The sequence below is a fragment of the Gigantopelta aegis genome, chromosome 7 (genome assembly GCF_016097555.1).
Source record: "Gigantopelta aegis isolate Gae_Host chromosome 7, Gae_host_genome, whole genome shotgun sequence".
NCBI classification, from domain to species: Eukaryota; Metazoa; Mollusca; class Gastropoda; order Neomphalida; family Peltospiridae; genus Gigantopelta; species Gigantopelta aegis.
The window spans coordinates 14,475,173-14,596,168 of NC_054705.1; the positions used below are offsets into that span (position 1 = coordinate 14,475,173).

The window sequence follows — 120,996 nt, forward strand, 5'->3', positions numbered from 1 at the left end:
TTTCACTCTGTTGTATTCAAATTTGTTGCAATAAATAATTATTTATTGTAGAGTTTCATTTATTGCCAACTCATGTTTCCGTTTGATGCAAACGGAATATAAATTTATCAGCACTAAATTGAACCATTTTCATTTCATTTCGACTTATTTTCGTTTTTGTATCCAATTAAGGTTCAAGCACGCTGTCCTAGGTACACACATCAGCTATCTGTCCAGGACAGTGGGTTAGTTGTTGGTGGTTAGTGAGAGAAAAGAGGGTGTAGTGGTCTTACACCTACCTACTGAGTCGTTGAAACTCGCTCTAGGTGGGAGCCGATACCGGGCTGCGAACCCAGTACCTACCAGCTTTTTGTTCGATGGCTTAACCACGACACCACCGAGGTCGGTTAAACTGAATCATAACTGAAGCTATAACTGTGTTTATAAAAGGGACACAAGCCCAACTGAAGTATTATCTGTTTGTATGAAGATTTATTTCCCTTGGTTTAGCTCTTTACTATGCAATTCGGATGAAGCATTAATAGGCATCTTTTTCTTTTTCTTTTCCAGTTCCCTCTTAATTCATTTTATGCAAAAGTATATTAGGTAACGAGTGTTGTACCCTAATAAGTAACACTCGGATACAATTATAGTGTTAATTACTCTCCTGGCATCGCGTGTTTATGTCTTCGCAGTAGCGTGTGCTCACGCACCTACCATTGTCATTCTGAACCAGCCTCGATGGCGCAGTGGTTAAGCCTTCGGACTACAGGCTGGTAGGTACAGGGTTCGCAGCCCGGTACCGGCTCCCACCCAGAGCGGGTTTTAACGACTCAGTGGGTAGGTGTAAGACCACTACGCCATCTTTTCTCTCACTAATCAACTAAACAACTAACCAACTGTCCTGGACAGACAACCCATAAAGCTGAGGTGTGTGCCCAGGACAGCGTGCTTGAACTTTAATTGGATATAAGCAGGACAATAGTTTAAATGAAACACGCACCTACCATTGTCATTCTAACTAAAAGTCTAGTTCTTTCTACGTGCGCTTTACACTAGATGTAGCTCAGTCGGTTGAGTGCTCGCTTGAGGTGATTGCGTCATAGGATCGAACCACCTCGGTGGATCCATTCAACTGATAGGATTTTACTCGTTCCAACCAGTGCATCACAACTGGCCAAATGCCGTGGTACGTGCATATACAAAGTGTGGTAAAGCGCTCTCTTGATGCGCGGTCGGTCTAGGATCAATCCCCGTTGGTGGGCCCATTGGGCTATTTCTCGACCCAGCCAGTGCACCACGACTGGTATATCAAAGGCCGTGGTATGTTTTATCCTGTCTGTAGGATGGTGCATATAAAAGATCCCTTGCTACTAATGAAAAAATGTAGCTTGTTTCCTCTGTAAGACTTAAAATTGCCCAATGTTTCATATCCAATAACCGACGATTAATTAATCAGTGTGCTCTAGTGGTATCGTTGAATCCAAACAAACCTTTAACATCTTTGTCTATCATCAAAAGAAGTAGCATATCTGACGGCAACGAATATTAACTGACAAAAAAAGAGAAGATATTCTTTTTGGCTCGCCCTAGCAACAACTTTAATAATTATAGTGCCGATTACAAATTCCGAAAACCCTAGTAAATAATACCCCCAAACCGCACACACTTTCTCCACTACATCCTAACACATGTTTTTACCAAAGAACTTGCCATTAATATTTCTATGGTCGTTTTTTACCTCCGTTTCTTCTTCTGACAGCAAATAGAAGAATTTCTATTGATGTTATTTTTTTCTTCTCCATGATGATGTTGAAGTTGTTACTTTATGCTCCATCTGACGCCTGTAATGACTTTCGTGTCCTTGCCAGTGAAGTTGGATGTACAAACTGACGAATGTTCAGTGCGCATGCTAGCACGCGTCAGTCAAAAATAAATGACGCAGTTCGTAATTTTGTCTGTAATATCAGGTTTTTATTGACCGTAAAAATGTACTCTAGGTGTTGTTGTTTGTTTGTTGTTGTTGTTGTTTTTTTTGTTTTTTTTTCAATTTATTATTATTATTTTTTTAAATTATTATTCTTGTGTTTAATTTGTGTTTAGGTGTTTGTGGAAACAACAAGAGCCAACTTTAGACTTTACAAAGCCTGTTTATGTCTTACACGCGTGTAGGCCTAACTACATACATTTACAATGCTTAAACACCTGTTTATGTCTTACATGTGTGTAACTACATACATTTACAATGCTTAAACACCTGTTTATGTCTTACATGTGTGTAACTACATACATTTACAATGCTTAAACACCTGTTTATGTCTTACACGCGTGTAGGCCTAACTACATACATTTACAATGCTTAAACACCTGTTTATGTCTTACATGTGTGTAACTACATACATTTACAATGCTTAAACTCCTGTTTATGACTTACATGCGTGTAACTACCTACATTTACTATGCTTAAACACCTGTTTATGTCTTACATGTGTGTAACTACATACATTTACAATGCTTAAACACCTGTTTATGTCTTACACACGTGTAACTACATACATTTACAATGCTTAAACACCTGTTTATGTCTTACATGTGTGTAACTACATACATTTACAATGCTTAAACACCTGCGTCGAAGACTTTATAAATTCGGCCGTAAATGATTTAAGGAAAATAAGAAAATAATGTTTTGAGATTACACACCACACCACAAAACAAAACAACAACAAAAACACTGTTATCGGTTTTATTACAAATGTTAACATTATCGTCAGTAGCAATTGATTTGGTCCAAAAAGCCCTCAACTGACTTCGATGCCTGCTAGATGGCGCCTCTTCCACGGCGATCAAAGTTTTGTATTTGTTTATCGACACCACTAGAGCACATTGATTTATTAATCATCGGCTATTGAATGTCATATAGTCTTAGAGTGGAAACCCGCTACATGTTTCCATTAGTAGCAAGGGATCTTTTATATGCACCGTCCCATAGACAGGATAACACATACCACGGCAGGGTAACTTTAAATAAAACATTCCTTTCTTCCTTCCCTTATTTCTTTCCATCGGTATATTAATAATTATTGATACATCACTAATAATGCAGTTTATACACTGAACTTGAAACCTGCTAACAGTTAGTAGCAGGGGAGAAAGGCGGGTTCGCGTTATGTCGCTGGCAGCACTTACTGCCGATATTGCGTCTTTAATTGTTTACACACCGGACCGACTGCTGGCGCTACTTACCGCGAAACTGTATCTTTAATTGTTTACACACTGCTAGCACAATATTGTCTCTGTGCACAGTTGGCATGGGAAGCCAGTCGGAAAGAATGCTGCAGACATCGTTGCACATAAAGCAGGGCAGTAGAAAGGATTTTTAAAGGGGGTGTTTGTTTTTGTGGCCCTTTTATGGTGACAAATTTATGTGTCACTGCCGTAGCTAGTGGAATGGGGGTGGGGGAGGGGGGCGGAGAGAAGGAGTTATTTTTATTTTTAAAGTAAAAACTAGGCTTTCCGGTACAAAACGGTCTCGTCTGTAGCCAGAAGGGGGTGGGGGTTGGGGGAGGGGGTGTAGAGTTTAGAGTGTATGGGACAGATCAGCCCCGACATTTTCCAGATCATATACTTGTTTTACTAAATTCGTATATTTATTAAAACAATAAACTTCTCGATACTGTTGATGAGGGTTTTGGTTGCAGTAAATAATATTATTAGCAGTTACTAATTATGTGTTCCCTTATCTCTTTCTATCAGTATATTTCACGAGGGACCTAATAGTGATACTACATGGTTGCGACTTTGATATAATATTTATTACTCCCAAATCTGAATGTGATTATTCAACTCCCGTGAACTGTTTTATGCGCCGATTATTTAGAAACAGATTATAAATTTTTATTTTTTTATTTTAACGACATATAATCTCAGAGAGGAAACCCGATTACCTCGAACTAGATTAGCCAATTGCATTACAACCGATAAAATCGTAATGTTTGTTTTACCGTCCTCGGTGGCGTCGTGGTTAAGCCATTGGACATAAAACTGGTAGGTACAGGGTTCGCAGACCGGTACCGGCTCCCACCCAGAGCGAATTATTATTTTAACGACTCAATGGGTAGGTGTAAGGCCACTACACCCTCTCCTCTCACACTAACCACTAACAACTAACAACTAACCCTCTGTCCAGGACCAGTGCTTATAAAACGTTTAGAGTCCAGACTCCATCTCTAATGATGTCACACACATACAATATGTATGGCGTTGTCATGACATTACTGTCTCAGACTCTATTAGAGTTTCGAGTCTAGACTCTAAAAGTTTTATAAGCACCAGGCCTGGACAACGTGCTTGAACCTTATTTGGATATAAGCACGGAAATAAGTTGAAATGAAATGTTTGTTTTGTCGGGGCGTGGCGTGGCGTGGCGTGGCGGTATTAGCTCATTGGGTTGAGCTCTCACCTGAACCTCTTTGGTGGATCTAGTCTCTGACTGGGGGTTTTCCGTTCCAACCAGAGCCCCACGACTGTTATATCAAAGACCGTGGTATGTGTTGTTCTCTCATAAAAAAGACCCCCTTGGTGCTAAGGGAAAACTGTAGCTGGTTTCCTCTGAAGACTATATGTCAGAATTACCAAATATTTGACTCACAATAGTCAGATCAATGAGCTCTAGTTGTGTAAACACAAAAACTTGAACTTTCATTATTATCGCACAAATTGAAAACAAAAATATTCATTGGCGTAGCTACCTATACTATGTGGGCACTCATTTTCTTTCCTTCTAAGACTATATGTCAGAATTGCCAAATGTTTGACATCCAATCAATGTGCTCTAGTTGTGTCGTTAAAAACACACAACACTTTAATTTTCATTACTGTCGCAAAAATTCCAAGCAAAAATGTTCATTGGCGTAGCTACCTATACTATGTGAATACTCATTTTTATATCAAACGCCGTGGTATGTGTTGTCCTGTCATAAAAAAGATCCCTTGCTGCATGCTAAGGGAAAAATGTAGTGGGTTTTCTCTCAAAACAAAAATGTTCATGGGCGTAGCTACCTATACTATGTGAGCACTCATTTTTATATCAAAGGCCGTGGTATGTGTTGTCCTGTCATAAAAAAGATCCCTTGCTGCTAAGGGAAAAATGTAGTGGGTTTTCTCTCAAAACAAAACTGTTCATGGGCGTAGCTACCTATACTATGTGAGTTCTCATTTGTTTCGTTGCTATATCTATCGCAATCATCTGATGGCATGTTATGCTAGATTATTATTCGCCTCTGGGATTGAGTTGGAATAATATCCTAGTGTCGCATACCACTATGTGTGGAATCTTGGAACAAAAAGCGTCCTGTATTTAGGTCAGAACACCCAGTTTATATAATGCAAAAAGAATGCCAAAGGATTGTTGTTTATCAATATGTAGTGAAGCTGTGACGTACCTAGCGGTGGAGGGGATTGCATGGGCAGTTTGCACCCCTAGACAAATACAACCAGATCCCTTTTTAGTTTCAAAAATGTCGTTTCTGCCTAGTTGGGAAAGGCACGGAATTATTGTTCCTCAATTTGTTTAACACCCCTAGAAAATACGAACAGATTCCTTTTAAGTTTCAAAATGTCTTTTCTTCCTAGTTGGAAAAGGCACGACATTATTGTTCCTCAATTTGTTTACCCCGCCCTCCGGAATTTTGGACTAGATACGGCCCTGATTCTAGGACAGTTCTTGTGTTTGAAACATTAACACTGAGTTAAAGGGACATACCCTAGTTTTTAAACACTAAGGCATATTTTTCACTATTAGAGCCGTTTTTGTTAACTGAAATCGTACTTTACTTAGATTTTATGGTTTAGTTTATCCATTTCCGTACATTCGAAGTGTTTTTGGTCATCTTAGTGTCATTAATATCACAAAATGCATTTCTCGTATTTTTAAAAACACACGTGCGTCTGAGAAGTAACAGGTATGAAGTTGGAGTTTTAGTCTATTTTTAGAGGGTATATCACCATTTCAAAGTCACAGACTCATGTTTCATGTTATCCAAATGTGTTACAGGTTTGTAGATTAACTAAACTTAGTGTTAATTTTTACGGGTTGAAACTAGGATCTATCCCTTTAAGGCGACGCCACACTTTACCTGTGCCTGGAATGAGAATAGCCGATAGTGACAAGGCACACATTGCGATTTCATCGGTTGCTGTGCACTCAGCTATTCTCGTACGAGCCACTCGTAACGTGTGGCGTCGCTTTTACTAATAATTCTCGTTCCAGACAGTGCACCACAACTGGTATATCAAAGGCCGTGGTATGTGTTATCCTGCCTGTGGAATGGTGCATACAAAAGATCCCTTACTGCTAATCGAAAAAGAGTAGCCCATGACGTGGCAAAAGTGGGTTTCCTCTCTGGGATCGATCCCCGTCGGTGTACCCGTTGGGCTAGTTCTCGTTCCAGCCAGTGCACCACGACTGGTATATCAAAGACCGTGGTATGTACTACCCTGTCTGTGGGATGGTGCATATAAAAGATCCCTTGCTGCTAATCGAAAAGAGTAGCCCATGACGTGGCGACGACGGGTTTCCTCTCTCAATATCTGTGCGGTCCTTAACCATATATCTGACGCCATATAACCGTAAATAAAATGTGTTGAGTGCGTCGTTAAATAAAACATTTCCTTCCTTCATATAGGATGGCGTCGCCTTTACTAGTAATTCGGCGTTTATACTCGAACGTGGTTGTATTTGGTACTCTCTACCCTCTATGCCATGCAGCACCGCCCTGTTTAGTCGACTATGATCCGCGCACCACTGCCATAGTTATGAAGTAAATAGCAGAAAAACATCTGTTGTTGCTTACCTAGTAACCCGAGCTGGCCCACTCGTTTCATTTCGTCGTCATCATGCTACGAAAAGTCGTTTGTGTCGTAATCACACGGAAAGAAACCCGACTGTTATGACAAGGCGGTAATATGTTTACCCGGTGTGTCAATAGCGGTAATACGATGTTCTAATACATATGTTTTGTGGAGAAAAAAAAAATGTATACCAAGCGTGCTCAAATATTGGTTTCTTCATTTTATGATAAAATATCAACGGAATCTTTTTTATTTTTTTTTAAGAGACGGAACGTAGTCCATTGGCAAAGCGCTCGCTTGATGCGCGGTCGGTAGGCTCATTGGGCTCTTGCTCGTTCCATACAGCGCTACTCAACTGACGTACCATAGGCCGTTGTATGTACTATCCTGTCTGGGACGCTGCATATAAAAGATCACTTGCTACTAATGGACAAAAAAGTAGCGTGTTTTCTCTCTAAGACTATATGTAAAAATTACCAAATTGTTTTCAATTTATTTTCTACGGAAGCACGACTCGATCTCCTTATAAACGTCATACGCCACAGACTAGCTCCCACGTTTCTGCTAAAATTTAAAACCTACCCCTTTCTCCTTTATATATACATGCATGTATGTATGTATGTTTGTATGTATGTATGTATGTATGTATGTATGTATGTATGTATGTATGTATGTATGTATGTATGTATGTATGTATGTATATATATGTGTGTATATATATGTGTGTGTATATATATATATATATATATATATATATATATATATATATATATATATATATATTTCATGGTATGACTCGACCTAACACTAGACACTGGGCGCCACAATCTGGACCTTCTCTCCTCCTGCATTAACGTCATGCACACGTGTCAGCATTGCGTCGGGAATATGGCTAATGCCCGCACGATTATGAGAAGAAACCCGCAGCAGCCGATCCATGGTCGACGTGTAAAGATGTATGTGCTATCCTGTGTGTGGGATGGAGCATATAATAGATCTCTTGCTACTAATGCAAAAACAAATGGCGCGTGTTTCCTGTCTATAACTATCGCAGAATTACCAAATGTTTGACATCCAATAGCCAATGGTAAGTACATCAATATGCTCTAGAGGTGTCGTTCAACAAAACAAACTTTTAGATATGCGGGGGCATGCTGTCTCTAAACAAGCATTCGTTTTCTTTCCTTTCGCTGAACAAACATTCCTTTCCTTTCTGAGAACAAAACCTACACCAGATGTCGTGTTTATGTGGGCGGTGATTGGATGTAATTTTATTTTATTTCACCTCGACATGTTAGATAATAAATCAGATTATTACAAACAATTTAGAGCCATGTTACCCCGAAACGCTGAATGGAATTATGCACCTAACGGAAACAGGTTACGCAAAACTAGTATTCACCGAGGAGAACATTGGCAGTAATTGCGCGAACTGGATGTTTTTCATTACACGCGAAATTTGATTACGTATCCTTTTTCAGAATGAACCCTCCCCAAATCCCCCCCCCCCCCCCAGCCAGGTAAACCATGCTGCTACTTGTATGAATGGAGCTGCCAAAGTTTTAAACTGCTTGCGTTAAGTAGATGTCCGATGAAGAAGCGATATGTCGTTCATTGACTGGGGCGAGACGTAACCCAGTGGTAAAGCGTTCGCTTGATGCGCGGTCGGTTTGGGATCGATCCCCGTCGGTGGGCCCATTGGGCTATTTCTCGCTCCAGCCAGTGCACCACGACTGGTACATCAACGGCCGTGGTATGTGCTATCCTGTCTATGGGATGGTGCACATATAAGATCCCTTGCTGCTAATCGAAAAGAGTGGCGACAGCGTGTTTCCTCCCTCAATGTCTGTGTGGTCCTTAACCATATGTCCGACGCCATATAACCGTAAATAAAATGTGTTGAGTGCGTCGTAAAATAAAACATGTCTTTCTTTCATTCACCGAATGAACCAGAGTTCTGAAAGAGAGGGCGGGGCGTAGCCCAGTGGTAAAGCGCTCGCCTGGTGTGCGGTCGGTCTAGGATCCGTCCCCGTCGGTTGCGCAATGGGATATTTCTTGTTCCAGCCAGTACACCACGACTGATATATCAAAGGCTGTAGTATGTGCTATCCTGTCTGTGGGATAGAGCATATAAAATAATTTTAGCTACTAATGAAAACAAATTGTAGCGAGTTTCCTCTCAAAGACTGTATGTTAAAATTACTAAATGTTTGACATCTAATAGCCGATGATTAATAAATCAATGAAAAAATTGTTCTAAAAGAAGTAATGTGTATTTGATAAAACGAGGCTTATGTGTAGGAAATGTGCAGGTTAGACTGACGAGCGAAGTTTATAAGGGGGTGTGGGGTGCGGGTCAGGCGAAGGGGATTGGACTTCTATCCTTACCCTGCACAGGCGCCTGAAAATCCATGAACTTGACTTTATTCCACCTTCTCCACATAGGATACTCTTCCGAGGTTGTAGCAAGGTGTTTGTTTTAATGCACTTAATAAATAGTCAGAACAAGGCATACCACGGCCTTTAATTCCCAGTGTAAAACTGGTAGGAAATGGGAAACCAAATATTGGATATCTTGGACCATGGGGTAGCGGCAGCAGGTTTCCTCTCTAATTAACTATGTCTTACATAGGGATAGTTCGACACCCTGTCGAAGAATACATAGGAAACCCTATCGATAACGCAGGAAGGAGAGAGAGAGAGAGAGAGAGAGAGAGAGAGAGAGAGAGAGAGAGAGAGAGAGAGAGAGAGAGAGAGAGAGAGAGAGAGAGAGAGAGAGAGAGAGAGAGGTCGATCGATCTTGTAACTCGTCGCACCTCAAGCGATCTTTATCGATGAGTCACATCCCGCCCCTGTAGACCGAAATAAGTCTAGTGTTTTCAGTGTAGCTGCGTTTTGACCGGAGACAGTCTATTTTGTTTTTGGCTGCAGCTGCTCAGGAGTCATCAGGTATATAGCGCTTACTGTGCAGAAACGCTAAATAGTGAATGTTCTACTTTATGGTAGCTGTCCAGGCGCAGATCCAGGAATTTTGCAGGAGGTGGCGGTGGTCTATATATGCAACTACTAAAATGGAAGTTATAGATTACCAGAGAATACACTTTAAAATAAGTAAATAAGTGGAGAAAACAATCATTCTATAAAAATGTTGGGTTTTGTTTTTTGTTGTTTTTTTTTGTGTGTTTTTTTTTTGGGGGGGGGGGGGAGGGGGGGTGTTTGTGTAAATAATTTCAGTTTGGTTTGACGTAAGAAGAACAGTAAAAGTGTTTTGAAAATAACTACCAAAAAAATAAAATAAAAAAATAATAATATAAAAAAAAGAAGAAAAAAAAAAGTTTTTTTAAATAAAAAAAAGCTATTTTTGTGTGCAATTTAGAAATCAACCAGCTCAGAAATAAATAACGTAAATAACGTGTAATAAATACCATTGTGTGATAAAAGGCGTTCCCTGTCGGACGGACTATAGTTATCTTACCTATGAGCGGACACAGGGTGAGAACGTGAAGGCATGCCCTTCTCCTCACCGTTTTGTTTGGAAAACGTATTTTCGCTGCAGATAATTTCTAATGTAAATGGCATAGCAAGCGTTTGCTTTAAACTGGGCCGTGTTCAGCTACACCGAGCAGAAAAACGTTCGCTAGATTAGTTTATAGGGCTTTTAGCTTATGGAGCCCCACTCCCATGGCTAGTAATATTCAATGTTGGGCTAGTAAATAACTACTATTGACATGCCAGACAGGGCTTTTAGATTATGGTAGCCCCACTCCCATGGCTAGTGATATTCAATGTTCGGCTAGTAAATATCTACTAGTAAAATGTTTTGGTCAAATGTTGCAGTTACGTCTATTTTGTAAATACGAATATCCTGCCCCCCCCCCCCCCCCCAACAATGTCAGTGTTTTTAAGCTCTATCTCCTTCTTTTGGTGACATAACCTTCTATTATTATTATTTAATAAAATTGTATTAACTTAATGTAAAGTAGGGCTCATGAAGATTTGATCGTGTCTAGTAAATTTAAAAATGACTGATTCCATAGCTAGTGGATTTTTTTTTTTTTTAAAAGGGCGAGACGTAGCCCAGTGGTAAAGCGCTCGCTTGATGCGCGGTCGGTTTGGGATCGATCCCCGTCAGTGGGCCCATTGGGCTATTTCTTGCTCCAGCCAGTGCACCACGACTGGTACATCAAAGGCCGTGGTATGTGCTATCCTGTCTATGGGATGATGCATATAAAAAAATCCCTTGCATCTAATCGAAAAGAGTATCCCATGAAGTGGCGACAGCGGGTTTCCTCTTGTTAAATAAAACATTTCCTTCCTTCCTTATAAACTAATTCTAGAAGCCCTGGTTTATGCACTTCGTTTTAACCAAATGGCCGCATCGGGAATCAATCAAATAGTTCACGAACACTAAAGTTGCTGAATGTGGCTGAACGTGCGACAGATGTCATTCATGATAGGAGGCATACATAATACTATTAGCACAAGCAGACATGATCATACATAATTACAACCAGAATTGCTATTTGGACATTAAAGAATCAAATTGTCAATAGTACCGAATTATTATTTAATACGTGAGCTAAGAAGCTTAATTATTGATGACCTTTATTCAAGAGAAACCAAAATACTAAATGTAATGCTTAGTCATAAACAGTCAATAGAACGGAGCCCTACGTTTTGCTTGTAATACTGTATCAGAATGCCACTGCCAAGTGCAACCTTCACCCACCCACTCCCGTCACCCCATACCATTACATCCCCCCACAACCCCCCCCCCAAAAAAAAAAAAAACCCCACAAGTAACAACTAAACAAAACAAACAAAAAACCCCGCAAACCAACACATACAAAACCAAACAAAAATCCCCTAAAACAACAACAAACAAAACAAAAAACAATACGGAAATGAACAGCCTATAAACCAACCTGATACCCCTAAATAATAACAACAACAAACACAATAAAAACAAAAGAACATCACGAAAGATAAGAAATCCTTAAAAATCAGCTGTGTGATAAACACTACCACGTTTACATATAACCATTAAAGGGACAGACCCTAGTTTCAACCCGTGAAAATTAACACTAAGTTTAGTTAATCTACAAACCTGTAACACATTTGGATAAAGTTACAATTGAGTGAAACGTGAGTCTGTGACTTTGAAAAGGTGAAATACCCTCTAAAATACACTAAAACTCGACTCCATAACTGTTACTTCTCAGACGCACGTGCGTTTTTAAAAATATGAAAAATGCATTTTGTGATATTAAAAACACCAGGATGACCAGAAACACCTCGAATGTGCGAAAATGGATAATGTAAACAATAAAATCTAATTAAAGTATGATTTCATTTATCAAAAACGGCTTTAATAGTAAAAAATATATGCCTTTTGTGTTTAAAAACTAGGGTATGTCCCTCTAAACAATAAACTGACTTGTTTGACGGGTCGCCATTCATCGGCCATTTTTTCCTACACGCACGTGGCTGGTTTCGTTTGTACAAATGAGCAAGACGTGGGTGAATGAACGAATGTTTAACGACACCCCAGCACAAAAATATATCGGCTATTGGGTGTCATACAATCGTAAATATAAAAAAGAATTGATGATGAACATCAATACAAAAAAGAAGCTAAAATCAAGTTTTAAAATAGTGTAAAGAGCTGTGCAAAGGTATATGTATCACAGGTAAGTACATGTATGTTAAAATTTAAAATAAAAAATCAGTAAAATGAGCAAGACAGAAGCTAAAGTATGCAAACAAGCACAAAATAAAGCTAAAGATAGGCCTACAACTTGTTTTTAAATATCTCAGTATTAAAAATACTCTCGACAAAGCGGCTTTAAAGTACAAACGTGAATTAATTCAAAACGTCACTCTGACGTACCGGAGAAAGAAGATTGCACCAAGGGCATTAATCAAGAAGAGTCTGAAAACCGGATTCGTCATCCAGAAAAAGACACGAATTCAATAGAGGGGGGAAAAGACGAAAAAAAAAAAAAGATGAAAAAGAATAGAAAAAAGGACAGATAGATAGAATGAGTGAAAAAAAAAGAAGAAAAAAGAAAGAAAGAAAAACAAACAAACAAACAAACTAAAAAAGTTGAGAAGAACATTACCAATAATGATTTGTGTTCTTGTACTTTTAAAAGTTCATTCGCATGTTTTGGATGCAAAAGTACATATGCACATGATTCACTATGAATAGAATTTGAACCAAAATAATCTGAACGTTTTTTTTCTTTTTTTCTAAATAATTGTATGGAACATTGTTTCTCTTTGGGAAATTTTTTTTGTTTGTTATCTATCTATCTATCTACCTATCTATCTTATCTATCTATCTATCTATCTATCTATCTATCTATCTATCTATCTATCTATCTTATCTTATCTTATCTTATGTATCTTATCTTATCTTATCTTATCTTATCTTATCTTATCTTATCTTATCTATCTATCTATCTATCTTATCTATCTTATCTATCTATCTATCTATCTATCTATCTATCTATCTATTTGTGTGTTGTTGTTGTTGTTGGGGGTTTTCTTTTCTTTTTTAAATGTAGACAGACATAAAGTAAGATCGCTTAGTGTTTATATATTGTTAAGATTATCGTACATCAAAAGTCTTGGTATGTGCTGTCATGTCTATGGAAAAGAACATATTGATACTTCTGTGATTTCTTTTCGCAATCTATGTTAAATTACGGCAGACTGTCTGTTATGAGTTTGATGCGGTGGTAACATGTGTCCAACAAACAGAACGTTTTAATGACGAACATTACACGGTAAACACATTTTCTTCTTTAAATCATCAAGGTGTTTCACTAATCGTACTAAGGTTGGTAGCAGCCCATACTGGATTTTACCTTCCAGTAAATTCCTATATGCGAAAGAATATACATTAAAGGGACACACCCTAGTTCTTAAACACTACAGCTTACTTTTCACTATTTTTAAGGATATTTCCCGTTTTAACGTCACATACTCTTCTTTTACTCTGTTGTAACTTTATCTAAATGTGTTACAGCTTTGTAAATTAACTAAACGTAGTGTCCATTTTACGGGTTAAAACTAGGGTATGCGCCTTTAAGCAAGGGGCGGGAGGCAACTCAGTGGTAGAGTGTTCGTGCGATGGGTTGTAAGATCGATCCTCCTCAGTTTCCTCATCCCAATCATCGAGTATTGGATGTCAGACATTTGGTCATTTTTTAATTTGTGGTCTTCAGAGAAAACCAACTACATGTGTATATTATTCCATTAACAGTAATGGATATTTTATATGCAATTTACTACGAACAGGACATCACATACCACGGCTTTTGATATACCAATCGTGTGCCACTGGTTGGGACGAGGGAAAACTCAATCAAAGAATCACCGATAGGATCCGATCCGCCAACCCAACCCCCCCCCCCCCCCCCCCCAACAAGCGTTCTAACGACTGATTTAGATCCCGCCATTTTCAATTGAGAGGCGTGCTTGGACCCTCTGTTTGAACCTCAATTGACAGAAATAAAAATAAATTTTAAATAAAAACGAATGTACGTTTAATGTACACTCGTTTTGATGCGCGGTCGATTTGCAATTCTGGTAAAACACACAAACGCACACGCACGCAGGTACGAAAGTAATTTTTTTTCCCTGTGGAATTCGAACACAACATATAATATTATTTGAAACCGATTTAAATATGTACTACGCGTATAGCTGGTGGCGAGCTTACTAATAAGATTCATTCAACGAAAGTATCTCCTTTTAGTTTTTTGAGTACAGTTTACTATGCGAATATGAGTGTGTCGTTAAATAAAACATTTCCTTCCTTCCTTAACTATGCGAATATGATTTAAAAAAAAGAAAAAAGAAAGAAAGAAGAAGAAGCCAAAAACAGACAAACAAAACAAACATACAAACCCAAACACACAACACACACACACACACACACACACACACACACACACACACACACACACACACACACACACACACACACACACACACACACACACACACCACAAAAATAAAAATAAAACCCCAGAAAGACCGCCTCCCCTCAAACAACAACAAAACAAAACAAAACAAATACCAAAAACCAAAATAAACACACAAAATAAACACAAGAAAAAAATAAAACAATCTTTGAAGCCCCTCCAAAAAACCCAATAACAAAACAAACACAAAACAACAATAGCAAAAAAGAAGCACAACAATTGCAAACCATAAAACTGCATCATAAAATAATATCATTTTTATCCATAAGTGTTCCTTTTATCTATATGAAGAAGACAGAATAGATATGCATTTTTCTTTACGGCCATTCCAGCTATTACCTAGACATAGTAATATGTGACATTGACTATTTCTGCAAATACTATTATCCATTGACAATAAATAAATACATTTTTATTTCTTATAGTTGTTATGCAGTATATACCAGAGGTTGAAACTAATGCGGGGTACCCCAAAAAATGGAACTGCAATTTTCAGCAAAAAATGACTTCCCCTATTAAAAACATTAATTAAATCTCTTAAATGGTATGTGACCCCCCACCCTCATTTTCTTGCAGGTAGATCAGATGTGAGGTGCCACACCTTTTATTGCTGTATTTCCTGTGTGTTTGATACGCTGCTTATATCAGTTTTATTAGTAAATATTAACATTATCGGCAATAGGAATTGATTTGGTTTATTAGAACCTTTATGCAATATACACTAGCGATTGAAACCAATGCAGGATACCCCGAAAATAGGAATTGCGATTTTCAGCAAAAATGAAGGTTGCTAATAAAAACATTCATCAAGTATCATAAATAGTACGAGACCTCCACCTCCCCATTTTCTTGCAGGTAGATTAAACTTGAGGTGACACACCTTTTGTTAGTGTACTAACGTGCCTGAATTTATTTTGGATATAGGCACGTACATAAAGTAACAGTAACAGTGACAGTGTACTGTCTGGGTGAATTGTTACGCTGCTTATAACAAATTTATTAGTTAACATTACGGGCAATAGGAACTGAGTTGGTACAATGGAACCTTCAAGCAAGTCCAGCCAAACTACCAAAGTGACTGCTTTATTAAAGGGACAGACGCTAGTTTTTATACACTACAGTATATTTTTCACTATTAGAGCCGTTTATGATCACTGAAATCAACCATTACTTATATTTTATTCTTTAGATTATCCATTTCCGTAGAACCGAAGTGTTTCTGGTCATCCTTGTGTTTCTAATACCAAATAAAAAAAATGCATTTTTCATATTTTTAAAAACGCAAGTACGTTTGAGAAGTGGCGGTTTATTGATTCGAGTTCTAGTCTATTTTTAAGGATATTTCCCGTTTTAACGTCACATACTCTTCTTTTACTCTGTTGTAACTTTATCTAAATGTGTTACAGCTTTGTAAATTAACTAAACGTAGTGTCCATTTTACGGAAGCTAAAGTCTGTGATGGTCAAACGGGGAAATGCCGTCTAAAAATAACTCGATCTTGTCTCGGTAACCATTACTTTTCAGACGAACGTGCGTTTTTAGAAGAATGAAAAATGCATTTTTGGAGTATTATAAAAACCTAAATGACCACTTCAGGAGTACGAAAATGAATTTTCTAAACAATAAAATGTAAGTGCTTATAATTTTAATTCTCAAAATAAACAACAACAACAACAACAACAACGGTTTAATAGAAAGAAAGGTTTTATTTAACGACGCACTCAACACATTTTATTTACGGTTATATGGCGTCAGACATATGGTTAAGGACCACAGATTTTGAGAGGAAACCCGCTGTAGCCACATAGGCTATTCTTTTACGATAGGCAGCAAGGAACCTTTTATTTGCGTTTCCCACAGGCAGGATAGCACAAACTATGGCTTTTGTTGAACCAGTTATGGATCACTGGTCGGTGCAAGTGGTTTACACCTACCCACTGAACCTTGCGGAGCACTCACTCAGGGTTTGGAGTCGGTATTTGGATTAAAAAAAAACATGCTTCGACTGGGATCCGAACCCAGTACCTACCAGACTGTAGACCGATGGCTAACCACGACGCCACCGAGGCCGGTGGGTTGAATAGTAAACATTAGTGGTGGGTCTGTCACGTTAAACATGTTAAATGGCAGACAACTCTCGCGAGACGTGTTGGAAGACGGGATGTAGCCCAGTGGTAAAGCGCACGCCTAATGCGCAGTCGGTTTAGAATCGATCCCCGTCAGTGGGCCCACTGGGCTATTTCTCGTTCCAGCCAGTGCACCACGTCTGGTATATCAAAGTCTGTGGTATGTGCTATCCTGTCTATAGGATGTTGCATATAAAAGATATCTTGCTACTAATGGAAAAGCGTATCGGGTTTGCTCTTTAATAATATATGTAAAAATTACCAAATGTTGATGATTAATATATCAATGTGCTCTAGTGGAGTCGTTAAAGAAAATAAACTTTATTTGTACTCATCTATTAACTAAAAACATTATTTCACTTAGATTTCCATAAAATGAGCAGACACCACTGTAACAGGGTATCAACTTGCATATTCTTTGCAAAAGGGGACTGGCTTGGATATTTTTTATATTAAGTGGCCTGCAGTGCTGGACTTGTCATAACACTGGCTGAACATTTTAATCGGTTTCGTGGGGCTCCGACAAGTGAATTTTGAATACAGTACTACAATTGTTCTTCCACATCTACTGATTCTAGGGCTTTTCCTGGAGAGGTGTAACCCATCTCGCCCCTACCAGCTGTGTATCTTATCGAAGGAACACACTTCCACATATAGATCGGACTTTAAACTTTTAAACCTGCATTCAGTGTTTATTCTCGCTTGAGGTGCTTGCGTCGCAGGATCGAACCACCTCGGTGGATCCATTCAGCCGATTGTGGTTTTTTTCTCGTTCCAACCAGTGCACCACAACTGGTCAAAGGCCGTGGTATGTGTTTTTCTGTCTGTGGGAAAGTGCATATAAAAGATCCCTTGCTGTATTAGGAAAAAGTAGCGGGTTTCCTCTGATTACTACGAGTCAGAATTATCAAATGTTTGACATCCAATAGCCTATGCTTAATTAATCAATGTGCTCTAGTGTTGTCGTTAAAGAAAACAAACTTTATCAATGTTTACCCCAACCCCCCACTCCTCGTTAGTATTTATACTTAATGGAATAAAAACAAAGCAACGAAAACAGCGACCATGATAACGTGTTATTTCTAAAACAGCTTATTTATCTCTGTATAGTGGCAGTTAATGTGCCTTTAATTATGGGTGTTGATAACGTATTGTTGCCGAAGTGGCGGTGTTGGAAGTAGTATCGGCACGTGCCGACAATTAGTCAAAGACGCGCTATCTGAATTCTGGGAAGTCTGTCAGACGCTTGGAAACAGTGTATCATAATCGCGCGAGACTGTTCGAGATATCCGAGATTATTCCGTCCTCATTATAATGGAGATGTCGAGAACTAGGCTGAACGAAAACAGATCGTAACGCGTTACAGAAATAGAAAGGAATTTGTTTTTAAACATAAACAAAATAAAACTATTGCCTTCTGATGTGCACGTATTCTTTTTATGTGACGTCACGCAGACGTTGAAAAGTTATTAAAACAACAAACGTTTTTTTTGTTGTTTTTTTTCTTCTTCTTTTACATTAGTTATTACATGGTTTACTGAGGTAATTATTCCACCGACAGACTACTAGCAAATAATGTCGACATATTATTGGCATTCGATTTTGTTTACCGGCCTCGGTGGCGTCGTGGTTAGGCCATCGGTCTACAGGCTGGTAGGTACTGGGTTCGGATCCCAGTCGAGGCATGGGATTTTTAATCCAGATACCGACTCCAAACCCTGAGTGAGTGCTTCGCAAGGCTCAGTGGGTAGGTGTAAACCACTTGCATCGACCAGTGATCCATAACTGGTTCAACAAAGGCCGTGGTTTGTGCTATCCTGCCTGTGGGAAGCGCAAATAAAAGATCCCTTGCTGCTAATCGGAAAGAGTAGCCCGTGTAGTGGCGACAGCGGGTTTCCTCTCCAAATCTGTGTGGTCCTTAACCATATGTCTGACGCCATATAACCGTAAATAAAATGTGTTGAGTGCGTCGTTAAATAAAACATTTCTTTCTTTTTCGATTTTGTTTTCTCTCTCGCTAGCAACTAACAAACATACCCACTATCCTACTTTCTTGGTCAGACAGTCCAGATAGCCAAGGTGTGTGCACAAAATAACGTTGTTGAACCATAACTGGAATAAGCACAAAAATAAGTCAGAAAGAAATTTGGTTGTCTCCCCATCAGATTCGCTAAGAATAATGAAATAATTCAGTACTGTAGCTAACTTATGTTTCCACACCATGTGTTAATTATTACAATAGCATATCCATTTATTTATTTATAATATAGGCCTTATTAATACGAATAGCTAAGACCTTTTTATTTATTTATTATTATTTTGTAGAATTACTTTATACCATTTAAAGGCATACTGTCACGGGTTTAAGGACCTTATTTCTCTAAAAATGGATAATAACAAAAAATTACATTAATTGTTGGAAACCAAATCTAGCTATTGCATCACAGTAACCGAATCATGATGGAGTGAAATCCATGTCAACCCTCTCGACAATTTTAGCTTTTGAATTATGGATCATTGCCATAATTCAATTATTTTTACAAAATGTCATTAATAAATGGAATGTGGTGGTTATGAAGATGGTTGGATAAAGTACATTTAGGGACAAATCAAATTATTTTTGTTCAGGTAATACTTTTGTTAGACTATTAAATAGGTCAGTTGTCTGTGACAATATGCCTTTAAGCAGTAGTAAACTTTATTTCCTAAGAATAGTGTCATTCCAGGAACACTGGTTGCTTTAAAGTTGAAGGTGTTTGGTTTTGACTACGTTTTTAGTCAGTTTCAATTCTTAAAAGAAACTTTAGGCCTACATTGAAACACAAAGCAAAAAAGGAAACTAAAACAACTCCCCCCAAAAAAACATCAACAACAACAACAAAAAAAAAGAAAGAAATCAAAACAAAACATGTTTCCTAATGCAGAAAGGGATCTTTTATATGCACTTTCCCATAGACAGAAAAACACATACCACGGTCTTTGTTTGGATGAAACGAAAAAAAACCCAATCAGCTGAATGGATCCACTGATGTGGTTCGATCCTGCGACGCAAGCACTTCAAGCGAGCACTCAACCGACTGAGCTAAATCCCACCCCAACAAGAGACAGACAAAGAGACAGACAAAGAGACAGACAAAGAAACAAAGAAAGAAACCATACAATACTATGCAATACAATGCATTATATATTCCCCCCCCCCCAAACAATCTCCCCAACCCCCCAAAAAAACCCCACCCAACAACAACAAAAAAACAACAACCCCAAACCCCCCCAAAACCCCAACAACAACAACAAATCCCCACCCCCCCAAAAAAAAAACCCCACACCTCCCAACAAAGAAACAAACAAACTCATAAAAAAACAACAACAAACAAACAAACAAACAAACAAACAAACAAACAATCAAACAAAACAAAACAACATGAAGAGAAAAAACAAATCGCAAAAGTAAAGGACGAAACATCCAAGCAAAATAAAACAATAAAAACAGCAGAAAGACAAAAACGGACGAAAAACTAAACATGAAGACCACCACCCTTTGCCAAAGACTCCGCGCCAAACAACAGCATTTTGATCCACTTTATTCTAGGGATGCAGTAAATATAAAAAAAATATATAAAAATTGTAACCATTTTTAAAAAAGAAGAAGATGACTATTATGACTAAAGTAGAAAGGCAGAATTTGACTAAAAGTGGTGCTGTTATTGAAGGGTGTGTGTGTCATAACTAGGAATGACATGGGTAGAGTTAGAACCAGGCGCGGATCCAGGGTTTTTTAATAGAGGGGTCCCGAAACCCGTTTTTTTGTTGTTGTTTTTTTAAATAGAATTTAAATGTCCTTGTCAGGTGGACGGGAATACTGTGTATTCTGTAATATATATTGTTTGAACAAAAATAGTGGGTGCGGGGGTGGGGGGGGGGGGGGGGGGTGTATGCGGCGGGACCCTTGGGCTGTCGTCTGAATCCGCACCTGAGAACCATGACTATATTTTCCCGCGCTCGCCAATACAAGGAAGGAAGGACATGTTTTATTTAACGACGCACTCAACACATTTTATTTACGGTTATATGGCGTCGGACTGATGGTTGAGGACCACACAGATATTTAGAGAGGAAACCCGCTGTCGCCATTTCATTGGCTACTCTTTTCAATTAGCAGCAGGGGATCTTTTATATGCACTATCCCACAGACAGGATAGATAGTACATACCACGGCCTTTGTTACATCAGTTGTGGAGCACTGGCTGGAACGAGAATTAACCCAGTCAATGGGTCCACCGATGGGGATCGATCCTAGATCGACTGAACATCAAGCGAATGTTTTACCACTGGGCTACGTCCCGCCCCTCGCGCCAAAACAGTGAGCCAGTAAAACATGTGGGCATGACTATATGTTCATGTACACATTGAACTCAACTGAGTGTACATGTCCCCAGCATTATGCAATGAACTCGCGTGAGTACACAATTTATCTCATCCCTAGATATGCAAGACAGAACTAGTTTATGTGAGAAAGACATGTAGGATATGCGTAGCCTAGCCCTCATGGTAGCACTAAACCAAATAACTTCCGGCTGGGTCAACGTTCGAGGTGCACCGAACATTTGATAGAGAAGTGAACACCACAAGTCCTGTGATTGGTTTATTAATTTGAGTTTGTTGGTTGTAAACAAAAAAATAGTTTCATCTGGGCTAAAAATGTATGCAATTTTATTTGATCTAGTACCACTGTGTCAAGTAACTGTGTGCTTGGAACATGTATGGGGTACCTGTAAAATAAAGTACTCAAATTTTGTGCGAAACTAGGGGTGATGTAAAAACATCTGGTTATACCGAAAATGAGTGTTGAAAGGTTACATTTTCTTCAGTTAATACTTTGAGGTAGGGGTTGTAGTACTGATATTTATGGGTCATAGTTTGGTTGATATATTGCATATAGTGTTTTTAAGCACAAACGTTAACATGGTCGCCTATGGGATTTTATTTGGTATAGTACAACCTCATGGATACGTTTGACAAAAAGGGGAGAAAACATATCAGTCCTGAAAAACGTGCCTGGACTTCCTTTGGATATAGGCATGTTAATAAAGTTAAAAGTAAAACGTCCATGATAAGAACGATATATTATGTCTTAAAATAAATATATTTTTTAAATTCCTCAATCCAAGTCGAATGGGAGGAAGCCATTTATTTATTATTGTTCTCTACGTATATGCAATTATTTTAGCAGAATACGTTGTTTTTGTTTTTTATGTCGCGCTCCGCTCTCTAGAACAGAGAAATGGTTTCCAACGAGTATACGTCTCAATAACCTAATTACGCCCCTAAAAAGACCCGTATGTTCGTTTCTTAAATAGCAGAGGTAAATTTTTAGACAATGTAATTATGTGTGGTGTGTTTATTGTATATAGCTAGATTTTTTGGTGTGCCGTTTGTGTGTGGTTGAAACTAACCCAATTGTTGATGCTTTCATGATGGACTATTTTGTTGGATAATTATGGTTATTGTTTTTTCTTTGTAGCATAGATTTAAATTTCAAATCATATTCTGAATTTAATATGTAATTTTAATAATTAGAATACCACACATTTCACTCTTGGCTTGACTGTGTACATGATATTATTATTATATTATTGATTTTGTCATAACAACATGACAAAGACATTTATGACCATATAAGGTAGTCTTTGTAATTTATGTATGCATATTAGAAAACTAAATGTTTCCACGCAGACGCCTGTCGGTGCAGCGGGAAAACAAAGTTCTACCGAATATGACGTCACACAGCTCATGCGCGACCTATACGACAGCACGGAGCGGGAGAACGACTTAAAGGAGCAATTACGCTTCACAGAAGAAGAAACGAAGATGATGCGCAAGAAACTCGGGGATTTAGAAGAAGAAAACGAAAATTTAAATATGCAAATTCGCAAAATGTCGAAAAAGGCGAACAGAACCGATAAGAATGACGGCGATGTGGACCAGGACTCGGATTCGGACAGTCTGGTATCAGAGGCGGACGCGAGACTCCAGCTAGACCTAATCGAGCAGGAGTATTCGGTCCTGCAGAAAAAGATGATGGACGTGGAACAAGAGAACGAAAATCTCCAAGCGGAGGTGAAATTTTTACAAGAGAGACTGCATGAAAAGACTCAAGAACTGAGCATCAAGCCGGAACCGTCGTCCCCGAATTCGTACTATGAGGACAAGATAAAACAGGTGAACTCGGAGGCGGACGACTTGCGCTGGAAGATCATCGAAAAAGACCGCGAAATCGAACGTCTGCTCGCGCAAGTTGACGTCATACAGCGGACGCGGCAGACGGCCAAGCTGAAGAAGAGCAAATCGCTTGACAGCGATTATCAAATTATCGACCTCAAGAGACAGCTCGATCTGATGGAACAGGAGGCGGAGATGCTGAGGAAAAACCTCACCGACCTTGAGACGAGGTACGAGAGACTGCTTTCCGAAAACGGGCAGCTGCGCGCGCTGGGCGCGAGACCGATCCCGACAGTTCGCGCAGACGACGCCGCGGTGGAGAACATAGAGCTGAAGGACCGCGCGAGGCGGTTGGAAGAGGACAACCATTCACTAACGGATAAAATCAAAACACTCACCGAGAGTTTACAAACGCTCACGAGAAACGTAACCCCGCGCTCGCCGCGATCGCAGCGCGTTCCCGGCATTCCTTCGCCGACCAGCCCCGAACCGGCGTCACGTGATCTCGCCAGACAGCTGGAGACTCTCGGCGAAGAGAACACAATTCTACGCAGAAAGATGGCCGAACTGGAATCAAAGAGCTCCGAGTCGAGTAAGAAACAGCCCGACGGGTTGAATGAAAATGACGAAGAGAAACTCGGGAAGTCGGCTCCCGGTGGCAAAGAGAAGAAACCCGACGAAGGGGAGGCGGGATCTCGGAACGAGCTTTTGGAGATTATCCAGGATATGGAAGATGAGATTGGTAAGTTTGGCTTCTACTTTAGTCTTGTCTTGTCGTTAGTATCACGAGTGTGAATACTGCTTTAAAGAATGCCAACAATGTGGTGATTGTGACTCAGGGGTGTTCCAGAAATGGAGGGGAGGGGAAGGGGGGGGGGGGAGGAAGCATGTTTATCAGTGCCAATCACCCTTAAATTAAATAGTTGATTTAAAGTGGGGATTTTCTTAAATATTATGAATGAATTTGAGAAATGTGCCAACAACGTGGGGATTGTGACTCAGGGATGTTCCAAAAATGCAGTGGAGGGGAAGGGAAGGGAGGGGATGGAAAGCGTGTTTGCCAGTGCCATTCAGTCTTAAATTAAATATTTTTATTAAAGTATTTTTTTCAGGTAAACTAATCGGTTCTACAAATGGATTTTTTTTTTTAATATGCCAACAACGTGGAAATTGTGAATCAGGAATGTTCTAGAAATGGAGGGGAGGGGAAGAGGAGGTGAAGAAAAGCATGTTTGCCAGCGCCAATCACTATTAAATAAAATATTATTAATAATATCTGTCTCTCAATTAAATTATGAATGAAATGTTTTCTAAATATGCCAACAACGTGGGGATTGTGACTCAGGGATGTTTCAGAAATGAAGGGGGAGGGGAAGGGATGGAAAGCATGTTTGCCAATGCCAATCACCCTTAAATTAAATAGTTGATTTAAAGTCTTTTCCTTAAATATTATGAATGAATTTTTAAAATATGCCAACATCGTTGGGATTGTGAATCAGGGACGTTACACAAAATCAAGATAAAGGGAGAGGAGGGGAGGGAAGGCGAGGGAAAGCCTGTTTGCCATTGCTTATTACCTTTAAATTAAATATTATCATTAAACTCTTTTTCTTAAACACACTAATCAGTAGTGTTAGGTATGAATGGATGTTTATACAAAATTGAAGGTGGGGGGGGGGGGGGGGGGGGACTGGGAGAAAAAAAGCATGTTTCCCAATGCCATGCTTCAGAAATTGTCACGGTGAAGTTAAGACGGTGTTTTCCAACATCAATAGCTCATGAACTAATTTAGTTTATTGAATCGAACTCGTTTTTCAACATTCAACACCTGGGAAATAATTTGTTTTCGTTTTCATCAAAACATTTTGCCCAGACACTCACCCCCTTGTGTTCAACACTGGAATGGCCCTAAGTTATTTTCACCTGTCTTGGCACAATGCGCACAGTTTTAAAATGGTGCCAAAACATTGTTTTTCCAATATTCAGTGTTTTTCTAATATACATTATTTTTGCAATATTCCTTGTTTACCCAAATTTAATTGTTTTCCCAATATATATAGTTTTTTTCAATATAGGCCTACATTGGGTTTTTTCCAATATTCATTGTTTTTCTGACATATAATGTTTTTCAAATAGTCATTGTTTTTTCAATATACATTGGTTTTTCAGTATTTATAATCTATGAAATACAACAATATACAATAATCTGACATATAAAATGTATATTAAAATAGATAGTCCACACATTAAAAAAAATATCAGGAATAGTTCACCCATCACGTGAGTTAAATATCTAACAATAAATGTTGCTCCCACACACTCTTAATCATCTGTCGATCACAATAAGTTGTTGTTCTGTTTTGGTTCAACGAATACATCCCAGAAGTACTGGTATGCCAATAATGCGGAACGTTTTTCGGAACTCTTTGAGAGAGATCACGTGCGTAGAATGGGGAGGGAACTGAAACGCGAATGACAATAGTTTTTTTTTAACATTCCAATTGCGCGTGTACGAATCCCATGGCAATACGTTGGCGCTAACCATAGACGTACGGGCTCCCATTTTTGTAAGGGTGGGGATGAGGATGGGGGAAGGATGATTTTTACCCGAATGAAACGAAAATGCCCGAATCTGGATAACAACATTAATTTTGTATTCACATTAGCATAACTGCCATACAGCTATTTAGGGATACAAACGAATCACCACGCATTTTTACATGGATTACAAATAATATTGTGGTTAGAATGATGGAAATACAAGTTGAAAAGTTTTCAGGTCGTCTCAATTTTACCGAAATTCTTTATCGTGTTTGCCAATTTGAGGATTTGCTCCACACGCCTCTCCCCCCCCCCCCCTCCGCACCCCGAAACCCTGCCCACCTCCCAACCCCTACCTCCGCCTCGTACGCTTATGACGATAATGACGAACTTACTCCAGGTTACGCAAGCGTACTCTGATGTAACCTAAACTAGGATTTATCATTGCAGTCTTATCTACAGAGACCTATTGCGTTTAAATACAATCAGGTATTATGTAATAACGGGCTGTCTGGACGTAACCTATAGAAACAGGCTGGTACGATAAAACACAAGCAAATGCCCTCTTATGAACGTGGTCGATAATCACATTTCTGTTTAATGGCACCACTAGATCACGATGACATAAGGCTTTTGGATGTCAAACATTTGGTAATTCTGACATTGAGTCGTCAGAGGAAACCCGCTACATGTTCCTATCAGTAGAAAGGGATCTTTTATATGCACCTGCCCTTTGACAACACAACACATACCACGGCCTTTGATATACTAGTTGCGGTGCGCTTATAGGAACGAGAAAAGGTCAATTGGGTCCATCTAGGACGTTTGATCCATATATATTATATTTTCTTCGTACGTACTAAAGTATTGTGCGGTTATAGGGACAGTCCTGAGTTTACAACCATTGTAAAATGTTTCCGACCAATAGAGCCTTTTTGATGACGTAACATACAAATCAAATACATTTTCTTATATAAAATATCAGTGCCTGTATTTACAAGGTGTTTGTTGTTGTCCTAATGCTTGTACACAGTTGTAGTAGCACAAAACGGATTTTTCCTCCCAATAATTTCGTACGTACGGAAAAATATATACAGGGCCGTACCCTCCGGGGGGGGGGGGGGGGGGGGGGCAGGGGGGGGGGGGGGCAGGGGGGGGAGCTGCCCCCCCCCCCCCGAGAATCTTGTCCTTTTTATATTTTTTTATATATCTCCAGTAATAGCATAGAAATGTTTAATCTTTATAGTATGTTAAAAATTATTTATAAAATTTAGTGCCCCCCCCATGGATTTTGGTCAGGGTACGGCCCTGATATATCACGAAATAAAGTGCTACAAACATTAGTATACGACCGCAAACACATTCGATATACAGACACTGGTATTCTAAACAAGAACATGTGTTTAGTGTGAAATAGTATTCGTCAACAAGGCTCTGTTATCGCAAACATCTTACAATGGCTGCAAACTCAGGACTGTCCCTTTAAATCCAGTTGGGCTGGTGCATACATTAGGACGAGGAAGCAACGCTTTGAATATAGAGACAAGGACTTTTATTTAATATATAATAATAAATTTTAACCCCTGAAAAGAGCATTGCAAACATGATATAAAGTCAACATAGCCAGAAGCGTATCTTTGTTTATTCAGCACTCGTTCCAGCCAGTGCTTCACAGCTGGTGTAACAAAGGCCGTGGTATGTACTATCCTGTCTGTGGGATGGTGCATATACAACTTATAAACGATCCCTTGCTACTAATCGAAAAATGTAGCGGGTTTCCTCTGATGACTACGAGTCAGAATTACCAAATGTTTGACATACAATAGCCGACGATTAATTAATCAATGTACTCTAGTGGTGTCGTTAAAGAAAACAAACTTTCAAACAGGTCGGACGGACTGTGATTTCTTTATTGAAATGATATTTTCTTGAGCTAAATACTGAAAGTAAGTTATCAGAAGAAAATAGAGGAATGCTCATAATCGGAATATCAAAATAATATGACCTAGAATAATAATTTTTATATATAACATTTACTGAGATGTCTTAAAATATCAGTGAAATAAAATGTTATCAGTCACTCAGTGACAGTAACACATTTTAGAGTGAAAATGTCACTATTTCACTCTAAAATGTGTTATCGTCATTGTAGAAAGTGATATCTTTACTGTAAGAAAGCCGGAACTATTTTGTTGTTGGCATTTTAAAAATAAAGGTAAATTGCCAAAAGTTATATAATAAATAGAACATTTCATGTTTTTTGTCAGATATGATTTATATCTCACTAGTTGCGCTTGCATATTTGACAACAAAAAAAAAACCCCATGAAATATCCTCTATATATCAATATATAAGAATCATCATATATTGTATTTTAACATTTTGGAAAATGTAAATAAAACAATTTTAGATTCATTCATCACAAAGTAAAGTTTGTTTTATTTAACTACGCTACTAGAGCACATTGATTTTTTATCTTATCATCGGCTATTGGACGTCAAACATATGGTCATTCTGACATTGTTTTGTTTTTAGAGGAAACCCACTGTAGCCACATAGTCTATTCTTTTACGACAGGTAGCAAGGGATCTTTTATTTGCGCTTCCCACAAGCAGGGTAGCACAAACCATGGCCTTTGTTGAACCAGTTATGGATCACTGGTCGGTGCAAGTGGTTTTACACCTACCCATTGAGCCTTGCGGAGCACTCACTCAAGGTTTGGAGTCGGTATCTGGATTAAAAGTCCCATGCCTCGACTGGGATCCGAACCCAGTACCTACCAGCCTGTAGACCGATGGCCTAATCACGACGCCACCGAGGCTGGTCCATTCATTGCAATGTGAGAAAGTTGTTTTCTTAGGAATGTACTTAAATATAAATGAAATGTGAATTCTTTAAGCACAACATCAAAGTTTAAGATACGTATATTTACACTGCATTGCAGTTAAAACAGAATGTTTAGAACGTTTAAAACATAACATAAATCCCATTTACCTTTAACACATAAAAGGTATTAAAGGTATTATATAATCGCAAATGTTTAGTTATTTTGTTTGTTTGTTTGTTTATTTATTTATTTATTTATTTATTTATTTATTTTATTTATTTATTTATTTATTATTATTTATTCATTTAGATAAAGTAAAATGTGTATCAAGCAGCCACCTTGATTAGGTAGGCACCATTCTGAACCTGCAATCTTTCTACTCCCAACTATTATTATTTATTCCATCGTGATAGTTTATGAAGTGCAATGCGACATGTAGCATACAAAATTAAAGTTTGTTTGTTTTGTTTAACGACACCACTAGAGCACATTGATTTATTAATCATCGGCTATTGGGTGTCAAACATTTGGTAATTTCGACATAGTCTTAGAGAAGAAAAAAGTTTGTTTTGTTTAACAACACCACTAGAACACATTGATTTATTAATCATAGGTTATTGGATGTCAAATATTTGGTAATTTTGACATATAATATTAGAGAGAAAACCCGCTGCATGTTTCGATTAGTAGCAAGGGATCTTTTATATGTTTTATATGCAACATCCCACAGACAGGATTGCACATACCACGGCCTTTGATATACCAGTCGTGGTGCACTGGTTGAAACGAGAAATAGCCCAATGGGCCCACCGACGGGCGTCGATTGTAGCATACAAAGAGTCGTGTTTTAGAGGTTAAATTGATCCTGAGTTTGCTGCCATGAATAAAACCATTTTTACAACTAATAGTAAATATTACATACACTGATATTATGTCAAAAAACAACAACATAATATGCAATTTTAATCGTTAAAACAGGCCCCCATTATTAATAATGACAGCAAAGTGAACAAGGGCGGATCCAATGGGGTGAAGCAGGAGCACCTTTCCACCCCTAAACAAATTTAAGTACAGTTTTCATTTCAAGAACCCAATAGCCAATGTATTTTTTTTCGTACTGAGGTGTTGTTAAACATTAATGCCCCAACCCTGGCACTGCTATATTTGTTTTCTGGGGTCAATAAACTTTATTTTTAAATTAAAAAAAACAACAAAAAAACCCAACCCCCCAAAAAAAACACACAAAAAAACAACAACCCCACAACAAAAACAAACAAACAACAACATTAATTAATTAATTAATTAATTAATTAATTAATTAATTAGTTAATTAATTAATTCATTCATTCATTCATTCATTTCACGAATGCCAAACGTTTGTTAGGATGGCCTTTTCGGGATTTTGTTCAGGTCCCCTTTTGGCTCAGGTCCCCTCGCTATAATAGTTCCTGGGTCCACCCTTGCTTAGGACAGTCTGTTTTAGATTTTAAATACTTTTTTTTTTATCATACTAACTTGCGAAATGAGCTTTTGATTTACACTTTAGCATTTTCTTTTATTTTCTGACTGGCAGTTACAATGTGTTGTGCTTCAATAAAACAAACTTAACCTTATCTTACTCCATGAGTTCAATACAATCTCTATGTGGAAATATCTATATTCTGTAACTTACTCCATGAGTTCAATACAATCTCTATGTGGAAATATGTATATTATGTAACTTACTCCATGAGTTCAATACAATCTCTATGTGGAAATATCTATATTCTGTAACTTACTCCATGAGTTCAATACAATCTCTATGTGGAAATATCTATATTCTGTAACTTACTCCATGAGTTCAATACAATCTCTATGCGAAAATATCTAGTAACTTACTCCATGAGTTCAATACAATCTCTATGCGGAAATATCTAGTAACTTACTCCATGAGTTCAATACAATCTCTATGTGGAAATATCTAGTAACTTACTCCATGAGTTCAATACAATCTCTATGTGGAAATATCTAGTAACTTACTCCATGAGTTCAATACAATCTCTATGTGGAAATATCTATATTCTGTAACTTACTCCATGAGTTCAATACAATCTCTGTGTGGAAATATGTATATTCTGTAACTTACTCCATGAGTTCAATACAATCTCTATGTGGAAATATCTATATTCTGTAACTTACTCCATGAGTTCAATACAATCTCTATGTGGAAATATCTATATTCTGTAACTTACTCCATGAGTTCAATACAATCTCTATGCGGAAATATCTAGTAACTTACTCCATGAGTTCAATACAATCTCTATGTGGAAATATCTAGTAACTTACTCCATGAGTTCAATACAATCTCTATGTGGAAATATCTAGTAACTTACTCCATGAGTTCAATACAATCTCTATGTGGAAATATCTAGTAACTTACTCCATGAGTTCAATACAATCTCTATGTGGAAATATCTATATTCTGTAACTTACTCCATGAGTTCAATACAATCTCTATGTGGAAATATCTATATTCTGTAACTTACTCCATGAGTTCAATACAATCTCTATGTAGAAATATCTATATTCTGTAACTTGCTCCATGAGTTCAATACAATCTCTATGTGGAAATATCTAGTAACTTACTCCATGAGTTCAATACAATCTCTATGTGGAAATATCTATATTCTGTAACTTACTCCATGAGTTCAATACAATCTCTATGTGGAAATATCTATATTCTGTAACTTACTCCATGAGTTCAATACAATCTCTATGTAGAAATATCTATATTCTGTAACTTACTCCATGAGTTCAATACAATCTCTATGTGGAAATATCTATATTCTGTAACTTACTCCATGAGTTCAATACAATCTCTATGTAGAAATATCTATATTCTGTAACTTACTTCATGAGTTCAATACAATCTCTATGTGGAAATATCTATATTCTGTAACTTACTCCATGAGTTCAATACAATCTCTATGTGGAAATATCTATATTCTGTAACTTATTCCATGAGTTCAATACAATCTCTATGTGGAAATATCTATATTCTGTACAAGGTACATCAATATCGAGAGGGTCGTATGACTACTAGTTTTAGTAAGTATCCACACTTGCCAAAGAAAGAAATGTTTTATTTAACGACGCACTCAACACATTTTATTTACGGTTATATGGCGTCAGACATATGGTTAAGGACCACACAGATTTTGAGAGGAAACCCGCTGTCGCCACTACATGGGCTACTCTTCCGATTAGCAGCAAGGGATCTTTTATTTGCGCTTCCCACAGGCAGGATAGCACAAACCATGGCCTTTGTTGAACCAGTTATGGATCACTGGTTAGTGCAAGTGGTTTACACCTACCCATTGAGCCTTGCGGAGCACTCACCCAGGGTTTGGAGTCGGTATCTGAATTAAAAGTCCCATGCCTCGACTGGGATCCGAACCCAGTACCTACCAGCCTGTAGACCGATGGCCTAACCACGACGCCACCGAGGCCGGTCCACACTTGCCAACTACCTTGTAATAAATCAACATAGGTCGACCACGAACGTTTTCAGTTAGTCATCCTGATGGCTTGTCAACTGTTGTTGTATACCACTTGCGCAGTTCTTATCAGTTAATACTGAATAAATAGTATAACAAGTAACATCAAGGCAATGGGTTAATTAAATACTTCAGAGGTCAACCTACTTGTAATCATCAAAGAAATATTTCAAAAGGCATATCAGAATATATTTTTTTTTTTATGAGGAACTATTTTCTAAACCAGACTATATTAAACTGCTGCTACAAGTAGTGCCGGATATATAAGGGGGCAAAGGGGACAATTGCCCCGGCCACTCCTGTTAGAGGGGTCCCAGACTAAGGACTTCCTTTATACAAAAAAAATGTAATAATTATAACATTAGTTCACTTTTTTATTTGTCATGTAATTTAATTTCTATGTTGAGGGCCCCCGATCCTGACGTGCCCCGGGCCCCTGCCCCGGGCCCCCAAGGCCCTGGCTACAAGTAATGACGCGACAAACGTGGTGTGGTGCCTTTCAACTAAATATCACAACTGTCAATAATACATAAATAAAAACTTCTGATTAAGCAATGGTCTGGGGTGGCGGTAAACAAACATTCCTTTCTTTTAAATTTCTCACTGGTTTCGCTTTGCTTTCTGTTATATTAAGTTAATTCCAACACATTTACCTTCAAATAAAAACCCCTAATTACAGAGTTATGTGTGAATAACTGCGAACTACCGCCAGATGGCGCAGCAATTATTAACATAAATAAATGTCGGTTAAAAAGTTTATTTTTTATTGCCGTTATTTGACCGCAGCTTGGAACGGCGTGCTATCTTCAATCGTAAATCAAGCGCGCCACGGAGAATTGCGAACTGCAGGAATTCGGTGATTTACGGAAACAGCCGAGCTATCATTGCAGTGCATCCATGATTGGTGTTTAGCTCGTGTAGTAGGAGGCTGGGCGGGATGTAGTCCAGTGGTAAAGCGCTCGCCTCATGCGCTGTCGGTCTTGGATCGATCCTCTATGTGTGGGTCCATTGGTCCATTTCTTGTGCCAGCAAGTGCATCACGACTGGTATATCAAATACCTTGGTATATGCTATCCCTTGCTACAAAACGCAGCGGGTTTTCTCTATAAGACTATATTTTAAAATTACCAAATGTTTCACATGCAACAGTCGATGATTAGTAAATCATTGTCCTCTACTAGTGTCGTTGAACAAAACAAACTTTAAACGTTTTCACACATGATTGATGTTTAGTTTGTGTCGGCTGCTCAAAAGGTGCCTAATGTTAAATGAACGTGATGTGATAGAACACGGTGGTACCAGTCAAATTGTGCGCAAGCGAACTGCCTACTGAACACGTAAAACGCTCGCGAACAATTTGACTAATATCATTAGGTTATTTCTCATCATATTAATTAATTAATTAATTAATTGATTAATTATTGCGCTCCAATGGTGTTATTAAAGAAAATACTAACAAAAAAAAGAAAGAAAAAAAAGTTAGCAATTTGGTAAATGTGCTTTTTAAAAATATATATTTATTATCCCAGATCAAGCAGACAATGTCAAGGTAAATGTGCAAAGAAACTTAACGAAGTCAGACACTGACTTTAACTGATGCATCATGTCACAATGAAATGCGTAACTGCAACGTCATTGAATGTGAATGACCTCGGTGGCGTCGTGGTTAAGCCATCGGTCTACAGGTTGGTAGGTACTGGGTTCGGATCCCAGTCGAGGCATGGGATTTTTAAATCAGATACCGACTCCAAACCCTGAGTGAGTGCTCCGCAAGGCTCAATGGGTAGGTGTAAACCACTTGTACCGACCAGTGATCCATAACTGGTTCAACAAAGGCCATGGTTTGTGCTATCCTGCCTGTGGGAAGCGCAAATAAAAGATCTCTTGCTGCTAATCGGAAAGAATAGCCCATGTAGTGGCGACATCGAGTTTCCTCTCAAAATCTGTGTGGTCCTTAACCATATGTCTGACGCCATATAACCGTAAATAAAATGTGTTGAGTGCGTCGTTAAATAAAACGTTTTTTTTCTTTCATTGAATGTAGCTTGGGGGTTAACATACAGTAGTACCAACTTGCTAAACGTTTTTTGTCTTAGTATTGGTTGTCTAGGTTGTTTCGATGATGATGATCATCATCATAGAGCTTGGTGCATGTACAGACATTTCCTTTCGGTTTCCACGCTAATGCTTATACATAGCTTCTATACTCTGACTTCAGTGGACTTGGTTTGAGTTTTTCTTCTCCTAGGAGAGTTCCCTTACTAGGATTCTCCAGCCCAGTTTAGATTTTGGAGTTTGCTTCTCCTAGACAGTTGTCTTTCTTGACGCATGTCCTCTGTCTGTCCGGTCCATGTTAGTCTAGTCTGTACCCTTTGACCAGTCCAGCTTGGGTGACCCTATCAGGAGCTAATACTCCAGCTGGCATAGCTCTCACCATGTCAAGGAATGGACCATGAGACAGACTTGTCTTCATTTACAGTTATTTTAACGATAAGATCCAATTAACGTTCAAGCACGCTGTCCTGGGCACACACTTCAACTACCTGGGCTGTCTGTCCAGGACAATGACTTAGTGGTTAGTCAGAGAGAAGACAGTATATTGGCCTTACATCTACCTACCCATCGATTAGTTAAAAACTCGTTCTGGGTGGGAACCGGTATCGGGATGCGAACCCAGTTCCTACCAGCCTTTACGTCAAATTGCCTAAACACTACACCATCGTTGTCTACGGCTAAAATTAACTTGATGTATGTTGTAAGCGGACTTCCCAAATTTTCTCTCTGTTCGTATTCCCATTTAAGTTTTAACTATACCAAATAAAATCCCATAGGCGACAATGTATGTTTAAAAACACTACATGCAATATATCAACCAAACCATGACCCATAAGTATGAATATTACAACCCCTTCCCCAAAAGTATTCACTGAAGAAGGAAGGAAATATTTTATTTAACGACGCACTCAACACATTTTATTGACGGTTATATGGCGTCGGACATGGGCTACTCTTTTCGATTTGCAGCAAGGGATCTTTTATATGCACCATCCCATAGACAGGATAGCACATACCATGGTCTTTAATGTACCAGTCGTGGTGCACTAGCTGGAGCGAGAAATAGCCCAATGGGCCCCCTGACGGGGATCGATCCCAAACCGACCGCGCAGCAAGCGAGCGCTCTACCACTGGGCTACGTCTCGCCCCTAAACACGTCCGAAAACAAGTTACGCGTATGATTACTCAGTTTCACCCACGCCGGTTGTAAATTGAACAACAGCGGTGCCTGGAGCGTACTAGATTTATTACAAATGGCGTGAATGACGTGGGCAAGCAGACGTCAGGGCAACTGTAATCCTGTTAGTCAGTGTGTTGAGCCAATACATAATTCAAGCAATTCTCAATACGAACTACTTTTTGGCCCAGCAGATGGTGCCCTCCTCGGAAAAGGTGAAATTTACGAAACGGAAAATAATGTTTACTGTTTAAAGACAACTGATAGCAATTATTAGGCATTGTAAACTATTGTTGACTACGTTTGTATCATTAAGTTGCACATCAGCTCATGCTTACACAATTAACAATTAAGAATTTTTGCAATTCTGATGTGATTCTGGTCATCATGGTGTTTGTAAGACAGAAAATTCAAATTCCTCTGAAATTAAGGGTCAGCGACTTTAATTAACGACACCTCATCATTTATTAAAACTACAACTATTCGATGTCCTAACTCGATAATCCCATCACTTGGTCTAGATACATAGGAGGTATTAGGCGCTGGAAGATATCCGCAATTGAAGGTGGGGTGAGGGTGTGAAGCTATATATTTGCCAGATCGTGATGACATCACATTTAGTACCGTCAGCGGGCCCATTGGGCTATTTTTCGTTCTAGCCAGTACACCACAACTGGTATATCAAAAGCAGTGGTATGTACTCTCCTGTCTGTGGGATAATGAATATAAAAGATGCGTATAAAAGATGCGCGGTCGGTTTGGGATCGATCCCCGCCAGTGGGCCCATTGAGCTATTTTTCGCTCCTGCCAGTGCACCACGACTGGTACATCAAAGGCCGTGGTATGTACTCTCCTGTCTGTGGGATGGTGCATATAAAAGATCTCGTTGCTAATCGAAAAGAGTAACCCATGAAGTGGCGACAGCGGGTTTCCTCGCTTAATATCTGTACGGTTCTTAACCATATGTCTGACGCCATATAATCGTAAATACAATGTGTTAAGTACTGTCACGGGGATTCTATAATACCCGTAACTGAATGAAACACGATTGTCCAAATATCTCTCCTAACTTTATATCTATTAGATCTCCCTGTAACGGGCGGTTATACCCTAATGTGGCTCGTCTAGGTATGATCAGAGATACGATCTTATAAAAAGTATATATTATTATAGCACGTTTAGTTCACTAGAAAACACAACAAAAACACAATACACTTTGGAATCTGTATTAACCTACGCTGACAAATGTACTGCCGCAGTAGTTAATTAATAACAACAATAATAACAACCCAGAACTGATCACTTAATTAGTTAATCTCTAGGTGTCTAGTTTACACAATATGCTAATCACTTCACCGTGACACAACACCCACACGTGTGATAATTGAGAAACGCTAACACACACACGTGCGATAATGGAGAAACGCTTCCAGGGGAACTTAATTAATAAAGGAATTACAACACTATTCCTAACTGGTTAATTTTTAATTAACCCTAACTACTCATTCAATAACCTTGTAATACAGAATTAATACTGGTACCTATCACAATAAAGACAATAACCTACAGTTTACCTAGGTCCTCTAGGATGACTGGCTAAGCTTTATATATATATATATATCAGAACGGTGAGCCTACAGAATACTACGTCAGATGGCCGGCAGCACCGTCTAAATAATATTGGTATAATACAGTATTAAAATATTTAAAGTCACATCAATCACATCAAGGTTATACACAGAGCAGAAAATATATATTTACCAAAGTCCCGTCTGAACTAATATAGATCGTTCAGTGGACGACGTCCGTGCCCCTGGATACTTCCAAAACGTTTCTCCTCGATATATATAAAATCCTAGCTACTTATTCAAAACTCTCAGAGACAGCGAATATCGCCTGGGGGTACAAGGCGGTACCTCACCTATCTGATATTTTTCTCTGATCGTCAGACTGGCTGTCGCCATTCGCCAAATCACGGTTGAAAAACCGCACTCGCAGAGGTATTACGTAACAAATTGCCCATCTGGGCTAAAGTGCAATTGGAACTGCACACGGCCTCTAAAACAATTAATATCGCCACAGGCGAAAATAAATTAAGAGCATGTACCGTCACAAGTACATTCATTCATTCCAATAGGCGATGATTAATAAATCAATGTGCTCTAATGGTGTCGATAAACAAAAGAAACTTTAACATACATAGGAGGTATTAGTCGCTGGAAGATTCCATCAACTGGAGTGGGGGGGGGGAGGGGGGGGGGGCAGCTATATATTTGCCAAATCGTGATGACATCAAATTTTATACCGAACAAATCATAAGTTTGTAACATATAAGCGCCAAATCGTCCAGTAACAGAGAATTTAAGATCTGTCTACGCGAAACGTCCGTGAAACGTGTGAAAGGCACGTGTCTCGTGAACGTGTTGCGGACACGTAGTTAAAAAAAACTAATAAAACGTTTCAGATTTTCATTTTTCTCACGTTGACATATGGTATTACAAAAAACGTTTTGGTTTGATTAACGACACCACTAGAGCACATTGATTCTTTAATCATCGGCTATTGGATGTCAACCATTTGGTAATGCTGACATACAGTCATCAGAGGAAACCCGCTACATTTTTCTTTTAATGCAGCAAGGGATCTTTTATATGCACCATCTCACAAACAAGATAGCACATACCACGTCCTTTGATATACCAGCCGTGATTCATTGACTGGAACGAGAAATAGTAATATGGGCCCACCGACGGGGATCGATCCCAAACCAAGCGAGCGCTTTACCACTGGGCTACGTGTGGTATTACAAATGCACACAAAACATTTGTAAGTACTGTATTCCTAAATATATATTCATTTGTTTCAATCCGTTGATGTGAACAGACAAATATTGGACTTTATTGATTCAAGGATAATTGTATATGTGATGTATGAAAACAATGTAGATGTAGGACTTTTTAATGGTTAAAAAACATGCTGCTTTGAATTAACGATTTTATATAAATCCGTAAAGAACGAAATGATTTTTTTTTCATGATCTTCTTTAACATATATATCGATTCTCTGTTAATTACATGTACATTTACCACATGTACTTTGACATAGACGTACGGGCTCCCATTTTGCCCGAATAACGAAAATGCCCGAATCTGGATAACAACATTTATTCATATTAGCATCACTACCAAAGAGCTATATAGGGTTGCAAAGGAATCACTACGTATTTCACATGGATTACAACTAATTTTGCATTTAGAATGATGAAAATACATGGCAAAAAGGTCTCAGATTTTACCCAAATATCTGTATAATTTTTACCCGAATTTGATGGTTTGCTCCAGCACTAGGGAGGCAGTTGTCCCCCCATGCCTCGTCTCATACGCTTAGGAACTTTGATGAGGGAACCAATGTATCAGCTTACGAGTGGATCATCTGCTACGCATAAACAACGCAAACCACACGCCCGTGCAAAGGGATTCGCCTGACCTAGATACACGTCACACGTATCAGGCGCGTTACGCGGGAGATCACATAGAGACATCTTAAACTCTCTTAAATATCGTACATAACGTACACCAATGCATGATAATTTCTCACTTAAGGAATTATTATTTTTTACTTTCCCGGCTATGATTTCCCGCTGGAGTAATAAATTTATTATATATCTGCCACCGATCGCCCTGCATGCGGAAGCTCTACCGCTGGGCCAACACATCTTGGCTCCAACTGCACGTGTGATGTTTTACGTCTGCTCGCCAGTTTGCCCTGACGTCTGCTGGCAATTGGAGAGTTCACATTTTACCGTCTGCCGTTTGTTTAACGTCTGCTGCAGTCATAACAAAATATCAACAGACCTCGCTACAATCTCAAGGCTACTAATGCACGTGGCTTGCACAGGTCAAATACCACCATTTCCAGTTCCACGCGCCAACTTAATTGGATGTTTTTGTATTGTGTTTAAGGTAGTATACTACTAGCCAGCCCTAAGTTCAACCAGCAAACGTTTCGGCAGCGTTTGCGAACTATTTGAATGGTTACCGACGTGACCGTTTGGTTTAACGTGAAGCGCATAAACCAGTCCAGCGGACGTTAGCGACAAGCGGTTGACTGAACTTGCCCCAGATTTACTGAGAGCGATCGTAACTGTCCAAATGTCTTGTCTAGCTCTCGGGCTAATGTGGTATTGGTACTAAAGCAAATAACATCCGGCTGGGTCAAAGTTCGAACTGACCCAACATTGAATAGAGCAGTTAATACTACCAGTTGTGCCATTGGTGATAAATATGACAGTGCTTGTTGCCAAAAGATTTTTTTTTTTTTTTATCTGGGCAATAAATGGATGCAATTTTTTTTTTATCCAGTACCACTGTTTCAAGCAGCCATGTGCTTGAAGTATGTATGGAGTACCTGTAAAACCAAGTATTAAAGCTTTGTGCAAAACAATGGGGTGTTACAAGGTTCGGTTTTCTTCAGTGAAGGACCGGCCTCAGTGGCGTCGTGGTTAGGCCATCGGTCTACAGGCTGGTAGGTACTGGGTTCGGATCGCAGTCGAGGCATGGGATTTTTAATCCAGATACCGACTCCAAACCCTGAGTGAGTGCTCCGCAAGGCTCAATGGGTAGGTGTAAACCACTTGCACTGACCAGAGATCCATAACTGGTTCAACAAAGACCATGGTTTGTGCTATCCTGCCTGTGAGAAGCGCAAATAAAAAGATCCCTTGCTGCTAATCGGAAAGAGTAGCCCATGTAGTGGCGACAGCGGGTTTCCTCTCAAAATCTGTGTGGTCCTTAACCATATGTCTGACGCCATATAACCGTAAATAAAATGTGTTGAGTGCGTCGTTAAATAAAACATTTCTTTCTTTCTTCAGTGAAGGGGGCGGGACGTAGCCCAGTGGTAAAGTGTTCGCTTGATGCGCGGTCGGTTTAGAATCGATCTCCGTTGGTAGCCCCATTAGGCTATTTCTCGTTCCAGCCAGTGCTCCACAACAGGTGTAACAAAGGCCGTGGTATGTACTATCCTGTCTGTGGGATGGTGCATATAAAAGATCCCTTGCTGCTAATCGAAAAGAGTAGCCCATGAAGTGGCGACAGCGGTTTTCCTCTCTCAATATCTGTGTGGTCCGTAACCATATAACGACACCACTAGAGCACATTAATTTATAATTGACTACTGGACTTCAGACATCTGGTAATTTTGACATATATTCTTAGAGGAAACCCGCAATATTTCTCATTAGCAGCAAGGGATCTTTTATATGCATTTCTCTAGAGACAGGACCGCACATACCACGGTCTTTGATTTATCAGTCGTAGGGCACTGGCTCGAAGAATGGGTTGCAGAGGTTGTTCGACGTAAGCGCCTCAGACGGGCACTCTACTGGGATAGACCCCGACTCCTTGGGCATAAAGTTAGTATTTACAACAACGACAACGACAACAACAGCAACGACGACAAAAACAGAAATGGGGAAACATCTTTACAATATTATATGAAAACTTAAACAAGATTTGTAAATAAGTAGGTAGATAGATAAATGAACAGACAAACAGACAGACAGACAGACAGACAGACAGACTGACTGACTGACTGACTGACTGACTCACTAACTCACTGACGACTGACTCACTAACTCACTGACTGAAAGACAGACAGACAGATGGATAGAAGACAGAGACTAACATAAATAAATGAAAATTAATTACAGGGACAGACTAGTTTTTAAACACTAAGACATATTTTTCACATAGTCCCTAGTTTCAACCCATATAAATGGACACCAAGTTTGGTTAATTTACAAACCTGTAACAAATTTGGATACAACAGAGTGAAACAAGAGTCTGTGACGTGGTTATACCCTTAAAAATAGGCTAAAATGCGACTCCATAACCGTTATTTCTCAGACGCACGTGCATTTTTAAAAATACGAAATATACATTTTGTGGTATTAAAAACACCAGGATGACCGGAAACACTTCGGTTGTACGGAAATGGATAATCTAAACAATAAAATATAAGTAATGTTTAATTTCAGTTATCATAAACGGCTCTAATAGTGAAAAATATGCTGTAGTGTTTAAAAAACTAAGGTCTGTCTTTTTAACGAAAAGTTCAAATGTGAAAAAATAAAATTGTAAAAAATTATAAAACAAGGAAGTGTCAAGATTAAAAAATATATATATATATGGAAAAAAAACCCTACCCCCTCCCCTGAAAAAAAGAGAAGAAATCCTCGAAATCTAACGGTCAAACGAAGAAAAACGAACTACAATTGTTTCGCTTTATCAGCTGTTTGACATACGACTTTGTTACACACCCGTTGGTGAGAACAGCATGCGTTATTTTTTATAACACATGGGTTGTTTACACGCGCGTGTTAACAATGTCAAGACTTACGACTGGCTGCTCCCAGATGATGACCAAGTCACCAGTGCCATGCATCCAATGAAAAACAAAACGGTGGAAATCGAATACATTGTGACGTATAGTTAACCTGACAACCATGGACCTGTGACGCGTAAGTTCGCTACAAGTACAACGGCTGTAAATATATTTTAGTCGAAAAAGATGTTAAAATTTGCTTAAAACCTGTTTTTTGAGGGTATGTAAGAAGTAGAATAATACATTCGTGTCCGTTAGATACCATTTATCTCGCAACTTCTTGTTTAAAAACGTATCAAACTCGCTTTCGCTCGTTTACATACATTTTAAAACAACTCTTTGTGAGATAAATGGTATCTAACGGCCACTCATATACTATTATCTATGTATCAGCTGTTTTCACATGCGGTTTTCTCACAGCTGTCATATAAACTGTTGTAATGTACCGTTATACTTATGTTCCCAACGACTTGACGCTGCTTTACGAAAGGTTAATTGAAAATCGGTGAGAAAATGCCAGAGCCCCTGTTTTTGTGAATGGCATTTTTGCTGCTCTCTCTCTCCCGTTCATCGGCGTAGGTATGGGATTGGCTTGAGAGTCTTCATCACTTTGGACCGGGTCGTTGGTCGTTTGCCAACTATCGTTTTTTTCCCTTCAGTTAACGGTAGGCGTAGCAGCAAGGCTGGGATTGGTCTGTCAACAAAATCGGGCCGATAACTCAGGAATTTAACGTATGTCGATAAATTCTTTTCGTCTACCATGCGATCACGTGATCGCCTCTTTACAAAGATGAAGGGGAAAAAAAGAAGAAGAAGAAGAAAAAAAAGCAGTATCCATTTTTTTTTCTCTCTCTCTTTCTCAACCCGAGTATTCCAAGAAAATTGGAAGATGATTGCAGATTTATTATTAGAAACGCAAGAGGGGAGATAACTGAGGTGTAGAGAGCGCTGCGAACCTATCTTGCGTTATCGTTATAGTTCAGCGTGCATTATAAATCACGGTTCATGTCTGAATTTCTAGAAGTAGCTTTTTTTTAGCCTTACTGTATCGAAGTGTGGACGGATCAATCGTAGTTTGTGATGGAGCACTTAGTTTTATCAAAGACTCGCAGTAACGAATATGAAGTGACGTAGCACGGGGGAAGCTTGGTTACCTTACAAGGCCACTTTCAGGCTGTTGATAGACGTCTCAAGAATAGAAATGGCAACAAGTCATAATTTAATTTATTATTCATGCTCCTCGCGGCTTTTGTTTATATTTAACAACGAATACGAATTTCGAACTAATCGTTTTTTGAAAAGAAAGCTACTTAATAGAAAACTCATTATGTTGAGTTATCTTTTCATTACTACTAAAAATAGATAGTCACGTTTCAATGGTTTTTCCGTCAGTGCTGAAAGAGAGAGAGAGAGAGAGAGAGAGAGAGAGAGAGAGAGAGAGAGAGAGAGAGAGAGAGAGAAGGATGAATGCTTTATTTAATGACGGGAGCAACACATTTCCATGAACGTAAGAGACAGGGGGCGGGGGATGGGTGTGTGCAAAAAAAACGAAAAAAAATGCGGGGAAAATGAGCTGGCCTGAACACTTCACCATGTATTATCATTGTTCTACCCACAATATTAGTTGCAATCCATGTAAAAATGCGTGGTGGTTCGTTTGCAGCCATATATATCTGTTTGGCTAATATAAATAAACGTTGTAATTCAGATTCGGGCACTTTAGTTTAAATAGGGCAAAAATCATCCTGCTCCCACCCCAATCCCACCCCACCCCCACCCCACCCCCACCCCCCACCCCTACACGTATTTGAAACCGTACGCCTATGCACAGTTTCATTATCGGTTATATGATGTCGGACATAACAAGAACCACATAAATAATCAAAAAAGGTTAGCGGCAAGGGGACTTTTTATGTACACCATTTCACAGACAGGATAGTACATGCCACAGCCTGTTTTTTTTCTCTTTTTTTTTACACCAGTTGTAGGGCACTAGTTGAATTGAGAAATAGCTCAATGGGCCAACCGATGGGGATCGATTCTAGACCAGGAGAACACACCAGGCGGACACTTTACCACTGGGCTACATTTCCCATCCTACAGAAAGAAACAAAAACAAACACAACCAACAACAAAACGAAATAAATAAATACACAAACAAAAACTCCCAAACAAAACCAGCCAACAACAACAACGATTAAATAAAATAAATTGTGTTGTTTAACGACACCACTAAAACACTGTGATTTATTACTAATCATCGGCTATTGGAAAGGAAAGGAAATATTTTTTTAACGACGCACTCAACACGTTTTATTTACGATTATATGGCGTCGGACCACACAGATATTGAAGGAGGAAACCCGCTGTCACCACTTCATGGGCTACTCTTTTCGATTAGCAGCAAGGGATCTTTTATATGCACCATCCCACAGACATGTTAGCACATACCACGGCCTTTGATGTACTAGTCGTGGTGCATTGGCTGGAACAAGAAATAGCCCAATGGGCCTACCGACGGGAATCGATCCCGAACCGACCGCGCATCAAGCGAGCGCTTTACCACTGGGCTACGTCTATACTGGATGTCAAACACGTGATAATTCTGACACGTAGTTTTGTTGGACGTCCGCTACATTTTGCCATTAGCAGCAAGGGATTTTCTATATGCATTTCCCCTCAGACAGGTCAGAACAAACCACGGTCTTTGATATACCAGTCATGATGCAATGGTTGGGACGGGAACGCACACAACACCCCCTTCCCCCCAAAAAACCCAACAACAACACCCCCCCCCCCCCCAAAAAAAAAACAAAAAAAAAAAAAAAAAAAAAAAAACCCACAACAACAACCCAACAACAACAAAAACAACTCTCACAAAATACCCCCACAAAAACAACAACAAAAAATCAAACAAAATAGCCCACCTGAAACTATACGATCGGTTCTCTATACTATGATATTTGCATACAGGCGTAAGTCGACAGAAATGGTAGCCATTAACAATATAACTTATTTCCTATTTTATATATTAAAGACTGAAGAACATAAAAACTATATAAACCAAAAATATTTTCTCTCTCGAAATTGTGTCATTTCTAGGATTTTAAGCCGAACGCAAACTGCAAATGTGGTGGGGGTTTTAATTTTAATTATCTATTTATTCCCCACCCACCCCATATATCGCTAAACACGTTTGGCTAAATGATTGCGAAACATTTAGTTTTTCTGGCAACGCAGACGGGAAATATAGGACTCCTCTAAAAACCGCGTTTTTGTTTCGGGAAAACATCTGTTACCACCGTCATATGCGTTCTGCGGTACAGGCATCATCAAGAGACAGATTACAAAGAAAACAAAACAAGATACGTAATCAAATCCCTCTATCATCCATTTTTATGTTTGTTTTGTTTTGTTTTGCAAAGATTAAAAAAAAAACCCGAAATCTATGATATACTGAGAGAAAACGAATAAGGGAACACCTAGGATTAATGGCCAAATTGAATTCACTGTCAGCGCCATAATGGGTGGATACAATACAAACGTGATAATGAGATAGGATGTCAGTATTGTGGGACTAAATGTCAGTAATGTGGGACCAAATGTCAGTAATATGGGACTAAATTAAAGTGATGTGGGGCTAAATGTTTGTAATATGGGACTAAATGTCAGTAATGTGGGACTACATTTCAGTGATATGGGACTAAAATGTCAGTGATATGGGACTAAATGTCAGTAATGTGGGACTAATGTCAGTAATGTGGGATTAAATGTCAGTAATGTGGGACTACATTGCAGTGATGTAGGACTAAATGTCAGTAATGTGGGACATTTCAGTGATGTGGGACTAAATGTCAGTAATGTGGGACTAAATATCAATAATATGAGACTAAATGTCAGTAATGTGGGACTAAATATCAATAATATGAGACTAAATGTCGGTGATATGGGACTAAATGCCAGTAATGTGGAACTAAATGTCCGTTGTATGGGACTAAATGTCAGTAAAGTGGGACTGAATGTCAGTAGTGTAGGACTGTGTCAGTAATATGGGACTAAATATTAGTAATATGGGACTGTAAGTCAGTAATATGGGACTGAATGTCAGTAATGTGGGACTGCATGTCAGTAATGTGGAACTGAATATCAGAAAAGTGGGAATAAATGTCAGTAATATGGGACTAAATGTCAGTAATGTGGGACTGAATGCCAGTACTATAGGACTGAATGTCAGTAATGTGGGACTGAATGTCAGTAATGTGGGATTGAAAATCTTAAACGTGGGACTAAATGTCAGTAAGACGGTTAATTTCCTGACACTATGGACGAGGTTTTGATGTTGTTGTTGTTGCAGTCATTCTTTGCTGTTATTATTTGTGTGCTTACTTATTTCTTTCCATCACTATATTATTTTTCTTCATCTTCTGTATCATCTTCTTCTTTTTCTTCAGACGACCTTGTGAAAGTGATCAAAGCGAAAGACGAAGACAAACTCCGCCTGGAGGCCGAGGTGAACAGACTGAAGAACGAATTGGAGGACGCTGTAGATGAGGCGACGAAGAAACAGGAGGAGATGATGGACGAGCTTGACCTACTTCACGACAAAAACTCCGTGCTCAGTAACCTTCTCGAGATCGTCAGCGAGCGGGCGGAAACAGCCGAAGCCGAATTACATCAGACCATTAAGGATCACGATGCGCACTCAGAAAGAAGTGCGAGCGCAGTGAGCGCACTGAGTAACGCCAGTGTCGGCAGTGATGATGTTTTTCTTACTCCGCCGCCACATGAGGGGAAACAGGGAGTCATTGTCAAGGATTGGGATGTACGTAGGCACACATTTTTGTTGTTTGTATTTTTGTGTGTTTCGATCGCGCATTAATTCACGCTTATTTATTTATTTTTAAAGTAATAATTAAGTTCATAATCTTTATTATTTAAGATAAATATTTAAAATAGATGTCATGTGGACATTTAGCTGAGTTATAGTGTCATCGACTCTTAATTAAAATTAAAGTCTGTTTTGTTTAACGACACCTCTACAACACATTATTATTCATTGGCTGTTGTGTGTCAACCATACGGTAATTCTGACATATAGTCTTAAAGGAAACCCGCTACAAATGTCCTATTAACAGCAAAGGACCTTTATATCCACTTTGCCACAGACATGACAGCACATACCGCAGCCTGTTATATAGCCGTGGGGCAGTTCTTGTGACTGACAAAAAAAAAACCCAGAAACAAACACACACACACCCCCCCCCCACCCCCAACCCTCCACCAGCACCCCCGCCCCCATCCCGAAGTAAAACAAAGACAAAAGCAAAAACTAAAAATAAATAAAACAAAACAATCAGACAATGAGTTCACCGAAGGGATTCGATCCTTTTTCCGAAGCACCCCACCAAAAAAACAAAAACAAAACCCAGAACCCCCCCCCCCCACCCCACCCATCCCGAAGTAAAACAAAGACAAAAGCAAAAACAAAAAATAAAACAAAACAAGAACAATCAGACAATGAGTTCACCGATGGGATTCGATCCTTTTACCGAAGCACCCCACCAAAAAAACACACCAAAAAAACCCCCAGAACCCCCCCCCCCCCCATCCCGAAGTAAAACAAAGACAAAAGCAAAAACAAAAAATAAATAAAACAAAACAATCAGAGAAAGAGTTCACCGAAGGGATTCGATCCTTTTACCGAAGCACCCCACCAAAAAACAACAACCCCAAAAAAACCCAAAAATACCCCAGAACCCCCCCCCCCCCCCCATCCCGAAGTAACACAAAGACAAAAGCAAAAAAACCCCAATAAAAACAAAAACAAAACAATCAGACAATGAGTTCACCGAAGGGATTCGATCCTGTTACCGAAGCACCTCGGGCGAGCGCTCTACCGACTGAGCTAGTTATCGTCCACATATCGTATGAGTCTGTCCATCGATGGGTATCAAACTTACGACCCTTCACGTCGGAAGCCTGCGACATACGACTGACCGACTTCCAACATACTAGTACAAATGAATTTTACCGTTACGCTTAACCGACCTCGCTGTGGTCTTGGATAATTATTAAGCCACCGGTCGTAAGACTGGTGAGTACTGGGTTCGCACCCCGGTACCAGCTGCCACCCAGAGCGAGTTTTAACAGTTCATTGGGAACAGATGTTAGATTCTGAGTGAAGTTTCGCGGACCCCGCTTATACATGTATGTCTGTTGTGTTTGGCAGCCTTCTTAGGAAGAGTTCTGTTGATAGTCGAAATTATGAAAACAAATGTTAAAGGAACATTCCTGAGTTTGCTGCAATTTTTAAGATGTTATCGACTAATAGAGACTTTTAACGATTGTAATTACATATCAAATATATTTTTCTGCATAAAATATTAGTATCTGTATATTAAACGTGTTTCTGATCGTTCTAATATTTGTACTAGGTTAAATTTCATCTTATTTCCTAACATATTTTTTTTCGTATGTACGAAATTATTTGAAGACAAAATCCAGTTTGGGCTTCTGACAAATATTAAGACGACCAGGTCCCGTGCTAATAAACATTAAAGTGTAGACTTTAATACAGTCCAGACTTTAACGTCATGGCAACGCCATTCAAATAGCATTACGTTAAAGTCTGGACTTTATTCAAGTCTAGACTTTAAGTTTTATAAGCACGGGCCCAGAAACACATTGAATATACAGACATTGATATTCTAAACAAGAAACTATATTTAATATGTAAGTTTAATCGTAGAAATATTTTATTAGTCGGAAACATCTTACAGTGCAGCAAACTCAGGAATGTCCCTTTAAGATGAGTTCTATTTATAGTCGAAATTATAGCAACTAATGTTAAGACATCTTGAAACCACAATGCGTGTACTAATTTCTGGCACGAAAATCGCGCATTTTTGAAATCAAACGACAAGCAGTCTGCTGAAATGATCACCTGCTTAACGAGCTATCAAGGAGAAGAGATGTTTGTTTAACGACATCGAAACACTAACTAATTAGCGGATGTTACGTAGACCTGTAGACAATAACGGCCTCGGTGGCGTCGTGGTTAAGCCATCGGACATAAGGCTGGTAGGTACAGGGTTCGCAGCCCGGTACCGACTCCCACCCAGAGCGAGGTTTAACGACTCAATGGGTAGGTGTATGACCACTACACCCTCTGCTCTCTCACTAACAACTACCAACTAACCCACTGTCCTGGACAGACAGTCTAGATAGCTGAGATGTATGCCCTCTACACCCTCTTCTCTCTCACTAACAACTACCAACTAACCCACTGTCCTGGACAGACAGTCTAGATAGCTGAGATGTATGCCCACTACACCCTCTTCTCTCTCACTAACAACTACCAACTAACCCACTGTCCTGGACAGACAGTCTAGATAGCTGAGATGTATGCCCACTACACCCTCTTCTCTCTCACTAACAACTACCAACTAACCCACTGTCCTGGACAGACAGTCTAGATAGCTGAGGTGTGTGCCCACTACACCCTCTTCTCTCTCACTAACAACTACCAACTAACCCACTGTCCTGGACAGACAGTCTAGATAGCTGAGGTGTATGACCACTACACCCTCTTCTCTCTCACTAACAACTACCAACTAACCCACTGTCCTGGACAGACAGTCTAGATAGCTGAGGTGTATGACCACTACACCCTCTTCTCTCTCACTAACAACTACCAACTAACCCACTGTCCTGGACAGACAGTCTAGATAGCTGAGGTGTATGACCACTACACCCTCTTCTCTCTCACTAACAACTACCAACTAACCCACTGTCCTGGACAGACAGTCTAGATAGCTGAGGTGTATGACCACTACACCCTCTTCTCTCTCACTAACAACTACCAACTAACCCACTGTCCTGGACAGACAGTCTAGATAGCTGAGGTGTATGACCACTACACCCTCTTCTCTCTCACTAACAACTACCAACTAACCCACTGTCCTGGACAGACAGTCTAGATAGCTGAGGTGTATGACCACTACACCCTCTTCTCTCTCACTAACAACTACCAACTAACCCACTGTCCTGGACAGACAGTCTAGATAGCTGAGATGTATGCCCAATACACCCTCTTCTCTCTCACTAACAACTACCAACTAACCCACTGTCCTGGACAGACAGTCTAGATAGCTGAGGTGTGTGCCCACTACACCCTCTTCTCTCTCACTAACAACTACCAACTAACCCACTGTCCTGGACAGACAGTCTAGATAGCTGAGGTGTATGACCACTACACCCTCTTCTCTCTCACTAACAACTACCAACTAACCCACTGTCCTGGACAGACAGTCTAGATAGCTGAGGTGTATGACCACTACACCCTCTTCTCTCTCACTAACAACTACCAACTAACCCACTGTCCTGGACAGACAGTCTAGATAGCTGAGGTGTATGACCACTACACCCTCTTCTCTCTCACTAACAACTACCAACTAACAAGTAACCCACTGTCCTGGACAGACAGTCTAGATAGCTGAGGTGTATGACCACTACACCCTCTTCTCTCTCACTAACAACTACCAACTAACCCACTGTCCTGGACAGACAGTCTAGATAGCTGAGGTGTATGACCACTACACCCTCTTCTCTCTCACTAACAACTACCAACTAACCCACTGTCCTGGACAGACAGTCTAGATAGCTGAGGTGTATGACCACTACACCCTCTTCTCTCTCACTAACAACTACCAACTAACCCACTGTCCTGGACAGACAGTCTAGATAGCTGAGGTGTATGACCACTACACCCTCTTCTCTCTCACTAACAACTACCAACTAACCCACTGTCCTGGACAGACAGTCTAGATAGCTGAGATGTATGCCCAATACACCCTCTTCTCTCTCACTAACAACTACCAACTAACCCACTGTCCTGGACAGACAGTCTAGATAGCTGAGGTGTGTGCCCACTACACCCTCTTCTCTCTCACTAACAACTACCAACTAACCCACTGTCCTGGACAGACAGTCTAGATAGCTGAGGTGTATGACCACTACACCCTCTTCTCTCTCACTAACAACTACCAACTAACCCACTGTCCTGGACAGACAGTCTAGATAGCTGAGGTGTATGACCACTACACCCTCTTCTCTCTCACTAACAACTACCAACTAACCCACTGTCCTGGACAGACAGTCTAGATAGCTGAGGTGTATGACCACTACACCCTCTTCTCTCTCACTAACAACTACCAACTAACAAGTAACCCACTGTCCTGGACAGACAGTCTAGATAGCTGAGGTGTATGACCACTACACCCTCTTCTCTCTCACTAACAACTACCAACTAACCCACTGTCCTGGACAGACAGTCTAGATAGCTGAGGTGTATGACCACTACACCCTCTTCTCTCTCACTAACAACTACCAACTAACCCACTGTCCTGGACAGACAGTCTAGATAGCTGAGGTGTATGACCACTACACCCTCTTCTCTCTCACTAACAACTACCAACTAACCCACTGTCCTGGACAGACAGTCTAGATAGCTGAGGTGTATGACCACTACACCCTCTTCTCTCTCACTAACAACTACCAACTAACCCACTGTCCTGGACAGACAGTCTAGATAGCTGAGATGTATGCCCAATACACCCTCTTCTCTCTCACTAACAACTACCAACTAACCCACTGTCCTGGACAGACAGTCTAGATAGCTGAGGTGTGTGCCCACTACACCCTCTTCTCTCTCACTAACAACTACCAACTAACCCACTGTCCTGGACAGACAGTCTAGATAGCTGAGGTGTATGACCACTACACCCTCTTCTCTCTCACTAACAACTACCAACTAACCCACTGTCCTGGACAGACAGTCTAGATAGCTGAGGTGTATGACCACTACACCCTCTTCTCTCTCACTAACAACTACCAACTAACCCACTGTCCTGGACAGACAGTCTAGATAGCTGAGGTGTGTGCCCACTACACCCTCTTCTCTCTCACTAACAACTACCAACTAACCCACTGTCCTGGACAGACAGTCTAGATAGCTGAGGTGTATGACCACTACACCCTCTTCTCTCTCACTAACAACTAACAACTAACCCACTGTCCTGGACAGACAGCCCAGATAGCTGAGGTGTATGCTCAGGGCAGCGTGCTTGAACCTTCATTGGATATAAGCATGAAAATAAGCTGAAATGAAATGATATGTAGACATTTCTTATCGGCCTCTTTGTCATGAATGTAAAACCAGCCTGGTTCCTTATTTTAATTTTCGCCACCAGTTAAAGGGACAGTCCTGAGTTTACAACCATTGTAAAACGTTTCCGACCACGTAACATACAAATTAAATATATTTTCTTGTTTGGAATATCAATGTTTGTATTTACAAGGTGTTTGTTGTTGTCCTAATGCTTGTAGTAGCCCAAACCGGATTTTACCTCCCAATAATTTCGTACGTACGAAGACATATATATCACGATGCTCTAGCGGCGTCGTTAAATAAAACAAACTTTACTTTTATATATCACGAATTAAAAGGGACATTCCCGACTTAGTTCAAATACTAGAACGATCAGAAACGCATTTAATATACAGCCACTAATATTTTATGCAGAAAAAATATATCTGATATGTAATTACAGTCGTCAAAAAGTCTCTGTTAGTCGATAAGATCTTAAAAATTGCAGCAAACTGAGGAATGTCCCTTTAAAGTAAAAACTGAGTGCTACAAACATACCACCTCAAACGCATTCGAAATACAGACACCGATATTCTAAACAAGAAAATGTGTTTAGAATGAAATTGTAGTCGCCAACAAGGCTCTGTTATCGCGAACATCTTACAATGGCTGCAAACTCAGGACAGTATGTATATATGTATGCAATAATGCTAGAGTATATTTATACCACCTTCGAAGAGCACCCAAGTTTTCTTTCTACAGTCAACGCTACCAGTCCTTCCCTTGGTGATAAATGTGTCAGTGTTAGTTGTCATAAAATGTAACATATCAGACGCAGGTGTAGGAATTTTAGCGGGGGGAGGTTGAGGGATGGGGTTCTAGACTGCGCCGAGCGAAGTTAGTAGGGTGGGGGTTGGGGTCGAGTCATGCTCCCTTATAAGCTAGCTTCCCTCTCAATCATTTCATTTCATTTATTCTTATTTTCGTGATTATATCCAGTAAAGGTTCAAGCACGCTGTCCTGGACACACCCCTCGGGACAATAGATTAGTGGTTAGTGAGAGAGAAGCCGGCGTGGTGGTGTTATACCTCCCCAATGAGTCGGGTGCCCCAACCTCTAAGCTAACTTTTTCTCTCTCAGCCAATGAGGTGGGTGGATATATTTTCTGCATACAGTAGGTCACGCGTACTTTCGTCGACAGTCTTATCTTGTTAATTGTTATGTATCTCTAACACAGAGTCTGATGCTCTAACCTCAAAACTAACTTCCCACTCAACCAATGAGCTGAACGGATATATTCACTGCATGCTGCAGGTCACGTGTTCTCCTGCCAACATTCTTCTCTTGTCGTGAATCTCTAACACAAAATCCTGACTCTGGCGCTCTGACCCCTACGCTAACTTCTAGCTCAGCCAGTGAGCTTGGCGGATATAGTCACTGCATACCGCAGGTCACGTGTACCGTTTTCTTGTATATCTCTAACACAGACTACCGAGCCTGGCAACCTAACCCCTAAACTAACTTCCCGGTCAGCCAATGGATTGGGCGAATATATTCACTGCATACTGCAGGTCACGTGTACTTTTATTTCTCTTTTTGTGTATTTTTAACACAGACACCTGAGTCTGGCGCTTTAACCACTAAACTAACATCCCGCTCAACCAATGAGCTGGGCGGATATATTCACAGCGTGCTGCAGGTCACGTATGCTTTCCTCGACATTCTTCTAAATCTTCTTGTGTATCTCTAACGGAGACTCCTGTGCTCATGGTAAATCGTTTGTAGCTCGCATTTTTAATTGCCTCATGCATCTGCGTTATTCATACATCCCCGCGAAACTCAGTAGATAATCTAGACCACGTCCCCAGGGTGGCCGCTTATGGAAATATGCGTTCTCCCCTAATCGATATTCCTGAAAACACGTGTTCTGATGTATCTGTTAGCCAGGGGCGGATCTAGGGATTGAACAATGAGGGGTCAGGACTCACCCTACCCTGTCCATTGCCAAATTAGCTATTTCCTAATTATCATTGTCTAACATTTAATATTTGGCTAATGTAATTTTCTTTAGATTTGTCGCTTGTGAATATGTTTAATTGCAATTGGCGACTTTGGCGAACGACAGCGCCAATCTAATTAAAATTAGCTCCACTATTACATGTGGATCTAACAGCAGCCAGTTGGAGCTCATGTCCACCAATCAAAACCTTACTTGCAGAATCATGCCAGTGATTTGAAAATAATTTGACAACATTCCGAATTATCCTGAGGGTATACGATATGTTTCATGTGAATTACGAATGCCTTATTTAGACCAGTAGAACTAATTTTAATCAGATTGCTAACAACACTGCGTAGTCTCCAGTGTCCAGGTAACATTTCGTCTGTATATAATAATTTAAATAGTGACCAATCACACTTCGCCTTTTATAACGTTATTTGGGAGCATACAAATTCTAAAAATATCGGGCGAGTCTATTTTAGTGGCCGCAGTACAGCGAACCATACCAATACGTACGGGATGGGTTATCAGTCTTCAATTTTACATTAAACATTATTTATTTATTTATAAAAAAAACCCCAACTAAATCAGTCTTCAGTTTCACATTACAAATTATTTATTTTATAAAATAAAACATGTTTTAAGGCATTCGTAATTCACACGAAACATGTCGTATACCCTCAGGATAATTCGGAATGTTTTCAAATTATTTTTAAATCACCGGCATGATTCTGCAAGTAAGGTTTTGATTGGTGGACATGAGCTCCAACTGGCTGCTGTTAGATCCACATGTAATAGTGGAGCTAATTTTAATTAGATTGCGACAGCGCGAGCCCTGGTTTTCAAAGGAAATACTGTACATACTATGTGAAAATTGGATAATCCAAAATTGTTTCCATCATTCTACCCACAACATTAGTTGTAATCTGCCTAGTTTTTTGTTTGGAACCCTATATAACAATGTTTGGTGGTATTGCAGATATGAAAAAAAAAGGTTGTTATCCAGATTCAGGAATTTTCGTTTAATTCGTGCTAAAACCAGCCAGCCCCCCCCCCCCCCCCCCCCCTTTCCCCATACAAAAATGGGAGCCTGGACGCCTAAGGGCGTTTATAAAAAGTTCTGTGTGTAAAATGGTAAATTGTTTGTAGCATTGTGTTAACAGCGTGTTTCATCTAAAAAATTCTCTCACCAATGTTCCAAAATAACCACATTTATAAGTAGGTACTAGTCAGAAGGGATGTAAAACGTGTGGTTCTTTCTACGTCCGAATATTGATACATACCCTATATATATATATATAGCTGGTATTCAAAACTTGTTGCACCATGTTTTAACCGTTTCTCAACCGAAATAGTTCAACAAATGGACACAAACCAAATGTAAATAACCTACCGTACTCACTAAATCCCGATTGAAGTACTTGCATCATTATTAACAAAATAAATCTTCCAACAACAACGTAAAAGATTGCCCCGCCATTTTAAATTTGCTACATAGAGGGAAGCAACTCGCCCTGCACATTAAGGAAAGTACTGACTTAATGTGCGCCCTGCACTAAATAGCTACCAGATAGTCGAAGCTTAAAATGTACTGAGGTGTCGTTAAACAAACATTCCTTTCCTTTCTATAATATCATACAACGCAAAAGTCAAATAACCGTAGTTTAAAATGTGATAACAGGGCCGTACACTCGGGGGGGGGGGGGGGGGCAGTTGCGCCGACCCCCCCCCCCCCCCCCGTGAATCTCACTTCTTTTTTTTTACTTCAGAAAATGGCATACACATATCAGGGTTTAATTTGTATATTATTTCATTTGTTTATAAAAAGTAGTACCCCCCCCCCCCCTAGGATTTTTATCAGGGTACGTCCCTGGATAAGGTGTCGTTAAACAGTCTTTATTTGTATCATAAATAAAACTAAAAACAATAAATAGTTAGACATTAAGTAGACAATTATTTATATATAAGACAGAATATTCAGTTAGGAGTTTACGTTAGTACTCTACTAAACGCTTCCGTGTTTGTTCTCCTCTCACAGAATCAAATAAAGAAGCGGGTTTCTTCCCTGGAACGCCAGCTAGCGGAGGAACGACTCAAGGTCTCGACTGCGCAGAAGAAACTTCAGCTGTTAGCGACAGATCACCAGTCTATTTCACTCAGCGACGACTCCAAGTTACACCTCCGCGAGAAGGAACTCTTACAGGAAGAGGTACGAAAATATCACCCGTGCCTTAAGGCGACGTTACACAATACGAGTGTTTCGAACGAGGATAGCCACGAAAACAGCCGATACTGACAAGACAACAGTGAGATTTGACCGGTTGCTATGCTGATCTCGTACGAGGCATTCGTACCGTGTGGCGCTGCCTTTAGAGAATGTGTTTCATGAGTAATCACTTTTACTCAGTAACCAGTGGCAGATCCAGAAACTCCATTTAGGGGGGGGGGGGGGCCCAATGACATGAGGCGGAATGCCAAGGGAACTTTGTGGGACGTTTGGAGGGGGTGAAAATTAATATATAATAAAATTATAACGGTCGCAAAATTTAGGGGGGGGGGGGGAGTGTCCTGGGGCCCCCTCCTAGATCTGCCTCTGGTAATTATTCTATCTTTGAGTAAAACACTTACACTGTCTATGGGAATGGGAAACCCATTTAACGTGCCCATATCCAAAATAGGTTCATCATGGGTCATTTGAAAGATAGGGTCTGCTCTTACCAGAAAAATCCGGACGTGAAAGTGGAGAAAGAAAATGGAAAAGTTGTATATATCCTTACACACAATGAAATAGTACACTAAATAAGAAACCAAAATAATGTTTATGAACGTCTATAGACCATTCTAATATAGTTTTAAAATAATACAAACTGGAACCTGGTTTAATGTCATGGTATAATTAGCTGATTAATAAAAAATCCGTCACTTTAGTATTTTGAGTTTCCTACAATGCTAATATGAATAAATGTTGTTATCCAGATTCGGACAAAACCCAGTCTCCCCACTCCGCACCCCGTATCCTACAAAAATGGGAGCCCGTACGTTCATTTCAACTTATTTTTGTGCTTATATCCAATTACGGTTTAAGCACGCTGTCCTGGGCACATACCTCAGCTATCTGGGCTGTCTGATCAGGACAGTGGGTTAGTGGTTAGTGAGAGAGCCGGTACCGGGCCGCGAACCCTGTACCTACCAGCATGTAGTCCGGTTGCTTAAACACTGTGCCACCGAGGTCGGAGCCCGTACGCTCAGATGCCCAGGACAGTTTATTTAACTACCAATGCTTTACTTGTCTTCACTCTTTCTGTCCTGGACAGGAGATCTGACGTAAATCAGAACTCGTACCCAGGATGGACGTGCTTGGACCTTTAATAGAATTTTCCTTCCTTGTCTTCAGACAGCTATGTAACCATAAAGTACGCTACAATAAACTCAATATTTGTGATTTCCTGCTTTTTCAGAACATTGAATACCAGAAGCATCTGAAGATCGCCACAGATCAGATCAAGGGTCTGAGAGAGAGACTCCACGTCCTGGAGGAGGAACACTACAGACTGAGAGTCGACTATGGAAGAGTTTGTGATGAGGTAAGAGCCCACCTTGTGAACCGTCTGGACTTCTTGGGGGTCGGGACGTAGCCCAGTGGTATAGCGCTCGCTTGGTATGAAAGTATGAAATAGTCTTGTGTTGTGCTCCCATCGGTCATACGTACTTGACCCATTCACATATTGGGTCGGGACGTAACCCAGTGGTATAGCGCTCGCTTGGTATGAAAGTATGAAATAGTCTTGTGTTGTGCTCCCATCGGTCATACGTACTTGACCCATTCACATATTGGGTCGGGACGTAACCCAGTGGTATAGCGCTCGCTTGGTATGAAAGTATGAAATAATCTTGTGTCGTGCTCCCATCGGTCATACGTACTTGACCCATTCACATATTGGGTCGGGACGTAACCCAGTGGTATAGCGCTCGCTTGGTATGAAAGTATGAAATAGTCTTGTGTCGTGCTCCCATCGGTCATACGTACTTGACCCATTCATGTATTGGGTCGGGACGTAGCCCAGTGGTATAACGCTCGCTTGATGCGCGGTCGGTCTAGGATTGATCTCCGTCGGTGGGCCCATTTGGCTATTTCTCGTTCCAGCCAGTGTTCCACGACTGGTATATGAAAGGACGTAGTATGCGCTGTCCTGTCTGTGGGAAAATGCATATAAAAGATCCCTTGCTACTAATAGGAGAAATGTAGCGGGTTTCCTATCTAAGACTATGTGTTAAAATTAACAAATGTTTGAAATTCAGTAGCCGATGATGAATAAATCAATGTGCTCCAGTGGTGTAGTTAAACAAAATAAAACAAAACAAAAACAAGCAAATGGCCAATTGTTCCTATCAGAGATGATATTCTTCATCAAATATTTATAAATACAGGGCCGTAGCTAGGATTTTTTTGTTGGGGGGGGCGGGGGGGGGGGGGCAACTGAGTAGTTAATAGTGCAAAACTCCTTAGACGGTTAAGAAGCTAATTTTCTTTAAGTTTTTACAATTTTTTTCGGATTTTTTTCGGGGGGGGGGGGGGGGGGGGGCAACTGCCCCCTTGTCCCAACCCCCGCTAGCTACAGCCCTGGGGAAAAACCCAGAATCAAAATCATTATGTAATTGTTAAACGTGAAGGTCTACGTTGCTTCTCACAAACGCACTTATTGACAGTACTGATGGTAAGGCTGTATTCCTGTAACCGTAGCCGTAGGGAATGAGGTTAAGATCTGTTCATGTTTACCGGCCTCGGTGGCGTCGTGGCAGGCCATCGGTCTACAGGCTGGTAGGTACTGGGTTCGGATCCCAGTCGAGGCATGGGATTTTTAATCCAGATACCGACTCCAAACCCTGAGTGAGTGCTCCGCAAGGCTCAATGGGTAGGTGTAAACCACTTGCACCGACCAGTGATCCATAACTGGTTCAACAAAGGCCATGGTTTGTGCTATCCTGCCTGTGGGAAGTGCAAATAAAAGATCCCTTGCTGCCAATCGGAAGAGTAGCCCATGTAGTGGCGACAGCGGGTTTCCTCTCAAAATCTGTGTGGTCCTTAACCATATGTCTGACGCCATATAACCGTAAATAAAATGTGTTGAGTGCGTCGTTAAATAAAACACTTCTTTCTTTGTTCATGTTAATGTTTAGGTTGCAATAACCAGTAAAAAAAAGAGTTTTTAAAATATCTCCATATTTATCTGGATTTTGTCTCTGTTTATATGACGGGTCGCCTCACTTCCCAGTGTAACCAGTTCATTGACTTTTAGCATTTACACCGTGCGTGTACTTGTAGGAAAACATGCAATTGCGAATATAAATGGAATTCTGTCTTGGCTTGCATTATAAAAGGTACATTTAGCACTAAAACAAGCGATCCCAGCAGGGCTTCTAGATTATGGTAGCCCCACTCCCATGGTTTGTGATATTCAATGTTTGGGCTAGTAAATAACTACTAATGCCATGCCCGACGGCTAGTGAATTTTTTAGGTCAAATGTTGCAGTTAAGTTTATTTTGTAAATATGAACATCCTGCCCCGACTCCACCCCTAAATGTTAGTATTTTTTTTAGCTCTATCTCCCTCTTTAGGTGACATATCTGATTATTACTATTATTTAGTAAAATTGTATTACTAAGTAAAGTAGGGCTAGTGAATTTTGAATCTTGGCTAGTAATTTTTTTTAATAACTGATCCCATGGCTAGTGGATTTTATTAAAATTCTAGAAGCCCTGTGATCCCCTAATAGTTAATTCCAGGTTGTTTAAATATGTTTTGCTTAACGATACCACTAGAGCACATTTATTTATTAATCATCAGCTACTGTATGTCAAAACGTTTGATAATTCTTACACTTAGTCTTAGAGGATACATTTTTTCTCCATTAATAGCAAAATATCTTTTATATCTTCATTTCTACAAATAACACAGCACATACCACGACATTTGATATATCAGCCGTGAGGCACTGGATGGGGCGGAGAGGGGGGGGGGGGGCAAGTTTTTGAGCTGAGGTTGTTTGAACCTATGACTCAAGAATATCATGCGAGCGCTGTACCGAAATTTTAAGATATAAACCAGAGAAAAAGCAGAAAAGATGTGACAATTTGAGATATATTAAATAGAAAATATTCCATATGCATATCGAAAACGGTAATATTCTTGCCAACAATTCCAAAATTGTATATGTTCGTATGTAAATAATGTATTTTAATTTCATAACATTTTCTGTTTTATTTTTCAGCTCGTCTGCTACGAAAACATGGCTACAGATTCAGACAAGACACCAGAGGGCGGTGTTGAGCCATCGGTCGCCAAGACAACGCAATCCCAACTTCCACCTTTAAAGGTAGGCATCGCTTTTTTTTCTCTCTCTTATGTTAGGTTTTTGTACATTCTGTTGTTGTGTAAATAAACGTGATGTAAAGATAAGAGAATTTTTTTGAGACGCTGATAACACGTATACGTTACAAATACGTGACTTCTCTGTGATGAAAACAAACAATAATGGAATAAATCTATTGACGAACTGGGACTTAATGGACCCATTGAGTTTTAGAGAGTTTTGTTATCCATTGATACATGAATGGAATATCAAAAGCAATTGTGTACAAAAGAAACGAAATATTAATTTAGTTTATGGATACGATTATGGATGAAACATTATTATTGTACTTCTGAGGCCAATTTCACAAAACATCGTAAGTTTACGTCTGCAACTAGCAGTTATACCGGACATACATTCACAAATGTTTGGCATCTATTTCACGAGAAACAAAATTATATCATGAAGGAAAATGGAGCATTTTAAGGACAAAAGAAAATATTTGTTGTGCTATAACAGTAATAAAAAAAATGTGGTTTAGTCGTAGATTTACGTTTACGCGCAAAACCAGGCTTACGATGATTTGTGTAATTGGGCCCAGATTACTTGTGAACTTAATTACATTTATTGGACTCCGTCTTGTACTGAACTACTGTGTTTCTGTTTTTAGATTCCTCCACCGCCGGATGAGGCCGACTCTGAAACGAGGCGACTTCAACAAGAGTGTGCTATTTATAAGTTGAAGTCCGAGGAACTCGAGTATAAAGTGGAGGAGGTGAGACCCATCGGAGTGGCCTGATAATACGCAACAACAAAAAACAAAATGTCGTACCTCAACCTCGGTTTCACTTGTAGCCTCCGTCTGGAAATATCACAAGTCGCAATTTTTACCCTTAACCAACCGTGTGTTTTACGAATCGGCCGAGATGCGTAAATATACATCCGAGACAGGTTCATCTGATCTTCGTTCGATTTTTTTTTTAATCCAGATTTTTATTTTTTAAAACACCAAGGACATTTATCGTATGGTCCAAACGAATAAAAAGAAGAAGAAATAAACGTTTTTTAAATTCGATCAAGAAGTGGTATGGATTTACCAAATGTTTACAATGACGTAATTGAAAAGTGACGTCATTGACGAAAATGAAAACAAAAAAAGAAACCGGAAACAGCTTTATTGGAACAGTTGCCAAGGAAGATGTGGAAGAGAGATCACCACGTGGATAAAGCAAACAACTTTTTTTGTTTTAAAAACAAAATTTTGAAAATGTATTGTCAACACCACACAACATGAAACACCATGTCAGCCATTTTTGTTTGTGTCATGGGAAGCTTAATAGCTAAACAAAAAATCTGAGAAAAGTGTTGGCTGGTCTGTGACGGGGTCACACAGAGGTGTATATATATAATCGTGTGGTGTGTCAAGTATGACAGATTTCTCATCTAGCGTGGATTGGTTGTGTAAGGCTTCGTGTTGGCTTCTCTGTGAAATTCTGTCTTTTGATTGGCTGATATAAGGAGAAAGAAAAAGAAATATATACATTACTGCTCAAAGAATGTTTGAATCAGCTAATTTGCTAGTTTGTGTGTGAGTGAAGAGTTTTTTAAATTCAAATTGGAATACGGATTATGGCAGATCGACCGCAGTGCATTTCTAGAATTAACCCCAGGAAGAATTGTTTGTCTCTTGTTTTTACTACCAGATGGAGTGTCTATCGCAATGAGTTCTTATCTCTAGTCTCATCAAGGTTCTTATGCAATCCCTGACGTCACAAACATCGTCACTTTGCTAATCTCCATAGATATTTCTCCAGCTGTCTGACGTCACGTCATGACGTCACTACGTGACAAACATATCGTGATATCTACCTACTGATGGATAGTATAGTGTGTGTTGGGCTTGAAGGTTGTGCCAAGAAACTGTGTCCGTTGGGAAATGTGCTGTTTGCGCGTGCGTGCGTGCGTGTGTGTGTGTGTGTGTGCGTGCGTGTGTTTGTTTGTTTGAGTGTGACTAAGACCGGGCTGGTGTGAACGTGTGTTAAAAAGAAATACCACGTTAATTCTTGTTTCCCTAATGCTACTGTTTGTAGTACGCCATTAACCAACTTTTTTAAAAAGTACTAACAACCCCATTACCGCGAGGAGAGCAATACATCAACTAGGTCTAACGGTGTAACATATTTCATACTGTCCACATAAATTATATATTACCCAAAACACATGAAAAGAACAAAACACATCAGTATAGTCAAAACACCACAACACGTCAGTAATGAGGATGATGATGATGATGATGACAATGATAATGATAATGATAATAATAATAATTGTAATAATACATTGATGATGATGATGATAAATAAATAAATAAAAAAAAAAAAAAAAAAAAAAAAATAATAATAATAATTAAAAAAAAAAAAAAAAAAAAAAAAAAAAAAAAAAAATGAATGAAAGTGACAGACCCCAGTTTCTAAACACTGCGATTCAAATTAGTCATCACTTGCATTTTATTGTTTAGGTTATCGATTTCCGTAATTCTGGCGTTTGTACTACATCGAAATGTTTATTTTTAATTCTAAAAACGCACATACCTCTGAGAAGTAACGGTTATGGAGACGATCTATAGTCTATTTTAGAGAATATTTTCCCTAAATACAACATCACAGTATCTTTTCACTAATTTGTAACCTTATCCAAATGATCTGCAGGTTTCTAGATCAACCAAACTTAGTGTTGAAACTAAGGTCTGCGACTTGAATATGTAATAATAATAAAAAATGTAATTTCTATTAGTAGTAATGATACATTAATACATAATAAATAATAACAATGGTATTTATTACAGTTAAACAGGTTGTGTTCCAGTTCAACGGTACACATGCATATTATGCTCAAGACATATGTGTTATGTCAAGTTTGCTCATTTGTACTCCGCATGTCAAGATTTACATCGTGTGATTATCTTCAACATTTGTATATTTATCACTAGACATTTCTTACCGCCCTTTGACTTTTCTTCATGCAGCGATATGTCCTTTAATTGCGGTAACCGTGGAACGGTTTTGTAATTCGGACATGGAGAATAGCAGCTGGTTACTGTCTTACGTTAATCGGCTTTATCCTGCAAACGTTGGAATGTCGATGATCGCTAAGCTTTTCCGAGCGACACAAAACGTTCGTTCTGAATGGGATAAAGCCGATATCTTATAAGAGTAACCGGTTATGTTATTTACCCTGCAATTCTCCTATAATACGAAAAATAAATGAACTGTTTTATTTCACAACTTTATCATTTTCCTGAGTTGTAGGCCAACGCATTTCGATTCCATTGACCTCTCTATGATACCTTGTCGTCTGCAATATTGATATATACACAACAAGAAAATAATTCTTAAACACAATAAACTGAAGGTATTAAAGTTATTTATTATTACTATTATTATGTTACTACATTTTAACATCGCATTCAGTGGCGGATCCAGAAAATCCTTGGGGGGGGGGGAGCAGTGACATGAAGTGGAATGCCAAGGGAAGTTTGGGGGAGGTTTGAAGGGGGATCGTAAACAAATGAAAATTAATATATAATAAAATTATAACTACCGCCCCTGCCCCCTAGATCCGCCTCTGGCATTGCTTGTTTACGTTTTAGGGTCAGAGATCAACACTACTTTGCTGACCATAACGGTATTAACTATCTTGGATAAACGTAGTTCCGTACCAAAAAACGTTCGTTTGGTTAGTGACCGAAAATGTATCTAATCGTCATATATACATGCATAAATTTAGTTTTGTTTAACGACACCACTAGAGCACATTGATTATTAATCATCGGCTATTAGATGTCAAGCATTTGGTAATTTTGACATAATTATAGTGATAGAGATGAAACCCGCTACATTTTTTCTCCATAATTAGCAAGGTATCCTTTATATGCACCATCCCACAGAGACAGGATAGCACATACCACGGCATTTGATATACCAGTCGTGGTGCACTGGCTGGAACGAGAAATAGCCCATTGGGCCCACCGACGGGGGTCGATCCCAAACGGACAGCACATCAAGCAAGCGCTTTACCACAGGGCTGCATATATATATATATATATAATTGGTTATAATTATTGCAGGATAAATATTATACATGCAGTGTGATTTGTGCTGAATATGTCAGTACGTCAAAGAGATTAAAAGTGTGCCACGCTCTCACCAATAGCCACAATTCTAAATTGTGTGATTCGTGTGCATATTAGTTTATCCGCAGGCAAATTGTCCTGTAAAATAATAATAGAAGTTTGATTTTAACGTAAGAAAAAGTTAAAAATTGAAAGAAATTATCCTAAGTGTGTAGACATTTTAAAAGGTTTTCAACAAATACATATGTTAACATTATTAAAATTACATATTTACATTTTCTTGTTTTGAGTGAAAATATCTCTAAACCAATTCATTTCAGGATCAATATTGATTTTTGTGTAAAACTAATTATTATTATTTCCAACGGCTAAACGAAATTTGAAATATTTTGGCTAAAGATAATTTCCAATGTTTTAAATCTGTTACGGTATGATAGTGGGCTTTTTATAAAAAGGAAAAACGAAAACCCCAGAATAGTTTAGTGTGTTGGGGGGGGGGGGGGGGGGGGGGGGGGGGGGGGGGGGGGGGGGGGGGGGATGGAATTCTTGCTGGGGCTGAAAACTCAGGATAGTTTAAAAAAAATCTTTGTGTAAAATGATAGGCTCCTTACCGAACATAGATTTACTCAGGCAAATCTCTTTTTTTTATTATGCATATTAGTATTTATCATTCATGTTAGCCGACATTCCTGTGTTATTTTCCCAAATATTTTCAAAATATGACGACGAAATGAGAATGATATTGTGGGGCCTTACTAAATAGGGGAATAGGTTTTTTTCAAAAACAAGTCAAGAGAAAACAAAACGCTTAACACATTTAATTATGTATTTATTTAATGATATTCATATTCATTCATTTACACAACTATATACATATTAATTTAATAACATTATACACATACGCATAACACATAGAAACGCACTTAATACATACACACGTCTACGAATACAAGTATTATACAGACGTATGCATGTTGATACACATACAAAAACGTATGTATACATATTCATACATATATAAAAACGTATACGTATTCATACATATGTACAAACATACACATTCATACACAAACAAATGACGTATTCACACACACACACACACACACACACACACACACATTCGCATAAAAGTACATATAAATACGTGTGTGTATATGCCTATATATAATTAACCATGCATGTACACAGATGTAATTTACATATAAATATACTAATACATATTCATAGAAAAATGTTAAACGTATTCACCAATATATAAATATAATCTACCACAGTTAAAGGGACAGTCCTGAGTTTACAACCATTGTAAAATGTTTCCGACCAATAGAGCCTTTTCGATGACGTAACATACAAATTAAATACATTTTCTTATTTAAAATATCAGAAGTTGGTTTTGTTTAACGACACCACTAGAGCACATTGATTAATTAATCATCGGCTATTGGATGACAAACATTTTGTAATTATGACTCATCAGAGGAAACCCGCTTCATTGTTCTTAATGCAACACGGGATCTTTTATATGCACTTCCTCACAGACAGGAAAGCACATACCACGGCCTTTGTCTTTGCCTTTGTGGTGCACTGGTTGTAACGAGAAAAAAAAACTAATCAGCTGAATGGACCCACCGAGGTGGTTCGATCCTACGACGCAAGCACTTCAAACGAGCACTCGACCGACTGAGCTAAATCCCGCATTTGAAAAAATCAGTGTCTGTATTTACAAGACGTTTTTTTGTTGTCCTAATGCTTGTAGTAGCCCAAACCGGATTTTACCTCCCAATAATTTCGTACGTACGAAGACATATATATCACGAATTAAAGTAAACACTGAGTGCTACAAACATTAGTATATGACCACAAACACATTCGATATACAGACACTGACATTCTAAACAAGAAAATATATTTCGTATGAAATAATAGTCGCCAACAATGCTCTGTTATTGAAAACATCTTACAATGGCTGAAAACTCCGGACAGTCCCTTTAAGAAGTATAGATAAGACAGTTCCAACCCAAGGGACATGATTTTATCCCGCGGGCTGGAACCGCCTGATTTATACCCCACAACGATGACTAATTATTTTTCTTACCCATTTAATGACTAATCAAACTATACTAAGGTTTGTTTATTTTATTTAGAAACATATATATATATATATCCTGCAACCACCGTTTCTATTGACAGGATATGATGATGGATAAAGCAAAGTTATATCCTGCTACTAGCAGGATATGACTAATGACGTCACACGCATAGCATACATTACAACTTTGCTCATTTGACCTGTAGGTCATCGTACAATGTGGCTAAAATAACAGAAATAATAGCAATTCTGATAATTAGATGTAAATTAATGGAGATGACGGCAGTACGTTTATTGGCATTTAAACAAACGTACTAAAGTGACACTCCATATTTGACGTACGCATTCATAGTCTTCAAACAAAAACATTTCAATAACAACTTTACACTGAAAGCTGTCCAGCGTTCAGAAAAAAAAAAAACACGTTAAGCAATAGTTTATTTTTATGTAAGGATATTCAAAACGACGTCATTCAAGATTGACGTCATTTCCATTCAAAAAGACACCGCGTCACATATTCTTACGGCATTTAAATATCTAGTAATGGCCGACTGGAATGATTAAGCTTGCGTACACTGTTTACAAAAACACGTTGTATTAAGCTTGATATTATATGATAAAGAGATTATTACCTTCGTATGTTTTGGTATCGTCAATATCATATACTAGTATCAAGCTCGCATAATACACTTTCTAATGTTATATGATACTGACGATACCGAAAAACACTGGTACTACCATCTCTCTCTCTCTCTCTCTCTCTCTCTCTCTCTCTCTCTCTCTCTCTCTCTCTTATACATACATATGCATAACCATAACCATACACAAACACACAAAGATACAATATACATATTCATACACGATATAAACATATCATAAATATATACATATGCACAAACATATACATATCTATAGATTAAAAACATACATAATGACACATTTTATGAAATATCTCTACATCCATGCATATTATTATATATTAAACAAATACATCAGCCCCAATATATCAACTCACGATGTTAAGTTGCATAGCAACCGATCTCTGTTGTGCGATTCTTTGTGAGCGATTGTGAAGGAGGCGATTTTGTCACAGGATGACGTCATTTGTTGTGTCGGCATAGGTCTAGGTATGCTAGCGAGTCTTATTTGATATGTTATTTTTGTTCTGTTTTCTTTTTGTCCTATTTATCACGTTGTTCATCTCTTTTACATGCGGATTTTACACATCGTTATTGCATGTACCCACGTCAAAGTTGAAATAAATGATTGAATTACTGGTCCGTGTTTTTCTTTCTTGATTAGAAAACAAGCTGCCGACAAGGTACGGTCGTAATGATGAAAGTGATGATTATAATGATTGTGGTGGTAATGATGATGATGATGATGACTGACCATTTTGACTATGTTGACTGATTATATTCGTGATGATTATGATCATGATGGTGTTGGTGGTTGGTGATGATGATTATGGTGATGATGATGTTGATGATGATGATGATGATAATGATGATGATGTTGGTGATTGTGATGATGACGATGATGATTATGATGATGATGGTGTTGGTGGTTGAGATGATGATGATGATGATGATAGTGGTGATTATGATAACAATAATGAAGGTGACGATGTTGATTATGGTGGTTGTATAATGGTGATGAAGATCATGACAATGCCTATGACTATGATAATAGCCATGATGAAGATTATCATCTTTAACTTGAGCCTTATGTTACCATGTTTAGGTATAACGATAATTACAGATAACACACTCTTTAATTATACTATATATAGTATTCATACATTTATTTTACCAAAGCAAGTTGCTTACATGCATGCATATTCTATTTACCTTACAATGGCGACGTGCAATTCAATATACAGTATGTTAATAATAAAGGTATAACAGTACATGAACACCTTACAAAAACATACTTAGGATGGACACGATTGTTTGTAAGACATTAAGGATAAAGACAAATCGTTGTAGTTTTTACGTTAATAATGTTAAGGGTAGAGACAGATTATATCATACAGTTCTCTACGATTAGTAGCTTCAACAAGAAATCGTCCTAGATTACGAAGCTGTTTAACGTTTTGAATACTAAGTAACTATTTATACAACACATAAAATCAGATGTTACTGGCCACTCTTCGGACAAGGGGTGGGTGGGCATTTCCATTAAATCTGTAGATGTAATCAAAACTAACGTTAAACCGTAACCGGAGTTGATGGTTTAGTGGAAGGTAAGCATTCACAGTTAGGCTGATCCCCCGGGGACAGACGACGCGCCCAATGTGTTAGGCATCAAGGCATAAGGCCATTATACCAACATCTCTCTCATTAACCACCTACAACTATTACCCTAGTGTGATGGACAGACAGGCTCAATAGCCGTGTTCCCAGGACGGCGTGCTTCAGTCGTAATTGTATATATTGTTAAATCAAAGTTCAAGCATTGTCCGTGTCTATGTCTGCGTTCAGCCAGACCGAGCTGGAAAACGTCCGCCTGACTGGTTTATGCACTTCACGGTATACCAAATGGCCACGTTTGGGAACCAATCAAATAGCGAATGTTAGCGAAACGTTTGCTGGCTGAACTTGGGCCATGTGATGTGATCTTGCATTCGACAATGACAACGCCCATGACGTACCCATTCTAAGGTGTATCGTCTTTTCGTTCACAAGCTACATCAGCAGTCCTGTATGTAGGATGAAACGCGTCGTATACCACCAAATGAAACCTCAAAGAAGACAATAGTAACATACGTGTCTATATTTTAATCAACATATAATTATGTATATATACTGACAAGCATAAATAACGCAATGGATATTTCACTTAATAACCTCTTATAGAAATGTCAAATCATATGTACTGAGTATGCGGACAACTGACATATTGGTAACAACTGTAAGTGAAAGAGGATTTTGTTCAAATCAGAAAAAAATGCAATAAAATGAGTTTTCAGCAAAAAGCATAACTTGGGTGTTTATTGCAGCAACATAGCATTGCATATGAAAATCGTTTTGCATATGCATTGCCTGCTCTCGTCTCCCTATAAAAGCAACCCTTTTGTGTTTTCTGTCCTTTTTTAAATATGCCTCGGTAAATAATGTTAAAAAAATTCTGTTTTATTGCCAATTGTTTTTTTGTTTTTTTTAAATACCAACTTGAACAATTTCAGTTGCAGTTGTTACCAATATGTCATTTGTCTGCATACTCAGTACATATGATTTGACATTTCTATAAGAAAATAGCGAAATACCCATTGCGTTATTTATGCCTCTCAGTATACCATGGGTGTAAATGCTACCATCCCTCACCTTTAAAGGAAATCACAAAAGAGGATAATTAAGCTGCTTGGTTCAGATATAACAGGGCGCGTCTTTGATTACTCTAGATCCGTCCCAAAATTGTGTCATCCAATTCTAGTAGAACTTCTCATATGATTAAAAGGGACAGTCCTCAGTTTACAACCATTGTAAAATGTTTCTGACGTAACATATAAATTATATACATTTTCTTATTTAGAATATCAGTGTCCGTATTTACAAGATGTTTGTTGTTGTCCTAATGCTTGTATATATCGGCTATTTTGTGCCACACAGTGGTAAATTTATAAATGAATTGGCTCAGTACAAGTTAAACTTAAACTTAATGAATTGCTGGCCAAATGAAGCAGGTCCTGACACATATTACACCGATATCAGGTGTAGTCTTATTAAATGCAACATTCAAAGTTAGGTGAACTTCGATCTTTGAGATGGGATTTGGTACACTGCTACCTCCAGTGGCTGTAACACGTTCGCGATATTCGATCGCAACGAAAGGTCATCTGGTCCGGAAATGACGTCAAGTGACGTCTAATCTTCTAACAGATGTATAATCAGATTAAAGTGAGATATGAAACGTTTTCAGGTGGTGGGAAGATCTCTAGACTGGGTTTTTTTTTACACCTAACGTTGAATTAATATGATTCTATAGAATATGTTGGAAACCAATCAAATACCTTCGCGAGCGCTCTCCGTCATCCTAAACACGTCTCACATTCCAATCATATGGTGGAGTGGCAGTAGTCCTGATCAAGTTCCAGTCCGATTTACCAAACGCATATATAACTCAGGACTACTGGCAAGACCTTTGTAATCAAAACCGTCGGTGGGCCCATTGGGCTATTTCTCGCTCCAGCCAGTGCACCACGATTGGTGTAACAAAGGCCGTGGTATGTACTACCCTGTCTGTGGGATGGTGCATATCAAAGATCCCTTGCTGCTAATCGAAAAGAGTAGCCCATGAAGTGGCGACAGCGGGTTTCCTCTCTCAATATCTGTGTGGTCCATATGTTAACCATATGTCCGACGCCATATAACCGTAAATAAAATGTGATGAGTGCGTCGTTAAATAACACATTTCCTTCCTTCCTTGTCATCAAAATTACCGGAACGGGTCGCTGTTGTTTTATATTGGCATTACTTTAAACTACGTCTAGAATTGGGGAAAATGGAGATATCCACATCACTTGCGTGTTTCACATATAGTACAAGGTTACATACTCAGTAGTTATCCCCAAAGAGATTAAACCGTTTTATGTAACTGATATAAACCAGTAGTATAGACATTAATGGTTTAGACATGGGTGGTATATACATGGTTATAATCTGTCAATGTCATAGGGAAAAAATAGGCAACTGAGAGAGATTGAGGTAGCTATATATTAATGTAGTTTTCAACTGGGTGGATACATCATATTCAAAATTAAGGGCGAGGGCAGTTGACTTTTGCTTCCGACTTCTGTATAATCTTAAACATAAAACACCGGATTTCTCAAATTGACATCTCGTGAATTTAAAGATTTTTGCACCAAAAAAACCCACTTCAATTTTATGAGTACTAGTCAGAAAGAGATTACTTTAACGTTCGATACAGCCAGCCAGCCAGACAGACAGACAGCCAGACAGACAGACAGTCATAGTGTACACGTCAACAGAGATGCAATAATTGGTTGTGAAGGTTCAAATCTTTCTTTAATTTAACATACGTAGGGGACATTATACGAATGCTGGTCTTCGCTTCTGTATCACAATTACAGCAAACACATCTAATAAACATCAAATGATTTCCATAAAAGATTTACCCGAATATTTCCAAAATGATAAAACTTTAAAAGAATTCTTTATTTTTATTTTGGCAACATATCAAAATTCGGTACACATTACAATTACATAACGATCGTCAGTCACATAGCGTGTAAGGAACAAAATGCAATAAATTTATACAATGTCGAAAAAAGTGCAGTTAGGTTGTGGATGGAATAATAACAACATAATTTCGAAACAGAATTGTTACAGAGTACCAAGCGTCGCCTTTGATGGTCTTCCGAGTAACGATAAATAACCTGTAGCTAACAGAACATCAGAACAAACAGAACATTGTTAAAAAATTTACAGATATTATTCAGTAACTTAACATTCCTACCAAAACCGCTCGCGGTATTCAACGTTTAGCCTTGAAAAATAATACTTTGGTATGTACATGCATATTTCTTTTCTGAGGAATTTAGATTGAAACTGATAGTGATAAGTGCCACCAACGACATCATCATCATCTCCATAATTTTCATTGTCGTCATCGTCATCATCATCGTCATCATCATCATTGTCGTCATCCTCCTCCTCCTCATCTTCATAATTATCATTGTCCTCATCATCATTATCGTCATCATCATCATCATCATCATCATCGTTTACCTCTAGGACTATTCCCGCATCTACCAACTTCGATTGATATCTAGTGATTGGTAGTGCGATACTTAATAAAAATGAATTTCTATTTTTATTTAATTAAGAATTGACCGCAATTATTTTTTGGTTCATGCAAGTATGAACCGAAAAAACTATTTGCACACTGTATGATCCCGCGTAGGGGTCATACAGAAGTGTGCACATTTATATGCATACATTAACAATACATAACTGAATTTATTTTGTTTAACTTTAAATATGCCTGTATTATTGTTTGTGTAAACTTCATTGATACTCATGTCGCGTAAGAATGCGAACGTTCATTCACTATTATTTGAATCAGGTGATTTTTTGTAAATGACGTCATTTCCTCTAGCTGCTGTGCATTTTTACGGATCATTTAGTTAGGCTTATATTAGAAGGAATTGTCCTATTCGTGCTTAGTTTATATTTTATGAAAGTGAATGAAGGGTTCGTGTCTAACATTTATGCTGTCTTTGGCAAACAACATGTCATGCTTAGCGAAGAGGTTTTTTTTGTTGTGTTTTTTTTTAATTAATGCGTATAGATCCATATGTCTACTCTGCTATAGCATTTTCCATTAATTTATCGTACACATTTTTTGTAGCTTTCGTGTATTTTCTTCAAAATATCTAAATATGATTGCCAGAATAATCCGGGTTGTTGCACTAAAGTAGTGCGAGTCGGAGGGGGGGGGGGGGTAAGTAGGCGTGGCTTAATTTTTGGGTTCATCGAGACCTCTGGACCAATCAGATTGCCATAAAGTGTAAAGAAGCAAAGAAAATTTAATTATAAAGTAATAAATACGCTTCCAAACTAATGCTATCTTTAAACATTCTGTAATGAGAACCTTTAGTCTCTCTAGAATAACGTTACTCAAATTGCCACAGTTAACATAATTCTGGGATGACCATTATGATACATAACTAAATCCAGTTTCGGGTATAGGAATTACCCGTTTGTTCCAAGGTCTTGTCCTATTTTAATCATATGTGGTGGAATGGTATGAGCGTGATATATATTTTGTTATATATTCACAACCCAGACAGTAATATTTTTATTTATTTAAACCATGTATGCATACATGGAAAGTTAGGTACTCTTCAGGTATAATATAATAATGTCGATGTCTGCCCCTCTCAGCCAAATGAGTATGTACATTTAATAATTTTTCATCTTGGAATGAATGAATGAATGAATGAATGAATGAATTAATTAATTAATTAATGTATATATGAAGAGTTTAGGCGCAAAACGCGATATATCCATTTTTTATTTTAAGTAAAAATGACTTTTTTTAATTGACGTATATCGCGTTTTGATGAAAAAACCCGGGATTTACCCAATACAATTTCATAAGGATCAATCTTTCCAAATCAGCGGGCCTACGATTAGCCCTTACTGACATACAATAATGGCTTTAACTTAAAAAAGAAAGAAAATGGTTTATATCGCGTTTTGCGCCTGAACGCTTCATATGTTTAACAACACCCCAGCAAAAAAACTGCACATCGGCTATTGGGTGTTTAACAAAGGTACGTATATAAATATGAAGACAAGCGATTAAAACTATAGTAAGCTGTCATCTAAACGGGAGTAATATATATAAACATGCATAAATAGTGAAACCCCTCTAAACCGGACACCCTCGGGACCAAGTAAAATGACCGGTTTCAAGAGGTATCCGGTTTAGAGAGGTTAGGTTCTGTACTGATTTTTAACAAGGACAGTGAAAATGTCCGGTATATGGGGTATTCTGCTTTACAGAGGGTCCGGTTTTGAGAGGTTACACTGCATTTCCGAAATTAAATAAATTAACCAACGACACATCCCCAAATTTCTGAAGACATAATAATAAATATCCAAAAAAAATATTTTTAAAAAAGAAAGAAAGAAAGAAAGAAAAAACAGGAAAGATGTAAAGTTCAAATATAAAGAGTCTTATAAAAAAAATTTAAGGTGTACTGAAAGAACTGGGGTGTTTTCGATAATTAAACGAATACACCCGAGTACCTCCGAATACACCCGAATGTATTTCTAATTCAAATTCATTGCGGTGTGTAACCTTGTGGTTACTGTAATGATATGATTACTGTTCGACGATTTCAGATTAACGACATCTGGAAATCGAAGAGCGCCTCTTCGGAGAAAGAAAAACGTCTTTTGGAAATAAAAGCTCAGACGAAATCTGACGAACTTGCCCTCCTCGAGATCTCCATGAAAGGTCTGAAAAACGAACTGTGCCAGAAGGAGAGACAAGTCGGCGAGCTTCAAGACGCGATCAGCGAGAAGTCGTGCGCTCTCGCGAGACGAGACGAGATCATACAGGACCAAGATGACGTCATCAGACAACGCGACCAGCAGTTCCAGACGCTGCTCGACCAGATCTCACAGAGGGACGAGAATATCCGAGAGTTGCGAGAGACGGTGAGAACGCGAGACGAGCGACTGAGGGAGAAGGACGAAAGGCTCTTTAAGCTTAATTCCAGCATCGACGGAAACCAGCGAGACATCACGATGTTGACCGACAAACTGAAAGACGTCACTGGCCAGCTGAGCGAGAAGGACGCCGTGGTGTCGGTGCTGCAGCAGCAGATAAGCCACAGCGTCCCGCGCGACACTGGCAGCGAGACGGACATCGAAAAGGAAAACGCGGGACTCAAGGAACAGATAAGGACTCTGCAATACGATCTACAGACGGCGAGAGTGGAGAAGGAGGTGTGTCAGGGACATCTGGCCAAGAGCAAACACGCCCTGGAAGAGGCCATCTTGATGTGGGAGAAGGACAAGTCGTCCATGGAGATGAGTCTCAACATAGCAGACGAGAAGATGAGGATCTACGAGACTTTCCCGGGCATGGAAAAGACGGAGGCGGCCGAAGCAATCAGGTCAGACGCGCAGGCGTACTTCAAGGAGAAGGAGGAGCTGGCACGTGACCTCCAGCACGCGCGGAAGGAGCACGAGACCAACGTGAAGGAGACCAAGGAGATGAACGCCAAACTTCAGGTCGAGGTGACCTCGTTGTCGAAGAAGGTCAAGGTCCTGGAAGAGGAGAAGGCAAAGCTGCTGTCGGAAATAGAGAGACTGAGACCGCAGGTTAGCAAAGTTGTATTTCTATGATTTAACACTATGAGACTATCCTTTACGACACTTTTATGTGTATCGCAATATTATGAGTTCTATTATGTTTCCCAAACATTTAAAGGCACTGTGGATATATCAGTGGCTAAACCATGTGTTACCATGGTTTGTGTATTTACTTTTTCCATATAACGTTAAGACATTTATAATTTGATATGATATTTGCCATTTACTGAGTAAATATGCTATCCATATGGTAACAAGCAGGCATGGCAGGTTAAAATCGTGATATGTTCAAAAATTAGAGGGGATTTTTACCAGAAGGAACGCCATGTTCAGGTCGGTGAGGAACATAGCATTTCATTTGTAGATAGTTTTGTTTTGTATATATGTTGTTGTTGTTGGTGTTGTTGATAACGAAAATGTTTATGATATGATGGCCGGTATTTGTGATGATTGTGATGATGGTTTTCATGTAGACATCTCAATGATGATGATCTAGTTGGTCATAATAATAATGAAAAACATGATAGCCATACTTAGTGTGATGATTGTGTGACGACTCTGATTATAGTCATGACTAACACATACATTCGTCAATTCGTTTTGTTGTTCATTCATTCTTTCATGACGTGTGCATTTGTTTACCATAGATACATATTTTTCTCTCCCTCCACAAGGCTGCGATGGCAGCGTACCTTTGACCATGCTCATACTAAAGACAAAATATTATATTTGTTTCTCCGTCTACAAGTCCAAGCTGGCAGTTAACCCGTGCCTATACTTACACTATAGAAAAATACAATGTTATATTTTCTCTACTTCTACAAGGTTGAGATGGCTATAGACATTTGACTATCTCACACCATAGACGTAACATTATATGTCCCCGTCTTCCACAAGGTTGAAATGTCTGTGGACATTTAACTAACCTCAAACAATAGACGTAACATTATATTTTCTCTTCCACAAGGCTCAGATGGCTTTAGACATTTTACTATCTTACACAGTAGACGTGACATTATATGTTCTCTCCTTCCCCAAGTCTGAGATGGCAGTGTACCCTTGCCTATCCTCACACAATAGAAATCATCTTACATATTTTTCTCTCCTTCCCCAAGTCTGAGATGGCAGTGTACCCTTGCCTATCCTCACACAATAGAAATCATCTTACATATTTTTCTCTCCTTGCACACGTCCAAGATGGCAGTGTACCCTTGCCTATCCTCACACAATAGAAATCATCTTACATATTTCTCTCTCCTTGCACACGTCCAAGATGGCAGTGTACCCTTGCCTATCCTCACACAATAGAAATCATCTTACATATTTTTCTCTCCTTGCACACGTCCAAGATGGCAGTGTACCCTTGCCTATCCTCACACAATAGAAATCATCTTACATATTTTTCTCTCCTTGCACACGTCCAAGATGGCAGTGTACCCTTGCCTATCCTCACACAATAGAAATCATCTTACATATTTTTCTCTCCTTGCACACGTCCAAGATGGCAGTGTACCCTTGCCTATCCTCACACAATAGAAATCATCTTACATATTTCTCTCTCCTTGCACACGTCCAAGATGGCAGTGTACCCTTGCCTATCCTCACACAATAGAAATCATCTTACATATTTCTCTCTCCTTGCACACGTCCAAGATGGCAGTGTACCCTTGCCTATCCTCACACAATAGAAATCATCTTACATATTTTTCTCTCCTTGCACACGTCCAAGATGGCAGTGTACCCTTGCCTATCCTCACACAATAGAAATCATCTTACATATTTTTCTCTCCTTGCACACGTCCGAGATGGCAGTGTACCCTTGCCTATCCTCACACAATAGAAATCATCTTACATATTTTTCTCTCCTTGCACACGTCCGAGATGGCAGTGTACCCTTGCCTATCCTCACACAATAGAAATCATCTTACATATTTTTCTCTCCTTGCACACGTCCGAGATGGCAGTGTACCCTTGCCTATCCTCACACAACAGAAATCATCTTACATATTTTTCTCTCCTTGCACACGTCCGAGATGGCAGTGTACCCTTGCCTATCCTCACACAACAGAAATCATCTTACATATTTTTTTCTCCTTGCACACGTCCGAGATGGCAGTGTACCCTTGCCTATCCTCACACAATAGAAATCATCTTACATATTTTTCTCTCCTTGCACACGTCCGAGATGGCAGTGTACCCTTGCCTATCCTCACACAACAGAAATCATCTTACATATTTCTCTCTCCTTGCACACGTCCGAGATGGCAGTGTACCCTTGCCTATCCTCACACAACAGAAATCATCTTACATATTTCTCTCTCCTTGCACACGTCCGAGATGGCAGTGTACCCTTGCCTATCCTCACACAACAGAAATCATCTTACATATTTCTCTCTCCTTGCACACGTCCGAGATGGCAGTGTACCCTTGCCTATCCTCACACAACAGAAATCATCTTACATATTACATATTTCTCTCTCCTTGCACACGTCCAAGATGGCAGTGTACCCTTGCCTATCCTCACACAACAGAAATCATCTTACATATTTCTCTCTCCTTGCACACGTCCGAGATGGCAGTGTACCCTTGCCTATCCTCACACAACAGAAATCATCTTACATATTTCTCTCTCCTTGCACACGTCCAAGATGGCAGTGTACCCTTGCCTATCCTCACACAACAGAAATCATCTTACATATTTCTCTCTCCTTGCACACGTCCAAGATGGCAGTGTACCCTTGCCTATCCTCACACAACAGAAATCATCTTACATATTTCTCTCTCCTTGCACACGTCCAAGATGGCAGTGTACCCTTGCCTATCCTCACACAACAGAAATCATCTTACATATTTCTCTCTCCTTGCACACGTCCAAGATGGCAGTGTACCCTTGCCTATCCTCACACAACAGAAATCATCTTACATATTTCTCTCTCCTTGCACACGTCCAAGATGGCAGTGTACCCTTGCCTATCCTCACACAACAGAAATCATCTTACATATTTCTCTCTCCTTGCACACGTCCAAGATGGCAGTGTACCCTTGCCTATCCTCACACAATAGAAATCATCTTACATATTTTTCTCTCCTTGCACACGTCCAAGATGGCAGTGGACCTTTGAATATGCTCACATTAATGGACACAATAATCTTATATTTTCTCTCCTTCCACAATTAATTGTAATGATGACGATGGTGGAGAAGATGATGATGACGACGATGATGATGATGATGACGACGACGATGATGATGATAACGACGATGGTGATGACAATAATTATGACGATGATGATGATGACTATGATTATGACAATGACGTAAACATTTATTCATTCATTCGTTTGATCAAGTTTTCATTCAATCATTCATTCATTCATTCATTCATTCATTTATTCATTCGTCGATAACTTGTGGATTCTGCGCCATAGACATACTAACATTATATTTTCTCTCCTCCCTCACCCAGTGTGAGATGGCGTACCGTCTGCAGCAGGAGGAGCGTGTGCAGCGCGCGGAGCACCTGGCCGTGAAGGTGCGTTACGAGACGCGCTTCGAGAAGATGACCAACGACTACTCCAAGATGGTCGTCACTGTGGAGAAGCTGCAGCGCGAACGAGACCTCGACAAGCAGATCATCCAGGGTGTGCAGAGAGGACTCGCCCAGTTGAAGGACAACTACACGCACGACCTGCAGCGCTGGGACGACGAGAGGAAGTACCTCGAGAAACAGCTAGCCGAGGTGAGTAGGTTTTGTGTTGGAGGTGAGAAGGTTTAATTTGTGTTAGAGTTAGTGGAGAGTAGGTTTGTGTTAGAGGTAGAGGTGAGTAGAGGTGAGTAGATTTATGTTGGAGGTGAGTAGGTTTTGTGTTAGAGGTGAGTAGGTTTAATTTGTGTTAGAGTTAGTGGTGAGTATATTTGTGTTGGAGTTGAATAGGTTTTGTGTTAGAGGTGAGTAGGTTTAATTTGTGTTAGAGTTAGTGGAGAGTAGGTTTTGTGTTGGAGGTGAGTAGGTTTTGTGTTAGAGGTGAGTAGGTTTAATTTGTGTTAGAGTTAGTGGTGAGTGGATTTGTGTTGGAGGTGAGTAGGTTTTGTGCTAGACGTGAGTAGGTTTAATTTGTGTTAGAGTTAGTGGAGAGTAGGTTTTGTGTTGGAGGTGAGTAGGTTTTGTGTTAGAGGTGAGTAGGTTAAATTTGTGTTAGAGTTAGTAGAGAGTAGGTTTTGTGTTGGAGGTGAGGTTTTGTGTTAGAGGTGAGTAGGTTTAATTTGTGTTAGTTAGTGGAGAGTAGGTTTGTGTTGGAGGTGAGTAGGTTTAATTTTGTGTTAGAGTTAGTGTTGAGTGAGTTTATGTTGGTGGTGAGTAGGTTTGTGTTGTGGGGAGTAGGTTTGTGTTGGTGGTAAATAGGTTTGTGCTAGAGTTTTCGTAGGTTTTGTGTTGGAAGTGAGTAGTTATGTTAGACGTGAGTAGATCTGTGTATGAGGTGAGTAGGTTTCTGTTGGAGGTGAGTAGGTTTGTTTGGAGGTGAGTAGGTTTGTGTTGGAGGCGAGTAGGTTTCTTGTTGGAGATGAGTTTGTGTCTGAGGTAAGTTTGTGATAGGAATGAGTCAGTTTGCGTGAGTTTGTGGTAGGAATGAGTCAGTTTGCATTATAGGTGAATAGGTTTGTGTTGGAGGTGAGTAGGTTTGTAGTAGAGATGAGTAGGTTTGTATTAGTGGTATGTTTGTCTTGGAGGTGAGTAGGTTTGTGTCTGAGGTGAGTAGGTTTGTGTCTGAGGTGAGTAGGTTTGTGTTAGAGGTGGGCAGGGTTGTGTGAGAGGTGAGTGGGTTTGAGGTGGGTAGGTTTGTGTTAGAAGTGAGCAGTGAACATAGCTGCCATATGGGTGAGTAGGTTTTCTTGGAGGTAAGTATGTGTTGGAGGTGAATAGGTTTGTGGTACAAGTGACCATTGAGCATTTAAGATTCATATGTGAGTAGGTTTGTGTTACAGATGAGTAGGTTTGTGTGACAAGTGAGCAGTGAAAATAGTTGATTTAGAGGTGATTAGTTTTTGTTGGAGATGTGATCAGTGAGTATACATGACTTATAAATGATTACGTGTTTGTCAATATTAACACACTATACTTTTTCTTATGAACGATGAATGTAGGAAAGGAACTGTTTTATTTAACAACGCATTCAACACATTTTATTTACGGTTATATGGTGTTTAAAACATATGGTTAAGAACCACACCGATATATAGAGAGAAAACCTGCTGTCGCCACTTCATGAGCTACTCTTTTCGATTAGCAGCAAGGGATCTTTTATATGCACCATCCCACAAACAGAATACTACATACCACGGTCTTTGTTACACCAGTTGTGCAGCACTGGCTGGAACGAGAAATAGCCTTATGGAGCCACCGACAGGGATCGACCCTAAACCGACCGCGCATCAAGCGAGCGCTTTACCACTGGGCTACGTCCCGCCCCTATGGGCAGAAAGAAGAAACACGTGAAGAGAGGCTATAACGTCAGGAAATGAGGTTACAAGATGGGGGGGGGGGGGGGGGAGAGAGACCAGACATTTCACAAATAATTGTGCGCTGTGAGAAAACCGCTAACGTTTAAGATAACCGTTTGGTTGTTGGGGAGGACTACCAGTCTACGGTTCCATGGTTGGACTCGGTTCACGATGTTCCGTGCTGAGATAATCGGTGTAGCTAATAACAGTCTCGACCATCACGCCGCTAGCCTGCTCTCTCACGCAGGGTATGTCTGCAATCCAAACTAATTACATATCGTCTCGGACAGACGGTAACGATAACTCATCTGTGCAAAAAATGCATTACGCCAAACAGATAAATACATCTGTTAAAGATACTATTTCTCCTGTTCAGAATTATACAGCTTTTGTTGTTGTTCTTTCAAACGAACTTCTGCATGTTACTGAAGGTAAAGTTTGTTTTGTTTAACGACCCCACTAGAGCACATCGACTGATTAATCATTCACTATAGATAATGATGCACGATAACTAGTTTAACGTGCCCATATACCACTAGGGTTTTGAACACTCCCATCCCGAGTCGGACCTCCGATAAGATCGGTGACTTGACTCGGGATGGAGGGGGGAGGGCATTGTAGAGTTAAAATTGGGCAGAATTTTGAAAATAGCAATTAGTAAAGAAGAAAAAAAAGTTACAAGCCAAAAAAAAAAGAATAGTATGCTCGGCCGAATATTTATATAATTTGGAGCATTTTAGGACAGTCCAAAATTAAATGAGAGAAAGAAGAGAGGATCGGACTATTTAATAATATTAAAAAAAAAAAGTAATTTCGGAATAAAAATTTTAAGTCCGATCGATATGTCCACGTGAGTGGCCTCGTTAAGGCCGTTTGGGTGCGAGTGCGCTGGGGCGGATCTGGGGGGGGGGGGTCCAAGGTGTTCGGGACCCCCCCCCCCTCAAATTTGAGAAGTGCCCCTTTTATTTAGGATTTTTAGTTTTTTTACAAATTTATTTATTCTGTCAATGTATAGAACACTGTAGAATACGTCTGCCAGCGTCCCTGTTGTAGCACTATTATATTATGGTCCATGTGAACCGTGTGTAATTTTTCAATAGTGCCTTTTCATAATGTTATGGTGCCCTTTTTGTCTTGGACCCCCCCCCCCCCCCTCCTCATCAGGGAAGCTGGATCCGCCCCAGGTGCGAGTGCGAATAATGTTTACATGCTCATATACCACTAGAGTTTCGAGCATATCCGTCCCGGGGCCTGTCTCTGGATAGCCAGGGGCTTGTCCCGGGACAGAAAAAAATTAAGCGGACAATTTTGAAATTTATATCCAAAAATTAAATAGTGGGCCTTTAAAATTTTGACGCGCATCTCTAATTAATATAATTAATAAAGAAAATTCTACTCATTAAATTTGGTCGCTAAATTAGATCGGGTGGTCAACAAGAAATTAGATAAGATCGGTGGCCTGACTCTGGATGGGGGGGGGGGGGGGGGGGGGGGGTTAGAGTTAAAAATGGGCAGAATGTTTAAAATAGCAATTAGTAAAAACGTTAATAGAATTTAAAAAAAGAGAAAAAGTTACAAGCCAAAAACAAAAAGAATTGACTGCTCGGTCGAATATTTATATAATTTGGAGCATTTTAGAAAGACAGTCCAAAAATAAATAAGAGAAAGAAGAGAGGATCGGATATTTTTTTTTAAAAGAAGTAATTTCGACATAAACTTTTGAACGAAGGTCTAAAAGTTTAAAGTCGGATCTATGTCCACGTGAGTGGCCTCGTTAAGGCCGTTAGAGTCCACAGCTTGTAGGGACGAGATGAGTTGCATCCCGTCAAGAAAACCCCTAGATTGACAGTCAATAGACGTTGAAGGTGTAGTGCTGTGCTGAAATACAGATCCTGAGAAGCCGGATCCGTCTGAACGAGAGAAAGAATCAGACTAGGGTATAGTCCAGTCGTCATGGGTTGGTATAATGGTGCGGACGGGCCCGACTCCGGAGGATACGAGATGGTATCACAATAAAACAAAGTAAAGTCTAAAAAAGAGTAGTAAGGGCCGACCCCGCTTCCTATTTCTTCTTAAAGTGGGGAGGTCAGTCTTCCAGTGCTGTTAGGGCAGACTCGGACATGTAGAGACTAAACGCGAACAACCGTGGCGTTCTGCAGAATAGCCGTCATACGAGTCACAAAAAAAGAAAAAAAAGTCAACATAGTCAGACGGAGAAATGACGTGGAGGCAAGGAATCTCGCTAGAAAAAAGAATCCAACCTGCTGGTGCAGACTGTCGAAACGAGAAGCGTTCCAGCGTTCAATCAGTTCCAATGGCCGCATACATCCCAGTAGAAAACTTCACTTCGCTGACAAAAACAAGGAAGTGAAGGATCCCCAAGTCGAGCCGTGAAAGCACGTGCAGTGTGCACAAGCGAAACAAACACGTCTTACCGCATCCAGCTCCAGACTGGAAATGTTCACTATAGAATTGGTCCACTTCACTAGTGAACCCGAGAGTACTTATAAACGTTGTACATCAAAGGTCGTGGTATGCGCTGCAGAGTCTGCTGGAATGTGCATTAAAATGCCATTGACAGATAATCTAGAAGTATCTTATGTGGCAGAGCTGATTGTTTCTCTCTACTAAAAAGAAAGCGGGACTGAACTGAATATCGCTAGTCAAAGAATTATTTTAAAAATGTAAATAATGAGAGAGAGAGAGAGAGAGAGAGAGAGAGAGAGAGAGAGAGAGAGAGAGAGAGAGAGAGAGAGAGAGAGAGGGGAGGAGGGGGAGGGGGAGGGGGAGGGGGTGGGAGTGGTTGTGGAAAGAGACGGATGATTGCGGGGAAAGGAAGACAGAAGTTAGTTTGTTTTGTTTACCGACACCACTAGAGCACATTGATTAATTAATCAACGGCTATTGGATGTCAAGCATTTGGTAATTCTCACTCGAAGTCATCAGAGAAACCACAGACGGGAAAGTACATACCACGGTCTTTGACCAGTTGTGGTGCACTGGTTGGAACAAGAAGATCATAGGCAGAAAGAAAGATGGAGAGAGAGATGGGAGCTGGACAGGGGTCGTACCAGAATTCACGAATCCATAAAACTACACCTTCACCGACATTCACTTAAGCTGACGAACTCGTGACGTTACCGTTATATTTTCACGGAAAACACAAGCTACTAATGAAGAAATTCGATAGCCGATATTTGTGTGGGGAAATCACGTGGAATGCCTGCCGCTAGTTCATGCTGCCGAATTCTTCACCGTGACTAACCGCAACATTCCTACTCTGGCAATAAACCTGCTATAACATGCCTAGCCATGAGGAGATGTACATCAGGGCCCTGTTCCACGAAGCGATCTTAGCACTAAGATCACCTTATTGCATAAGGTAGCTATGCACTTAAGGTGATCTTAGGGCTAAGATTGCTGTGTGGAACGGGCCCCAGTGATAGAGTGCTCGTTTCACTTAAGATGGGATGCAGATTTTCTTTTTTCCAACAACGGTTCCACGAGAGGATCGTGCACGTCAGTGTTGGGAGCGCACGTGCGGCAGTAATGATTATCTCAGATGTCTACGAACGTCCAGTTGTCCTGTCGTAACGCTCTTACAACTCGATTCTCGTCGTGTGCACCTCCTACGACCGATTTATCCGAGGGCACACGTTTTAAGTCGGGAATGGTGGAAATTACAACGCAAACAGTTGGCCAACTTCGTCGTAACAGCTGATGGTCTGAGCCTAGCATTACAGTCCACTTCCCGAAAATACATTGTCGTTATCCTCCTCTTCCTCCTTGAACTTATCATGAGCTACATTGTTTCGTCATCATATTTTCGTACTCATTGTCGTCGTCATCATCATCATCAGTATCATAAGCAGCAGTAGTAGCAGCACAATTATCATAAGCATCATTTCGTCATTACCATTTCGTAATCATCATCATCATCATCATTGTCATCATTTCAGCAGTCTTAATCATTTCGTTATAGTTAATTTTGTCATCATCATTTCGTCGTCCACCACCACCGGTACCACAATCATTATCATAATCATCATTATCATTCCGTCATCATTATTATCATCATCATTCCGTCATCATTTCAAGTCATAATCATTTCGTCGTCCACCACCACCACCACCACCATCATCACCACCATCAGCATTACCTGCACCGCCACGACCTTAGACGCATCAGCAGTCTAAAATAATGGAAGACAACATTACGTAATGTCTCTTGGAAAATGGGGATTCGATCCTGCAATCCTATCGTACCTCTCTACAAACGCTATAACCTCTGAACCACAATTCCACCCCCCCCCCCCCCACCCCCCACCCCCCGCAGCAAACTGGCACCACGTAACAACAGTGGGCCGGGACGTAGTCCAGTGGTAAAGCGCTCGCTTGATACGCGGCCGGTCTAGGGTCGATCCCCGTCGGTGGACCCATTGGGCTGTTTCTTGTTCCAGCCAGTGCTCCACAACTGGTGTAACAAAGGCCGTGGTGTGTATTATCCTGTCTGTGGGATGGTGCATATAAAATATCCCTTGCTGCTACTCGAAAAAGAGTAGCCCATGAAGTGGCGACAGATGGTTTCCTCTCTCAATATCTGTGTGGTCCTTAATCACATGCCCGACGCCATATAACCGTAAATAAAATGTGTTGAGTGCGTCGTTAAATAAAACATTTCCTTCCACATAACACCACGAATGGTATACCAAAGAACGTGGTATGTGCTATCCAGTCTGTGGGATGGTGCATATAAAAGATCCCTTACTACTAATGGGTAAATGTAGCGGGTTTCCTCTCCAAGACTATATATCATAATTATCAAATGTTTGCCATCCAATAGCCGATGATTAATAAATCAAAATGCTCTAGTGGTGTCTGTAAACAAAAACGTTTAACTGTTCCCATCATCATCATCATCGTTTTGTCATCATCATTTCGTGTACATCACCACAGCCACAACGTTAGAAACACAACATCCCAATGTGTTTCCGAGACTGGGATTCGATCCTACAAACCCATCATACCTCCCTACAAGCGCTCTAACCACTGAACCACAAATTCCACCACCACCACCACCACCCCTCCTCCCACACCAAATTGGCACCACGTGACCTAGCCAATCTTCTCCGTAGACTTTTCTGCGAGGTGTTTTATGACGGAAACAGGTGCGGTGAACCACTGCTCGCCAACTTAATGAAATAGTTACAGTTTACCACGCGGTTTACCCTCCCGTGTGATCCCAGCGGCGAAGTCGTTATTGACACTTTACGGTAATTCGAACACGTGCTATATTTAGACTCACTTTCTGTGGTTTCGTGTTGTTGCGAGGAAAGAGCCGCAAAAATGCTGCCAATTTAATTTCGTGACTAGTGCTTTCGCGATTTTCAGTCTGTGGCGGTACATGTGTGTCACTCGTTAAACTTCGGTACACGCGGCAGTGACTTATGTAATAGTATTATATAACGGGGCAACTTGGGTTAAAACAGTGTACGATACTCAACAAAATTAACAAAGGGTTAGAGAATGTTTCGCGCTTTTTTTTTATATGTGGTACAAAGTACATTCTTCTTTTTCTTTCCTTTTTTTCTTTCTTTTCTTTTCTTATTTATTATTTTTTTTATTTTATTTTTTTTATTTATTTATTTATTTATTTATTTATTTATTATTATTATTATTATTATTATTTTATATTTTGGTGTGTGTGTGTGTGTGTGCGTGCGTGCGTGCGCGTGCGTGTGCGTGCGTGCGTGTGTGTGTGTGTGCGTGCGTGCGTGCGTGTGTGTGTGTGTGTGTGTTTGTTGAAGAAAGTGAATCTAAATTAATAAAGGGCCGGTAGATGTTTGGCATTATTGTTTATATGTGGTATAAAATACATTCTTCTTCTTTTCTTTTTTTTTCTTTTTTTTTGTTATTATTATTATTATTATTATTATTATTAATTAAAAAAACAAACATTGGTGGGGGTTGATGTTGTTTTTGGGGATTGTTTTTTTTTTCTATATCATTTAAAAAAAAAGAACAAAAAAAATTAATAATAATAAAAAAGATTGCATGCAGTGCCGGTCAAAATTTATTTTAGAATGTTTAAAAATCATCTTTAATCAACACCTGCTCATATGTTATTATAATGCTAGCAAACACTGACAAACATGTTTACTGGTCCTAAATTAATTTTGTTGGGTATAACAGTGTCCGTTTTAAGCAGTTTATTGACTAAAATTGAGCTGTGGGGCGGGGCGTAGCCTAACGGTAAATGTCTAGGATCGATCCCCGTCGGTGGGCTTACTGGGCTATTTCTCGTTCAAGCCAGTGCACCACGACTGGTATATCAAAGACCGTGGTATCTGCTATCCTACCTATGAGATGGTGCATATCTTATGGACAGGATAGATCGCTTACTACTAATGAAAACATATAGCGAGTTTCCTATCTAAGATTATATGTCAAAATTACCAAATGTTTGACATCCAATAGCAGATGTGCTCCAGTAAAACTAAAACACTTAAAAAAAGAAGAAGCAAAAAACAACAAAAAAACAAAAAGAAACAAACAAAAACAACAACCTGATCTGTAAAATGCATTGCACATGCCACATGCATTGGTCGGGAGCGGATCCAAGGGTTTGCGAGGGCTGCGAAAGGGGAGGGGGCGGCATGGGCGGGAGGGGGCGCCTTGCAGTAAGTATTTTTTCATGTATCATTTTACATGTATAATGATCTTCGCTCAAATAAAAGTTTGTTATTGTTAGTGTTGCTGCAGTTGTTGTTGTTGTTGTTGTTGTTGTTGTAGTAGTAGTAGAAGTAGTTGTTGTTGAAGCGCTAGTTATTAACTGTTGCTCAGTAAAAAAAAAAAAAAGGTTTTTCGTTGCGTCACTACAGGACTTTTTTCTGTAATACGATTCATTTGAAACCGACTTTTACTTCGCTGTTAATCTATGGCACGATACGTCCTATACTTACACACCACTTGATACACGTGTAAGCTCGGCGTTTATCACCGCTAGCTGGCAGACACCAGAGTAATTGCTCAGAAGATATTCCAAGACAAACAGACCTACAGGTAAATTAAGCCAAAAACACGTCAAATTAAAGCTGCCATATCGAGAAACCCTTCGAGATTGAAACACAGACAAGACGGAACATTTCTGTTGCTGTAAATCAAAGATCGCATTTAATTTTCTTGTTTCATTATTCATTGATTATTTGGGTTGGATTTTCGTTTGGGGCGAGAAGTAGTCCAATGGTAAAGCGCTCGCCTGATGCGCAGTCGGTCTAAGATCGATCCCAGTCGGCGGGACCATAGGGCCGTTTCTCGTTCCAGCCAGTGCACCGCGACTGGTATATCAAAGGTCGTGGTACGTGCTATCTTGTCCGTGAAATGTCGCATATAAAATACCCCTGGCTACTAATGGGAAAATATACGGGTTTCCTCTTTGTTTCTTAGCGGAGGAACAAGGTGATTCGTATTCCGTAAAAAGATTCAAGTGCCCCCCCCCCCCCTCCCCCCGCTTGGGATGCCCTTTAAGGCTTTTTGACGAGTTGGTTCATTTGTCTTTTCCCCGTTAGTCCACCCCCACACCATGCAAAAATATGAATAATGCATTTTGTGTCAAAAACACCAGAATGACCAAAACACTTTGGATGTGTGGAAATTAATAATCTAAACTATAAAATCACAATAAAGTTTGATTTCAGCTATGAAATTCGGCTCCAATAGTGATAAAAACAACAACAACAACAACAACAAAAACCACCAAAAAAAAACCCGCCGAAGTGTTTAAAAACTAGAGTTTATCACCTTCACATCTATCGTTCCAATGGGCCACTTTTGCCGAGGTGATAAGACGCTGGAGCCTAGTAGAGCCAAAAAGACCTTTGTGTTTTAGGCCCCTGGGCTATTGCACTGCGAGATCGCAAAGTTGCGAGAGTTTAGTGAATTAGGACCCAGGACTATCAAATGCCGTGCGAATGGGTGCAGTAGGTTCAAGACTTGATAAGTTTTAAAATTGTGGATAATTCTGGGGATTTTTAATTTATATTTTTATTTAAGATTGAAGAATCGCAGGACATAGTTGAGAGTCTGCGGAAGAAGACCCAGGAACTGATAGAGAGAATCGCGGACCAGGAACGACTCCGGACCGACATGATTAACAAGTTCGCCATGGACAGGTCGAGCTGGGAGATAGAGCGAGCAGGCATGCAAAGTCGAATAAACCAGGTAGAGTGTTAATATCACGAACAGTTATAATCTATATAAAATAACAGCAATGTCATCATCACTAGCACTATCACCCCCTCCACTATTACCATCAGCGTTATTTCAATTTCTTTATCGACTTTCAATCTAATTAAAATTAGCTCCACTATTACATGTGGATCTTACAGCAGCCCGTTGGAGCTTATGTCCAGTTGACCTTTCATTCGACCAATCAAAACCTTACTTGCAAAATCATGCCAATGATTTGAAAAGAATTTGAAAACATTCGGGATTATGCCGAGGGTATACGAAATGATTCGGGTGAATTACTAAGTATGCCGGAAACTAATTGCAATATAAAATTTTATATAAAATTCGTTTCAAGACGAAAAAAAAAAACCTGTGATAGTATAGCCATAAAATCTGTTTATACTAGTATACAATCCAGAGTTTATTACTGTACTTTTCCCCCTGTTTTTTCAATGTTGAAATAGACCAACAAGTTCGCCTATTGCATAAACATTCTCTCCCGATATTTTTTGAATTTGCATGCTCCAGAATAACGCTATAAAAGGCGAAGTGCACTTGGTCGATATTTAAATTGTTATTTATAGCTGAAATGTCACCTGGACATGGGAGTCCACGCAATGCTGTTATATATACTGGTAGACCAGTAGAGCTAATTTTAATCAGATTGATTGATTTTGAGCTACAAAGCTCATCAGTACAAAATAATGATGTATACGTACAGGTAAATAGTGGTGATGTACATAAATAGATATAATTACGAGCTGTGGAGAGTGCATAAAAAGAACTATTCAATACAACTATTTCTCAAATTTGTAGCATCACAACCTTCACCGTTATCATAATACCACAATCTTCACCGTCATCATCATCATGTTCATTACCTCCACCGTCATCACATATCAGCAGGATCATCATCACCACCACCACCACTGGCAATATCAGCATAAACAACAACAACATCAGCATCATCATCAACAACAGTAGTAGTAGCAACAACAACAATAAATTAGTTGGATTTTAATATCATAACTCGTCGTATACATATCTATTTAGCAACAACAATAACAACAACAAAACATAATAACATACCATATCAGACACGTCGGAGCAGGTGGCTGGGGGCCCTAGCTCCCCCTCTCAATAATTCTGAATAAACAAAAATATTATTGGTATTAAATCTTAAAGCAGAGATGAATTTTATTTGTAGAATGCAGGAAATTGCATTTCAGGACATAGGTTTTCAAAATTTTACAGGGGAGCATACTTACGAACCCCTTAGAAACTTTGCTTTGCGCCCTCGATTTCAGTCAGCACCACAATGTCTACTTGCTTCCGCCATGCCTGCATATACAAAACAATCTACTTAATTAATAAACGAATTAATCGTATGTTATATTTCAACAGATGGAAGAAAAGCTATCTGTGACGTCACGAGCGCAAACTCGAGTCAGCAGCATGGAAACTGCGTGGGAAAAAGAACGCGAAGAACAAAAACGCCTACTGATTAAAGCCCACAACCTTGCCCTTGACCTTCAAGAGCAGCTGAAGTCACGTGATGAAGCATTTTCGCACGAACGTAAAGAATTAGTCAAACAGTTTGAAGGAGAGCGTCAAAAATGGTCGAAAGATCGAAAAGACAAAGACAGGAAAATATTAGAGGTAAATTAAAAAATTCGACAAGTAGGTTTAGAAGGTCGAGTGCTTGTGGCCGTTTGCAAGACTGGTTCCTGCGCCAAACCTTAAATGAATGTAACAGGATAGGATACAATGGAAACCAGTCAAACTGTATGCGAGCGCTCTCTTCTCTGAATATTCAAGGCTGATCGCTCAATAGACTGGTTTTAGCGTCCAGAGTTAAATAAATATGGCAGGATAGGATACACTATATATAATTTATTACATTAAGTATTACAATGGAAACAAGTAAAACTGTACGCGAGCGCTCACTTTCCTGAACACGCTACTGAGGTGCATATGATTAAAAGGTCGGGTGCTCGAGGTCGCTCGAGGTCGCTCGCTAGGTAAAGTAACGCGCCTGTACCGGTGTTAAATGAGCGTAACTAGAAAATATAAGATAAGATTACATAACATAATATAACATAAGGTGGAAAATAATTAGATTGAACGCTCTCCCCACTGAACACGCAACATATCTTACTGTTCGCTTCTTCCTGCTCACCTATGCTGGATCTGACGTGAGCCAATACCAGTTTTTAGCACAGATAAATGGTTCGTCGCGAGCAGTCATTCCGATTAGTTAAGCTGCTGGAATATTTATCCCAGCGGTGTTTTCATTGGTCCAATTAATGAAAGGTCATCAAGACACGTGATATCATTATATTCTCTTAGATCTACTGACGGAAACTTACAGGGCGGATTGGCGATAAGATATGATTTTGGGAATATAAAGGGGCGAGTGCAGGATGTTTCCAGGGAGGGGGTCTAACGTCTAAAAAGGGGCACCTACCGTAATATTCTGGGAGGGTGTGCAACGTCTAAAAAGGGGCACCTACCGTAATATTCTGGGAGGGTGTGCAACGCCTAAAAAGGGGCACCTACCGTAATATTCTGGGAGGGTGTGCAACGTATAAAAAGGGCACCTACCGTAATATTCTGGGAGGGTGTGCAACGTCTAAAAAAGAGGGTGTGCAACGTCTAAAAAGGGGCACCTACCGTAATATTCTGGGAGGGTGTGCAACGTATAAAAAGGGCACCTACAGTAATATTCTGGGAGGGTGTGCAACGTATAAAAAGGGCACCTACAGTAATATTCTGGGAGGGTGTGCAACGTATAAAAAGGGGAACCTACCGTAATATTCTGGGAGGGTGTGCAACGTATAAAAAGGGCACCTACAGTAATATTCTGGGAGGGTGTGTAACGTATAAAAAGAGGCACCTACCGTAATATTCTGGGAGGGTGTGCAACGTATAAAAAGGGCACCTACAGTAATATTCTGGGAGGGTGTACAACGTATAAAAAGGGCACCTACAGTAATATTCTGGGAAGGTGTGCAACGTATAAAAAGGCCACCTACAGTAATATTCTGGGAGGGTGTACAACGTATAAAAAGGGCACCTACACTATTCAAAAGTACTCTAATGTGTATTAAATATGGCAATAATGTCCCGAAACATGAAGCAGACGAAGATAGTACATTCCCTCCACTAAACACAAATACATTCATTGATTCGGTTGCTATACTTTGGATTTTTCGGGGCACTTCGAAATTCGAGGACTGAGGCACAACCCCAGAACTTTCCCTTTATCTTTCAGTAAAAGTAGCCAGAGTTGGGATAGCGGGTTTCCTCTCTATACTCGGTCGGTTGAGTGCTCGCCTGTGGTGCTTGCGTCACATGATCGAACCACCTCGGTGCACCCATTGGATTGGCTGGGTTTTTCTCGTTCCAACAAGTGCACCACAACTGCTCACGGGCCGTGGTATGTACTTTCCTGTTTGTGGGAAAGTGCATTTAAAAGATTCCTTGCTGCATTAGGAAAAATATAGCGGGTTTCCTCCGATGACTACGAGTCAGAATTACCAAATGTTTAACATCTAATAGCCGATGATTAATGAATGAATGTGCTCCAGTGGTGTCGTTAATCAAAATAAACTTTAAATATGTATTCTAGATGTCTAAATAACTGTAACTGTGGTTTAAACTGTGCAAAGTTATCTATAATCATTTCATTTCAACTTATTTTCGTGCTTATATCCAATTAAGGTTCAATCACGCAGTCCTGGGCACACACCTCAGCTATCTGGGCTGTCTGTCCAGAACAGGTTGTTAGTTGGTTAGTGACAGAGAAGAGCGTGTAGTGACCATACACCTACCCACTGAGTCGTTAAAACCTCGCTGTGGGTGGGAGCCGGTACCGGGCTGCGAACCCTGTACCTACCAGCCTTATGTCCGATGGCTTAATCACAACGCTACCGAGGCCGGTTGTCTGTAATAAAATATATCTACGTTATTTCTGATCTTTGACACCTCATCTCTTCAGACAAAAGGTTAAGCACTGCTCCGGGTGAGGTAACACGATTCCCCCTAATCCTAACGGTATTCTTCAGAAGGTCTCGACCCGAAGTTTATTCTCTGAGAGCACCTCTCGGCGTTTAGTTGGAGTGGGTCCAAATTATTCTAGAAGAATTTTACCGCCTCAGTAACGTAGTGGTTAATCCGCGGACCGTATGCTATGCCAGCCATCCTTCCTCGCCCGCCCTAATACGCAATTCTTGCACGGCAGGCCTCTGAGAATTAAAAGTCTGCGCGACCGATTTATCTGTTACGCAGAAATAAACCCATGTTCCAAATTTCCTTTTTGCGTAACCCGTTATATCCAAGTAAATGGTGATCGAAATTTTGCGCGAACAAAAAATGGGTTACGCAAATTAGATTTGCGCGAGCAACGCGAGAACGAAATGATCGCTCTCGCAATTTTTTCGCTCACCCTAATATAAAATTCTTGGACGGAATCTAACGTTAGAGAAGCGCTCGCCATAGGTGCATGGGTTAAAGAATCAATTCCCCTCGGTGGGTCTATTCTCTGAAATAAAAAAATTCCCAACCAGTGCCCCACGACTGGTATATCAAAGGCCGCGGTATATGCTGTTCTGTCTGTGAGCAAGTGCGTATAGATGATCCCTTGCTGTTAATGGAATTGAAATATAGTTGGTTTTCTCTGACTATGTGACACTATGACCAAACGTTTTACATCCAGTAATCGATGATCAATAAAGTTTGTTTTGTTTATCGACACCACTAGAGCACATTGATTTATTTATCCTCGGCTAGTGGATGTCAAACATTTGGTGATTGTGACATATAGTCTTAGAGAGGAAACTCGCTACATTTTCCATCAGCAGCAAGGTTTTTTTTTATAGGTACCTTGCCACAGACAGGACAGCACATACCACGGCCTTTGATATAAAAGTCGTGGTGCACTGGCTGAAACAAGAAATAGTCCAATGTGCCCACCGACGGGAATCGATCTCAAACCGACCGTGCATGGGGCGAGCGCTTTACCACTGGGCTAGGTCCCGCACACTTAGTTGTATTAAATGCGACTGTTTAATGGTGTGCAAGCGCATTATAAGTTCGATATTTCCGATTTATCTATGCAAAGATTGTGTGTGGAATCGATTAATAATAATTTGTAGTTATTTATCCAAATAAATGGAAGAATTTAGCGAAATGTGTCATTTGTATATTTGATATTCACCTTTTTTTAGGGCGCGAGTGCAGAGGGGAGGTTGGGGATCGAAACCCCTCGCCCCCATTTACATCTCTTTTTCTATCAATGTATTTTCTGGGGGAACATAAGCCGAGATAAATTAAAAGTTCGCTCGCCACATTCTAGATCCCCTCCTTCATAATATCTGGATACGCACCTGCCTGCTTTTAAACACTATAACAGTCAGGATTGAAAATCTGATGAGTGAAATAACCTAAGTGAAACACCTAACAGTCGTAATTTAAAATGTGCTGGGGTGTCAATAAACAAACATTCCTTTCCTTCCGTTTCTAGCTGGAGTCTTGCGGGAAGAAACTGGTCTCCTTGCAGAAGAAGCTCAAAGACTTGCAGGAGAAGTGCGAGCGAGAACATGAAGGAGCCGTGAAGGAGAAGACGGAACTCTTACATCGCCTAGCAACCGAGCGCCACGCCCACTCCAAGGACGCGCATAGGGTGGAGGAAATTTTAAATGGGGTATGTAATACTTGTTTTTTTTTATTAAAGGTGCAATCTCGCCTCATTCGTTGACGCCAAGAATTTTTTTAAAAGGGTGTGGTTTGTGTGTGTGTGTGTGTTTGTGTTTGTGTGCGCCTGTGCGTGCGTGTGCGCGTGTGCGTGCGCGTTTGTGTGTGTGTGTGCGTGTCAGTGTGTGTGTGTGCGTGTGCGTGCGTGCGTGTGCGTGTGTGTGCGCGTGTGTGTGTGTGTGTTTGTTTTTGTTAATGACGAAGAACATTTTAGGAATGATTTTTAATATATTTTTCAAGATGAAGAACTGGAAAAGAGGCAAACAATAAGTACAATAATAAAAACAAAAGTAAAATGCCAAAAAGAAGGGTGTTCCCAATCCCGACCCTTCTGGTAACTTTTTTTTTCTAAACCTTTATTACCCCCAGATCACTGGCAATGTCAAGGTCGGAGTGCCTTGAATCATCGTCTTAAAATTATGGTATCTACGAGTACTCGAGCACGTGTCGAGGCTAGGAAGACTTAGTCCATTCACAGGACTCGAAAGACTCGTGCAAGATGGAATACAATGATCAACTATAATACAGTGGACAATGTAGGACAATAATTTCAGTAGTAGATAATCAACGATGTAAGTTACACAATAATTATATAATCATGCGCCAGTTTCTCTTTTCAAATTGGCCGTCCGTCCTTCACAACACTGAACATATCAACTGGAATTAAGATGCATAATGCTGTTGCTATTTTACTTTATTCCTTAGTCTCATTATCATCTAGTGTAAGTGTCGGGTACTCGGGTCCGGGTCGAGTACAATATTGTGGACTCGTGGAGGCCCTACTTATAATATACATCAATAATAAAATTATAACATGATTATGTATACATGTATATTAACATGGTAACTTGTTTGCGCCACCTTAACATATGCTATAGTTTACTAAAGAAACCACAAATAAAAGAACAGCTTTAATAAATTTATGCTTTGTTTTTTCGAAATCAGCTGATATTGATACTTGTTTTGATTCAACAAACAAGTCCCTTCACTATCTTCTTGATACTCCGGGGTAAATAATGGTGTCAGAAGTCGGATCGTCGGAATGGTTATCAACGCATTAACATGTTTAAAAGAATCCGGGGGTGGGGAGTGGGGTGCACTGGCAGTTCACACCCTCCCCCGAATTAACAATTCCCCTGTGTTTAGTTCGGACTATGTCTTAGTCTAGTCGACAGGGTGTTTCTGGAAGAATATCGCCTTTATAAATACAACGCATGCTTGATTATTTTGGAGTAATTTAGGTACCCTAGAAAAACACTTCAGGTTGCAACCGCCCCTTCGGTTCTTAATGTTCGAAGATATGATTGTTGCTCCCCACATCCCCAAGAGAAAAGAAAACTAGCTACGGCATTATGGTAATATGCATATTTATATTATTGCAACTGACCTTAAATAGAGCAATAGTTAAAAGTCAAATTTTGTTTTGTTTAACGACACCACTAGAACACTAATTAATCATCGTCCATTGGATGTCAAACATTTGGTAATTCTGACTCGTAGTCATCAGAGGAAACCCGTTACATTTTTTCTAATGCAGCAAGAGATCTTTTATATGCACTTTCCCACAGACAGGAAAGCACATATCACGGCCTTTGTCCAGTTGTGGTGCACTGGTTGCAACAAGAAAATACCACTTAGCTGAATAGATCCACCGAGGCGAGAGCAATAGATCCAAATACTTGGTTACTCAGTCTTTGTAGACTTAGTGAACTCGCGTATTCACCACAAACTGACCACGCCAATCTTGATGAACTTATTTCCCTATTCTACATAATTTCTCGCTCCAGCCAGTGCACCACGACTGGTACATCAAAGGCCGTGGTATGTGCTATTCTGTCTATGGGATGGTGCATATAAAAGATCCCTTGCTGCTAATCGAAAAGTGTAGCCCATGAAGTGGCGACAGCGGGTTTCCTCTCTCAATATCTGTGCAGGGGTGGAAAATTATTTTATAAATGTACTTGCCCTCGAGTAAAAACTAAAAGGTTACTTGCCCTGAATTGTACAATACTTGCCCAGATTTTTATGTGATGAATGTTGAATTTTTAAGTGAATAACATATATAAAGAAACGTTTTGATTTGCATGATCTTTATTTGTTTACTTTAATCCACTGATTTTGTTTAAGTTCTGGTCCACCTTCAGCCGTATCAGATTTTAAAGACAGGATATGGCGTGTACCCTGGGCACTTTGAATCCGGCTAGGCCATTCCCTTACAGCAACTCTAGGGCAGAAATCTCTCAGTCCATGTGCTATTATTGTCAGAGTGTTTTCAAGTGTCTCTTGGTTTAAAACAGTCCCGTGGTTCGTCTTGACTAAGTTCATAATAGAGAACATTCTGTCACATTCATCAAAGGAAACCCGCTACATTTTCCTAATGCAGCAAGGGATCTTTTATATACATCATCCCAGAGACAGGACAGCACATACCACGGCATATACCTGTCGCGCTGCACTGTCTGGAATGAGAATGTGGTAAAAAAAAGTCTCCAACTTATAGGGAAAAGGTCTCCAAATATGGTAAAAAGGTCTCTAAATTATGGCAAAAAAGTCTCCAAATTATGGTAAAAAGGTCTCCAAATTATGGTAAAAAGGTCTCCAAATTAGCACATTTTGCCGAATATCTCTATCGTTTTCCCCGAGTTTAAGGATTTACCCCTGTCTCTGTACAACACAAAGTCCATGGGATTACTTTTCGACGTTCTTTACAGTTCGTTCGACTCAAAGAACTGGGTACACTGATAGCCCACGAGGGGGAAGGGAAGATGACGTCATCAACAGACGGCAGACGAGTCACGGGTACTGGTACAGCGGGCACGGACAAGTCTAAAGTGATCGACCAGGTCAGTTGGTTAATTAGACCCGGTTGGTTAGTGGTTGAGAAATCAGCCGAGAAGAGATGTGTCAAAGGATCAACCGTCCACGTTAGACTGGTTATCTTCCATATCTCCTTTCTCTGTGTCTCTATCTGTCTCTCTCTCTCTCTCTCTCTCTCTCTCTCTCTCTCTCTCTCTCTCTCTCTCTCTCTCTCTCTCTCTCTCTCTCTCTCTCTCTCTCTCTTTCTTCTGTCTCTCGCTTTCTCTCTCTACTCTGTCTCTCTATCTCTAATCTGTCTCTCTTTCCCCCCCCCCCTCTCGTCCCCTCCTCCCTCTCTGCCTGCCCCTTTCTCTCTCTCTGTCTGTCTGTCTGTCTCTCTGTATGTCTGTCTCTCTCTGTGTCTGTTCTCTGTCTCTCTCTCTGTCTGTCTCTCTCTCTGTCTGTCTGTCTCTCTCTCTGTCTGTCTGTCTGTCTGTCTCTCTCTCTCTCTCTCTCTCTCTCTCTCTCTCTCTCTCTCTCTCTCTCTCTCTCTCTCTCTCTCTCTCTCTCTCTCTCTCTCCCTCTCTGTCTTTCTCTCTGTATATTAACATAATTAATCAGCTATTTTAATGTATACATTTTAAGAAATGAAAATTAATCACCTATTTTAATAAATAATATACATACTAGCATTACATTTTTGTGTAGAGAAAGAGAAAAATAAATGCAATATTTATTCAGGTAATTACTTAGTTAATTTATATATATATATATATATATATATATACGTAAGTTAGTTATGGACCAGTAATAATTTAGTATATCTTATTTTTCAGACTGTTGTTAAGTACATCAAAGATGTAAGTTTTTATTCATCATATTATTTAATACATATGTATATGTAGTTTCTTAGTACCCTTCCCCCACACACATAAAGAAAAAGAAAGAAAGACAGCATCGACACAGAAAAAGAGGACCCTCCCCCCCCCCCCCCCCCTTCCCACCACACACACACCTCTCCAAGAATGTATCAAAATGACGATAGTATAATTGTTTATGTTTGAACACAATCATCGTTGTGAACACCATTACATGTTCAGGATGGTGATTGACTGACACCACTCAGTGTTCGCGAGCGCTCGCCCTCCAGAACTCGCCCCGAATTTCATGTTACGTTGTTGGTCTTGTATGATAATATAAGATAAGATAACGTTTAGTACATATAAAAATTGCACATATGGAACTGGATGCAAAACAAATGTATGCATGTGTGTGTGTGTGTGTGTGTGTGTGTGTGTGTGTGTGTGTGCGTATGCGTGCGTGCGTGCGTGTAATTGTATATATGTATGTATTGCTGGTTTTATTTATTTATTTATTTATTTATCTACTATTATTTATTGTTTTTTAATCTGGATTGCACAAGTGTGTGTGTTTGTTTGTGCGTGTGCGTGCGTGTGTTTTGGTTTGTTTCACTGAATTTAGTTTTGTGACAAATGAAATAGCTATGCCTAGTTGTGCATTTGTTAATGCATTATGTACTTTCCAGGCGTTAGTGCAAATTACAGCCGCAGCGGACGAACTTTCTAAGCCTGCCGGGAACGGAATAGAAGGGAAAGCGAAACTTCGGAGGTAATGTGAGATAACGAAACAAAAATCGACACGTCACGATACAACACAACACAGAATAATACAACACATGAACTCAATATGATAGGCTTATATAGTCCGGAGGGAAGTAGAAAGTTTGGTTCTTTCTACACTCGGATCTTTTTACATACCCTATATATAGCTGGTATTCAAAACTTGTGGAACCATGTTTCAACCGTTTCTCAACCGAAATAGTGCAACAAATGGAGACACACAAACCAAAAATGTATAACCTACCGTACTCACTAAATCCCGATAGAAGAACTTGCATCATTATTAACAAAATAAATATTCCAACAAAGATTAAAAAATTCCGCACCATTTTAAATTTGCTAAATAGAGGGACGCAATTCGCCGTGCACGTTAAAAAAACAGTATTGCTAAGGCCTATATACATAGATTAACTATGTACATTTTAAATACATCTATACGGGAAACATAACATACAACATAGCACAACACATTAATGCAATAAGACATGTACACATTAAAATTACACTTTTTTTCTAATGACACCAATAAAAAACGTAAACTGAAGACTAATCGTAAGAATGATCATATGTTTGACATCCAATAGATGATGATTATTAACCAATCAATCTTCTCTAGAAGTGACGTTTGAGCAGCTACAAACATTAAAACGGCAATAGGAGGGGGAAAAAGGAAGCAGATGTTTTATTTAACGACACACTTAGCACATTTTATTTACGGTTATATGGCGTCGGACATAAGGTTAAGGACCACACAGATATTGAGAGAGGAAACCGCGGTCGCCACTTCATTTGGCTACTCTTTTCGATTAGCAGCAAGGGATTTTTTATATGCACCATCCCACAGACAGGATAGCACATACCACGGCGACAAGAAGAAACGCGTATGAGTAATTTTAGCAGAAGAGGATCCAGAAAATGTATTGAAAATGAAATATATATTGTTTGAGCGGGGGTGAGGGGTGAGGGGTGGGGGTGGGGGTTGGGTTGTATTTGGGTGGTGGTGGAGGGTTGTAGGGTTTGGGTGGTATCGACGAACGCGCCTGAAGAACATTAGGTAAACACTCACTGGTATTTAGTATGTAACTGTACTCGTTAAAAAAGATCCATTTAACAGATGGAAACTTCTTACACTGGCAGCAGACACGGGACACTCTATATTAACAAAGGGGCGGGACATAACTCAGTGTTAAAGCGCTCGTTTGATGCGCGGTCGGTCTAGGATCGATCCCCGTCGGTTGGTCCATTGGGCTATTTCTCGCTTCAGACACTGCAGCACGACTAGTATATCAAAGGCCGTGGTATGTGCTAGCTTGTCTGTGAGATGGTGCATATAAAAGATCCCTTGCTGCTAATGGAACAATGTGGGTTTTCTCTCTAAGACTACATGTCAAAATTACCAAATGTTTAACATCCAATAGCCGACGATTAATAAATCAGTGCTCTAGTGATGTCGTCAAACAAAACAAACAAACTTTAACTCTTTATTAACGAACGCGGGATGTAGAGTATTCAGTAGATCACTTGCCTGAGGTGCTTGGGTCGTAGGATCGAACCACCTCAGTGGACACATTCTCCGACCCCCACCCACCCTTGTCTCAGCCAGTGCACCACGACTGGTATATCAAAAGCCATGGTATGTTGACAGTTGTGTTCTGTCTGTCGAAAAGTGCATACAAATAATTCCGTGCCACTAATGGAAACATGTAGCGAGTTTCCTCTTTAAGACTATATGTAGGAATGACCACGTTTGACATCCAATAGACGATGGTAAATAAATCAATGTATTGTACTCCTAGTGCAGGGTTTCCACCAGAAGGTACGAAGGGTAAAATTACGTACCCTAAAATCTTGGAAATTGATCGATACATTTGAAAACAAATTCAGATAGACTATTAGATTTGTCAAGTATATGAACGCACTATCCAATTTTCAAAATAGTTTATACCCATAACCACCTAGTAATGGCAATTGTGATCTGTTTTGTTTTCATTACGTTCCCTCAAATTATCTTCTGGCAGGGCTTCTAGAATTTTTTGAAAATCCACTAGCCATGGGATCAGTGATTTAAAAAGTTTACTAGCCATGATTAAAAATTCACTAGCCCTACTTTACTAAGTTAATACAATTTTACTAAATAATAGTAATAATCAGATATGTCAGCTAAAGGGGGAGTTAGAGATTAAAAACACTAACATTGGGGGTTGGGATGAAGGCAGGATATTCATATTTACAACATCGACTTAACTGCAACATCTGACTTCTAGCCGTTGGGCATGGCAATAGTAGTTATTTACTAGCCCAACACTGAATATCACTAGCCATGGGAATGGGGCTACCATAATCTAGAAGCCCTGCTTCTGGCATGGCAATAGTAGTTATTTACTAGCCCAACACTGAATATCACTAGCCATGGGAGTGGGGCTACCATAATCTAGAAGCCCTGCTTCTGGCATGGCAATAGTAGTTATTTACTAGCCCAACACTGAATATCACTAGCCATGGGAATAGGGCTACCATAATCTAGAAACCCTGCTTCTGGCATGGCAATAGTAGTTATTTACTAGCCCAACACTGAATATCACTAGCCATGGGAATGGGGCTACCATAATCTAGAAACCCTGCTTCTGGCATGGCAATAGTAGTTATTTACTAGCCCAACACTGAATATCACTAGCCATGGGAATGGGGCTACCATAATCTAGAAGCCCTGCTTCTGGCATGGCAATAGTAGTTATTTACTAGCCCAACACTGAATATCACTAGACATGGGAATGGGGCTACCATAATCTAGAAGCCCTGCTTCTGGCATGGCAATAGTAGTTATTTACTAGCCCAACACTGAATATCACTAGACATGGGAATGGGGCTACCATAATCTATAAACCCTGCTTCTGGCATGGCAATAGTAGTTATTTACTGGCCCAACACTGAATATCACTAGCCATGGGAATGGGGCTACCATAATCTATAAACCCTGCTTCTGGCATGGCAATAGTAGTTATTTACTAGCCCAACACTGAATATCACTAGCCATGGGAATGGGGCTACCATAATCTAGAAGCCCTGCTTCTGGCATGGCAATAGTAGTTATTTACTAGCCCAACACTGAATATCACTAGCCATGGGAATGGGGCTACCATAATCTAGAAACCCTGCTTCTGGCATGGCAATAGTAGTTATTTACTAGCCCAACACTGAATATCACTAGCCATGGGAATGGGGCTACCATAATCTAGAAGCCCTGCTTCTGGCAGAAAGCCCGTAGTGGTGTCGTTAAACAAAAACAAACAAAACCCTTTAACTATTACTATATTAACATTTCCGGTTTCCTGTTTGTCGTTTCAGAAGTCTCTCTAGCTCTGAGCTCGACTTGTTGAAGGAAGAACTGGCGGAGCTGCAGGAACGTGATGACATTTACGTCATTCCTGAACGAGACCGGATATCGTCTGCCGCCCCTGGTGGCGTCACGAGGCTCGTGCAGCGCAGCAGCACGTTCGACAGCTCGCCGTACCCACGTGACGTCAGCGTCCTCCCGCCAATATCGCACACGTCTGCTCATCTGTCTGATCGCGCTCCTTCCTACGAGTCAGGCACTCACAGCGCCCACACTTCCAGGTGCAGTTCTCCTGAGGAAATCATCGATACAGAGTCAAGAAAATCCTCATATCCATCACCTCCTCCTAGCATCATAATACCAGCTCACTCCATGTCTAGCAAACCAGAATCGAAAACCTCTTTGAAGGATTTGTTAAAACCTTCCAGACCCAAATTCCTGATGAAGAGTGCATCCGTGGACTCTCCTCAAGAACCAACTGTGTTGTCCAGTAGGTCTGCTGGTCTTCCTCATCAAAGTCTGTCTGCTGATACCACGCCAACAGAACCATTCCACTTTCCGTCCGTAGAGATGCAGGCATCACAGCGCCCAGGGCTTTCGTCTTCCCTACAGCCTCCTGTGACAGGTAGCGTGGAAAGGCTGTCACCTCGATCGGCGAGGAAGAAGTTTTTCGAGGAGCAGCCGGTTTCGGATATCGGCTTCATGTCTTGGCCTGAACGGAAGTCTGGAGCGTTTGCGCACAAACGACAGCCTAGCTTGCCAGACCCTGAGGAAATGAGGCGGGTAGCCGAGGAGGATTACTCGTCTCTGCTGTTGAAATTAGAGACGAAACCCGCATCACAGATGAAAGTTTCGACCTCTCTGGATGAGAAGATACACTTCAGAGTGGCACTACCCTCTGACGCCAGCCCGACACATGCTGGCTCCGAATTGGGAGCTGGAGCTGGTGCAGCGACTCAGCCCAAATCAAAACTTTCCACAGCTAAGGAGAAAAGGAAATTCTTTAAGAAGTCCAACAGTGTTGAAGGAACCGTTGGAACGAGCATTGCCAAAATTGGGACAATAATCATGCCCCCAGCTGCGCCAACGGGTTTCACGCCTCCGGATATTTTCATTTCGATGAAGAGTAGATTCAAGCTGCCCTTCCGGAAGCAGAAAGATGGGAAGGGTTCGGAGCCTCGCTCTCCATCTCCCTTGCCGGCGCAGTTGTCACCGGAAGTGAGCACGAAAGACGACTCTTCACTTTCTTCTGTCTCCACTACTCCATTCCACAGCCCAGACGAACCAGCTAAAAAGGATATCGCTGCTGAAGCTATGCCAGAGAAGGAAACCAGTCAAGTAAAATATTCAATATATTATTTTTATTTTTAAAACCTGCAGTAGGTTGACATATGAAAATGGCATGATGTGGTGAGGGCGGGTGGTTAGTGCGGCAATGGAGCGGCCGCCTTTTCTGTTTTGTCACATGCAAGTTTCGGGATTTTAACAGATAGGTAGATAGACAGTTAAAAAAAAGTGTGTTTTATTACGACACCACTAGAGCACATTGATTTAGTAATCATCTGCTACTAGATGTCAAACATTTGGTAATTTTGACAGTCTTACAGACAAAACACAAACACCTGCAACATATGCCAGTTTGTAACAAGGAGTCTGTTATATGCACCATCACACAGACATGGTGCGCTGACTGGAACGAGAAATAGTCCAATGGGCCCACCGACGGGGATCGATCCAAGAATGACCTCGCATCTGGGGAACGCTTTACCGCTGTGTTACGTCCCGCCCCCAGATAGATAGATAGATAGATAAGGTAGATAAGATAGATAGATAGATAGATGATAGATATATAGAAAGATAGATAGATAGATAGATAGAAAGATATATAGATAGAAAGATAGAAAGATAGATAGATAGATAGATAGATAGATGATATAGATAGATAACTTTAATAATAACAAGGTATCTGTCAATCTATCTATCTATCTATTATTACATTTTAGCATCACGTCGTCCATTTACGTTTTAGGGTCAAACGTCAACATTCCTTTGCTGATCGTATCTAGGGTACAAATAATTCTGTCTCAAAAAGCTATATTTTTTGTCAATTACCGAAACTATAGAAACCTATCTCTAGTCATCACATCTTGCCACTATATATCATATCCTGCCACTGCAGGACAAAACTACATCTTCACCTATTAAGACAAGCGTATTATTTATTTCCAGACCTTGCAGTCGAGATCTTCACGAGAAGATACAAAACCCGCAGACAAAAGATGGCGGTCACAGTCGGCTGATCGAGCTGTTCACCAGGCGTCTAGACCGGTGGTTCGTCTCCAGGGAGACCAGCTCTCCCCCTCACAGGTGTGGCAGTTCAGCGAAACGGCTGTGTGAGAAGACCCCCCCACCCCCACCCCCCAACAACCAGACGACAATCAGGTCATACGAATCTACAATTCAAAACTAAACACATCAAACGTTGATGCGTGAAGAAAACTAACAATGCAAAAGACACAACCAAAACGAAAATGTTTATCATATTACTGTGCTCTTGTCTTTATTGTTGGCTATACCCTAGCACCGGCCTCAGTGGCGCAGTGGTTAAGCCATCGGACTACAGGCTGGTAGGTACAGGGTTCACAGCCCGGTACCGGCTCCCACCCAGAGCGAGTTCTTAAAGGCTCAGTGGGTAGGTATAAGGCCACTATGCCCTTTTCTCTCTCACTAACCAGTAACCAACTAGCAACTAACCCACTGTCCTGGACAGACAGCCCAGATAGCTGAGAGGTGTGTGTGCCCAGGACAGCGTGCTTGAACCTTAATTGGCTATAAGCACGGAAATAAGTTGAAATGAAATGAAATATACCCTAACTATTTAAAGTTAGGAACTGTCATGGTTGTATATGGCTCCTCAAAAAAAGTGTTGGGTTCAAAATATTAGTATTTTTCGGAATTTTAAAAACATTTTATTAATCGACTAATCTTGAGTGAAGATGGATATATTGTAAATAACAGAGAATATTGCATCACCCTGATCAAGGCAGCAGGATGCTGCCGAAACGTAGGGTGCAAATTGCGACGAAAGCGGTACTTAGTGTTTTCCCATTTGGAGATTTTCGTTTAATGTGAAATATTTTAGCCTGAACAATAAGGACTGTAATATGTTGTTTTTATGATGATCAGGGTAGGCGGATGATTAAAAAGAATTGTAATTGAATTTATATCAAGGATAAATACTCCACAATCTGCAAGATCCATACCTGTGATAATTATACATTTGATCAAAGAAAGGCTGAAATGAATTTATTTATAGATTTCTCATAGTGTCACTGTAGACTCCCATCGGTCTCGGTGGTGCAGTGGTTAAGCCATCGGACTACAGGCTGGTAGGTACAGGGTTCGCAGCCCGGTACAGGCTCCCACCCAGAGAGAGTTCTTAAGGGCTCAGTGGGTAGGTGTAAGGCCACTACACCCTCTTCTCTCTCACTAACCAACTAACAACTAACCCCCTGTCCTGGACAGACAGCCAAGATAGCTGAGATGTGTGCCCAAGATAGCGTGCTTGAACCTTAATTGGATATAAGCACGAAAATAACTTAAAATGAAATGCAGACTCCCAAAACTTTAATAAATAATATGACGAACACTACAAATATGATTGTGTTCGAAGTCGTATCTATCTAGAAGAAAGAAGCAAGGGGAGTTTTTAACAGAGTGGGTAGAAGGGAGATAATAGATACGCTTGGATGTGATATTCAACTCATAAATAATTTATTGTATCTGTATTTTTTTGAAAACTATAAATTTCATTCTGGTATATTCTATGAATATATGTTAGTTCCGTCGCCATTTCATATAACTCCATCCAACTTGTCCTTCCAATCTATTTATGTCCTTGCTTTATCACCACATTATTCTTCGATTTATCGCTGTCGCTATCATCCTTGAGCGTCTGCCATTTTTACCCTTGATTGCTTTGCCACAGTTTCCCTGAATTAACTCCAGCTTTTCCATTGATTCAATAGTTGTCTTTCCCTGAATTAATTCCAGCTTTTGCATTGATTGAATAATTGTCTTTACCTTAATTTATATCCAGCTTTTCCATTGATTCAATAATTGTCTTTCCCTTAATTTATATCCAGCTTTTCCATGGATTCAATAGTTGTCTTTCCCTTAATTTATATCCAGCTTTTCTATTGATTCAATAGTTGTCTTTCCCTTAATTTATATCCAGCTTTTCCATGGATTCAATAGTTGTCTTTCCCTTAATTTATATCCAGCTTTTCTATTGATTCAATAGTTGTCTTTCCCTGAATTTATCTCCGACCTTTCCATTGATTTAATAGTTGGATTTCCGTTGATTCAACAGTTGTCTTTCCCTGGATGTATCTCCACCCTTTCCGTTGATTTAATATCTGTCTTCCCATGCGTGTATCGCCATCTTCAACTTGGTCTATCATCACCGTTGTTCATTATCTGTCCTCATACAAAATAACTAATTCGCAATTCATTGCTATTTTTGCCTTTAATTCATCGGTAGCGTGTCTCTTAGCATACGCTAAATTGTGTCCGTTAACGTTTTACCACAAGTGCCTTTGGTTGTCACAGACTTTACTACTAATAATATATTTTTGTCAACTAGGGTCTCCACGAGTACTCGAGTACTCGGGCACGGTTCGAGTCTAGCATGACTCGAGTCTGTTCACAGGACTCGAGTACCCGTATAAAGTGAAATACAATGATCAATGTAGGACAATAATTTCACCAATAGATAATCAACGATAAGTTACATAATAATTATATTTTAAACTGTCCGTTCATCCGTCACAACACTGCTCGTATCAACCAGTTTTTAAATGCAATACAATGACTTGATTTGGCACCAATATTCATTGCTGGAATTAAGATGCACAATGCTATTTTACTTTATTCCTTAGTCTGACTGTCATCTAGTAAGTGTCAGTACCTTGGTTCGGGTCGAGTTTGGCTCTCGAGTACTCAAGTCCAATATGTTGGACTCGTGGAGACCCTATTGTCAACTGTGGCATTGTCGGTGGGTTTTTTTTTTTAAATGCACATTTGACTGTGTATCCACATATTTACACTACGCCTATCACCATATGTATCTAAAATTGCTTATTAAAGTATCTCTTTGCTTGATCTGTTGCAATGTTTCGCTTTGCTATACACACTTTCCCATTACAGTATATATAATTGCCAACTCCTCCCTTTTCGCTTTGTTGAAATATATAGTATACGTCATATTCTCTTGATATTGTATAAAAGCTCAAATCGCTGCAATGTTGGAATGTTGCAACTACAAATAAACTGAAACCAAGCCTTATTTGAGTTCAAACATACCTTAATTAGATATTGAACAGGTGGAATTTGTTTTGTTTTTGTTATTAATTAATTAATTATTTATTTATTTATTTATTTTATTTATTTGAGAGAATGTCTAATTTCTGAACCTGTATATGTGCATCTAGTCGTACTACTGGGAATGGTTTAGAGATGAGAAAACACCCAAAAAGCACCTTATTGTTTGTATACTACATGCAGGGCCGTACCCTGATCAAAATCCGGGGGGGGGGGGGGGGGGGGGGGATTTTTATAAAGAAATGAAACACTACAAATTAAACCCTGAGATGTGTATGCTATTTTCTGTAGTAAAAAAAAAGAGGAGAGATTCTCGGGGAGGGGGGGGGGGGGGGGGGGGGAGGCAACAGAATCTGAATTAGATATAAGCATGGACACAAACTGAAGTAAACCATTCTGATGGTAAAAAGTCTGCAGTTTGGGGAATTTTCAATGAAGTTATTAAGACTGTCTTCAGTATTTTCCCTCATATTTCCCATTCATTATTCGTTTGTTCATGACTTACAATTGTCAGTACCCAATAGCCAATGTATTTTTCGTTCTGGGGTGTCGTTAAAAATCTATAATATTCTGAACTACAATGGTCAGTAGCGCTTTACATTGGCCATTAATTTACACGATGTAAAGGCTCATATGCGGCGCGTGTGTGAGGTTCGACTTTCTGATGCGTCTACACATTACGTTTTAGGGCATATCTACCAACTGCGTTCCGGCTGGCCGCATGCGTTCTGCAGACTGACACACCGTACGCCGCGTTTTAGGGCATATCTACCAACTGCGTTCCGGCTGGCCGCATGCGTTCTGCAGACTGACACACCACACGCCGCGTTTTAGGGCATATCTACCAACTGCGTTCCGGCTGGCCGCATGCGTTCTGCAGACTGACACACCGCGCGCCGCGTTTTATGGCATATCTACCAACTGCGTTCCGGCTGGCCGCATGCGTTCTGCAGACTGACACACCACACGCCGCGTTTTAGGGCATATCTACCAACTGCGTTCCGGCTGGCCGCATGCGTTCTGCAGACTGACACACCACACGCCGCGTTTTAGGGCATATCTACCAACTGCGTTCCGGCTGGCCGCATGCGTTCTGCAGACTGACACACCGCACGCCGCGTTTTAGGGCATATCTACCAACTGCGTTCCGGCTGGCCGCATGCGTTCTGCAGACTGACACACCGCACGCCGCGTTTTAGGGCATATCTACCAACTGCGTTCCGGCTGGCCGCATGCGTTCTGCAGACGTCTAGACGCTTTCAATGAAGGGACGGGACGTAGCCAGTGGTAAAGTGCTCGCTTCATGTGCGGTCGGTCTAGGATCGATCCCCGTCGGTGGGCCCATTGGTATATTTCTCGTCACAGCCAGTGCACCACGACTGGTATATCAAAGGCCGTGGTATGTGCTATCCTGTCTGTGGGATGGTGCATATAAAACATCCCTTGCTACTAATAAAAAAAATGTAGCGGGTTTGCTCTCTATGACTGTCAAAATTACCATATGTTTGACATGCAATAGCCGATGATTAATAAATCAATGTGCTCTAGTGGTGTCGTTAAACAAAATAAACTTTAACTTTCAATAAAATATTGTATTTCGATTTATTTTAGCCGGACCGCACGGTAACGGTCCGACAATTACGACTGATGCATCTGCGGCTACGCCATAATACGATTAACCTTGCTGCTAATCGAAATGAGTAGCTCATGAAGTGGCGACAGCGGGTTTCCTCTCTCAATATCTGTGTGGTCCTTAACCATATGTCTGACGCCATATAACCGTAAATAAAATGTGTTGAGTGCGTCGTTAAATAGAACATTTCCTTGTAATACGATTATCTCACTGCGGCTGGCCACATACGTTTTACAGACGTGCGCATCCAGTCTAGACGCTCTCGTTAAAGGCATATTGTCACAGACCACTGACCTATTTAATGGTCTAACAAAGTATTACCTGAACAAATATAATTTGATTTGTCCCTAAATGTACTTTATTCAACCATCTTCATAACCACCATACGCCATTTATTAATGACATTTTGTAAAAATAATTGAATTATGGCAATGGTCCATAATTCAAAAACTAAAATTGCCGAGAGGGATGACATGGATTTCACTCCATCATGGTTCAGTGATGCTATAGCTAGATTTGGTTTCCAACAATTAATGTAATTTTTATTTATTATCCATTTTAAAGAAATAAGGTCCTTAAATCTGTTACAGTATGCCTTTAAAAGTAACGTATTTCGTTTTTTTTTTGTTTTTTTTGTTTTTTTTAAATAATTTTTTTTTTTAGACGGACGGCACACATGCGACGCATCTAGTCTATGTGAGCCTTTAAGTAAACCTTGGTCGTTATTTCACATGTACCATATTAGATGCTTATTCTCACGATTGTCATTTTTGTTTGTTTGTTTGTGGTGCTGTTTTTGTTTGTTTGTTTTGTTTAGTTTTTAAACTAAACGGCTCATAGGGAAATAACGTGTTGTTTGGTTAGGTGAGAAAATGTGCTAGGAAAGAAAATTAATAATTAGTTCTTCGAATCCCATTTGTGCTTTTTAAAATTGCTAACTCATTCCGGTATACGGATTGGAAATGTCTACTAAGGTTTTACAGCAGTTATTAATAAGGAATGTAAATATTTAGTGTTGGTATTCTCAATAAGATATTTATTACGTGTATTTGACTAACCATGACATTTTGAATGCACAGTGGCCGAACCTATGCTAAAGTAAGTAGGGGTAGCAGTATAGAAAACATTAAGGCGAAATAATAGAAGATCTTCCCCAGGGCAGTTTTTTGTTTGTTTTTATTTATGGTGGAGGAGGGGGGGAAAACTGAAAAACTGAAACTGAAACTGAAACTGAAACTGAAAAAAAAAAAAAAAAACTTTTTTCTTTTTTTGCAATTAAGGAAACCACTAGAACATATTGATTTATTAATCATCGGCTACTGGATGTCAAAATTTTGGTAAAATGACATGTTGTCTTAGAGAGTGGAAACCTGCTAAATTGTTTTCCATTAATAACAAGGGATCTTTTGTATGCACCATTCCACAGATAGGACAACACATACCACAGCTTTTGATATAAGAACCGTGGTACACTGACTGGAAAGAGAAATGGCCCAATAGGCCCACCGACGGGGATCGATCCCAGACCGACCGTGCATCAGGAAGACTGGGCTACGTTCAGTCACGGTGTGCAACTATCCTCTAAATGATCTAAATAGTCCATGAGATATTTTTCTCGCTACTCTTGAGTTTCAGGGTCGGGTAGGTTTAGCGGATGTAGTGGGCACAGTAGGGGGTGTGGGGGAAGGGGCGGGGTAGATCGACCTTTCACAGATACAAATTACACCAGTGCTCCACGACTAGTACAATATAATGGGGTTAGTGTAGTCCCGTCTGTAAGGTGCATATTGAACACTATTTGTTGCTCAACGGCGGGAGTAGCGTAATAATGTGGCAGCAGTAGGCTTCTCTCTAGCTTATTCAGGCTCGGATCTGGGGATGGGAGGGGGTTGGGACGTCGAGGGGCCCGGTCCCTCTTGCTCACCATGAATTAAACCCATATTTACACCTATTTGTGTACCCTCCTTGCTTAACCCCTGGGTATGGACCGGCTTCTTTAAGTACGCAATTACAACCCGTTCAAAATGTCATGGTTTAACATAAATTTACTAATATTACCTTGTTGAGTTGTTTCAAACCTTTGAGGATATTTTAAGTTATATTTAAAATATAAATATTTGTTTTTACCTCAACTAGACTTGTTTAATAAATATTTTCTTGAAATAGCCCGTGTTGTTTTTATTTACTAGATTTCTCACGTTTTATGGCAGAAAAAGAGGACATGTACAATAAATGAGTTATTGGCTATTATCCAAATTATGTCCTTAGTGAAATAAACTTTTTTACACAAGCTTTGGTGATTGGGAAATGAACATTATTTCACGAGGGACATAAATTTGATAATAACTAGTACCGAATTTGGTATTCTTTATATTGCCTCAGCTTTTGTTTCTCTCTAAACACTTCTTTCTTTCCTTCGTTTTCATTATTCATTCATTTGTTTATTTTTATATTTATACACATGTGCACAGTGGCGTAGGGAGGGGGGCGCCCCCCCAAACAACCTTTAAAAATGTATATTACGTTTTAGAAAATCATACATATATACATAGTGTGGGTTGCTCCCACCCACACCCACACCCACACCCACCCACCCAATGTAAACTCCTGGCTACGCCAATGCATGTGCATGGATATATTGTTATAACCTTTATATCCATACATGCATATGCAAAGCTTTACACACTATTCTGAGCACTGGTATACTATACCGGCCTCGGTGGCGTAGTGGTTAGGCCATCCGTCTACAGGCTGGTAGGCACTGGGTTCGGATCCCAGTCGAGGCATGGGATTTTTAATCGAGATACCGACTCCAAACCCTGAGTGAGTGCTCCGCAAGGCTCAATGGGTAGGTGTAAACCACTTGCACCGACCAGTGATCCATAACTGGTTCAACAAAGGCCATGGTTTGTGCTATCCTGCCTGTGGGAAGCGCAAATAAAAGATCCCTTGCTGCCTGTCGTAAAAAGAGTAGCCTATGTGGCGACAGCGGGTTTCCTCTAAAAACAGTGTCAGAATGACCATATGTTTGACGTCCAATAGCCGATGATAAGATAAAAAATCAATGTGCTCTAGCAGCGTCGTTAAATAAAACAAACTTTACTTTTTACTTTATATCCATACATGCATATGCAAAGCTTTACACACTATTCTGAGCACTGGTATACTATACCGGCCTCGGTGGCGTAGTGGTTAGGCCATCCGTCTACAGGCTGGTAGGCACTGGGTTCGGATCCCAGTCGAGGCATGGGATTTTTAATCGAGATACCGACTCCAAACCCTGAGTGAGTGCTCCGCAAGACTCAATGGGTAGGTGTAAACCACTCGCACTGACCAGTGATCCATAACTGGTTCAACAAAGGCCATAGTTTGTGTTATCCTGCCTGTGGGAAGCGCAAATAAAAGATCCCTTGCTGCTAATCAGAAAGAGTAGCCCATCGGTCTACAGGCAGCTAATCAGAAACAGTAGCCCATCGGTCTACAGGCCGGTAGGCACTGGGTTCGGATCCCAGTCGAGGCATGGGATTTTTAATCCAGATACCGACTCCAAACCCTGAGTGAGTGCTCCGCAAGGCTCAATGGGTAGGTGTAAACCACTCGCACTGACCAGTGATCCATAACTGGTTCAACAAAGGCCATAGTTTGTGCTATCCTGCCTGTGGGAAGCGGAAATAAAAGATCCCTTGCTGCTAATCAGAAAGAGTAGCCCATGTAGTGGTGACAGCGGGTTTCCTCTCAAAATCTATGTGGTCCTTAACCATATGTCTGACGCCATATAACCGTAAATAAAATGTGTTGAGTGCGTCGTTAAATAAAACATTTCTTTCTTTCTTTGGTATACTATATAACTTTTTTTTTTACACTTGATTCACGATCATAGATAATTTTAACAAACCAAAGTTCTGTTTATTCTGGAGTTTTTTGTGTGTTTTTTTAATATTAAATGAATTGCATTAAAGTAACATTTTGTTACAATACTAAAAACAGAAAGACAACTACAAATTATTTATTATTTATGACGTCATTTTACGAGTTTGCAAATCGTGATTAGTACATACATGTATTTAGTACTAACATGGTTATTGGTTTGTAATTGCCAAGATCGCCCAATAATAATGTCCGTTATGCCAATGCATTAGGAAATTATCATCTTTATTTCCTCGGCCATGAGAGCACATTAGGGTAATAAATTATAATATAAGCACATTTATAGGTTGCTCTATATACCGAATTGAATCCTATTGGCGAGAGGGGCGGGACTTAGCTCATGGGTACAGCGTTCGCTTAATGCGCGGTCGATCTGGGATCGATACCCATTGGGCTATTTCTGTCTGTGGGATGGTGCATATAAAGGATCCCTTGCTGCTATGAAGTGGCGACAGCGGGTTTCCTCTCTTAATATCTGTGGTTCTTAACCATATGTCCGACGCCATATAACCGTAAATAAAATGTGTTGAGTGCGTCGTTAAATAAAACATTTCCTTTCTTTTCCTTTCCTATCCTATTGGCGACAGTGCTTAAAAATACTAAATTAATTATCACTCCCGGAAAGCTCGTTCTATGACGAATGCTTTTATGCAGAGCAAACTGCCAATGATATAATATAGTTAGTAATGTTCGGAACAAAGTTTGTTTTCTTTAACGACACCATTAGAGCACATTAAATTTTAATCATTTGGGAATTAAGGTATCTTTTATATGTACCATCCAACAGAGCACAACACATATCATGGTATTTGATATATCAGTTGTTGTGCTCTGGCACTTAATTTTTGCATTTACCATAGTTTAACACACAATAGTCGATGTATGTTTTTGAGTCGGGGTGTCGTTAAACATTCATTCATTCATTCATTGGTGCATTGGCTGGAATGATAGGCTAAATAACCAGATGGGCCCACCTACGGGGATCGATCCTAGATCGACCGAAAATCAGCTGTGAGCGCTTTACTACTGGTTTGCAATTGTTGCGATGGAGTGTCACGAAGCGTAGCTGAATGTGGGTGCTGTCGGGTTTCTTTCTGTATTAAGTGTATTAGTGATTAATATGTGGATTTTTTTGTATCACTTAACTCGAAAATGATTGATGTAAAGGTATTTGACGTCAAACATAGGATTGTTGTGGTATTAGAGCGGGACTCGTTGCCTACCGTTTGGTAGTCAGGAATTGCCAAAAAAAGACATAGGTTGGTCTCTGACTGTAATGAGAGCGTGTTTATGTCCAAATGTCCGTCTAGCTCTCTTACAGTCAGAGTACTCGGGCTAAGGGTCGAACCACCTCGGTGGACCCATTCAACTGATTTTTTTTTTTTTTTTTTTTTTTTTTTTTTTTTTTTTTTTTTTTTTTTTTTTTTTTTTTTTTTTTTTTCATTCCAAACAGTGCACCACAACGGGTCATGTGCTTTCCTGTCTGTGGGAAAGTGCATATAAAAGATCCATTGCTGCATTAGGAAAAATATAGCGTTTTTTTGTGTTTTTTTCTGATTACTACTTGTGAGAATTACCCAATGTTTGACATCCAAAAGCCAATGTGATCTAGTGGTGTTAAACAAAACAAATTTCGAGTAACCGATAACACTATTATTTCACTAATAATATTTTAAACACATTTTACTAAGATATGATAATAAAAGCCACTGACCTGTCTGGGTGATATCCATACTGTAGAACATTCTTGAAATAACAGCTTACATGTTATTAATTATAAATATTACCAAGCAATTTAATATGTTTCACTGTACAAGTTAAATATGCTCATAGACGACAAAGATCGATAACGTTCACATATTTCTCAATTTGGCGCCCATGATCATATTGAAAGTTGACGTCATCGTATTGTTGACGTAATAGTTGTGTTTCCGAAAACAATCGATGTGCCATTCATATACACTGTATTTTTATTTATTTATTTTTTGGTTTTCTTTTGGGTTTTTTTTTTTTTATTGTGGGTTTTTCAAATTATTTTTATTTATTTATTTATATAATTTGTTTGGGTATATTTTCAATAACAAACGAAATTCAAAGATAAACTGAGATGCACATTATTACGCATACGCATAGACCTACACATCTATATAGTCCGTCCCATCTTCCTATATATATAAAAATAATAATAATAATTAATTAATATATATATATATATATATATATATATATATATATATATATATATATATATATAAATAAAATAAAAATCAGTTTCTTTGACGTAAGAAGAAAAGTAAGTGTTTTGGAAATAAAAGAATAATAATAAAACAAACAAACAAACAAACCAATTTTGGGTCCAATTTAGAAAACAATCGGCTCAGAAATAAACAACTTGTAGTAAATTCCACAGCATGAAAAAGGGCGTTCACCGTGGGACGAACAATAGATTTTCATATTAAATTAATTAAGACAAAAATGACCCGAATCTACTATATAAACATATAATATTAAGTACGAAAAACCCGTGAGGGCAATTACTGTAATTATTTTTCACAAATAAATTATTTAAGAAACATTTTTCAGTTGTTGGTTCAAACACACATTCAGACAAGTTTTTATTTGAAATTAAACTGAAATAACTTGCATTTATTTAAAATAAGCTTGGTAAATACAGTCACTGCTAAAAACAGTTATAAACAAGAGTTTATAACTTAATATATACTCTTCAAAAAACAACAAAAACAACCTCGTAGGGGAACCTGAAATATTAATGTTAATATCAACTATTAGACAGAACATACGTTTTGACCACAGACATCCTAGTAAAGAACGTTCAGGACTGTTTATCAACACACCGAAACACATTCCCATAGTTTGCACATGCATCACGCAGTTGCCCCGTACACGTGCGTGGGGTGTCATTCTCGATTTTGACAATTTTCAGGAAGGTCCATTAATCACCGTGGAACATTATTTCTGTCAGTCCTTTTCATTCTGTTGATCATACAGTTGTTATTGTTTTGTTTTTAGTAATTTTTATTGTTTGAATTTGCGATTTAGTGATAAAAAAAAACCCGTCAACTTTCAAATGTCACTTCTGACCCCAATCGTTCTTCAAGATCTTTGGTAGTCATAACACCTACTGTAATACTGAACTACCGGTTGTAATGTTTGCCCAATTAATTCACTATTATCATATAACCATTCCCCACAGCTAATATACCTTACAATTTTGGAAATTGTAAATTCTTATTGGAGTTCCCCTACTTTTTTTAAAGAGTATAGTTTAAAATACCCACTAGGTTCATATTTGATCCCCCACCCCCCAATCCAGACCTTGCTACGCCCCTGTAATGTCGAAGAGGTAGGCCTACATTGGCATGTTGTGAACGTTGAGCTACTAAATATGATTGGGGTAAGAAGCGGGGGGGGGGGGGGGGGGGTGCCCCTACTTTGTAGCAGCAGCGATGGTCTTTATATATTTATACATGTATATGTGTGTGTGTGTGTGTGTGACCCGCCCCCACTTGTTGCCACCTTCATACGCCCGTGAATATCAATGCTCCGAAGAGAAAAAGAAAGGGGGGGGGGGGGGGGGAGAATGCGAGAAAGAAATCTTTATTTAATGTCGCACTGGACACATTTGTATTTACGAGTATGTGGCGTCTGACATACTATTATTACGACTGAACTATTACCAAATAAATCTTAGATGCTCTTCCCTTCCCATCGTGAGGATAAAGGAGGATAAAGTCCCACCAGCATTTGTTATATTAGCCCAACTAAAACATTTTATGTGCAGTATTTCACTTTCACCCCCCCCCCCCCCCCCCCATTTTGAAAAGAATTTGGAAGAAAAAAAATGTTTTATTTAACGACTCACTCGACATATTTTAATTACGGTTAGGCCTATATGGAAAAGTTAAAGTTTGTTTTGTTTAACGACACAACTGGAGCATATTGATTTATTAATCATCGGCTATTGGATGTCAAACATTTGGTAATTTTGACATAGTCTTGGAGAGGAAACCCGCTACATTGTTTCGATTAGTAGCAAGGAATCTTTTATATGCACCACCCTACAGACAGGATAGCACACACCACGGCCTTTGATATACTAGTCATGGTGCACTAACTGGGACGAGAAACAGCACCAAATGGGGCCCACCGACGGGGATCGATCCCACACCGACCGTGCATCAAGTGAGCATTTTACCACTGGGCTACGTTCCGCCCCTACAATTATATAATGTCGGATACATGGTCAAGGACCACACAGATAATGAGAGGAAACTCGCTGCCGGAAAGGAATTTGGATGAAGTCTGAAGGAAAACAAATGAGAAAAAAGCCAGCTGCCGACACTTCCATGGGTTAATCCTTTCAATTAGCGACAAGGGATCTTCTGTGTGCACAATCCCACAAACAAGAAAGTACACTACGGAGATTGGTATATTAGTTGTGTATGTTGTGTATATGTATCTTCCAGTACAGGACACTACATACCACAACCTTTTATGGGCCAGTCGTGCAGCACTGTTGGGGATAGGTGAAACACGTCTATCCAGGCCGATTAATCCTGCTTTCCATTGCACCCCTGGCGAGTGTTCTACCACTGTGCTATACAGAGGATACTCCCCGAGTATTTTGCAATATCATAATTTATCAGCTGAATTTATACTTTTATCAACAGGGGCTGATAAATTATGATAACTAAAAACTCCCACAAAAACAAAACGAGTCGAATGCCGTTAAATTCTTACACTTACACTCGATGACACTACACTGTGTCATCATTATTTAGCTTCGTATTAAATTCGTTTTAGATATTTTATCGTAATTGCACTTCGTATCCCTTTTTTATAGGTACAGTTGTTTAAATTACGTTTTTTATTTTTCAAATACGATCAGATGCATTGGTAATCATCAAATTTAAATACGAAGAACCATGCACTTTTACAAAAAAGTAAATACGACTTCTATATTTTCACTGTGGCTAAAATACTGTGAAAATATGACTTTTCACCGGATATGACTTTTATGGTTTCCGTAGATCTATATATTGCATTGCTATGTATATGATAAAAGAGAATATTGTAAATTATAGTGACAGCGATATCTCCTACAAACGTCTTTACTGGATGATAATCGCAATCTACTGTTATTAAAGAGACACTGTATATCACATCATGTTACAGAAAGGAAGAACAAAGAATTCACATAATATGATTTATTTTAAAAAATGGCAGTGTATTGCAATGAAATACATGTATGTTACAGTGTACTCTAAACTAATGAACACACTTTCAAAAAGACTAAAATGAAGGAATGTTTTACTGAACAACCTACTCGACCAGGTGCGTGTGCAGGACTGTTTGCAGGGGAGACTGTCAATGTTTCAGTGTTTCTGCCAGAAAGAAATATTTGGGTACGGCACTATGGAACTGAATATTTACAATGTGTGTGCTGCGTGCACATGCTGTCCCACAGAAAGAAAATTGGTTACGTTTAGGGTTAATGTTAAGAAAATCATACAATAATGATAAGAGTCATTAATTTTATCAAAACATTAACTTACAAAACATTATATTTGCAAAAATACTGAGTATGACGCCATACCCATTATACCCTCTGGCAGAAACCCTGACTGTGGGCAAAGCAAGTTTGTAGAGGCAATAGTGCACCACTGGAAAATACATTGAAAAAAAAGAGATAATTATCTTTGGGAATATATAAAGAGAAAACAGTAGCACTAGAGCACATTGATTAATTAATCATTGGCTATTGGATGTCAGGGGTGCAGAAATTACTTGCCCGCTCGTCAAATGCGAGTAAAAATTCTCAAGAATAAGTTGAACAATGCAACTATCAGTCCAAAGGTTGATCTGTCATTTTCTGACTGATGATATTTTGTTTTTATTTTATAAATTTATGATTTTGTAAATCTATATGAAAGAACTGTGAAAAGCTGTCTTTATTAGAATATTTCAAAATATATAAATCATTTGATGTGAATACAGTGTATATTATAATATTATTAAACATTAATATATTGTTCAACAGTCTGGTGGACTATTAGAAATTCTGGCGGGCTAATAAATTTGAGTTGGTTCTGGTCCGGCGGGCTAGTGAAATATTTTTAATTTCTGTACCCCTGGATATCAAATATTTAATAATTCTGAGTCATATATCATCAGAGGAAACCCACTACATTTTTCCATTAGCAACAAGGGATCTATTACATGTATATTAACTTTTCCAGACAGGAATGCACATACCACAGCCTTTGACCAGTTGTGGTGCACTGGTTGGAACGAGAAAAAAAATCAGTTGAATGGATCCACTGAGGTGGTTCGATCCTGTGACTCAAGCACCTCAGGCGAGCACTCAACCAACTGAGCTAAATCCAGCTCCCCAATATAGAACAAGTAAACAAGTACCGTTAAAGAGACATTCCTGAGTTTGCTGCAATTTTTAAGATGTCATCAACTAACAGACTTTTAACGATTGTAATTAGATATCAAATCTATTTTTATGTATAAAATATTAATAACTGTATATTAAACATGTTTCTGATTGTTCTAATATTTGTACTAGGTTAAATTTCATTTTATTTCCTAAAGTAATTTTTTTTCGTACATACAAAATTATTTGACGACAAAATCTAGTTTGGGCTTCTTACAAATATTAAGACGACCAGAAACACATTGAATATACAGACATTGATATTCTAAACAAGAAAATATATTTAATATGTGAGTTTAATCGTACAAATATTTTATTACTCGGAAACATCTTACAATGCAGCAAACTCAGGAATGTCCCTTTAATAGTTACAAGAAGAATCCATTATAGATTGACATAATCGATCATCACATTGGGATGGTTGTTTCTCGATCCAGCCAGTGCATTACGACTTATAAACATCAAAGGTTGTGGTATGTGCTATCCTGACTGAGGGATGGTGCATATAAAAGATACCATGCTACTTAAGAAAAAACATGTAGTGGTTTTCCTCTCCATGCTATATGTCAAAATGACCACATGTTTATCATCCAACAGCTGTGATTAATAAATCAATGTGCTCTAGTGGTGTCGTTAAACAAAAACAAACTTTAACGGTAGGGCCCAACCAAACATCTTTCAATCAGTCGATCATATTTGGAACATCACTAACATATACACAGGGTTGCTACCATTAAAGGGACAGATCCTAGTTTCCACCCGTGAAAATTAACACTAAGTTTAGTTAAAGGGACAGACCCTAGTTTCCACCCGTGAAAATTAACACTACGTTTAGTTAAAGGGACAGACCCTAGTTTCAACCCGTGAAAATTAACACTAAGTTTAGTTAAAGGGACAGACCCTAGTATCAACCCGTGAAAATTAACACTAAGTTTAGTTAAAGGGACAGATCCTAGTTTCCACCCGTGAAAATTAACACTATGTTTAGTTAAAGGGACAGACCCTAGTATCAACCAGTTTATCAGTTTAAAGGGACAGACCCTAGTTTCCACCCGTGAAAATTAACACTAAGTTTAG

The 120,996-nt window shown here is 39.6% G+C and overlaps 1 protein-coding gene and 1 long non-coding RNA gene across 2 annotated transcripts; one reads left to right on the forward strand and one right to left on the reverse strand.

Moving 5' to 3' along the window:
- The first annotated feature begins 22,691 nt into the window (after positions 1-22,691).
- LOC121377012 (interaptin-like) lies at positions 22,692-105,204 on the forward strand. Its single transcript, XM_041504848.1, has 16 exons — positions 22,692-23,912; positions 46,142-46,512; positions 55,878-56,048; positions 57,298-57,423; positions 60,110-60,214; positions 60,861-60,965; positions 74,286-75,272; positions 78,730-79,002; positions 88,814-88,981; positions 90,395-90,649; positions 94,515-94,694; positions 97,456-97,587; positions 98,377-98,400; positions 99,087-99,169; positions 102,526-103,852; positions 104,744-105,204. Exons 1-16 carry the CDS (start codon positions 22,742-22,744, stop codon positions 104,909-104,911), a joined length of 5,646 nt encoding a protein of 1,881 aa, XP_041360782.1. The 5' UTR covers positions 22,692-22,741; the 3' UTR covers positions 104,912-105,204.
- LOC121377014 lies at positions 60,995-115,675 on the reverse strand. Its single transcript, XR_005958571.1, has 3 exons — positions 115,171-115,675; positions 90,080-90,136; positions 60,995-61,698 (listed from the first exon to the last, which is right to left on the reverse strand). It is a non-coding gene; the product is annotated as an uncharacterized LOC121377014 (long non-coding RNA).
- Positions 115,676-120,996: the final 5,321 nt, after the last annotated feature.

Excerpts from the sequence above, each read along its gene's own strand:
- LOC121377012 (XM_041504848.1), top strand. The coding sequence starts at position 22,742 with ATGCGCGACCTATACGACAGCACGGAGCGGGAGAACGACTTAAAGGAG. Across the intron at positions 60,966-74,285 it reads TCGAGTATAAAGTGGAGGAG|ATTAACGACATCTGGAAATC; the intron begins GTGAGACCCATC and ends CGACGATTTCAG. Across the intron at positions 103,853-104,743 it reads CAGAGAAGGAAACCAGTCAA|ACCTTGCAGTCGAGATCTTC; the intron begins GTAAAATATTCA and ends ATTTATTTCCAG.